This window comes from Dama dama, chromosome 22 (assembly GCF_033118175.1).
Source record: "Dama dama isolate Ldn47 chromosome 22, ASM3311817v1, whole genome shotgun sequence".
Classification (NCBI taxonomy): Eukaryota; Metazoa; Chordata; class Mammalia; order Artiodactyla; family Cervidae; genus Dama; species Dama dama.
In genome coordinates, this window is record NC_083702.1 from 43,987,915 (window position 1) to 44,096,378 (window position 108,464).

Below are 108,464 nucleotides of genomic sequence, written 5' to 3' on the forward strand. Positions count from 1 at the left end.
AGCAGTGAAAGTGCTGAGTCCTCATCACTGAACTGCCCAGAATCCCCAATAGGCACCATTATTAAAACAGGGAAAACCAGGACTTCTCTGGTGGTGCAGTGGATAAGAATCCACCTGTTGAGGCAGGGGACACAGGTTCAATCCCTGGTCCGAGAAGACCCCCCTGCCGCAGAGCAACTAAGCCCATGTGCCACAATTACTGGGCCCACACTCTAGAACCCTCAAGTTGAAACTATGGAACCTACGTGCTGCAATTACTGAAACTCGAATGCCCTGTTCCACAACAAGAGAAGCCACTGCAATGAGAAGCCCGAACACAGCAATGGAAGGTAGCCCCCACTCACTGCTGCAACTAGAGAAATCCCTTGTGCCGCAAAGAAGACCCAGAGCAGCCGAAAAAAAAAAAAAAAAAGGAAGACCCATTCATTCCACCAACATTGACCTAGATCCTAGTAAGTATCAGCTGCTGTGACACTAAGGTGATTTTCAGATCTGCGCTCCCAGGTTTGGAGGAGCAGACAAATAAAGAATTGTGACCAGTGTTACCAAGATGTGTGTTAATGTTCTCTGTGGTTAGAGAGGAAGGGGTACGGCAGGCAGAAGGAAGAGGCCACAGGAAGATCTGGGTGGCACTGGAACAGGTTGGGGATGCCTCTTTCTGCAGAGGGGTCATGGATGGTGGGGTCATGTCCTCCTGAAACTCGGTCTCCTCTGGGCTACCCCTGCCCCCACACCCAGGACCCAGAAGCAGCCCGTCTACACAGAGGCTGGAAGGACGGCAAACCTTTGGCTTATAAATCCAGATCAGATACAGACTTAACACCCTCTTTGAGCACACATCCAACCTCTGTGTATCCAAGGCACGGTAGCCTGGGGCACAGTGGACACCATGAGGAGCAGAGTCATTAATATAAAGAGAAAAGGGACTTGTGACAGAAAATGGGCTGGGCAGGGGGCAGAACAGCACAGAGGAAAGGGCTTCAGATTATGACTGTGCCTTTTCATAGCCTGTGATCTCTGGCAGGTCATACCTGCTCATTCTAGCCTCAGTTTGCCTCAGCGCTTGCATGCTCAGTCGTATCCGACTCTTTGTGACCCCATGGACTATAGCCCACCAGGAGTGGGTTGCCATTTCCTATGTCAGGCGATCTTCCCAATCCAGTGACTGAACTCGAGACTCTTGTGTTTCCTGCATTGGCAGATGGATTCTTTACCACTGAACCACCTGGGGTAAACACAACCTTCCTCAAACAGTAACTGTCAAGATGTAGTGGGGTGGGATGAGAATGCAATCGCAAAAACTAAATGTTATAAACTTGCAGGAAAGCTGATTATCGTCATCTGATGAGTGGATACACAGAATATAGTATATCCATACAAGGGGATGCTGTGCTGTGCTTAGTCAGCTATTGTGTCCAACTCTTTGCAACCCCATGGGCTGTAGCCCACCAGCCTCCTCTGTCCATGGGGATTCTCCAGGCAAGAGTACTGGAGTGGGTTGCCATGCCCTCCTCCAGGGGGTCTTCCCAACCCAGGGATCGAACCCAGGTCTCCTGCCTTGCAGGTGGATTCTTTACCATCTGAGCCACCAGGGAAGCCTATACAAGGGATGATCACTCAGCGATAGAGGGAATGAATTACTAATACAAGTACTGCATAAATGGATCTGGAACACTCACGCTTGGTGAAAGAAACCAGATGCAGAGGACTGCATATTGTATATTCTGTTTACATGAAATGTCCATAAAAGGCACATCTCTAGAGACAGGCAGTAGACTGGTGGTTGCCTCAGGCAGGAGGAGGAAGTTGGGGGGAAATGGGGAGTGACTGCTAGCAGATATGGGGTTTCTTTGGAGTGATGAAAAATGTTCTCCAATTAAATAGTGTTGATGGTTGCATAACTGTGAATAGATTCAAAACCACTGAACTGTACACTTTACATGGGTGAAAGGTATGTGAATTATATCTCAGGAAAGCTCTTAAGAAAAACAGAAAGCATAGTTATTTATTCTGTAGCACCCATCTGTGGAAAAGCACCCTGGGACAAACACAAATGAATAACTGTATTATCTAGCATTGGATTGGTATCATGCTTTCACATCTGTTCTTTTTCTTTTTTTTATTGAAATATAGTTGATTACAATGTTGTGTTAGGTATACAGAAAAGTGATTCAGTTATACATATATATATATATATATATATTCTTGTTCAGATTCTTTTCAATTATAGGTTATTACAAGATATTGAATAAGGTACTCTGTTCTATACAGTAGGTCCTTGTTGGCTATTTACACCTATATAGTAGTGTGTCTATTTTAATTTTTATTAGATTATTTGTTTGTTCATTCACTCTACAAACACTTAACCATGCCAGGTCCTGGGGATGCAGGCACAGAGCACTGATCTGTGCATGGGCAGCTCCTGGCCCCATGAGTGGAGGCAGGCAGGCTGACAGCACAGGGATGCTATGACAGAGACAAGCTCAGGGTGCTATGAGAGCATGAGGGAGGATCTCCATACCAGAGGGGGAGGATCTAAGGCGTCAGCCCACTCACAGGCTCAAGAGGAAGGTGGATGCCAGGGAGACCTGGGTGGCCCTAGACAGAAAATGTACATTGGGCAAGGGAGCCCAGGCCTGGATGACTGGCATGATGTGTGTTGTGGTCAGTTGCTCAGTCGTGTCCGATTCTTTGCAACCCCAGGAACTGTAGCCTGCCAGGCTCCTCTGTCCCTGAGACTTCCCAGGCAAGAATACGGAAGTGGGTTGCCATTTCCTTCTTCAGGGGATGATGTTTGTTGAGTGCATGCTAAAAGAGAGGCCCTGTGTGCCATTCCAGGGAAAGAGAAGGCATGGTCCTGTGCCCAGTAATCATTTGTTGAATGAACAACACATTTATAAAGTAAGGGTACTCAGGACCCGCTGCCTGAGATGCTGAGTTAAGGAAAACCTCCCCCGGAATTCCAGCGTGCAATGGTGTGAAAGCTCCTTAGCAGGACCGCAGGACACCAGATTAAGGCCAGGGTTTGCCCCACTTGACAATGAGGGCTTGTTAACAAGCAGATTTCGATTCTCTGGGTCTGGGCTGGATCCTAAGACCCAGCATTTCCAACCAGCTCGCAGGTGAGGCTGGTGCCGCCATGCTGTTGGTCCGAGGGCCCCAGTTTCTGTGGCAGGTCCTTGCCCCTTCCTACCCCTCCTGCCTCCTTGATACTTCCCACCTGAACAGCGAGCTGCTGAGTCCTGCAGTCTGTCTTCTCCTCACTGGACCTCGTACCCCACTGTCTGGTCTGGAATAAGCTTCTCCTCCCCTTTCCCCTAAATGCTCACCCCCCTTCTGTACCCACAGCATCCCTACAGTATTTATTCTTTGCAGCCCTCACTAGGTTATTCTGTTAGCACCTGTGAAGGCATCATCAGAGCAGAGACTTCAGACTGTCCAACGCCAAATCCCAGCAAACGCTCTTTGGCCCTTACTCTCTGCTGGCTCTTGGTGGTTTTGACATGGATGACGTCATTTCATCCTCACAACAACCTGATGATGATGAAAGGACTATCACCCTCCTCATTTTCCAAACAAGGATACTGAGGCACAGTAGGTGGCAGAGTCTGAATTGTGATCTAGGCAGCAAAAGACAGGCACACGACAGAGAGGGAGAAGTGCCGTCAGAGGAGCCTATAGGTGAGGCAGACGGAGAGGTTGTTTCCTAGAGGGGGGCTGGGGTCTGGATGGATGGGCAGGGGCCAGTGGGCAGAACTGTTGGAGAAAGTACGAAAGCAGTGGTGTGACCGTGGTGGATTTGGAGAATGGGCAGGTTCAGTCAGCTGCTGCTTCTGTTATAAGTCCCTGCAGAAGGCCAGGGGGTGATAGGTCTTATCAAGTAATTAGAGATAATTGCCTGCAGCCCAGGATGCCAGGCTTTCCCGTTGGCTCAGACAGTAAAGAATCTGCCTATAATGCAGGATACCCAAGTTTGATCCTTGGGTTGGGAAGATCCCCTGGAGAAGGGAGTGGCTACCCACTCCAGTATTCTTGTCTGGGAAATTCCATGGACAGAGGAGCCTGGTAGGCTCAGTTTCCATGGGCTGCAAAGAGTTGGACATGACTGACAGACTAACACGTCTACTTTTCAGGAAACCAGGCTAGGAGTTTGGGCTTCACAAGGAAAGTGCTGACGTGATTTTTGGCAGAAGAGCAAGATGTACTCCAGGCTCTTTAAGGTCCAGGGTAGTGTCTACGAATGGCAGAGCATCAAGGTGAGAGGTTTTGGATTTTGTGCAATGAGCATAAGTGATAGAACTGTGTGCATGCTTTGTCCTGTCTGACTCTTTGTGACCCCATGGACTTTAGCCCACCAGGCTCCTCTTGTCCATGGAATTTCCCAGGCAAGAATACTGGAGTGGGTTGCCACTCCATTTCCTTCTTCAGGGGATCTTCCCAATATATAGGTTCAAATCTTAGCCTTTCTACCTACTAGCTGAATAACCTTTATCAAGTTACTTAATGTTCCGTGCTTCAAAAAAAGTAATAACAATTGGGTTGTTGAGAGTAATGAACAAATGATAATCATAATGTTGTTATCATGATCAGAGAAATCTAGTCTTATCTTGGACAAATTATTTAACTCCCCTGAGCCTCAGTTTCCTCATCTGTGAGATGGGGGAGAATAATAGTACCCACATCAAAAGACTGAGATAAGGCAATGTGCCAAGTGCATAACTCCACACCTGGCAAGTGAAAGTAAGTTTGTGCTAAGCTGGGATTCACTGGTGGCTCATTGGTAAAGAATTCGCCTGCTAAGCAGCAGACATGGGTTCAATCTCTGAGTTGGGAAGATCCCCTGGAGAAGGAAATGGCAACACACTCCAGTATTCTTGCCTGGGAAATCACATGGACAGAGAAGCCTGGTAAGCTACAGTCCATGGGGTCTCAAAGAATCGGACACAACTTACCAAATAAACAACAACAACAAGCTGGGCTTCAGGACACTGATCTTGGGATGGGGAAAGTACCAGTGGAAGTGGGAAGAGGTGGTGGGGGAGGGCCCTGCTGGGAAGCTCAGGTCGTGGTCTGGAGAGGAGGAGGGGAGGGAAAGTGCCAGAGTGTAAGGAGATGCTGAGGAGAAGGAAAGGAAGGCTGGGTGAGGAGGTTGTGAGGGTGAGGGAAGTGAGGAGTGGAGTCTCCTTGGAGCCAGGGGAGAAAAAGGACAGAGGAGTAAGGGGGTGCCTCTGGGTTGAGTCTGGCTGGCATTGAGAAGCTGGGAATGTGAGCAGAGTTGGGAGTCAGGCCTGCAGACAGGTTTGGCAAGAACCAAATCATTAGACAACTGAACAATAGGGAAACGCACTGAGAATCTTGGGTAATATAACTGCAGGTGATTTACAAGGTTTTTTTTAATGCTTAATTTTTTTTTCTAGGTTAAAAAAATGAGAATGTATTATTTTATATCTATATTTTAATTTGTAGCATATATTTTTATATTTAAATTTGATTTTTATTTAAATAGGTAATGTATTTATATGAATATAAATTTAAGAGAGAGAAAGGTTTTTTTTTCAGTGAAAATTCTCCCACTCTTATTTCCCCATCACCCAGTTCTTCTAAGAATAGCTAGTGTTAACTTACTTCTTGTATATCCTTCCAAAGATATTCTGTTTAGTCTAAGATGTATTATTTTAGCATAAAATATTATATGGATTAAAAAAAAAGACTGAAGGGCACATGCAACAAAAGAAAAAAAATAGGCAAATTGCACTTCATGAAAAAAAATTTTATGCATCAGAAAACAATATCAACAGGGTAAAATAATAACACAGAGACTAGAGGGAAGTACTTGCAAATCATACATCTGATAAGGGATTAATATCCAGAATATACAGGGAACTCCTGAAGTTCATCAACAAAAATTCCCAAACAATATGATTCCAAAATGGGCAAAGGACTTAAATAGACATTTATCCAAAGAAGACATACAAATGGCTGATACGTACATGAAAAGATCCTCGACATCACTAATCATCACGGAAATGCAAATCAAAACCACAATGAGATATCACTTTATATCCATTAAAATGGCTACTATCCAAAACCAAAAGCTTTTCACCTATTTTCCTGTTGTATGTATCTTCTTTGTTAACAATATTTTTTATTATGATAAATAAACAGAAGAAGGGATGTGGACGAAACTGGAAACCTTGCACACTGTTGGTAAGAAGGTGAAATACAGCTGCTGTGAAACAGTATGATATTCCTGAAAAATCAAAAATAGAATTACCTTTTATCATCCAGTGATTATACTCTGAGCATATACTCCCCAAAATTGAAAACAGAAGAGATGTTTGTGCATCTATGTTCATAGCAGTATTAGACACAATAACTGTGGAAGCAACCCAAATATTCAACAATGGATGAAAGAATAAGCAAAATGTGGTATGTACATACAGCAGAATGTTATTCAGCATTAAGAAGGAAATTCTGATGCGTGCTACAACATGGATGAAAGTTCAGGACATTATGCTAAGTGAATAAGCCAGTCACAAAAAGGCAAATGCTGTTTGAGTCCACTTACATGAGAGAAGGACCTAAAATAGTCAAACTCATAGAGACAGAAAGTGGACCTGTGGTTTTCCAGGAGCTGGGGTAGAGGAGGAAAGGAGGATGGGGAGGTATTGTTTGTTGAGTGGGTATAGAGTTTCAGCTTTGCAAGATGAAAAGGATTTTGGAGCGGGACAGTGGTGACGGTTGCACAACAATACGTGTCCTTAATGCCACTGAAGCATACACTCAAGCATGATTAAGACGGCACGTATTATGTTATGTATGTATTTTAACCACAATAAACAAATTGAAAAAAAAAGAGAGACTGAACATCAGGAAAAGGCTGGGGTTGGAGATATGGATTTGAAAGTCACTCACATGAATATACTCCAATATTTTTGCCTGGAGAATCCCCTGGACAGAGGAGCCTGGCAAGCTACAGTCTATGAGGTTGCAACAGTCAGGGATGATTTAGCAACTAAACCACCACATATGAATATAATATTTGAAAGCGGGGGAGTAGGTTAGAAGCCAGATCTAGGAGGGAGGAGAAGAGAGAAGAGAGCTGAAAATAGTGGGCACCTCTGTGTAGTACTATGTAGCACCTGGGCTCTGAAGCTCCACCAACATGGGCCGAACTCTGGCCCCAGCACTGTGTGAACTTACCAAGTCAACCTAAGTTCTCTGAGCCTCTGTTTCCTCATCTGTAAAATGGGGACAATGTCCATCTCTAACCTCCTAGTGTCCTTGTGAGGATTAAATGAGATGATATTTAACCACAGCACTTGGCACCATGCCTGCCACATGGTAATCACTCAGTAAATGGGAGCCTCTGGCAGAAGTGCTATTAAAAATACTGAAGGATCAATATAAACCAGGTGCCAGCCAGCTGAAAGAAACACCACCTTCCACAAACAGTTATAGCCCAAACCGGTGCATTCCAGCTGCGTGTCCACTCTGGACTAGGAAGCAATCATGGAAGGGAGAACAGGGAAAGCAACCAACCCTTCTCGGGAGTTTCTAGAAAGTCTGTGTTGGGTGGAGGGGATGTTGAACAGTTTCAAATGCCACCTAGGAAGGCAAGACCTCGGTGAGGCTTCGGGCTTGTGGACATCGGAAGAGCAGATTCAGAGAGAGGGTGAGTGAGAGCAATGTGAGGTATCTGAGGGCCTGATGCAGATGCTGTGAGTTAAGGCTCACTTTCTGGATAAACCTGCTGATGAGATGTAGGGGAGAACATGGAATACATCACTCATGAGAGTTTTTTTTTTTGAGAGTATTTTTTTAAATTAAAAATTTTTTAAATTAAAATTTTTTTTGGCTGTGTTGGGTCTTCCTTGTGGCTCATGGACTTTCTCTAGTTGTGGCCTGTGGGCTTCTCTTATTGTGGAGCAAGGACTCTAGAGCATGTGGGCTCAGTAGCTGCAGCAGGAGGGTCTCTCTAATGATGGTGCATGGACTTAGTTGCCTCGGGGCATATGAAATCTTAGTTCCCTCACCAGGTTTGAACCCCTGTTCCCTGCATCGGAAGGTGGATTCTCACTGAACCACCAGAGAGGTCACTAGAATATTTTCACTGCTCTAAAAACTCTCTGTGCTCTGCCTGTTTGGTCTTCCCCCTTCTGCTGCTGCTGCTGCTGCTAAGTCGCTTCAGTCGTGTCCGACTCTGTGCGACCCCATAGACGGCAGCCCACCAGGCTCCCCTGTCCCTGGGATTCTCCAGGCAAGAATACTGGAGTGGGTTGCCATTTCCTTCTCCCCTCCCCCTTCTACAACCCCTCAAAAACTACTCATCTTTTTTCTCCATAGTTTTGCCTTTTTTCAGAATGTCATATAGTTGGAATCATATAACAGGCAGTTTTTTTCATATTGAGGCTTTCATTTAATAATATTTTTAAGCTTCCTCCATGTCTTTTCATATCTCCAGAGTTCATATTTTTTTAGCACTAATATTTCATTGTCAGGATGTGGAGCAGTTTGTTTATCCATTTGCCCACAGAAGGACATCTTGATTGCTTCCAGGTTTGGGCAATTATGAATAAAGCAACTGGAAACATCTATGTGCAGGTTTGGAGGTGTACATGTTTTCAACTCCTCTGTATAAACACCAAGAAGAATTGCTGGATGATATGGTAAGAGTATGTTTAGTTTTGTTAGAAACCACAACACTGGCTTCCAAAGTGACTTTGCATGCCCACCAGCAATCAATAAGAGTTCCAGTTGCTCCAGATCCTTACCTGCATTTGGTGTTCTCAGTGTTCCAGATTCTGGCCATTCTAACAGGTGTGTAGTGGAGGCTCGTTGTTTCCATTTGCTTTTTTCTCATGATATATGATGTTGAACATCTTTTCATATGCTTATTTGCCCTCTGTATATCATTTTCCTGTTAAGGTTTTTTTTTGTCTTTTTTTTTTTTTTTTTTTAAATCATGTGGTTTGTTTTCTTCTTGTTGAGTTTTAAGAAATTCTTTGAATATTTTGGATAGTAATCCTTTTCCTGGCTTGTTTTTAAGACAGAGAAATCCCCAAGTATGGTTACAGGCAGATGAGCTGCCAAGATGTTGAAGAGAAAAAGAATTAGCAGGAACATAAACTATGTATACAGTATGACTTGAATTGTATTTCTTTATGTTATTTGTTATCAGTTGTTATCGTTAATATAAATAACATATATATGTTATTTATGTTATATGTTATCAGGGCTTCCCTAATAGCTCAGTTGGTAAAGAATCCACCTGCAATGCAGGAGACCCTGATTTGATTCCTGCGTCAGGAAGATCCACTGGAGAAAGGATAGGCTACCCACTCCAGTATTCTTGGGCTTCCCTTGTGGCTCAGCTGGTAAAGAATCCACCTGCAATGTGGGAGACCTGGATTCAATCCCTGGGTTAGGAAGATCCCCTGGAGAAGGGAAAGGCTACCCACTCCAGTGTTCTGGCCTGGAGAATTCCATGGACTGTAAGGTCTATGGAGTCACAAAGAGTCGGAGATGAGTGCCTTTCACTTTCACGTTATTTGTAACTTTTAATTTTATATAGTCACAAACTTAAAGAAAATTGTAGGACTAGGACAAAGGACTCCCATATACCTTTTATCCATCTTTGCCCATTGTTTATAGTTTGCTTCAATTTTACTTTATTATCTTCCTTTTTTATTGAAGTACAAATTTAGCATCAGTACAGCACACAAGTCTTTTTTTTTTTTTTTTTTTTTTAGCACACAAGTCTTAAGTGTACAAATCAATGAATTTTACATGTGGAAACCCAGTTGGAACCACCAACCAGATTGAGACACAGAACATTCCAGTATTCCAGAAGTTTCCATTGGTTCCTCTCCCATTCACTAACTCTCTTCAAAGAAAAACCTCTATTCTGGCTTATTTTACTAGAGTTTGATTTTGCCTGTTATAGAACTTCACAAAAATGGAATCATACAATATCTACTTGTGTGAGTGTGTGTCTAAACTCTCACTTAGCAGTATGCCTGTGAAAGTCATTCATTAAAAAAAATAATAACAGCTTAAGATATAAGTTATATACCATAAAGTTCATCCTCTTAAAGTAAACAATTCAGTTGTTTTTTTCCTTTTTTAAAAATTTATTTTTAATTGGAGGATAGTTGCTTTACAATACTGTGTTGGTCTCTGCCATACATCAACATGAATCAATCATAGGTATACATATGTCCCCTCCCTCTTGAACCTCCTCCCACCTCCCACCCCCCACCCCATCCCACATCTCTAGTTTGTCACAGAGCGCCTGACTGAGCTACCTGCATCATACAGCAAATTTCCACTGGCTACCCATTTTACCTATGGTGACATACATGTTTCCATGCTACTTTCGCAATTTGTCTAATTTCTCAATTTAGTGTATCAGAGAATTGTGCAACCACCCCCACTATCTTATTTCAGAATATTTTCATTGTCTCAAAAAAAAAAAAAAAAAAAAAACACCCCACACAAACCTCATCGTACCCATTAGCAGTAAATTTCTATTGTTTCCTTTCCCCAACCTGTGGCAACCACTAATCCCCTATCTCTAAAGATTTGCCTATTCTAGACATTTCATACACATGAAATTGTATACTATGTGATCTTTTGGGACTGGCTTCTTTTGCTTAGCATGATGTTGTTAAGGTTTATCTATGTTGTAGCATGGATTAATGTGTCATTCCTTTTTGTTGCTGAGTAACATGCCATTGTAGGAACATACCACAGTTCTGTTCATCCACTCAGTTCATGGATATCCAAGTCACTGTGTTTTTTCACACATAATACTAATTTCTTCCTTTTTATTTCTGTATAGTAGTCCATTGTATGAACATTCTCAGTTTATCTTTTGTACTGTTGGTAGGCTTTTCTCTTCCTGGTTCTTGGCCATGTTAAGCTGCTATGAACATTTTTGTACATGTCTTTGTCAGGTGTGAGCACTCACTTCTGTTGGGTATGTAGTTAAGAGTGGAATTGTGGATCACAGGTTATATAGGTATAGTGTGTTAGTCCCTCAGTCGGGTCTGACTTTTCGTGATCCCGTAGAGTGTAGCCTGCAAGGTTCCTCTGTCCATGGAATTCTCCAGGAAAGAATATTGGAATGGGTTGCCATTCCCTTCTCCAGGGGGATCTGCCCAACCCAGGGATCGAACCCGGGTCTCCTGCATTGCAGGCAGATTCTTTACCATCTGAGCCACCAGGTAAATGCCTATACAAGTATATTCAATTTTAGAAAATACAGCCAAACACTTTCCCAAAGTGGTTATAGAAACTTACATTCCCATCAGCAATTTATGAGAGATTCAGGAAGTCCCATCTTCGCCAACACATGATATGTTAGTTTCATCCATTCTAGCTGGAGTGGTGCTAACTCACTGTGGTTTTAGCTTGCATTTTGTGATAACTAATGAGGGTTAGCACCTTTTCAATTTGCTTCCTGGCTAGTTATCCTGTCTTATGTAGTACTCATTCAAGTCTGCCCATTAAAACAGAAAAAAAAAGTTGGGTTGTCTGTCTTTTTCTTAACATAGATGTTCTCAATAAATTCTGGATAACACCCTTGCTTTGTATATACGTATTGTAAATATTTTCTCCCAGTCTGTGGTCTGATTTTTCACTCTCTTAAATGTATCTTTTAATGGATGAAAGTTCTTTATTTTAACGAAGTTCAATTTAACAATCTTTTCCTATCATTTATACTTTTTGTGTCTTAAAATTTTTTTAGCCTACTTCAAAGTCATGAAGAACTTTCTTCTAGAAGTTTCACTGTTTAATTTTTACATTTAGGTCTCAGATTTAGGTCTTAGACCTAAGCTTTTCCTCTCAATGGTATAAGAGAAGGAGAAAAAAAATCTATTTCAACATGTAGATAGGCAGTTGATCTAGCACCGTTTATTGAAAAGATCATCTTTGGGACTGCCCTGGTGGTCCACTGGTTGAAACTCTGTGCTCCCAATTCTGAGGGTGTGGGTTCTATTTCTGGTTGGAAAAAACAAAACAAAACAAAACAAAAAAAACAGAATAAATAAAATGAAAAAAAGACCATCTTTTCCCCTTATTTACAGTGGCACCTTTGTAATAAATCAGATGACCATATACATGTTGATCTGTCAATTTTATTTTAAATATGTGTGTGTAGAAAGATTTGAAGGAAATAAGATTTGTTAATAGTTGCTATAGTGAGTTTGTAAGGTTGTAGATACTTCTGATTTATTTTTTAGTATTTTCTCTACCGACCATGGGCTGGCTTCCTGGGTGGTGCCAGTGGTAATGAACCTGCCTGTCATTGCAGGAGATGTAAGAGTTCAATCCCTGGGTTGGGAAGATCCCCTGGAGGAGGAGATGGCAATCCACTCCAGTATTCTTGTCTGGGAAATCCCATGGACAGAGGAGCCTGGCAGGTTACAGCCTGTACATAGGGTCGCAAAGAGTTGGACACAACTGAAGCAACTTAGCACGCATGTACACCAACCACAATACTATTTTAATACTCAGACAAAATAGATAAAATATTTTTCTAAAATACCACCAGGGTGTAGGTTCTAGGGGACAGAGGAAGGGTTAGGTTGGACAGTAAGCAGGAGGGCTTCCTGAAGTAGGAAGGCATCCAGGCTAGTAGATGAGGAGAGAATTCAGAGCTCAGCTGACAGGCCTTCCATCTTCTTAGGGACCTCGGTTTCTGGAGAAGGTGCTGTAGGAGGTTGAAGGTGAGGAAAATGGATACGATCATCATCGATAATGCTCTGTTGTTAAGTACACACTGCTTAGCAGTTTATAATACACTTACAGGCCCACTTCTCCTATGTTCTCCCCAGCAGTCCTGCAGGCAAGGCCCTGTGATTACACCCATTTTATGGATAAGGAAATGGATGCTCTCTGAGTCTTGTTCAAGTATCCACTAAAGACCATTTTATGTCAAGCCTTGTGTCAGTTCTGGGTCCACAGAGACATTTAGGGCATATTTCCTATCTGCTCTCCGGCAGCTCCTAGCTCAGGCAGAGGAAACAGTTAAGTATATCGACAGTTGAAAGCTAATGTAACAGTGCTCAACAGAATATTACTCAGCTACAAAAAGGAATGCATTTGAGTCAGTTCTAATGAGGTGGATGAACCCCTAGTCTATTATACAGAGTGAAGTAAGTCAGAAGGAGAAAGACAAATACTGTATATTAACACATATATATGGAATCTAAAAAGATGGTACTGACGATCCTATTTACAGGGAACAAAGGAGACACAGGTGTAAAGAACAGACTTTTGGACTGGTGGGAGAAGGAGAGGGTGGGATGATTTGAGAGAACAGCATTGAAACATGTACATTACCTCATGTAAAATAGATAACCAGTGTGAATTTGATGCTTGAAGCAGGGCACCCATAGCCGGTGTTCTGGAACAACCTAGAGGGATAGAGTAGAGAGAGAGGTGGGAGGGGGGTTCAGGATGGAGGGGACACGTGTATGCCTATGACGAATTCATATTGATATATGGCAAAAACCATCACAGTATTGTAAAGTAATTATCCAATTAAATAAAGTAAAAAATATTTAAAAAAATCTAGTGTGTTAGTGCTATAAGAGATGAATGCAAGATGATGTTGGGGTGAGTCCCAGTTTTAGAAAAATTATGCAAGTTATATATGCTGCAAAGAAGAACTATTAAACTCATCTTAGTGTGCTTTTCCAATTATTACCTTATGATTAATTATCAGAAAAATTGATCAACTTACTTTCTCACCTGTAATCTCTAAACCTGGCTGATGGTGGACATTTTTATTCTTTTTTAAAAAACTTCATAGGTGAAAAATGGCATTCCATGGAGTTTTGTTTGCATTCAGATGACTCATTTTTTCATAATTACTGGCCATTTTTATTTCTTCTTTTTAAATAGACTGTTCCTTTTTGGACCATTTTTAAAACATTTGGGGTTTACCTTATGGACGCATATTGTTGATATTCACATATTGTTGATAATTCTTTGTCACAGAGTTGCAAAATCTTTTTTCCAGTTTTGTCTTGCCTATAGATCATACTTCTTTTGAAGCTCATTTGGAAGACTGGTTTAGTCACAGTAGGAAGAACATTCCAAAAGTAAAGAGTAATGAGAAATTTTCCCTCTTAGATATAAAATGTATTATAAAGCTACCATCCTTAAAGTATTGTGGAATTGGCACAGGAACACACAGAAAGACGAATGGATACATCTCAGAAACAGATCCAAGAATATATGAGTTGGTAGGTGATGATGGTGTGTGGACAGCTGGCTATTACAAAAATTATATTCAATTTCTTTCCCACTCCAAAATTAAAATGAATTCCAGATGGATTAAAAATGTAACAAAATCTTTCAAAAATTAAAAAAAATTCTGTAATCCTCTTGTTGTGGGCAGTAACACATACACACACAGACACACACACACAGTGGGCTTTGCCAACCTGAAGAACCCCAAGAAAACATTTTGCAACAAATATTTGAAAGGAAGTGTGCGAGTTAACCACGTGGAGGTAAAGAGAGGCTCGGAAGGGCACTCCAGGTTGAAGGAACCCACCGGCGCAGAGGTCTGGAGGCTGAGACTGCAGCGTGCGCACTCCAAAGACAGGGTCAGAAATGGAACTCAGGGCGCTCACAACGGATCCGGGGCTTGAGTCCAGGTCCACCCCCACAGGCCATCTGCATTGTAAAATAGCACTTTTCCCATATATGGTACTTAATATCTGTTCTGGTATCAACAGAATGACATGGGTCAGGGAAAACAGCTCGCGGGGCGGAGTGTCAGCAGCCCGGACTTTCCCAGTCGGCTCCCGCCGGGCCTCGCCCGGAATCAGGCACTGCACCAAAATCCCTGCCGGGAGTCCGCCGAGACTCTGCTCCTCCCGGTTGGATTCTCTTTGTGTCAATCCTTCTCCTGGAACCTAGCGGTTCATTGCGCCCGCCCTAGGGGGCGGGGCTCCCGCCTAGGAAGAGCGGGGGAAGGTGGAGAGGGTGGAGATGGGGGCGGATGGAGAGAACGTATTCCCACCCCTCTGGGCCCATAGGCTCCACCCACTGCCTTTCCACAGGTCAAGCTGTCTGTTCATCATGACCAGCAGCTGGTTGGAGTGGGTGAGACAGCTCGGGGGCGGGCTCGTCCCTTCAGGCTCCGCCCCGCAGCCGGCGCCGGGCTCGGAGTGGGCGCGCTCTGAGAGGGGCGGGGCGGGAGGGCGGCGAGGAGCCGCGCAGGGTGCGGTGAGGCGCGCAGATCCTAGTTGTTCCTGGGCAGGGCACTGAAGGCTGAGCGAGGCTGACCTGCTGCAGCTCCCGCCTCGCGCGCTCGCCCCACCCCGCAGTCGCCCGAGCGCTCGAGGAAGCCCTCTCGGGAGAAGCAGCGCCTGTTCCCCGGGGCAGATCCAGGTTCAGGTGAGCGAGCCCCACCGGCGGGTCCCGCCCCGAGCGGGCGAGCGGGGGTGGCGGGGACCGGACGCGCGGAGTCTGGGCGAGAGGGCCGATGAGTGGTTTTCGGCCTCCGCGCGGCCGGCGACCAGGCGTGGGTGGGGGAGAACGGGCTGGGCACCCTTCACGGAGGGGCCCCGGGACCCTCGCGCGGATGCTCGGTGAAGACGCTGACGGAAGCGAGACCGGGGAGCCGAGGAAGGCATGGGGCCGGGCGCTTCCCGGAAACCCTCCGTACCCCCTACCCGCCCTCCCGCCGGCGCACCCCGCCGCCTGGGCACCCGGGAGCCTCGACCTCCCCCTGCCGCCAGGGCACGCGCCCCGCCCTCGCCTCGCCCAGTGCCCAAGTTGGGCAAACTTTTTAACCCCTTCCGGGCAGCCTCTGTCCCTTGGACCCAGCCGCTCGGGCGAGGTTCAGGTGGGGGGCTCGGGGCGGCGGCTCCTTGGGAAGTTTCCGTGCGTTTTCGAAACGGAGGTAGCGGGCAGGCGGGGACCGTTTGGCAGCTGTCAGGGCGTCCTCCTGAGTCAGAATCGGACAGTCCTGCAGCAGACATTGCGCTCGGCTCGATTTCCGCCCTCGGCTCCCGACTTCCTCATTCGCTCGGGTGCGATCGGCTGGGCGGAGGAGGGGGACCGGGAGAGGTGCGGCCGGGTGCTTGGGAAAGGGACCCGGCGGGGATCCTGGCTCGAGGCAGGGAAGACGTCCCCCTCCCTCACAGATCCGCATCCTTTGACTTTTGGCCTCTGCTTCCGGGGAGAGGGAGGCCGGGGAAGGCCAGCACCAATCTCCGCGACCCTGGCGCGCACCTGATTCCAGCGCACCTGCGGGCCCGCCCCAGCAGGGCGGGGGCGGGGAGAGTTGGGCCCTGCTCCTCGAGGATCCGGTCTGGGCTATTGCATCGTGCCCGTTTGGGCCAGATCCAGGGTTTTCTACTTACCGCCCCCACCTCCCCCCAAGTGTCTCGGTGCAGGGTCCTGATCTCATGCTGTCCATGGGCCACGCCCAGGGCAGGACTGCACCCCCCACCCCCCTGCGCTTTCCCCCCGGCCCCCCTCCCCCCCCGCCGGCCCCCCCAAGAGCCCAAGTGTCTCAGAGACGGAGTATCTTCCTGGACTAGGTTGCCGGTTGTCTTGAGGTGGGGGCAGGTTGAGCGCCCGGGCTGCTATCTGCGGCCCCACCCAACCGGTGTGGGGAAAAGGTTCCCGGGAAGTCCCAGGTCCTAGGCACCGGCGGATCTCTCTCCGCTGGGCAGTTGAGAGACCCAGCCGCTTCTGGGTTCACTGCACCCTTTCCTGGGCTTAACAGGATTGCAAAGTAACTGTTGAGTAACTGTTGAACGGGAGGAACCGTAGCGCCTTCCTGCAACACTATGACCATTTCTGAGTGCTGTCTGAGCCTGTAACCTCACTGGGTGGTTTATTCCCTTTATGGTAAGGAGGGAGGCTGCTTTAAGGCCTATTTAGACAGTCACTTGATTAATATTAGTCAATTTATATACAAGGCTGCTGGGAGTGGGGGGAGGGTACACAGATGTGTAATTGAGCAAATATTTAACTGGCTCCTCTGTGCCAGAGACTCTGCCAGGTGGTGGGGGGTGTGAAGTTGAGTAAGACCTGGCCTGTGCCCTGGGGCATTTAGGGAAGAGCCAAGACAAATCCGTAGATGACTCTAAGGTGAGGCGAAGATGATAGAGACCCTAGAAGGGTGCTGTGAGTCATGGGATGGGGAGAAGGGAGCCAGCCTGTCCTACAGGGGGCCCAGAGGCCTCTGCCCTGGGGGAGTTTACAGTCCTCAGGGGGAAATAGAGGCCCAGTGACTGAGATGCAGAAGCTGCCTGTGATGAGTGTCTCAAACAGGCCTCAGACAAAGGACTCGAGGAATTCTGAGAGGGGCCGCTTCTGTCTGGGATGAGAAGGGAAGCTGCCTCGAGGAAGGAGGACATGGCAGGTTTGCCAAACCGAGGCAAGCATTCAGTGTTGGAAAGTGAGGACTCATTTATGATAATTGAGGTGTAATTAAAAACGTCAAGAGATTGCTCAGTGTAATTTGAGAGCCGCTGTGCCCCCCAGATGGCTGCAGGGTGACATCAAAAAAGCTCTGTTCTTCAGATTCAGCAAGTCCCGGCAGTGCCATGGCAGATCCAGGTGCTCAGATTGGCAGGCAGTGTTTGGGGAAGGGCAACCCCCAGAGGTGTGTTCTGTAGGGCTCCTTGTCTGAAGGGCAGGTGAGAGTAGAGAAAAAGAGAGGGGCAGGGCTTTCTGACTTTTATTTTTTATTTTTAAACTTTTAACCTAAGGGGTTGGAGATGGGACAACTTCCCTCTCACTGGATGAAGGACGCATGTTAATCACAGCCTGCCTCTCTCTTGCTCGTTCTTGCTCCAGAAAAAAACAAAACACAGATCTGTTAGCTTTTTAAAAGGAGAAAAGCACACTCAAAAAATGCTGCATTGTTGTGTCGCCTGGTGGAGGGTATTGCTAGAAGCCAAGCTAACTGTGCTTTCTTCACTTCCTCTTCTAGCTAATCCTTCCATCAAGTACTTAAGACAGCCCTTACCAGCTTGACATCTTTATTTCAAAAGGAGAGGAGGGGTTGGCTGTTGTTTTCCTCTGAGCCTGGCCCTACCCTTCTCTTGGAGGGGGGTGGGGGGCAGCGGAGAGAAACCCCAGGCAAAGGAAAAAAAGAAAAAACAAAAATCCAGGCCTTGACAGCTTGCTCCAAAGCATCATGTTCCAAAAATATTTAGAATAACAAAATCTGTGTGTCGTCTTAATTAAACAAACATCCTAATTTGCTGAGCATAAAACAGCATCTCTGCCCACAGGGGCAGGAAGTGCATTTTCCCTTTGTGCAGCCCCAGAGAGTCACTGCCTCTCGGCTTTAACCCTTGGTGTGCTGAGTCCCTGGGCTTAAGCCCTCTGGTGACAATGGAGTGGAACCCCGGCTGCCCCCTGGGAAGCAGTAGGCTTGCGACTTAACGGGATCCGGTTCTTCATTAGAGCTGGGAAGGGTGGAGTCCTGAGTTTTGGCACTAGATAGCGTTCAGATCCTGATCTTGCCACTTATATGACTGTAGGCAAGTCACTTAACCCCCCAAGCCTCAGTGTCCTTATCTGTAATACAGGAGTCATGATACCCATCCTATGGGGTTAGATGTGAGAACTAAAAGAAATTAAGTATGTACAGGGCCTGAGACATAGTGACTGTATACATTTTTAAGAAAATATATGTGATCAGTCTTCATTCCCTGGGTTGTCAGGTAGGGAGACAGGATAGGAAGGGTAGATGGTTCTCCTGGCTCCTAGCTCAATGCTCTTTCTGCTTCTAAAAATGATGTGTGTTGTGTGTGTGTGTTGCTCATGGACCACAAAGCCTGAGAGGTAAAAACACAGGTGGTTCCCAGGCCCATCTGCTGATGCTCTTGGATGCCCTTGGTGATGAGTTTGTGCTCACTAGCCTTGTTGCAGGGCCCTGGCTCAGGCAGAAGATACACAAACTCACTGCGTTTTAGTTCTCAGACACAGCTTCCGTGGTCTAGGGGAGAGCTCAGGGGTGACATGGAGGAACATTGGACTTAGTGTCTGGAGGCCTGGCTTCCGGCTCTGGCCCTGGTTGGGGGTACATTTGATTTTGCTAGAAGGTGCGTACTGCTTCACAGAGACACCATGCCAGTTTATGTGTCTGCCAGTTACACCCAAGAGTGCTTGGGAAGTTGAGACAGGCAGGAATTTAAATTTCTCCATGATGCCCCAGTTTCTTAGGGGGCCTCACGCCCTACTGATGGGGTCTAAGTTGTAACAGCTCTCTTTATAGAAGGTAGCTGGGCAATATCTGTCAAAACATGGTCCTTCTGACTGATTTCTAGGAACTCAAACATGCAAAAGGAAATGTCCAAGGATATTCTTTGTAGCATTGTCTAGAGAAAGACAGGAAATAAGCTAACTGCCCATTAAGAAGGTCAAATAAATCATGGTACAGCTGCACAGTGGGAATCCTTGAAGCCCTTAAAAGAAACTGAGACTGACCTATAGGCACTGATTGGGCATGCTCTCTAAGATATATTTTAAGTGGATACAACTTGATACAAAGTGGGATACATGTTGCTCCCTCCTGTGCAAATCATGGTATGATGCCTCTGCTCTGTTCATGGAAAGCTACAGAAACCCAAGTAACAGTGGTTGCCTCTAGAAAAGGCCCAGGAAGCCAGAGCCTGGGGTGAGTATTGCTTTTTCCACTAAATACCTTTTTACATGTATTGACTACTTAAATAGTCAGAAATTGAAAATTTTGTTAGTTTTATTAGCAACAAAAATAAGTGGTTGGCTGGCCAGTCTTGGGGGTCTCTGCTTTTAAAATGCATTGCTTGAGATCCCAGATTGCATACTGAGTGCCTGCCACGTGCAGGGGAGGAGGAAGGGTCTTAAAAATGGACTGAATTGCTCTGTGGTTGGAACATTTTGGGGCCTGTTTTCTTCTCCATGATGTCATATTATCACCAGAGTAACCCCTTTAAACAAATGTCTTCTCTGATCCTTTCCCTTGGTTTCTGGAAAATGGTGGATGCCTTGATTGCCTTTTCTCTGCTGTATGGGAAAAGGAAACCCACGGGGCGCGTCTGGAATGTATTCTGGGAAGTCCTTTTGCCAGCTTTCCCACAATCCCCCTGGCTCCACGCTGTCCACTTGTCCTTTTCTGGGGAGCCCATCCTGACCAGGAGGCCAGAACAGACCTTTATTCTCTTGGGTCTTCCTCATTTGTAAACTTGGGGTCATTGCAACCCACCCCATCTCCAGTTGTCCCTCAGAGATCCAGCCTATGGTCTTTATGTATTAATAACATCGGAAAAGCTCAAACTCTCAAGAAAATGTGATCAGAGGAGGGTTTTGAATTGGAGAGCCCCGATCCCCTTCTCAAGGAGGACTGCCGTAACCTTGCACAGTGTGGGCCCCGGAGAAGACTCAGGCTCTGCTCACTCCCGAGCTGGCTCTTTTCTGTAGCACAGCTGGTGGAAGACCCCTTTAGGGTCACAGGCAGGCCTGTGTCCCTGCCAGGCAGCTCTAGGCCTCCTGAAAGGTGATGTGAGTCACACATGAGTATGCACAGTGAGCCTGGATCTAAAATGGGCCTGCCACTCCATAGGCGGGTGGTTTGAAGGCAGGATGCCAGCCTGTATCTGCCCCCTTCTGTCTGCCCCCACCTGCCCCTCAGGCTTTGATGGCACCAGATACTTGGGGAGCTGCCCCCTTTGTCTGATGCAGGTCTCTTTAAAAAGTAGCTGAGGCAGGCCGGCTGCTGTCAGAAAGCCTCAGGCCCCTGTTCTGCTGACTGGTGTCTGTGCCTGAGCACCCGGGGTGAACACAGCACACCCAGGCCTAGGCAGGTGGGCCCAGAAAAGGCTCCGGCCAGCCTTTGGCTGAGGGCCTAGCCATCTAGGGAGTTCTCACGACAGTGCCCTCAGCAATTGTCTTCATCTGCAGCCCTGGGTGGGGAAGCCTTCCTCTGCAGCTGGACAGACCCTTGCAGGGTCTTCTGGAAGTTGCCACTGAAGGGTGTGGCTTCCTGCCTGGGCAGGTGGGGCTGCAGCCTGCAGGGAAGTTGAAGTGCTCTTGAGCTTCCCCTCCCTTCCCTCTCGAAGGTCACTTCCTTGGTGCCTCTTGGGTGCCTCTCACTTCCTTGGTGCCTCTTGGTCCTTATGGTTCTTACCCTGCTGCCCAGAGAAACAGGGGGCCTCTGCGAGGCAGGTCCCTCTCTTACCTCCATGGACATTATTTTGGAAACTTCCATCTCATGTTTCCTTTTTCTTTCATTTAACTGTAATTCTGAATGATGCCCGGCTTAAAAGAAAAATCAACAGGGACTTCCCTGGCAGTCCAGTGGTCCAGACTGCCACTGCAGGGGGCACAGGTTCCATCCCTGGTCCAGGAACTAAGATACCATATGCCAAAAAAAAAAAAAAAGAGAAATCAGCAGCGACAGTACAATCCTCCCTACTGAATTTACTTAGGATTGTAGAGTGTCTGAGATGGAAGGGATCCTGTGTGTATGTGCTCAGTTGCATAGTCGTGTCTGACTCTGCGACCCCGTGGACCATAGCCTGCCAGGCTCCTCTGTCCATGGGATTTTCCAGGCAAAAATACTCGAGGGGTTTGCCATTTCTTTGTCCAGGGGATCTTCCCCAGCCAGGGATCGAACCTGTGTTTCCTGCATTGGCAGGTGAATTCTTTACAACTGAGCTCCCTGGGAAGCTCAGAAGGGATCTTAGGGATATTGTAATTTTCAGTCCTCCCACTGCTGTAGCCCCGCCCATGAAGCTCATTCTGAGTTAGTAGAAAGCTCTGGCCCCTGGTTTCCCTCAACCCCAGTGCCTTTCAGAATCACATGGCCTCATTTGAAAGTGTTTCTGAGCTGTTATCATGCCTTTCCTCGCCTTTACACACTGTTCAGCCCAGCAACACGTACTTAGCTCCTTTCATCTTCTCTTAAGTCTGTTCTTCCACACCCTTAATCGTTTTCTTTTGGGGGCTGAGGGGGGGGGAGGGGCCCAAGAGTTAAGAAATGGGGTGGGAAGTGGTTTGAGTTTCTTTGAACTTCTTCCAGTTGGACAGTACCACTTGGGCTGGAAGTTCCTGTGGCTCAAAAATCAATATTTCACATGGGGCAGCGCCAGGCAGCGGGTGGGCCACTCAGAGCCACATCAGCTTTCCACTGCCCTGCAGCCAGTCCTGGTTTCTAGTAATTGTAAGTCACTTAAGGTCTTGGGTGGTGGATTAGTTGTATTTTCGATATAAAACCCATGTAGAGGGAACCACACCAGGGCTTTGGGCTCTGGCAGAGCTGGGACCAGACCCCTGCCTTTGCTCCTGCTGTTAGGCTGGAGCCTCAGCTTCCTCATTGGCCACATGGAGATGCCACTTTTATGGGCTTGTTGTAACTTGCATAGAGACACGCCAGGTGGCTCAGTTCTTTCCTCCTCTTCCTCCCCTTTTCAGGTTGTCACCAACATCCTCTGTCCTTGGGTGGTAGGAGATGCATGTTTAGGTTTTAAAGATTTTAAATTAAGCCTGTCCCTTAATGATAAGGCATGGTGAGATGACTGAGGAACCTGTGGAAAGATTCCTTGAGCTTATAGAGACTGAGGTTTTCCAAGCCTATGACCTCTGCATTCTTCTTCCCAGATCACACAGTTCAGCTGGTGACGCAGATCTGAACTGGTTTAAGCATTTTAAAAAAAGCTGTTACAAGGCTGCCGAGGCACCTTTATTTCGAGTTGTCTGGTGTTCAAAAGCCACTGAGTTTCCTGTGTTTTGCATAAGGCCCTGGGCTGGAGAAGGCAGCTTCCTGTCTGATAAACATAAAGAGGCGTTTGGAACCATTTGGGTGACTTAATCTAACTGAGCTGAAATGGGGGCAAAGGCTAAACTGGGAGGTCAGAAGTAGGGTCTTGTTTCATCTCTTTATCCCCAAGTCCTCACCAGCGCCCTGCATGGACTTGACCCCTCGTCCTTGTTGCATGAGTGGAGTTCAAGCCTCACTGGTACTTACCTGTAAGCTTGGGATGTGAAGGCCTGGGCAGCCGAAGCTCTAGAATGCCACTTAGTGATCTCTCTCACAAAAGGCAGTGCTCAGTACTCATCTGAAAATTCCTGGGATAGGAAAGTTGGTAGCAGGGAGCTCTTTTTCTTTTTGTCTTGTTGCAGAGAGCTCTTTTAAAGTTTTGTCTATTTTTCAGTATTGAAGAGTCAGCTATTGGGTATGGTGATCCCAAATTTCTGGGCCAAGTCAATCATCAAAGACACCTTGGACTCCTTCCTGCTGCATGACCTGCCCTGTGCTGGACCTGCTGGGCTTTAGTGGGAACAAGGGCAGAGAGCCTGCCTCTGGTTCAGGAGCCTGACTCTCCACTAGGGAGTTGGGACATGGGGACAGAAACTTGGGACATAAGACGGCTTCTGTCATCTTGAGTGAGCGGGGATTTCTGGGCATCTTGAGCTTCCTGGAGGCTAGAATTGCCTGGTGGGGAGGAGGGAAGATGGGGAAGGAAGGAAGGAGCTCTGGTGGGAGGGTGCTGGCTGGGAATCAGGATGTCTGGGCTGAAGTCCAAGTCCAGCTCTACCAATAAAGGTAATAATAATAAGAGTTAAGTTTTATTGACCACTTGTTATGTACCAGGTACTGTGTTAGTGTTTTTACATGATTCTCTCATTTACTTCTTCCCTCATTTCTGGGAGGTAGGAAGTTTGCCCCCATTTTACAGATGAGGAGACTGAGCCTGATTCACACTCATGTGCTCTGACCCCTGTGTGACCTTGCAGATGCCCTTCACTCCTGGGCTTACCTGTTGTCACTTGACAGTGAGGGGTTGGACTGGTTCCCAAGCCTCCTCCCTCCCCCGTGGCCAGGAACTAATGAGAGGAGCAGAACTTTTGGAGCTGCGGCAGAACCGGGCGAGGTTGATAGTGCTGCCTTGGCTGCTGACTTCACCTTTAACCTCAACCGGCCATTTTTCAAGTGTGTGTGGTGAGCCTCGGCTGCTGGGCCTGCCTGCCATTGGAGGGGCCCTGGCTGATCACTGGGAGCCGGCCAGCCAGAGAGCCCGCCACCATCTCCATACTGGGCGCTTCTTGACCTCAGTCCACTGGCAGAGTGATTCCTTCCTGCTTCATGTGTCTGTCTGTCTGTCTGTCTGCTCATTTAGTGACTGCTCCTCAGAGCGTTACAGTGTGTGCGGGGTGCTCCTGGGCTCTGAAAATAAGGAGGGGAAGGAATCAGGGACTCTTGTTTCCAGGAGCTCTTAGTGTCCCACTAGAAGGCTGCGGGCCCAGGGGGATCTGAGAAAGCTTCCTGGAGAAGGCGGCATCTGAGCTGGTTTGGAAGGTGGGGATGTGGCACAGCATGTCCAGGGAACAGGGCTGGGACCTGTGCAGTTGCTCAGACTTCAGCGGAGCTTTGTGCAAGGGTGATTCAGGTCGCCAAGGCCCTCTGAGTCACTCTGGGCTAGTAAGAGATTTCCTCTCCTTGTAAGTGGCTCTGGGCCCCAGCCCCATCTCGAAGCCCCTTAAGCAGCCCCAATGGCCCATTAAGGCTTGCTCCCCTATGCCGTTTCCTGGGAAATGTGGGGGTGCAGGATTCCATTCCCAGGGCCTTAACCTCTTGGATGCCTGCTGGGAATTCTGCCTGTGCCCTCTGGTTATGTGGTCAGCCAGCTGAAGGACTTGGGAGGAGATTTTTTCATGGAGTGTTGAGAGAGACATAATTGTTACTGGAATCAGTTCCTTTTTTAAAGAAAAAGAAAAGGGGGTGGAGGTTTGTTTATAGCACAAATAATGTAGCAGCAAAACTAGCAAGAAACAGATTTGCCCCTCACCCTGTCCACCCTTTGCATCTTTCTGGGTTTCCTGTCCATAGACATGCATACTTTGCAAAATTAAATACTAAAATTAAATATTACATTAGATATTGTTGTGTGTTCTAACTTAGTGCTGTAATATAAAGTTTCCTATGTTGCAACAGGCTCCACAATTAATATTTTAATGGCTATGTTATGGTCTACTGTGGGAAAGAACCATTACTGACTTTGCCAGAAAGTTCCATGGGTTTTATTGAGTCTCTTGGAAATTCATTCATTCAGTAAATGTATCCTGAGCATCTGTTTTAGGAAAGAAACTGCTGGGTGCCTAGGATGAGACATTCCAGGCCCTGCCCTCAGGGGGCTCACAGTCTACACCCAGGGAAGAAGCACCTCACTTGGCTGTTGTGGGTTGTGATGGGGGTGAGCATGGGAGAAAGTGGCTGCTTAGACGCCCAGGTTGAATTGATGAAAAACAGGTAAAACCACTTTGTCATCAGCGACGAGAAAGCACAGGAACTTGGACTTGGTAGAGCTTTCTGGGCTCACTGGAGGGATATCTTCATGTCCCCCCCACTACCTGAGTGGTTCATACAGGTCTGGGCCAGAAGACACATGGGGAGTTGGGGTGGGATTGGGAGGAGTGAGTGACAGCCTCCACGGGACCTTGTCAACGGAGAGGCTGGGGAACTAGCCCCTGGCCTTCCGGAGGGAGGCCTTGGTGACCATGAGTGGCAGGCAGCTGAGAGGAGGGGCAGTGAGGGTGGGGTGGGATGTCTGTGAACTGTCCAAAGCCAGGCAGGCCACCTGGGCTCTGCTGCGGCTCCTGCCTCAGGGGAAGGAACCAGTTGCAGCAACAAGTTGCAACAGTGTAGTTTTGTTGTAAAGAGGAAGTTTCAGAATCCCAGTGGCTGCTTGTGAGCAGGAAGATGTTTACAACCATGAAGGAGCTATTTGCCACTCCATGCAAGTGGAGAAGATGGGTGGTTAAGGGCCTGGAAACTGGAATGCTGTGTCTTTGCTCTGGCATTCTCTTCCATTCCAGATAAATGACTTCCTTGCTGCCATTTCTTCACTCTTTACATCTCATTGCTGTACTGGTCCCCCCAGCCCCAACTCCCAGCTCAAGGGAGCCACTTGGCAAGAATTCTGCTATCTTCTTAGAGAGCAGGAAAGAACCCCCTACCCGGGGAGTGAGAAGGCCAGGGTGGGACATGGTCACTTGGACACTTCTGTGGTCCTGTTGCAGGTTTTGCCAACCTCATCGGGTCCCCACTCTAGGCTGCAGTGGGGTTTTGGATCAGTACTAGGTCTGTAGGGTTGAGGTTTGAGTAGAAGAGCTCTGTCGTGGACCTCAATTCCCTCCCCTCCCCCCTCCCCCCCCACCCCCACCCCCGCCCCCGCCATTAAATACACACTCAGAAAACCAAAAACAAACTCTAAACTTAACCTGTCTTTTACATATTGACTTAAAATTACTAATAAGAACAACACATTGGCTGGGGATTTCAGCACTTAGTATATTATAATGTTCCTTAGTGGTTGAGATGAGGTCCATTGTGTATCTTTTTTACATCTCCTGTCACCTTGTTTACACTACTGTTTGGTAGTGATTATAGGCTAGAGATTACCTTTGAATTTATACTATTTTAAATTATTTACTGGCTTTTATATTGGAGGAGGAGAGGTGGGTACAGGAATAGAGAATTAGATAAAGCAGAAGGCCGCAGTGGAGCATAGGGAAGGGAGTGGGTGACTCTAGAAGTAGCAGCTGGGTTTAAATCCCATTTCACTCAGTTTATTTATTCATTAAATATGTATCAAATGCTGGCTGTGTGCTGGAGACTGTTTCGGTTCTGTGGATACATGATTGGATAGAAGTAACCAAAGCGTGCCTTTGACATTCCAGTGGGGAAGAGCAGATGGCAGCCAGACAGACAGGCTCACTGTGGCAGGTCATTATGCTGTGGAGAATGATGATCAGGTGAAGGCATGTAGGAAGAATCACAGACCTGGTAACTTAAACAACAGAAATTTACCTCTCACAGTTCCAGAGGCTGGAAGTTCAAGATTAAAGTGCCTGTAGGGTTGGTTTCCACTGAGGTCTCTCTCCTTGGCTTACAGTCAGCCCTCCTCCCTGCTGTGTCCCTGTGTCTGAACCTCCTCTTCTTCTTAGGACACCAGTCAGATTGGATTAGGGCCCACTCTTACTGTCTCCTTTTCACCTAATACGTCTTTAAAGACCCTCTGTCCAAATGCAACCACATTCTGAGGTCCTGGGGGTTAAGGCTGCAACAGGTGAATTTGAGGGGGAGCACAGAACAGTCCATAAGAGGGGAGAAGGGAGGGGGAGTGTGTGTGTCAGAGGAGGCCTCTCTAACCTAGGGACCCACTGATGGAGACTCAAGACTTTTCTCTGCTTTACCAGTTGTTTCTTTAACTGCTTTGAACCCCAGTTTGCTCATCTGTAAAATCTGGTTAATATTGATAAACCCATCTCTTGGTGTCCTTTGGGCAGCTAAAGTGTGGAAGGCACTCTGTGCACTGTCTGATTTGTGAGGCACCCCAGTAAACGTGTCCCCACACCCTCTCCTGCCTTCCCTTTTCCTTCTGTCCGCTTTCATCCTCTCTTGAGTTCCACTCGTTGTCATCAAAGTGCTTCAGTAACTGGGCCCACGGAATGGACTGGGGATGGACCAGTTTCTAGGTCTCTCTGCCTTCCTTATAGTGATGGCACACACACACTGCCCACCCCCGCTGCCCCAACACCCTGCCCCTTCTTGTGGACCAAGCATTCTTGGAGATGGCCTCCCCTCTGATGAGCCATACACACTGCTTTTATGTGAGGAAGGGGAAAGGCTTGTGGTAAACCGGTGCAGAACTATAAATCTAGAGTCCCAGTTGCTGGCCGAGGTGTTGGATGGCTGCCGGGAGAGCTTCCCTTGCTCTGGCAGTGCCCCTGCCTCCCCGCGCTGGTCTCCGTCTTAGCCCTTCTTGACCATACTTGCTGGTGTCCCTGCCTCTGTTACAGGAGTTGCCTCTGGGACCCTTAGCAGTGCACGTGGCCCATGATAAGCACTTAGTACATACCCAAGAAACAGCTGGATGTCTTTCATTTTGTCCATTTTTAACAAGTCAGTTTTCATCTATTTTTTAAAAAGGTATTTATTTTATTTATTATTTATTTGTTTGGCTGTGCTGGGTCTTAGTGGCAGCATGTTGGATCTAGTTTCCCAACTAGGGATCAAAGCCAGGCTCCCTGAGTTGGGAATGTGAACCAACTTCTACTGGACCACGAGGGAAGTCCCAAATCTTTTTTTTTTTTTTTTAATCACTATGAAGGTTGAAGTCACACTCAGGTTATTGCATATGAAGTCTCCCAATCCCACCAAAGTGATGGTATTAATGTTCCCATTTTGTTGTTGTTCAGTTGCTCAGTAGTGTCCAACTTTTGTGACCCCATGGACTGTAGCACACCAGGCTTCCCTGTCCTTCACCATCTCCCGGAGCTTGCTCAAACTCCTCTCCATTGAGTGGGTGATGCCATCCAACCATCTCGTCCTGTCAGTCCCTTCTCCTCTTGCCTTCAGTCTTTCCCAGCATCAGGGTCTTGTCTAATGAGTCACCTCTTTGAAAGTATTGGAGCTTCAGCTTCAGCTTTAGCATCAGTCCTCCCAGTTAATATTCAGGATTGATTTCCTTTAGGTAGATCTCCTTGCAATCCAAGGGACTCTGAAGAGTCTTCTCCAGCACCACAGTTCAAAAGCATCAATTTTTTGACATTCAGCCTTCTTTATGGTCTAACTCTCACATCCATGCATGACTACCGGAAAAAACATAGCTTTGACTAGATGGACCTTTGTTGGCAATGTCTTTGCTTTTTAATCTGGTGTCTAGGTTTTGTCATAGCTTCCAAGGAGCAAGTGTCTTAATTTCATGGCTGCAGTCAACCATCTACAGTGATTTTTGGAGCCCAAGAAAATAAAGTCTGTCATTATTTCCGTTATTTCCCCATCTATTTGCCATGAAGTGATGGGACCGGATGCCATGATCTTAGTTTTTGAATGTTGAGTTTCAAGCCAACTTTTTCACTCTCCTCTTAGTTCCTTTTCGCTTTCTGCCATAAGGGTGTTGTCATCTGCTTATCTGAGGTTATTGTTGCCATTTTAGAACTGGGGGAATTGAGGCTCAGAGAAGCTAAGTGCCTTGACCCAGGCAGCAGGTGAGAGATCCCAAGTCTTCTCCCTGCTCTTCTAATTTTCAGGCCAATCATTTTCTATATCTGCTTCCATTGCCTTTCCTGCCCTGTCGTCCTGCTTGACCCTGTAAGTGTTTGTGAAGCTAGGGGCTTGTAGACTTCAGGCTTTTGTATACAGTGGCTGTTGGCCTGGTGACTCCCTGGCTTCTGGTGTCAGGTGTAAAGAACCCATCTAAGAAAGGGCAGTGGGCAGCAGGTGGGGGTGGAAGGCCAGTGTGTGACCTGGGCACAGCCTGGCTTCTGAACGGATCCATAGCTGCTTCCCCCTCAGCCTTCCAGCACTGCTGCCACCTCCTAGCCATCTCCTGGCCGCCTCCGAGCCCATCAGCCTGCTATTCTCAGCCTGCCTTCTGCCCAGAGCTGGGCCTGCCACCCACCAACCGTCTCCTGTGTTTGCCAGGGTGAGGAGGAGGTAGCTGTGCCTTGCCAAGTGCTCATGAAGAATGCCTCATCATGGGATTAATTACTGGCCGCCGAGCATGGTGGAATTCATCAGGCCCCATCCTTGTTGTGGCTTCACACCTCCAGCCTCCTTCCCTACACACCTGAGACAGATCCGTGTGTTAGAGGCTGAAAAATGGTGACTCTCTTCCCCTCTAAAGCAAGTTGCAGGCTTTAATTATCCTTGGGTTGAAATGGCAGAGAGCCCCCCACCCCCCCCACCCCCGCCCCCGCCCACCCGCCTTTCTGGCTTTCAGACAAGAATCTGAAGAATGTGATACTCTCTTTTGGACCTGAGCAAGGATCAGGGATCAGGGGCTGGGGCAGGATTCTAGGCCCTTCCGGGGCTTTAGCAGGCGGCCTTTGTGCTTTTGGACCTGGGACATTCCACAGTGGTTGTGGTCCGCAGGCGCATTAAATTCTTGCCTCCTCAGTGGGATCCTCCGGGGCAGCTGGGAGGGGCTGGGGGAGAAACTCCCCTCCCAACACACTCGTCTTAGAGAAATCGGGTTAAAGGAGTTTGCAAGGGGTTGGGCCCAGGGGGTCGGTGGCAGCCAGGAGGACTGCATCTGCCGCTCTGCTTCTGGAGGTTCTGGAGGGCAAGGAAGCCTGTGGGTCGTCCCAGGCTCCCTCCTGTTCCTGACCCATCACTCACTGCTGCTCACCAGACCTTCTTACCAACTTTGCTGGCTGCTCCGGGGCACCGACAGCTACTACTCCCTCTGCCCTGGAGCAAGTCACTAAAATCTCCTGGGCTTTGGCTTTGCAAAGCAGGACACTCATGGAACCTGCCTCCAGGTCTGGGTTGTTGTGTGTGGTCATGAGGTCTACCGTGAGAAGCACGGTTCTATGCCATGGGCTTTGTGATTCTCGGGGTACAGACGAAGAAAGGGAGCTGCAGAATGGTTAAATTATGTTCCTGGGGTCCCTGGATATGGAGACTCCAATGGCCACATCCAGGTTGGCCTGAGGTGTCCTACCCAGCGCTGATCCTGCACTGTGTGTGTGTGTGCGCCCGCGCGCACGCTCCTGTCTGCTTGGGGGGAGGGAAGGCTCCGCCCTGGGCAGGCTGGGGTGACTGAATCTGGCTTTTCCCTAAGGTAGGGGCCGCGGCTAGTTCTCTCATCAGCGTTGGCTCCCCTAGGGCCAGCTTGTGGCCCAGGCAAAGCAGTGATTCTCGGCAAGCGGTAAAATAAGCAGCGCCTAGGTTTCTGGTGACGGATGTGGTGGGCTCATCCCCGCGGCCAGGCTGCCTGCTCATACCGGCCAGACTCTGAGACACAGATGCTCCCACAACTTGTTCTAGGAACTGTTAGTTCATTTTTGTGTAAAGTGTGAAATATGCAGGTTTTATCTTCATCCTGTGCGTGGCTCCTATTTGAGTCATTTCCCCCAAGGAGGCCACAGGCCCTGGGATCCTGCTTGTCCATCCTGGCTTCTCTGGAGAGTGTGACTTTGCCGGCCCTGCAGCCGGTGTGCCCAGGGCTGGCACGTGGCTGGCCCAGTGGAGAGCAGGCCCAAGGGATGCAAACAGAGGAGAGAGACAGTTTGCTGTTCAGTCTTGGATTTTTTGTTTCTGCTGTCCAGATTGATGAGCGCACCCCAGGGGAGATGGCCTCCTGCCCCCACCATCCCAAGTCCTCCGCTTCTCACGGGGACTCTCACTCTTGGGTTGTCCTGACCACAGCTCTGCTTCCTTGGACCTCTTCTGTAAGATCCTGCTTAACCTCCTGAAGGAAAATGAAGGAAGAAAATCCTTTCAAATCAGTTCACATTGCCTTGGTGGAGAAGGAGGCCACTCCAATGCCCCTTTGCCTTTGAGCTGGTAACCAGAGGGCTCCTAAAAGTCCCAGGACTGTGCTTGAGGGTCTCTGTAGATGTACCTCTAAGATGGTACACAAGGGGTTCATGGCCTTCAACCAATTCTCAAAGGGGTCTTTGATGGCTGAAAGTGTTCAAAACCACTTATCTAGAGAGATGGGGACTTAGGGTTTCCTGTTTATAGAATGTGTGTATGTGTATAAACATATGTCTCTGCATATCTCTTTATATACACACACACACGCTCAGGCAGGAGGGTCTGCTCACTATGGGGTTAGGTGACACTGTCCTGAGATGTAATGTGTGCAGAGCACTTTCCTGGGGCAGTGGCCTTCCTCTCCCATCTGATCTGTATTAAGCCTTTAATATCATAGCACTTCTGGGCGTCTCTTGCTTGTGGGGCCAGGCCTTGAGCTTTGCGTGGTGAGGTTTTGAATGTAGTGGATTTGATCAGTTGTGTACTCTGCATACAGAGGAAACTGGGCTCTTTCTTTCTGTCCTTGTGATCTTTCAGCTGGACTCCAGATCCTCAAAGAACACTTCCTAAACCCCCAGATCCAGTCAGGTCACTTCATCTCCCTGAGTGTCAGCCTCTTTCTTTTTTAAGGGAGGTGGTGGGGAGCAGGGAATGCGGCAGAGGCCTTAGCATACCTGCTGTGGCTTTACTGAGGTTGTCTGGATCAAAGGATGGGAGCAGCTGGAGACCACCTGTCCAACCCATGTTAGGTGACTGGGCTGCTACAGCTGCCGTCTTACCTGCCTGAGGTTTGACAGTCCCAGAACCTTGCTTTGGCTTTGGACTTGAACTCCTCCTTGTGAACTTCACTGTGTGATCTTGGGCAAGCTGCTGGCTGAGTCTGAGACTCATCCACCCAGCGAAGGCTGAGTCAGATGGGTGTTTTTCAGGCTATCAACTGAGACCCACTGGTGGGTCCTGAGCTTATTGGTGGCAACCAGTAGTCTTAGAAATTAAATAGATTCGAATGGAAAATATCAGAGTGTCTAGGGTGTATACATCATTTTGTGAAGCTTTTGTTTGACACGTTTGCATATTTATGATAAAGCTTTTAAATTAATTTTTTTCTGTTGTGGCTTGAGATTAAAAAAAAATGGTGCCCTCGGGATGGGATGCTTCTTTGGTGGAGGGGCGGTCTTTCAGCGCTGACTTGTGTGGTTCCCACCCATAGGTCTGGGCAGAGCTGAGGTCCCCATCCCCCAAGAGTTGAGCCGTAAATGGAGCTCCCTGCAAGATCAAACTCTTTAAAGTTCTTTACAAAATTCTGGGAAATGAGCTGCATTCCTGGGGTGGAATAAATCATGTCGAGTGAGGCGAGGCAGGATGTGACTTCAAACCCCTCCAGAGTGGGCTCTGTGAGGGCAGTGCTGTGACTGACTCATTATGAGCGAGCTCAGCGACACCGACTCCTTGAGAGAAGAGGCAAGACTGTGGGCAGGGAGCCAGCAGGCCTGGGTCGCCACCAAGCACCACTCCTGCCTGAGTTCATTTGGGTCCTCACAATAGCCCTGTGAGTCGAGCCGGGCTCTGACTGCATCACAGAGTCGGGGCTGTGGGCTGTCAGCTTGCTCCGCTGGGGGAGCCTTCCTGTCCTTTGGGACAGCTCGTGGCATCTCCAGTTTACAGACGGAGAAACCGAGGCCCAGGGGCCCCGTCGGCCTGGCCCAGTTTGTCCTGTTAGTAAAGCGATGGGTCTATATTTCCCTGGCCTGTCTGGCTGCCTCCTGAGTCTGATTCTTTCTAAGATGCCTTCCTCTTAAAGGTCATGAATATGTTATTAATCATTTGGAAGGTCTCTCTCGGAGTCTTAAGTGACCGCCTGATCAGTTCAGGAAGATAACTGTTAACCAGTCATGTGTCTCTTAGAAACAACATGGAGATTAGTGTACATCAGATTTAGCTGGAAGGGCAATGGAGAAGAATGAGGACGTTGATATGATCCTGAATGGCCACAGATCAGCTCATTGTGGGCCTTTCCTGCCTCATCTACTAAAGAGAGTCACTGAGGTTTGGAAAAGAAGGTGTGAGATTACGGGGGTTGTCCTTAGGTACTGTAAGAATGGGTGGCAGAGAGTCAGTTGGGCTTGGTCCTTGGAGTTTGGACCTTTTGGGAGACTGGAACCTTGCCATTCATCAGGGATTACTCAACATCTATGCAGATCGGTCATCAGGGACCCAGGGGTGCCTGGGCCCCATTGTGGCCTTAGAGCTCTGAGCCTGGCAGCAATAGGATCAGGATGGCTGTTGGTAGTAGAGGCTGTGATATTCAGGGATTTTGTCTGTTTTTGGTGTCATTTAAACATCAATTAGAATAATAACCTGCCGAAGGCCTAGATTGAGTGGTCTTCAAAATTGTCTTTCGTTTCTGATCGTGGGTTGGGCTTCTCAGCTCTTCCTGATGTGGGCTCCAGAATCCAGCCTGCCGCACTTTCCCATTGAGACTGCGGCTGTATAATTACATCTTCTCAGTATGTTTTTTTTTTTTTCTGTGTTGGGTTTCAGCAAACTGTGCTCGCAGGCTTGGGGAGAGAAAAACCATGCTATGATCAGCAGAACCAAAGGGAAGGAATAACTTCACTGCAGGAATCCGAAGGTCAGAGTTGCCCCCTCGTGTGAGTGGGGAGCTCTCGAGGCTCAGAGGTGCTGTCCGCAGGAGGGCAGGGTGGTGTGTTCCGCGCACAGTTCCTGACGGAAGGAGGCCAGGCAATTCTGTCAACCTTGTCAAATCTAGGGGCATGTCTAGGGGTGTCACTTGCACCTTGCTGTTTGGGAGGGGACCTCACCCCCATGTCTGGAACAACTTGCTTCTCTGCAGTTTCTCCTGGGCAGCCAAACAGAAGCTCATTACCGAGCAGGAGAGGCTCATGTGTGATCTCACTACACAAATATTGAACCAATTAAAAGCAGAGTAAAGGTCCAGCGCTGACGACTTAGCCGGTGGTGTGCACGCCCGGCCTCTTACCTTTGAGTGAGAGCTACATTGCTGATGTGTCTGCTTCCCTCCCTTGACACCAGACAGAAGGGGTTAGGAGGGAATGGTTATTTTCCTGGACAGCCAGGTTCCGGAAGACATAATGTGGACTGTAAACCCAAGCAAGCCTTCTGAACAGTCAAGGTCATGTCCACAAGCGTTGACTGACTGAGGAGGACTCGCTGTCTGAACCTTGGGTTCAGTCAGCACCTGAAGGAGTTCTGAGGACAACGGCGGCAGGCAGAGAGAGGTTCTGGCGGTTCCAGAATAAGGCAGGCTGTGCTGGAGCAGGCCTGGGGAGAGGAGAAAGAGCAGTAGTGTTAGGAAAGGCTACTTGGGTGAGTGGAGGGTTGTGATGGTGCGAAGACTGTCCTCTGGGGAGCCATGGTTAGAATGAGTGTCTGGCAGGGGACAAGACAGATGGGGCTGGAAAAATGGAGGCATTGGTTAAGCTGTAAAGGTCATGGGAATCTTTCTCTTTAGGTGAGAAGGGCTGTCATTCTGAATGGTGGAAATTCTTTTCATTTTAAGTTGCAGCATGAGCGACTGAACTGAACTGAACTGATGTGGGATCTGGTTCCCTGACCAGGGATTAAACCCAGGCCCCTTGCATTGCGAGCTTGGCGTCTTAGCCACTGGACCACCAGGGCAGTCCCTGAAATTCTTAACAGTGGAGTTGTCTTTAAGCACTAACTGCTTCTACCCTGATTAGCCGTTGAATTCATTCATTAAAAATGTACCTCATGGCCTTGAGGACAGGATGGTATCTCGGTGGAGAGACTCACCTGGGTGCATTGGTCTCTGTGACACCTGATACAGATCTATGCCCAAGATACTTCAGTAACACTCACTGCAGAGTTCCTGGGATTCTGGGCCACTTCTCACTTAGGACGAACTGATGGAGCTGGGCAGGGCTGCCAAGGTCCCCCCTGAGCTGGGCTGTTCCAAGTGGTAGCTCACAGGATGAGGTCACCTCCCTTTGTCTCCCTCATGTGGCCTTGGGTCCCTTTCTCCCCAGCCTTGTCATGGAACTATTTCTTCTCTCAGGTTGGAAGCCCCTCTCCTGGCTGGTCCATGGTATTTTTTCAACTGTTGACTTCTCTTGCTGCCCTCTTAATGGAGGTCAGGGAAGGTGATCTCTTTAAAATACAAATCTGATGATGTCACCCTCTCCCGCCTCCCCTTGCCCTAGAATAAAGTCTACATTCCTCAATGGCTGATAAGATACTGCTGAGCAACTGTGCATCCCCCGCCCCCACTGCCAATCTCTACTCCCTCCCCCGCCCCCGCCCCCACCCCCTTTCCTCACTCAGGAGGAGGGCATCTACATACTCCTTTCTGGTGCCACTGTTGAGGGTCTGGGTCCCTTGGGTGCAGGCCCTGCGTCTTGGTGTTCCCTAGGGAACACAGGAGTCCTGGGAAGCCCCTCCAGATGGCCTCTGAGGAGAGAAGGTCAAAGGGGGAGGGTTCTGGGGCTCTGGTGCTAAATTCCTCTCTGGTCTGTCTTTGGTCTGGTTTTCTTATCTGCTGAGCATCAACACAGGCCTGGCTTGGAATACTGCTAATGGAAACAAGTCCCAGCTTCTTCTGTAAGCAAACAACATTCCTGAGGCGGGGAGGGGAGGGGCCCCTCCCCCCTTCATAGCCTGGGGAGAGTGAGCAAGCACCTCAGGGTGGGGGGCTGCTGTGAGGGTGGCCCTGGGCGGCGGAGAGGCTGAATCGCCCTGTTTATATTGGGAGGCTTCTGTGTCCATTATCTTGTTTGAGCCTGATCACAGCTGCCCAGCAAAGTGATGTCCACAGGGTCACACCCAGGTGGTCAGGGCCACACCAGACTCAAAGGCCAGCTCTTCTGCCACCTGCCTCGTGCACACATCCCCCCAGACCAGCATATCCCAGGCCAGCACTGAGACATATTTTTCTTGAAGGATACAGGACTAAACAACAACATCAATAACAACAAAGCCCGAGGGGACAAAATGCAGTGGGCTTCCTTACTGCAGGCATCTCAGAATCTGGGTGTCTAGTGCCTCTCAGCAGGAGGGCCATGGGACAGAGCATTTCCAGCCTGCCTGGTCCCCTCATGCAATCACTGTCTGGGGGTCACCAGATTGTACTATGTTGTTCTCTGTGGACTAGCGTAACCCAGAGAGAGTCGCCAAGCTTCTGGAAGGTTTTCGTAAGCCCCGATATCTTTCCAGGAAGGATTAGGATTAATCAGATCAAGAGGACAAGATAGAGGAGTTAGGAGGGGAGTTCCTAGTAAGTGTCAGAGTGTTTTCTTTGCTCGGGAGTTGAGTTACAGTTGCTCCAATTGTCCATGGTCAGTATTTTTTTTCTCTTTCTAAAGTGAGGAAATTGAGGTGTTCACAGCTTCAAGATAACAGGAGTGACAACTGGAGGATTCAGACCCAGGGCTATCTGGCTCCAAGTTCGCGCCCATGCCACTGCATTCCATCACAGTGCATTATAAACACATCTCAGGATCTGCAGAGTTGGTGCCCTGCGTGGCAGTGGTTTCTCCAAGTCCTGTCTCTGTCTGAATTGGTACCAGAGAACATGCCTACAGGGTTTGCTCAGCAGATGCAGACCGAGGGCCAAGAGAGGCAGGAAGGGTGACTCAGGCCTTTTCCTGGGTCTCCGTGAGGGTAGAGGCCATGCCACCCCAACTGAAGTCCTTTCTGCTACCTCTGGTGGTAGATGGTAGGCACCTCCACTTTGGTTAATCAGAGGATGCTAGGTGGTTCCAGAAAACTGTGATGGTTTATTCAGCTGTATGCAGAGCTTCTTGGGGAACAGTAACTTAGCTTTAGTACTCTTTCTCTTTGTGGACTGAAAGCCCTGAAATGCTTTCTTTCCCTTTTTGTTTGGGAAGAATATAAAAATTAGTCCACAAATGGCTTGGGTTTTGTAACAGATTAGGTAGCTGTGACCCTGATGTGTGCTTGCAGCTCGGCTTTCCCTGTCACTTCAGCTCTCTCATGCTCTGGCTTCTTTACACAGCTCAAGGGGATTCTCCAGCCTCCTTGAAACCTTCCCCATTACTCCTGCCTCCTCTTCACCTTGTTTCATGTTCATTCACTCTGGAAACTTTAATTGAGCACCTGTCCAGAGTCGGGCCTTGCGCTGTTTGAAATTGAGATGAACGAAAGCTGGTCCCCGTCCTCATGATGGTCCAGCTGCTTGTTTACTGCAGTGGAGACAGGGACAGAGCCCAGAAAGGAGGGACACGAGGGAAGTCTATCTCAGCAGAGAATGGAGCGTGGAGCTATTTGAGAGAGGGTTCCTGGTGCAGAGGGCACCTCTTCTTCAAAGGCCTGGCGTAAGCTGAGTGGGATGTGTAGGAATTGTTTCTGAGGAGCTGGGAATGGCTTAGGCTGAGCGAGAAAGGGCATATGGGGGAGAAGGGCTGGGAGCATGGGGGAGACTAATGGGGATCACAAGGGGTCTACTCACTGTGCAAAGATGATTAGATTTTATTCTAGGGAAGTCTTGAACTATTTTGAATGGGCGAGTAATATCAATAAAATAAGAAAGGAGCATGCATAGAAATGGAGCTGCTGAGTCATCATGAAGGTAGTGAGGAGGCTGGATTTGAAGGAGGTAGAAGACTCAGGGGAAGAAGAGACAGTAAGGAGGTGGCTATGACAGCCCAGAAAGGAGGGGAGGCAGGCATGGTCTGGAAGGAAGGGGTGCCGGTCATGAGGTTGGCAGAGGGCCTGCTCATCCACCAGGGAAGAGTTTACAGTGACTGTCTTGGGTGGCCAGAGGGCCAGCGTCTTAGCCAGAGATGGAGACCGAGAAGGGAGTGCAGATTTGGGGAGAGTTCAGGTATGATGATGGTTGTGGTTCCTCCAGGTGGAGATATCCCTGTGGTAGGTGGGAAACATTCACCCTGGGTATCATCCCTGGGACTGATCCTGATTTGCCAAAACCATCCAGTAAATAGCATTTGGTGGATTTCCCAGGATGTGATGGAGTGAGCTGGCCCAGCCCTGGGAGCGCTCCCCAGCGTGGCTGGCTTCCTGTCTTCCTTTAATTACCTGGGCCTCTTGATGCTGGTGAACTTTGCTTATGAGTCACTGGCTGAACTGCCATGTTGGAGACTCCAAGGGAGATTTGTGTCCTGCCAGGGTGGGTACTGATACCTCAGCCTCTGTTGCCTGATATTTTTCTTTTTTTAATTGGGCATTTAGGAGTCTTTAAAGTACAGTCCAGTAGTGGTCATATCCCTTAATTTACAGTGTATTAAAAGGGACCGTCCTTCCTTGGTGATGATGCCATCTATGATGGTCATTGTTTGGATCCTGGGAATCATTTTGCTGAGGACTTCAGTTTTAAGGAAAGTTGGCTTGTGCATTTAAAAGTTGGGAGAAAATTTACCAAGGAGAGGTCTGGGTCCTTGATGCAACATTTATTCATGTTTATCCCTTAACTCAGCAGTTCTCAACTGGGGGTAGTGCCCCTCCGCCACTCCCTACCTTTGGCAATGTCTGGAGATGTCTTTGGTGTCAAAACTGGGGACCAAGTTCCCCTGGCATCTAGTGTGTAGAGGTCATAGATGCTACTAAACATCTTCCAACGCACAGGACAGCCCTTGCAGCAAAGAATTATCGGGCCCAAAATGTTCACAGTCCTGAGGCTGAGAAGCCCTGCCTTATGTGGTCACATAATTTCATAGTTCATGTGAAACTATACCTTTTTCTCCCTTGGCCTGGAATACTTTCTGACCTTCTCTCCCCTCCCCCATCAATATTTTACCCATCTGCCACAATCCAACTTGAATGTTATCTCCTCCATGAAACTCCTTTGGGCTTCCAAGTTTTCCAATGACTTACCTCTTTCTCTTTTCCTGTAAACAAGTTGCTGTTCCTCTGTCTTCCTTCACGGAGTCTTGATTCCTGGTTGGTGGAATCCGCAGATTCAGAGGGCTGGCTCTACGTCCTCTTCATCCATATGACCAGCCTGTCTTTTAGACGCTCACCATATTTGATGCTGGACTTCCCTGGTAGCTCAGACGGTAAAGCGTCTGCCTACAGTGTGGGAGACACGGGTTCAATCCCTGGGTTGGGAAGATCCTCTGGAGAAGGAGATGGCAACCCACTGCAGTACTCTTGCCTGGAAAATCCCATGGACGGAGGAGCATGGTAGGCTACAATCTACGGGGTCGCAAAGAGTTGGACACAACTGAGCGACGTCGTCACAGCAGTGAAAGGGAGAGAAAACCAAGGAGCTCACTGTCTGTCCACTCTGTACTCTGTAAAGTCTCAGATTGGCACTGTTCCGAGTGGTACATGTCTGTTCTGTCATCTCACTACAGTAAAGCTCCTTGGGTCCTTTGCACCTTTGTCACAATATTTTTGCACGTAGAGCCTCAGTATGTATTAGTTGATTGAATAAATCTCGTGGGTTGGAAAATTTCTATATTATTTCAGCAGCTACTTTCACAGACCCTTCCTTAACAGTGGTACTCGGGCACCTTTTCACTCAGCAGTGGCTATAAGGAGAAAGAGAAGGGGCCTGTTTACCGGTGTTCTCTGGGATGTGGGTGGGGATTGAAAGAAATCCAAGGGGCCTGCTTGCAGACATCGGTGACTAAGCTGGAACAGGACTCTGGTCTGGGTTGAGGCTGCCTGGGTCTCTGAACTGGAACCTTGGCTTAGAGAACTTGAATGGCTCCCGCAAGGCCTTCATCTTACTTTTAGCTCCACCAATTTAAGGTGGGAGAGATGGGGCTTGCAGCCTTGAGTTGGTATTGTCTGTTTTACTGGTTTGCTTCCCCAGGGTGGGTTCTCAGGTCATGTTCTCCCCAGAGAGCTCCCGGGAGGGGGCAGTCTGAGTAGCAGCTGAGCAGGGCATTGCTGCTGAGTGGCTCTGAGTTTGAGCTTGGGTTTTGTGCCTTGTCTCAACCTCACTTCCCCCACCATCAAATGACCATGATGATGCACATGCGTGCGTGCTCAGTCGCTTCAGTCCTGTTTGGCTCTTTGTGACCCCATGGACTGTAGCCCACCAGGCTCCTCTGTCCATGGAGTTCTCCAGGCAAGAATATTGGAGTGGGTTGCCATGCCCTCCTCTAGGGGATCTTTCCGACCCAGGGACCAAACCCGACTGTCTCCTGCATTGGAGATGGATTCTTCACCACTAGCACCACCTGGGAAGCCCTATGGTAACATACCCCTTATGAAATGATTATGAGGCTTGAGAAAATGAAGACCTTAGTAGCAGGCCTGCAGTACTTTACAGTGAGTTAAGATGGTAGCTTTCAGATGAATTGCGATGACTTTGAAAGCTCAAGCTTAGAACTTGGTCCATGGAAGGCTTACATAAATCCTACTGTCTAGGAATGGAAAAGTTCACTGTGTTTGGACCACTGATCTGTCCTAGTACAATAAATTCTGTCTTCAAGGGGCAGGCAGTTTCTTTTCCTAGCAAACACACAAACAAGTAAAACAAAAAGAGAACCAGCCGAAGGGAGGGAGGGAGGGAAGGAGGGAGAGAAAGGGTTCCTTGGGAAAACAGGAAGGAGTAATAGATCCAAATGGGTCTTTAGGGGGAAGGGGAGAAGGCAAATAATCGAGGAATGACATTTTGGGTTGAAAGCAGAGGTTTTTGGTCAACCTATTTACTTTCAGTTTCATCATTTCCTGAGAATCCTAATTTAGCCTCTGGTTGTGTCCTCTCGATTATGGCCTAAAAAGGCAACTCCTTGGGTTTCTTGGAGCTGGACTGGCACCCGCAGGAAGCCGGCCTGGGAAGGGCTGGCCTCGGCCTGATCGGATCCGCAGTGCGCCAGAGCCGCCTCCTTTCTCCTTAACCCCTTGCTGGCCTGGTCCTGCTGCTTCCCAGGACTTCTGAGGTTCCCTAATCTGACTCTTTCCTGCAGACAGTTCTCTTAGCGCTGGTGTGCATGCTGCGTGTGAGTACCCTAAGTGGCCGAGCACATCAGTCTACTCTTCTGGAAAACATGTTGATAATACATCTGGCGACCATAAAAACACTTGGATGTTCGTCTGCTCACATAAGTCCATTTGAGAATTTATCTCAAGGTGGTCCAATAGATAAGAGGAAAAGACCTAGTAAGTGGTGGTTTTCTTTTTTTCCTTAAAACAACAACAACAACAACAAAACCCCCCACCACTTTGAAATATTATGTAGCCATTAAAAGTGTTGCCAGTGAGGCTTTGGAGTCAGAGGTCCTAGGTCCAAGTCCTTACTCCCCCAGCTGTGTGAAGGAGTGGTTACTTCCCTCTCAGAGCTTCTGTGTCATCACCTGTAACAATGAAGCATTTGGATAAAAGTGATCAACAAGCAGGCTCTGTGGGGCGCTGTGGGGAAGTGGTCAGAGTCAGAAGGGAAAATACAAAATGTGGAATTCCCTGCTCTGCCTGTGACAATTAAAAACCAAGTGTTTCTGTGAACCAGGACTAGAAGGGACCATTAAAACAGAAAACTAATTTTTGTGGGGACAATGTCAGGAATTTAAGTGGGGGGGATATTTTTCTTTCACTCTGTAAACTGTTCTGTTACATGGAGTTTTAAAAAAATTTCAGAGGCCATTTAGCATGGCCCCAGGACAGGGCAGGGAGAAATAAATGGCAGTGTGCTGGCTGCTGCCATCAGGCAGTCCCCCCCTAGCGTCCTTTCTGTAACAGTCCTTATTTCACTACTCATAGCTCTGGACAGGGGTGGCTTGCTCCAGCTGCATCCTTAGGGTTGAGTGTTAACTTGTCTGCAGCTGGCTCCCCCTCTGGGCACTGGGGCCCAGGAGCCTCCACCTAACACGGGTGAAAACAGGAGCTCAGCTGCAGCCCCGTGCCCCCCTGAATCCTCAAATGTGCAGGTTCCCTTCCGGGTCTAAGTGGGAGGGTTTGAGTAGAAACTCCATTGTTTATCATGACCTCTGCGGCCCTCCCCACCGGTCAGGCCCATGTATTGATCTTGGCTCTGCTGGTAATGCATATCATTCCAGCAGAGTTGCTGAAACCAAACAGCTCTGTCCTTGGCCTGGCCAAGCGGGAGTGTTTAATGAAAACTTCTGAGGTGCTGAGGCCAGTGGGGCCTCCTCAAGCTCACCATTCATGGGGGCTTGGTCCCCCTTGGAGGCTGAGGTCTGAGGGCGCAGGGTGTACCCCTCTCTCTTACAGGAAGTGTATGCTTGGCCTGCAGGTCTCTGATGGCTGTCAGAGGTAGACAGTGCAGACCTATACCTGCCCCCTGCCCTCCCACTGAGGCCTGAAGGTAGGGCAGAACCAGGAGCTTAAGGTGGAGGGGTTGGGTGGAGTCTTCCTCTGCTGCCTGCTGTAAGTTCATGGCCTCCAGGCTCACTGAAGAAAGGGAGTTTACCCACATTCCCAGGGAAGGTCGTGTGCCCACGGCCTGCAGCCTAAGTAGCTGGCTTGTTGCTGCCCCAGGGTTGGAATTGCTGGGGTGAACTGGAGTTTGATGAGAGCCAGGAGTCATTCTGCCATCACTGATGGGCTGCTGGCTGTTGAAAGTCACAGGCTGAGGGAGCGAGAATGCCGTTTCAACCTGCTCTGTTTTTGACAGGCTACACGGTCCACATAGGAAGGCTCATTCTCAGCCTCCCCACCTGCCTGCTAATGCCCAGTAGATATCTGATGAATGTTGTGGAATGTGTCCCCCTGTATTCCTGGTATTCTACTTAATTTACTGCCAGTTTTAGCCCCACTAAAATGTTGGACGGATTTCTTTTGCAAGACCCCAGGCACAAGTGTATTGGGAAGAGCCCAAACCTAGGGATCAGGCGGATCTGGGTTAGCTCATGATGAGGTTGGGCAACTGTGGGTGAGTGACTTGCCCTCTCTGGGCTGTTTCCTCATTTGTAAAATGGGGGTACTAAGAGGTTTTTTTTTCCCCAGGGTGATTGGTGGTTAAGTGAGGTTGTGAATAAACTGAGCTCAGTGTTGGTGGGTAGGTACTTAATGGTCCCCCTTCACTGGGCTGGGTTGGGGGAACTCTTTAACAAGCAGTGGGCTTGGGGTTGGGGGGAAAGGGTTGAAGTGAATCCTTGTTTGCATATTGGTGGGAGACAGTCTCGTCCCTTACCTATTTGAGGGCTGAGAAAAGGCTAAGAACCAGCAGCCAGTGAGGCCTGTGCCCAGTGATTGTTGCAGCTTCTTGAGCCTCATGGTGATGTGACTGGGGAGGTTGGTTTGGGGAGCCTGACTGCTAGGGTTTTGCGGAGGATGACTGGCCTGTGGTCAGATGGACAGCAGAGGAGGCAGAGGACAATTGGTATTTGCTCTGGCAGAGAGAAGCCTCTGATTTGCTTGAATGGACTGGCCAGTGTAGAAGCGAGGACAGCTGGAAGTGGGCTTGTCAGCCCCCCATCCTCCAGCCCCACAGAGAAGATGAGGCTAGCCAGGTGGTTTGCAGTCATCCCATTCCTGCATTGTTCGCTGCTGCCTAACTCTGGGCTCTGCTTGCTTCTTCTGGGGGTGGTCCTTGCAGGTGGATGGTGCCCCTTGGTCCCCTGAGAGGGGCTGCCGGGGTTTGCTGGGAATGTAAACAAAGCCACTGACTGAGCTTGCTGGGGAGGCTGCCAGGCTCTGCTCCTTGGACTTGCCTTCTCTTTGTTGGGGGTGGGGGTGGTGGGGAGCTAGCAGATTTCCTGGAAAACAGCCTCTCCTGGAGCGAGTCCAAGGGAGCCCCTCAGCCTTGATCTGGAAACCATTTAATGAGCCCAGATAAGAAGGCCTGGATGGCCCAGACTTTTCCTTTTGTTCTCTCCATTTCAAGCCTCCCTGGCATTCCAGTTCCTGCTGAGACCTGGAAGCATGAAAGACTGTGTGACTCTAGATGTGCATCTGGGGTCCTCCTGGCTTCCTGGACCTGGGGAGGGGGTCTTGATCTCACAAGGGAAAAACCTATCTGTGTAGTAAGCTAGGCAGTGAGCTTCTGGGCTATTCCTCTGGTGGTTCTGTTCTAGATCAGGGCTTCTAAGTCCTGTTTTTGATTCACTCAAAACAGCTGTCCTCCCAGCTGATCCCAGCTGAGCCTCTGAGCAGGAATAAGTACTGTGGTTAGGCCGTGGGAAGCAGGAGTTAGACCAGGGAGCATGAGTCCTTCCTAGGTAACTTTAGACAAAGCCCCTTACCTCCAGAGCTTGTGTTTCCCGATCTTTAAAATGGGATAATAACACTTACCTTATCCAGCTTACAGAGTTGTTAGGATGAGGATCTTCTGAGATTGAGAAGTGTGTGTGATCGTATTTCATGAACTATAAAACCACTCAGATGTGAGGGATTCTTATTTTATCTTCTTTGTTTTGCAAATGAGCTTCAGAAAAAGCAAACATACATGGGCTTAAGTTCTCCTGGGCTATGAATTTGTGAGGGTTACGTTTTCACATTAGGCCCCAAAAGGGAAGCAGTCGTTACTTACTCTCCACGTTTCCTGGAGCCTGACTTCTTTCCTTTTCACCTTATTTCTTGGGGCAATGGAATTAAAATCTGTTGGCAATATACTGGTGTTGTGTTTTCTTCTCTTGGTTGACTCCATGAAATAAGAAAGTTTTTAAACTGGAGACTTACACTCTGTGCACTTGGAGTCAGTTGTATGTTTTGGGCTAACTAGAAATCTGTTGTTGTTGGAAGTCGTCTTAAACTGTGTGGTCACTTTCCTGGCCTTAGTAGGTGTAGCCTAGTGTGACTATAATTACATCTGTCCAAGATTCTTATTATGCTCATTGTTTGGCACAATTGTTTATAGATTTGATTATGCATTTACCCTAGGATACATCTTACCATTAATTCCTTTCAGACTCCTTGATCACTTTTTTCTTTAGCAACGTACATCTTTCTCCAGCAAGTAGAGAGTGAGAAAAATTTGACAAGTTGTACAACCTGGTTATCTATAATTTACTTATTATAATGCTGTACAGTTTGCAAAGATATGAGATGAGTAATCTTTATGTGGCTGGTGTGGTGCACAGCTAACCTTTTATTCTTTTTTCTCCCTTAGGTCCTGGCTGTAAGTCACCATGGCGCAGCAAGCTGCCGATAAGTATCTCTATGTGGATAAAAACTTCATCAATAACCCCCTGGCCCAAGCCGACTGGGCTGCCAAGAAGCTGGTATGGGTGCCTTCTGACAAGAGTGGCTTTGAGCCCGCCAGCCTCAAGGAAGAGATGGGTGAGGAGGCCATTGTGGAGCTGGTGGAGAACGGGAAGAAGGTGAAGGTGAACAAGGATGATATCCAGAAGATGAATCCACCCAAGTTCTCCAAAGTGGAAGACATGGCAGAGCTCACGTGCCTCAACGAAGCCTCCGTGCTGCACAACCTCAAGGAGCGCTACTACTCAGGGCTTATCTACGTAAGTGGGTGGGGCTCTGCATGGGTGGGCGGTCCCAGGACTCATCTAAATAAGTAGGCGGGGGCTCTGCACCAGCGGGTGGTTCCAGCTACATAAGCCAGGCGGTGTTCACAGTTGGTAGGATAAGGAGATACATTGACCTGTTTAAGTGGCAAAGTCCTTAATGGACCAGCTTCTCCCAGCTTTCTAATATGTAATATGGCAGGTGGGGAGGATTGAGGCCCAGAGAGGGCAAGGGATTTACACACACGGCCAGGTGTTGGCAGACCTGAGATTGGAAGTCAGGAGTTCTTGATGAAAATATTATATGGACCAAATTAAAAGCCCCCTTCTCTTGGGGTATTAATGTTGAAATTCAGAATTAGTGACTTGCAGAGAAACAAATGGCCTTAAGGAAGCATTCCTTGTCTGTGGAGGGAGGATGGGAATAAGTGCTATTGTCTGGGCAGGGGACTCTCCCTTTGGTATCCTTGATGACTTATGTTAGAACCACTCTGCTGGCCTCTAAGAAGTGGTCCTACTCAGTAAAGTAGAGTGATTCAGGTCATGCGAATTGGAGCCTCGAGGACATGGTTTGCATCTTGGCCCTCCCCGAACATTTGACATGGCTATGTGGGCCCTCACTTCCCCACCTGCAAGGAGTTGTGAGAATGTTGTAAAGCACCAGCCAATCCTGGGCTCATTCAGGCTTGGGCTTTGTAGCTGCTACCATTTGTTGTAGGTGAAGGTAACTCCGACCCTCTGCTTGGCTTTTTGTGTGTCGCAGTTAAGCTTGGGTCCTGTTAGAGAACCGCTGAGTATGAAACGAATTGGTGGCCTGCACTTGCCTATCAGCATACTGCAAATGGGAACATTAGTTATGAAAGTGTGTTAGTTGCTTCATCTCCCAGAGCATGTGTTTTGCTCTCTAGGCAGGCATGGACCCATGTCTATAAGCTCAGGGGTAGAATCTGAGCCTTTTTTCTGAAACTCTTCAGCTGGAGGCATCAGGCGTTAACTCCTGTTTGTGCATCTTTGCTGGCCTCTCCCAGGCACAGACCCTCCTGCCTCCATCTGGCTGGCCTCCTCCTCAGCATCCTCACCAGAAGGAAGCTGATTGTCTGTGCATTTGCCCTAATGGAGACCCCAGCAGGTGCAGGCTTTCGGGAGGATCAAAGCTGCTTGGTGGGCTGCCTGGGCAAGGGGGCGCCACCTCATTCACAGGCCCCCCTGCCCCCTGCACACAAGGTTCCAAATTGCGACCCTGGGAGCCTTTGTGTGGTGTGTTTGCCTGGCGTTGTGGGCGGCGTGGGGTAATTCTGCGCCACAGCTGCTCTGTCTGTTTCTTCAGTGGGGGGAGGCCTGGGGACAGGAGGCGGTCGGGCACAAAGAGCCTCTGTGGCTCGTGAATGGAGCAGCTCCCTGGCGTGGCCGGGTGGGAACGGAGCCACTTGCTCAATGTCTGTGCCTCCACGGGCTTCCAGAGCCATGGGCTCGAGGTACAGCCCCCTGCGTCCCACCTGAGCAGCAGTGCTCATTCCACGGGGCTTAGTTTGATAGTCCACTGATTTGATGGGATTAGCCCTGAGAATTTTGAGGTCCTCTTGAACCCCCCTCAGGACCATCTGCCCACCCAGCTGTCAGAACGACTTGTCCTAGTAAACCCCAGGCTCCTTCTGCTGTCACCACCAGCTGTTTCCAAACATCTGGCCCCATGGCGCGCCCTAAATGTGTGGCCACGTGTCCTTCACTTTCATCAGGCTGGATTTCCTAGAGTGTGGGTTTTCTCAAACCCCAGGAACAAAGCGCACTTGTTTCTGAGCTCCTGGGATGACTTGGCTGCTGCCTGGTCTGCCATCTCGTCCCCACCCAACAGTAGTGGAGGGAAAACCAGAGGTTCCCCAAGGCGCTCCTGTCTTCTCATAGTACCCGAACCAGAGCTTGCTGATAACATGTGCAGACGGCTTTGCTTTAGAGCCTTCCTGGTCCCTCCTGAAAAGAGTAGTTGGAGGGAAAACAATTGACTGATTATCCCAGGAAGAAAGGAAATTAAGGGCCTTGCATCCCCTCCTCCAAGCAGAAGAGGCAGCCAAACACACTTGTTCATGTCCCAAGCTCAGCTGCTCTTTTGCATGCGGGCCAGTGCGAGGTTGTTGGGTCCCTCTGGAGTTCTGCTTTCAGCCTAACTGCTGCTTGGAAAGTTCAAGACCTGTAGCCCTTGGCCGGTGCTGGGAACGGGCTTTGTCCTCACGACCCGTTCCCATGTGGATCCTGTGTTTGGATTTAGCTACAAGATCCACTCTCATTTTTGGCCAGACTGGAGAGGGCAGGAGTGGAAGGGAGTGGACTGATACATCCACAGCCCCTCGGATGTGGGCTGCTGTTGGATCCAGAGGCAACACTGTGGACAGTGAGGGTCAAGGGCACTTGTAGCGAGGGAAGCAAAAAGATGTGAGGAGCTTGGAGAGTTGGCCTCCACGGCCAAGGAGGTCTGCACTGGCTGGGGGTGGGGAGAGGGGTTGTGGGACCTGGGTCTGCTCCCAACTCTGCCAGGAACCTGCCCCGCGGTCTTCAGCTGTCACTCAGCAGAGTCGGGGGCTGCAGGTGTGTGTGAGTCATGGCTTGTGGGCCTCGCTTCGCCTGGCTTCTTTGGGGCCTCTGGCCTGTTTTTCTTGGGAGAAGGTGCTTGTGTTGGTCCAGCTGCCTAAAGAGAGCTGTGTCCCTCAGTGAGTACCCATGTCCCCTAGGTGGTCTTGGGAGTCTTATCCAGGTATTAGAATACTTTTTTTTGTGTGTTGCAGGGAGTGGGGCGGGGGGGCGGGGGGGGGGGTCTTGGAAGAAAAAAAAAATAGCAGGGAAATTATTAGAAAAAGAAGACACCAAAGAAAGGCAGGTCTGCCTAGACTGTTGCCACTGGAAACTGCTTCCCTGAACTACTCCGAGCCCCTCACACAATGAGGATCAACGAGCCTGCATGTGCCCATCTTACAGATTGAGAAGTGGAGGGGGCAGTTAAGAAACTTGCCCTTGTTGGGATTTGACTCTGGGGTCTGATTTAACATGGTGAACTCAGACTTGGGGTGTCAGGTGTGTTCCCAGGAGTCTCACTGTGAGCGCTGACGAATTGAGTTCTGCTTCAGAGGAGACCCGAGTCTTGGAGAAAGCTCATGGTGGACAGGACGCTGGTCTTTAAGTTTTGGTGTTTTTTTTTTAAGAGATCTTCATGTGAGTGTCTCTGGAAGATTCCAGGGAGGGGGTATTTGTCAGTGATCTACTCTCCCACAAAGGATGTAGATGGTTGAGGAGCATAATGAGTCTTTCCCAATGCTGGAAAAGTTTCGGCTTGACTATCTTGGAAAGTCCTTCAGGATAGAATAATTTGTATCTTCACACAATTGGCTTGCTGCAGCCGCATCCTTTTCCCTTTCCCTTTCATCCTTTTCCCTTTCATCCTTTTCCCTTTCTCATGAAGGCAAACACGGCTCTTATTGTCCTTACATCTCAGTTTCATGACTGGACTCCTACTGTCCATGGAGCTTGCCCCGTATCTTGCCCAAAGCCCATGCTTGTTGACACACACAGCTGGCAGCAGTCTTGAAGTAAGGGGAGGCTCCCCACTGAAAGAGCAGAAATGCTGGTGGTGCCCCCATGCCTCAGCAGGTCTGCTGGAGCAGGACCTGGAAAACCAGGGGCTCCAGGAGGTGCTTTCACGTCAGGCTGACTTGGGATCCTTGGAGGCAGCAGACATTTTGCCACAGAGTTTCCATGACTTTGTGAGTCAAACTTCCTAACCCATTCCCGTTTGTCACTCTTTTCAGACCTATTCAGGCCTGTTCTGTGTGGTCATCAACCCTTATAAGAACCTGCCCATCTATTCTGAAGAGATCGTGGAAATGTACAAGGGCAAGAAGAGGCATGAGATGCCCCCCCACATTTACGCTATCACAGACACCGCCTATAGGAGTATGATGCAAGGTGAGTCCCTCAGCCTTCCAAGGGTCTGTCCTTACCTGCAGCCTCGTTGGCAACTTTGCAGGTGCTCCTTCGTGTTCACAGCCCTGGTGATCCCGTGGATTGGTATCAGTGGTACTGGTGAGGGGGCTGTGCGTCAAGGTCTGTAAGCCATTTCATGAGAGCCAAGGCTGGGGGCTGTCAGAGGAGATGTTTATATGTTGATAGAATATTGTAGAAGCTTTAAAAAAAAAGTGCATTTCCTAATTATTTTCCCAATTTCTCATTCTGATCAAGAGCTCCTGTGCCGATCCTCTGGCTTCCGGGCTGCCTCTTCTACCTGTTATTCCCTTTCCTCCATGATTTTAACCTCTTACTCTCGTCTCCACAGTCTGGAAACATGTGTGAGTTTTTATATCTTTGAAAAAAACAAACAAAGTCTCTTCTGGATTCTGTGCCCTCTGTGGGTTGTCTCTGCTCTCCTCCGTCACAGTGAAACTCTTCAGACGAAGTATCCACGCTCCCTGCCTCCATTAAGCACTTCTCAGCCATACTCCTGCCCCTGCGCATCATTTGCTGCCCTCCCAGACTACCTGGTAAAGGCCACCCTCCCTTCTGTGGAGCTCTGGGTTCTTATCTTACTTAACCTCTCCTAGGATTGGACAGTCTTGACCACTTCCTTTTGAAAGCCCTTCCTTCCTGTGATTTTATGGTTCCCTAATCTCTTCGGCCCCATTCACGTCTTCTCCCCTGTTAACACCTGTTGCTCCTCAAGGTCTCATCCTCTGTACTGTGGCCCCACCCACTTGAGTGGCTTTGCCATCACTTTCCAGCTGAGGACCAGCTCTCCTAGTTGATTGCCGCCAGCCCACTGCTCCCAGATGGTATTTCTCCATCCACCCAATCACCCAAGCCTGGAACCTGATTCATCTTACACTGTCCTTTTTTTAATTGGCCTGCTGCCTACCTCTCCAACTTCTTGGCTGCATGGAACTCCTTATATTTCTCCAGTAGGCCTTTCTGCTTCAAATCACCATGCCTGTTTCATCTGCCTTGCAATAGCTGACAAGTTTCTACTCTTTTGTTAAAGACGTGACTGAAGTGTTACTGCCAGCTAGGGAGGATGTCTGGGCTAACCCTGGTAATACTTTGTTATTACCTGGTGTGGACCAGGCTCATGTTGCTTTTATATTCTCAGAGCTTAGCCAACTACTTAGCATAGGGTTGTGTTCTCATATCTTATATTGATAGTGGTTTTTCATGTCTTATTACATGGGCATCCTGTTTTTTTTTTTTCTTTAAACTTAATAGTCAATCCAGGCAGTGGTGGTGATGAGTCTTGCATTAACTTTATCCCTGGTTTAGTGGTTTAAAATGGCAACATGTGGGCCTGTCTTGTACCCTCCACACAGTGCTGTGGAACGTGTTTCATCACCAAACTTGGTGAATTATGTAGGATGTACAAGTTTGACCTCCCCTTTGGCTCATGTTCACGTCTATCAAAATTCCTTGAGGAAGCCAGACTTTTAGTTTTAAAGTAGGATGTCGGCTTCAGAGTGCTAACTAGAAGAGTTTGGTGGGAGAACATTCTGTGGGATTCCAGAAGAGCCTGAGTCTGTCTCCAGAGGTTATGAGTCAGTTTTCTCCTGGCTCTCATAATTGGCCTCATGCAGGCTGGAGTCTTCTTGAGCTCTGCACTGCTGAGTTAGAGCTGTTCCCACACTTGGATCCTGAACCCAAAAGGTTTTTTTCTAGCAAGTGGGCATTTTCACTTCTCATCAAGCCATTATGATAAGAATAATGTAGTGATATACCATAGCATGGCTCCAGGAATTGGAATTTCTGAAATTAGACTGCTAGCCTTTTTTCTAACAACCTGTGGGACTTCTTCCCAAAGAGATTTGCCCAAGTTATATGTGTTCAACCATGATAATTTTGAGGGACAAAAGTCAGCTCTATAGGTTGGAGACAGTTGGGGGAAAAAGGAAAAGGGAACTTGCAGAGGACTGGAGCTTTCCTTTGTGTTGAGCAGGAAATCTTGGCTGTAATGTAATGGCCTTGATAGGAACCAAGGAGCTGCCTCAAATTATGAGGGCAAACGGGTGGGTGTTTTCATCTTTTGGAGAACAGGGATAGGAAATACATCTGCAGGCACAAGGAACCTAGGGTCTTAGTGCTTCTGTTTAATGATCTGTGTAGGTGCTGGGTCCGTGTATTTTCTGAACCTCAAACTGAGAAGTGTTCACCCACTCTCTGCCTCATGCTGGACTCGGTGCAGCTCTTCAGCCCCCATGTTAACCAGGGACATTTCCAAGTTCCTTCTTGTTGCACATAGTTGACCAGCAAAGCAATTGGCAACAGATTTCTCGTTCTTGAGACAACAGGGAGGAAGTTAATTAACAGAAGTAGCCCTGTTATGACCAGATGGTTCACCAGTAAAGAAAGTTCCCAGGAGGAGTCTTTGGTTCTTGCCCTAAGTCAGGTAATAACAGTGGAGCATTGGGGTCCTCAGGTTGTTAGAATCAGCTTCTCTCTTTTGGAGAGAGTGTTCTACTTAGTACACGCAGCCCCACTGGCTTTGAGAAACACAAGTCTGTTCTCTGACACACACATCCTAAAAGACACGGCCAGATGGTTCCTTTTTGCTTTTTCTTTAAATGAGAACTAGAAAAAGATTTCGTCCCTGAGCTGGCTGTGGCTTATGACATACTGGCATTTATTCTGCCAAATAGGGGAGTTGGTGGCTTTGTCTGGGGACTTTTATGAGAGGAGCTCTTTGACTTCTCCTAGGGACCTCCCTTGCTTTCATCTCTTAAATGCTCTGGTCTGCCTGTAAGTCCTGATTTATGCCTGCTGTCTTGCAGTTAGTATTGACACTGCTCTCTTACTTTCAGAAGCTCCCCAGTTTGGATGATAAATTATATGGTTTCTCTATCTATTTGTTAGACTAAGCCCGCGTTTCTCAAACTGGCACCACTGACATTTGGGCTGGATACTCTGTTGTTGCAGGCTGGGTGGGGGTGGGACTTACCCTGAGTACTATGGGATGCTTAGCAGCATCCTGGCTTCTGCCCACTTGACGCCAGTAGCACCCTCCCTCTCCAGTTGTGACAATCAAAAATGCCCCCAGACATTGCTATTGAATGTTCCCTGGGGGGCAAAAGTGCCCCCACTTACTTCAGAACGACTGGACTAAGTATTGCAGATGGGTTTTATTCTAAGTGTCAGCTCCGATCAATCAGTACTGCCTTGCCTAGCTCTGTGTTGGCAAGGATGTGAGAGTCAGTGCCAGAGAATGCTGGGATAGATTAGTGCTGTCGGCCATGGGCACAAGATGAGGCTGTGGAGGTAGGAGAAGGAAAGTGCCAGAATACTTGAGTACATTACTCCGGCACTGGGAGCGCTGGCAATCTGGGTGGAGACATGTATGTAGACAGAGATCTGTGGCCAAAGCTGTGTAACAGGATGAGAGGCCACCTATACCTGGTGTCAACACGACTGCAGCAGGTGTCAGGTGTCTTGAGAGTTTAGAAGAAGGTGTTGCCACCGGGGCCTGGGATGGTAGAAAGTCACCGCGGAACAGCCCGCGGAGCTCAGATCCTGTGGAAACGGCAGGTGTGTGTCAATAAATGGTTATGGCACAGCCCAGACTGCCGGGCCCAGTTTTATTTGTTTTAATCCTCAGCCTTGGGTTTAATTAACGTTGTGGTGACTTGGTAGGTTCACCCTCCCAACCGTGGCTTTCCCGTTGGGTTAATTTGTTGTTCTGGGCATTACTGGGTCTTCCTACCTTGTGGTTGACGCGTTCCTAAGGATTCTGTGAAAAGCGGAAGGCTCTGAATGATCTGAGGCCGGGAAGATGACAGAAGACTGAAGGCATGTGTCCGCTCTGGGGGACAGGGTACCAGGGGCTGCCCTGGGGAATTTGGGGGTCTCCCTCTGTGGAAAAGACTGCCTGTGTTTTCACAGGAGACCCAGCCAGTTAAATAGCCAGTTATCTCCCCCAGGAGGAGAAGAAAAGGACTCTCTTCTATGTTAATTAGTTAGAACACCGGGTTTGGTTCACTTTTGGTGACTCTGGTATTTTAATGAGCTCCCAGCGTTGCTGGGGGAAGGGCAGCAGGGTCTGCTCTCTTTCCAGACCTGAACTAATCCGAGAACGATTTAACCCTTTGCTCCACACTAGTCCCACCTCTGCTGCTCAGTGCTGGCTGCCCCAGGGTGGCTGGTCACCAAGGGCTGGGTGAGTGTCCACCTGCCTCTCGGGGCTTGAGTAGCCTTTCTGGGTAAGCAAAGAAGGGGTGAATTTGATCATTCTCTTCACATTTGAGGACGATCCTCCTGCCTCACAAGTAGAACGACAGGCCCAGAAATGTTAACTGTTGTCCAAAGGCCCCCAGAGAGCCAGCCCCAGAAACCAGTTCTCCCACTCCCACCCTGGTGCCCGTCCTCCAGGGCTCACCGCTGGTCCTCCTCCCTGGCTGGAGTTGGAGGGATGCTCCCTGTTGGCTTGGCTGGTTAGGACCCTCTCTCCACCTTTACCTGGCCTTGGTGACTGTTGTTCCCATGGAGCTGTCTACCCTCTAAGGTCTTCCAGAGGGAAAGCGCTGTGTCGGGGAGGCGCTCAGAAGTGCTTCAGTGGCCCCTGCATAAAGCAGACTCCAACAGGACAGGCAGCCGAGGAAGCCGCAGATATGACGATTCTACTTAGGCAGGAATGTGCCGGCCAGGAGCCTCGGGCCCGTCAGGGAGCCCCGCCAGCCAGCTGCACACAAAGGCCCCGCTGTCTGCAGGGAGGCTGGGAGGCAGCGGCTTACCCTAGGGCCGCACTCTGTCGCCCCTGCTGCCACACGGTCACCCCTGCCGCCACACGGTCACCCCTGCCAGCCGGCTGTGTTGGATGCAGCCCTGCTGGGGTTGGGGGCCTGAGAGGCTGGCAGATACACCACAGCAGGAGGGTGTGTGTGTGTGTGGGGGGTCCAGCTTTGACAGATGACACGGTGCTTCTGGAGCAGGTCATCAGAGGGGTCTAGTCTGCTGGGTCTCTCTTGGCCTCAGCTTGAAGAAGATGCTTACCTTCTGAGCAGAAACTGTGTGGAGAAGAGAGCACGGGGTTTGGACTAGTTGGAGTCTGGCCCTGTTGTGTCCTGACCGACTGGGGTCGACTCTGGGCCTTCATTTTCTAGTCTGCCTCTTCTTGACTGGATGAACGAACTTGGCAGGGTTACCCCAAGGATCGAATGAGAGGCCGTGTCCTGTGACGAATGTCTGATAGAAGGAAGCAGTGGGGCCTGGAGATGCCATGTCTTGAATGAGCAGTCCCTGCCTGCTTCGAGAACTGCTCATCAAACACTCTCCCACTTGCTTGAAGAAGGTGATAAGCAAAGGCTTCCTCAGGTGGCTTCTTAAAGTCTCTTTGGTGAGCCTCCTCCGAGGGGCTAGGCTCTGGGGACCAGCACACACAGGAAGTGGCTCATCTAGCTGCCATCCCCGCAGCCACCACGTGACTCACGGGCGTGTGCTGGCAGATGCAGCCTCCGGCTTGTCTGACCTGGTCCTTGGGCCTTGGGGTTGACGAGGCCTTGAGGATGGGTCTTCAGGAGGGTGTCGTGCACACGAGAGACAGTTCCTCCCTGGCTCTGGAGCAATCCTCTGTTTATGGGCTGGTGAGCTACCAGAGGGGCGTCGTGACAGGCAGCCCTGGGCTTGCCACCCCAACACCAGAGCTCCCACATAGAGGCTGCCTGGTCAGGCCCCCCAGAGGGAAAGTCGGCTCCTGGAATGAGGCTGCCTACTTACAATGTGGTCATGCCTGTCAGTCTCATTTCTATAAAATGTTCTTCCTAGAAGAGGAATCTGTGGTTAATGGGTCCTTTTCAAGGATTCAGCTCTTGGCTTGCTTTTTTGTTTTGTTTTTGATTCAACCCAGCAGGCCGGCTTTGCTTTGCTCTGGGCCGACTGAAGTGGGAGAGAAGAAAGAAGTGACCTCTCGGAACCTGAAACTTTGCGGGTGGCCGAGAACTTGGCCCCATATCTCTGTTCCTTCACATCTACCTCCCCGCAACATGCAAACAACAAAAACTCACCTGCAACGTCTCTAATGGCTAACCTGCATTGTGCTTTTAGCCTCTCTGCTGCCTACAAGCTCGTTGTTCCTGTTTTCTCAAGTTCTTGACTTGAGAGAATGTGTCCTGATATGTCAGGGCTGGACCCTGGTGCATTTGGAGGAGAGGATTGCTTTCCTTTGCCTGCCTGATTTCTGGAATTAAGCTATCAGAGGAGAACAAGATAAATTCCTCCAAACTAAAGAGATAAGGGAGTCTGCAGGCATAAAACTCAGGATAACTTCAGTGGCTTCTGTAAAATTCCTCTAGTCTTGACCAAGGCTAATGGCCCAGTGTCGACCTTTGTAATGACTCCGTGCTTCTGGCAAACAGGTGGTGCTGACTGGGGCTTGGGTGTCATTCCAACTGGACTTCCTAACTCTTATTGAAGAGCTGGTCTCTCCAACCCAAGATGGACTGCAAACACAATAGGGCAGACCTCTAAGCTGAAAGCCAAGCGCAGAAGCCATGTTCTGGGGGCAAGTGCTGGCCCCACAGTCCCAGCCCATCTTTTATTTCATTTGATTGTCCTTCTCGAGACATCGGATCCCCTGGCTTCTGCAGGGCGCATCTTCACGTGCCACTGCGGTTTGTCTCCCTGGCACTGGTGTTCCTGGTTCTCTAAGTTGGACTGAACCCATCAATGGGACGTTCGCAAAGCCCGCTGTCTCCTGGGAGGGCTGTTTGTGCTCCAACTTGAAGCCGGGTTTGTCCTGAGCTTGCCTGGTGGTGTCCATCTCATCCCCTGTCTGTGTCCCTTTGTCTTTCCCGCCTGTCCTCTCGGCGGCCGAGCTGTGACCCGTGGCTTAGTGCTCTCTGTCCAGGACTCCTGCCTTCTTTCCTTTTCCATGAGGGGTTATTTCAGAGGGTAAAACTGGCCTCAGGGGTTGTTAGGTCTCTCCAGATGTCTTCATGACCTTTGCTGTGGGCTGTCTGTACCCACATGTGGCTTTTGAGTCTCCCTCCATCCTGGCAGACCCTTGAGAGCTGCCTCAGCAGCAGCCCTACTCTGAGAAGTTCTTGCTCCCAGCCCTGCCTGCCAGAAGCAGTGGTTTTGGCAGGTTTACCTGTGCACTAGGAGCTTACCTGCGTAAACCACCGGATGCATTTTGACCAAGAGGGGGCTTGTCTGGGGCCTCCTAACAGAATGAAAGAGCAGTCCCTTGAGTTTCTTCCTAATTGAGAGGGGTGCTGGTGGGGGAGGCCTATCAGACCTCTGCCCCTGTGCCTGGGGACTAGGGCCTCTGCAGGGTTCACACCCCGACCCTACAGGGGGAGAGCATGGGCAGAGGCACCGAGGCGGGGGTCCCCTGGCTTCTGGTTCGAGTGTCTGCTTGGTCTGGGCCCACCTTTGTTCCTGGAGAGAACACGGCTGGTGGCACCGTGTGTGCTTGGGAGCCACCAGTGGGTTTTTTTCCTGCTCACTGACTGCAGTGGGGTGCCATGATGCAAGGCCGCCGAGGCTTGGCAGCAACCCGCTAACAGGAGGCATTATTTTGCCCCCTCTCTTCCTCACCTCTGTCTGCTTCCCATGCACTTAAATAACCCAAGCTCATGACTTGGGCTGGCTTTCGAAAAAGTAGCAGACAGCTTGCAAGGCTGGCATGACCCTTGGTGAGTGGGAATAGCCTGTCATGTGCAGCTCTGAGGTCCTGGCCTATGGGAGCAGCATGGGGAAGAATCTGGAGGCCTGGCTTCTTGGCCCAGCTTACATGCTTTGACCAAGTCGTTGGGTTTCTCAGGACTCGGTGTCCTGACTTCTAGATGCAGGTAATGGGACCACCTGTTGTCTAGAACCTTCCCAGCCCCCACGTCTGAGCTCAAACCCACAAGTCTCTCCACATTTTACACCTGGCAGAGTGCCTGGTGTTTTCACCCACTGGGACCAAAATGCTGTCCCTGAGAGGGTCTCGGGAGAAGTAACCTGCAGCCCTGGAATTTGTCCCTGCATCTCGAGGCTTCTGTCTCAGGCAACACCGAGCAGGGGTCCGACAGTGGGCAACACGGGGGTCTGCTCTGCAGTTTTAGCAAAAAACCAGCCCCCTTGGTGTGGACAGTTGCAGGCCCACTGGTCGTGCCATCTCTCACCCGTTCAGCTGGGCTGTCTCAAGCTGCAGCTGCCCTGTGCATTCACTTTTGCTTGGGCTGTATCTGCATCTTAGTCGGTTCTGGAGAAAAACCCTGTTGATCTGAAGACGGGCCCTGCAGGCAGAAACCTGTTCCAGGTGTCCCCAGGGGGCAGCCCCGCGGAAGGCCAGCAGGCGTTATCTGAGTGAGCGTCCGATGAGTCAGCCCCGGGCAGCCCGCAGTGGGTGAACCAGACCTGTTCCCTTCCTCCCGTACTTCCTGTTGGGGCTGATGTCACATCATGGCTGAGCGAGCCGCGTGGCCTTTTATGGACAAGAATCGGCAGCTCCTCTTTCAGAGGAAGTGAGCAAGAAGGCCCCTCACAGAAGCCTGTAAAGCATCTACCTGGCCTGAAATACCTGTGGTTGGGGCTCCCCCCACCCCCGCACCTGCGCTGAGACCTCCTGAGCTGGCTGGAAACACCTGTGCATGTGCACATCAGAATCGGCTCCAAAAGGCCTCAGGGCATTTGGGGTTTAAAATAAAATCTGGGGAGGGACTGGCCTCATAACTGGATATGTAACTTAAAACCTTTCTCGTTGTTGTTGTGAGGACACCATGCGTTTGGGAGAGCTGGGAAGTGCAGAGGACGGGGGTCATTGCGATCAGTCTCCAAACCTGAGGGCTGCCAAACCAGTCTCCCTGTTTCGGGCTTTAGGCACCCGCCTCATTTGATCCTTGGAGCGGTGCTGCCAGGGAACCCTGCCCTCCGATTGCCCGGAGGCCGGGGGCAGGCATCCCGTGGGGACGTGCAGAACGAGGGTGCTGCCCCGGCCTCTAGGGCACCCAGCCAGTGGCTTTCTTCTCTCTCCTGTGGCTCCAGACACATGGACCGGTAGTTGTAAAGTGTGTTCCCAGGAACCCTGTCTCCACCTCCCAAGCAGCTCTGGTTTTTATCTCCTACTTTTCATATGGGGGACTCAGGAAGATTTTTTTTTCCTGAGGAAAGGCTGCTGCTGCTTTTAAAGTCTGTACTGAATTTGTTACAATATTGTTTCAACATTTTGGCTTTTTGGTATGTGAGATCCTAACTCTTCGACCAGGGATTGAACCAGAAACCCCTGCATTGGAAGGCAGAGTCTCACCACTTGACCGCCAGGAAAGTCCCTGCTGCGGCTTTTAAGAGAGTTGAAAATCACTGCAGAGATTCGTGTTCCTGCCTCTACCCCATCCCTGCCGAGGCAGGACCAGGGCAGGAGGGGTTCAGGGGCCCTAAGTCAGGCTACTGTCTTCATCCTGTGGGAGCCTGTTTCCCAGAACAGGATTTTCTCTGGTGGATTCACTTCCCTGGTTCTGGGCTGTCGGATTCCTATCTGTCTGTCTGTCTCCTCTGTAGTGGAGGAAGGAAGGGTGTTTTCAAATAAGCCTTCATTCCACATAGACTCAAATAAAGACTTGAGCAAACAATGAGTGGGCTGGACTCTCAAGGGTCTGTGTCCCTAGAGAGGACCGTATGGGGAGAGCTTATGGAGTGTGTGTTAAGGAGGGTTCTGTCCGGAATGCACTGGGTCTCTGGCACAGTAAACTGAGCCGGGGGAGAGCCGCTGAGAATTCCTTCCACTTCCCCCATCTCCTGCCCGACCCCTGGTGGCTCAGCAGTAAAGAATCTGTCTGCCAATGCAGGAGCCCTGGGTTTGATCCCTGGGTCGGGAAGATCCCCTGGAGGAGGAAATGGCAACACACTCCAGTATTCTTGCCTGGAAAATCCCACGGACAGAGGAGCCTGGCGGGCTATGGTCCATGGAGTCGCAAAGAGTTGGGCACGACTAAACAGAAGTGACTAAACAGAAACAATAGCCCTACCCAGAAGAGATGCTTCTGAGCGCAGCAACAGAGCCAAATGTGGTGAGACAGGCTTGTGCAGACCAGAGGCGGTGCCTACCTCACCTACCTCTTCTGCAGACCTTTCTCTTCTGTAAAAAGAGAGAAATCGACAGGTTCTGGGGGATGGTGGGCAGGTGGATTTAGTGGCAAGAGTTGAGGAAGTCAGAAACGCCTCCTGTCAGGTTACCTCTGCAAAAGTATTTGCCTCAGCGAATGTTCTGGTGAAGGAAATTAAGGTTTCTTTAAAGTGTAAAATTCAAGGATTGGAGGGTTTCCTTTTAGGCTGTGTTGACAGTGGTACCTTGGCTTCAGGAGTTGGAGGTGAAAGGTCAGCGAGCAGGGAGAGCTGGAGACGGGGGAGCGGATGAAGCCATGAAGCGTTTGGTTCTGGGACTGGGATGTGAAGTGTGTGCAGGCCTCTGTGTAAGGCCTCTATCTGTGTGTGTGCACCCACAGCTGTGCACGTCTGTGTACGTGTGCCTGTGTGCACACTCATGGCTCTGCCCATGCGCCCAGGCACGTCTGGTCTCTGCATTCATGTGTATGCGTGTCCACATGCAGCTTGTCCAGAGCCCTGTGTGTGTGCGTGTGGGTCTGTGCGCACAGTGTGACTGTGTGTGTGTGCCCACACGTGTGTGTTTGGGGCCCCTGCTTCCTGTTGTTCAGCCGTTCAGCATCTGACTCCCCCTCACACAATCAGAGGAATTCCAGCCGTCCCAGGGACCAGGCCTGGACAGCTCTGGGAAAACGGTTCTGCTGGAAGGGATGGGAATATTTCCTTTTATGGTAGCCTCAGCCGCCACTGCCTGCCGACTTGCCGCGCCGTGCAGGTACATTCTTGCCTGCTCCCAGGGAGCGGGACTGAACACGCTAGCTGCTGGGCAGCCTCTGAAATGCAGCGGGGGTTGGGGGAGGGAGGCCTGACCCCATCACAGCTGTGTTTTTTCTGTTCTGTGCCGCCCCCCCAGCCCCCTTATTCTCTTATTCTGCCCTGGCTTCCCCCACCTTTAGCATATCCCTCCCGCCCCTCCCCCTGCCTTCCCTTCCCTGATGCCTTATCGGGGACCCTGCCGGGTCTGTCTCAGACCCTGCTGTGCAGCCTTGAAGGACCCTGTTCTTTGGGAAAGTCGAGAGCTGGAAGCAAGGTCACCTTCCGGGTCTGCTCTGAACCCTTGCCCAGTGGGGGGCGGGGTGCGGGCTGTGTCCATGTGAGTGGCCAGGTTCCTTCCACACCCCCGTACTGCTGATATTTCTCAGGGCTGGAGGGGCAGCTGCAGCTTGTGTTGGATGCTAGCTTTCTTGTTGCTCCTCCCTGGCTGGACTCCTTTTCTCCCTCCCGAGACAGGAGAAGAGGTGGTCGTCAGAAATGTGTAGCCGAGTGGGCTGTTGGGATCAGCATGCAGGAGGGTCCCCTCGCGGAGAGGCAGGTGACCTCGCTGCGCAGTATCTGCTGGTCCCCAACAGCTAAATCCATCTCTCCAGGCCAAACACACAGGCCGCCCTGAGTCTGCCTCGAGATGCCCTGTCCTGCAGGGTCCTGGCTGGGCAGTCGAGCCTGTGGGGGTGTTCTTCCAGATGGCTGATGTCAGTTTCTCTCCAGCACTGAGGCTACTGACAACTGCTGGAACCCTGGTTACTTCTCAACTAGTTCTTCCACCTCCCTGTTCAGCACCACCCATCATGGTGGCTTCTTGATGGGGACATAGATGGACAGCAACTGCCTGTGGAGTCCATTCCTTGCGCAGGCTTCCAGGCTGGGTCCTTTGCACATTCTTTCTGTTTTTCAAACTAATCCTGTCAGGGAGTTAGTAGCATGTTTACGGATGGATGAGGAAACCAGGACTTGGGAACCGCAGACCTCACTGCAGCCAAGTGTCTGTTAGTAGCCTGGTCCTGGATTCAGGCTGACTTGACCTCAAGGAGGTGGGTGGGGTGTTCCTTGCGATGGGATAAAATGGGGGAAAAAAAAAGTTTTTATTTTTAGCTGTTGCTTAAAATTGCACGCTCAGGACTGAGCCAGGCCAACCCTGATAACTTAAATAAAGCATTTCTGTCAAACTTTGCTTTCAGAGCTGAACATTACTGTTCCGCCTGCCCCCAAGGGGAGAGCATTGTTTACATCCTGGCTGGCTGAGTGGCTCACAGAGCTAGGAGAGTGGCTGAGAGTTCCTGACCCCCAGGCGGGGAGACCCCAGTTGTCACAGAAACTGGTCAGGAGCTGATTCTGAAGAGCTTCTGTTCTTTCCGATCTGCCTCTGAACTCACATTACTGAGCACTTTCCCCATGCCAGACACCACACTGATGCTTTCATGCATGTAATTTCCACATACACTCTTATCCCCCATCATGGGTGGAGGCTGGGCTCTGGGAATGCCATGGCAAGGCAGCATCTGAGCCCAGGGCTGTCTCACTGCAAAGCCAGCCTTGACCCCACCTCTTACCCAGCATCTTTCTTGTGCCTCTTTCCTGGATGGGGACAGTGTTTTAAACATCTGCCGCAGACCTTGTTTCCAACGACACCAAGTTAGAAATGCACAGGGCAGGCCCCACCTTAGCACTCAGGAGAGTATTCCAGGGAGCCTTCCAGAGGTTGGCTTCCTCAGAGGTGGACAGACGGAACTGGGGCTGGGTGGGCAGTCAGGGCGGGCAGTCTGAGCCCCTGGAGGAGGGAGCAGCTGCCACCGGGGAATGTCCCTCCTCGCATTGAGGCAGGGGGTCAGCGTGTGTTGATGGTGTGGAACCCCCAACCCCCCTGCAAGGCCAGTGTCTGAGGCTTTCTGCTTCTGGAAGGTGGGAGTGGGGGCCGCGGGCAGCTCTTCAGAAACTGGAGGGGGATGCTTTATGTGTCCTGGAGGTTAACCTCTTATCTCTTTTGTTTCAGACCGAGAGGACCAGTCCATTTTGTGCACGTAAGTGTTTCTGTCTGGGTGACGGGGCCTTGGTCACTCTGTTCTGTTCTTACTCTTGGGGAACTCCTAACCAAAACCTAGGTCCATGAGATCCATTCCCAAGTCAATCCCCTACCCCTTCCCCAAAAAGTGAAAAGTGAAAGTTAGTTCCTCAGTCATGTCTGACTCTTTGTGACCCCATGGACTGTAGCCCGCCAGGCTCCTCTGTCCATGGAATTCTTCAAGCAAGCATACTGGAGTGGGTTGCCATTGTCTTCTCCAGGGGATCTCCCTGACCCAGGGATTGAACCTGGGTCTCCTGCATTGCAGGCAGATTCTTTACTGTCTGAGTCACCAGGAAGCCCCCACTTTCCCAAGGAACAGGCTTAATGTTTGCTGCTCAGTGGTCCCACAGTATGAATGAGCTTTATTTCATGGCCAATCTCCTTTTTCAATCTCCTTCTTCTTTAATCTCCTTCCTCAAAGGAGGGGGCGGGGCTGGGGTTTATAGCCAAGAAGAAAAGCAAGCATTTTCTCAACAAGACAGGGTTGGGAGCTGATGGCCCCCAGAATGCATTCTCCTGCTTTGAACCTTAGCTTTCTTTACCTGGGCTTCTCACCTCTGTCCTCTGAACCTAACGAGGAGCTGATAAATCAACCCACTGCCGAGGAAGTTAACGGTACAGAACATTCCTTCGAGTGAAGTTTCAAGGGAAGATGTATAAGTGCCATTGACCCCTGAGTCAACAGCTGCTGCAGACTGATTCCTGAGACTTTTGGAAGCAAAGGCTGCCCAGTGACCAGGGCAGGCAGTGGACTGAAGTTTACTCTTGTCACGCCTCTGGAGGGCCGTGGGAAAGGGCCCCAGTGAGGAGTCCAGAGTTTAGCCTGTCCCTTTCTTGCCACGGGCTGTTGTCGGGGTGCGGGGGGGGGGTGTCCCGCATGGGCACCCACAGAATGGGAGACAGTAGAGCCTGCAGTGGGAAAGGGGAGACACCAAAGATTTGGCCACTTCTCCCCTGAGAACATCTCTGGCTCTCCTGGCAGGGGTGAGTCTGGAGCTGGCAAGACGGAGAACACCAAGAAAGTCATTCAGTACCTGGCTCACGTGGCCTCATCACACAAGAGCAAGAAGGACCAGGTGAGTGTGACCTTCCTCCCCACGGACGTGCCTGGTCTCCCCAAGGAAGAGCACTTAGTGATCCATGGCTTGGCGTTTGGGGGACTGAAGTAGAGGCCAGGCCCACTTTCCTTGAGACTGCGTCCTGGCCATCCTGGGAGTGGGTCTGGCGCTAGCCAGCCCATTTCCTCCTTGACCGGCCCTAACTGCGTTGCTGTGGAAGCTGGAGACTGTTGGAAGTTTGCAGCCTGTGCTGTATGGCCTCCACCTCTGAGGTTGGAAGGCAGATTCCAAAGCTTGGCTCTCAAGTCGACGGAGACTTGAAGGATCTCGGGCAGGCCGGCACTGGAACCCCTGCTTCTGTTCCCTGGTGTTTTCATGCCTCTGGGTGGACAGCTCCCAGCGAAGAGAAAACAGGCAGCTGCAAAGTCATCTCACTTCCCTTTTTCTCCCCCTCTCCCCCTTGGTGGCCTGTGGTCGAACCCAGCAGTGTCCTCGCTAGGTGAGCTGCACGTTTACTGCACGTTGCACACCAGGAATGCGTGTTCTGCCCATCGTGTGCCCTTGAATTACGATTTTTCTCTAAGCAGCTTTTCACTCCACACCATTGGTCACTCTCTGCAGCTAGACCTCTTCTTATAGGCTCGGTTCACTGACTGTCTTGGGAGGAGGGGCTGGGTTGTGACACATGGTGACCTCGCGGGCACTCTGCAGTGACAGCCCCGGCAGGAAGGGGACCATTCTCACCACCTAGCTGATGTCAGAAGCTCAGAGTTCCCATGCGCATGAGGGCCAGAAGTCCCTGTGCGGAGCCCTGACCGAGGCACAGCGGAGTGAGCGTCTGCCTGACCAGACCCCCACACGCTCAGCGTGCTGGGCCAGATGGGGTGGGCGGCCTTTACCGCACTGGCCGGAAGCCATGCCAGGAATCTGCTCACTGGGCTTCCCCAGAGCGGGGTGTGGTCAGTCTGAAGCATGCCCGTGTGGTGCTCTCTCTCTGTCTCTCAAGTACACACTCTTGAACTTCCCTATGAAATCTAAGTGCCACTGGTGTCCCCTGCAGCCATCTGGGCGCCCCCCCCAGGGCGCTGTGTGCAGCGTATGTAAGTAAGTAGCGGTGTGTGTCTTCTTGCATGCAGACCTGGGGTGTGTCCTGCAGAATGTTCTAAAGAGCATAGTCTTCTGGAATCAAACCAGAAGTAACGTTTCACGCACCAGACTTCACCAGACACTCTGAATCTTTTTCCAAGGGGTGTCAGGAGTTATATTTAGAAACGAGTAAAGTTTTCTTTTGCTCTCTCTCTCTCCCCACCCCTTCCCCCATTTTCCATTCTTTTTAAGGGACCTATTTTAAAAACAGGGCTGGGGAGGTTAGGAGTTCTCTCACTGCGGTTTTCCATCTCTGGATTTGCAGGAAAATCCATTTCCCAACTACTGGTTGAATGCCTAGTATGTGTCTGGATCTCCAGAGGGTGGCCTTGGTGTCCCTGCCCTGTAGGACAGGAGGGGGAACCACAGTTAGAGAGCAGTGATGTTGACCCACGTGCGTTATGTCTGGGGCTGATCCATCTGCAGGTGTGGGGAGAGGCAGGCCCCCAGCACTCAGAACGGCATGTGAGAGCTGTGACGAGTGGAGGCCAACTTGTCACGTCCTCTTTCTCAGGCTACTGTGTGATGGGCACCCGGTACCCAGCTCCAAGTTCAACTTAAATGATTGAATAGGCTGCCCTTGGCTTCCCACGACCGTCCAGGCCTTCAGTTGTACAGGCTATTGACCGGTTTGTTTGATTTCCTTGCCTGAAGCTCTGCAGTGATTTTCCACACACAGCTAGGCCACGAGACACTCTTGAACTTGGTTTGTACCTTGTGTTCTAGACCTGTCGTGGTATTCGCTGGGGAGCTCGCTCCCCGCAGGGACCCAAGTGCTCATCCCAAGACCCCCCAGTGGGATACCCCAAACCTCACCTTAAGGGGCCAGGCTTTGGCCAGACGGCAAGTTGGCAGAGTGGCGCTGAGTGAAGGGTCCTTCCAGATGGACTTCCAGAGTCTGAACAGTGAGCTCTGATGCTCTTCCTCACTGTGGTCTTTGTGTACTGGTTGGAAGCCCCTGGCAAAAATTCCACCCAGGAAAGCCCTTCAGAGACCACACAGATAATCCCAAACCTCACGAGCACACGCTGCCTATAGCAGTGCCTCGTAATTTCACGGTATGCAGGTTTCATTGACAAATAAAGGTCTCTCCTGTGCCTGGTTAGGCGTCAATGAAGAGAAACCTGTAGGTTAGCCGCCACCACTCGGTTCAGCTGAGTTCAGCTCGGGAATCCGAGCTGTTCGCTCCTGGGTTGGCCTGGTGGCCCTACGTTTCCACGGCAGCAGCCTGTGTTCCCAACAGAGGCCTTAGCTTTGCCTCTAAGCAGGCTGCCTGCTCCGATGGGGACCAAGCTCCCATCTGACTGTGGAGACAGGAGTGGCTTGGCCAGCCTGGCAGCCTGGCCTGTGCCTGGAGAAGGTGTTTTAGTGGGGGAGCAGCGCTCAACCAACTCTGGGTCCGTGGGCTGCCTCGCTGTCTTCCCAGCCCGTCTGAGCCTGGGGGATGGACGCCAGTGTCCTGTGACTGCTGGTGCCCTGCACTCCTGTAGGGCCTGCTCTGTGGCCTTGACCTCTGCCCCTTGACCTGGCTGCACTGACCCTCCTCCACTTAATCTCTACAGTCCAAAATCAAGACTCTCCAACCCTGGAAGGATCCCTGACCAGGGATGGCTGTCGTGGGGCGCCCTCCAGTCTCTGGGGGCCTTTCCAGACCCAGGAGCATCCTTGGTGTTCTGTAGACTTACCTACAGAATGGTGTGCCTGAGCGGCCTTGTGTGCCGCAGGCGTCCCTGGGAGGCTGCAGTTCTTGGCTCTTCGGGGAGCGCCTGCCGCCTGTTCTCCCTTTCATCACAGATTACAGGCAACCTTTATTCTCAGCAAGTCCTGGCTTGACTCCAGCCCTGCCGATAAATAGAAACCCCACCTGGCCCTTGTGTGATGTGCTGTCTCCCTAGAGTGCCCAGGTAGTAAGGTGAACAAGCGCCGTCTTTTCCTCAGGCAGCGTCAGTTATTACCTGGCCTGCCAGGATGATGATAACTGCTTCCGAAGGCCTGCCCACCTGATGGCAGGGAGCCCCAGGTAGGGCTGGGTCGTGGCGAGAGAGAGTGTGACTGACAGGTGTGAGGTAGAAGCCTTGAATTCCATGACCTCGGGCAATTCATTCCCCTTCCCTCAACTTCAGTTTTCTCTTCTGTGAAATGGGGCTTTCCTACTCTAAGTATCACGAGGACACAGGGATAAGAAGGCGTAAATAAGAGGACATTTTTGCCAACCACCCAGTATCATGAGACCGTAGTAGGGCTTATTGATGTTATCAGTAAATAATTAGAACTCAAAGTGGGCCTTGCTGATCCCATGCTCAGACACCTGACTTGCTGGGAGCAGGTTTAGGGGGGTGGGGGTGGCTTGGGGAGCGGCAGGACGGGGGACCCGCAGGACAAATGCAGAGTTTATTAGGACACAGAGGTGACAAGGTGGTGTCTTGCGGATCTAGTTCCCTGTCTCCTTGTCCTATGAAAAGGGAGAATTTTTTGTGAGCTGTTGGGTGGGGAGTAGAGGCCCGGGGGGCAGAGCAAGGGCGGCATCCTGGATGGACACAATCCAGGGGAAGGATTGATGCCTCTGTGTCTCTTCTTGTTTTGAGTGCTGCTTCCAGTGCATCCTCCAGGGCTGATCCAGGCCGTCCCGCCAGGTCCCCGAGCTGGATGGGCAGCCTGCTTTCTCTCTCTAGGGCCGCTGGTTGGTTAGCTTAGGAAGCAAGTTCAAGTCAGGCAGCATTTCCAGACGTCTGGCAGGAAGGTTGCTCTGGAGTGACGATGGGGACCAGGCCAAAGCCGGCGTGGTCAGAGTCCGGAAGCCCCCATCCCTGGCACGTGGGGCGTGTGGACACGGCTCTGCTGCCTCCCCTCCGCCTGGCAGAGCAGGTCTGGCAGCCGTGCCACTGCCTGGCCCTCACCACGCCTCTGGGTTCCTTTCCAGGGTGAGCTGGAGCGGCAGCTGCTGCAGGCCAACCCCATCCTGGAGGCCTTCGGGAACGCCAAGACTGTCAAGAACGACAACTCCTCTCGATTTGTGAGTGGTGGTGCTCACGGGCACCTTCCCACCGGGTGTTTGTGCCCCAGACGCAGAGAAGGGTCAGACTTGGTGCTTTTGGGCCTGTTGCAGGCAGCAGACGGGATCACGCACCTGCGTAAGGAGCTTCCTTAGCTCAGGTGACGAAGACAGTGAGGCAGCGGGGAGTCCCCACCGGTCCCCTGCTTGTCGGGCTGTAACCGCAGCCAGTTAGAACCCAGTCAGACCAAACAGGAGGAGCGACTCCAGATAACTGCTTCTCTCCTCCCCCCTGGAGGAATTTGGGCATCCCTGGGGCTGGTCCTGGCTCAGGCTTAGCCGTGTGGCCCTTCTGAGTCCTGAGTTCCTGTGCGGTTGGGGTGCCGGGTCCCTGGCTGCCAGACGCAGGCTCAGTCTCTTGGTTTCCTGCCTCCAGGCTGTGCCACTGGGGGAGGGGCTGGACGATGGGGATCTGATCTCTTCATCCGTCTTTCCTCAGGGCAAGTTCATCCGCATCAACTTTGATGTCAATGGCTACATCGTGGGAGCCAACATTGAGACTTGTATCCTTGTGGTTAACTGTAAAAAGTGTTCTGGGTCTGGGGGTGGGCGAAGTGACCTTGATGGAGAAGAGGCTGCTCCCTGATTCCTGTGGTTTCCCTTTTACCAGCCTCTTACGACACCTCATCTATGGCATCAGGGAGAGGACCAGGATAAGTTGATTTTTCTTCATAGGAGGGATAAAGTTGAGCTTAGGGTTTTCCCAGGTGGCTCAGTGGTAAAGTATCCATCTGCCAATGCAGGAGACATAGGAGACATGAGTTTGATCCCTGAGTTGGAAAGATCCCCTGGAGAAGGAAATGGCAACCCACTCCAGTGTTCTTGCCTGGAGAATTCCATGGACAGAGGAGCCTGGCGGGCTACAGTCCAGGGGGTTGAACACGACTGAGCATGCGTGCAAAGTTGATCTTCGAATAGGATGGAGCTATCAAAGGTCATCCAGTGTGGTTCCCTGAGGGTAGAGTGGAGTGGATGCTCCTTTATGTTAATAGCCTGGGGAGGTGTTGGCTCCCATGTGTGGGGGCTGCTGTTTGGACAGGCTGCATGCCATGAGGGATAGAGCCGGGGTAGTTTGCCTTTGTTTTGTTTTGCTGTTTTCTGCTGGTGAAGTTCCATGGCTTTTGAATGGGGGAATGTGGGGGGCTGCCTTCCCAACAGTATGCGCAGTTCCTTAATGTTCTTGAAGATCTCCTGGAGAAATCTCGTGCCATCCGCCAAGCCAAGGAAGAGCGGACCTTCCACATCTTCTACTACCTGCTGTCTGGGGCTGGGGAGCACCTCAAGTGTGAGTCGTGGGCCCACCTAGGGGATCCCCCCCGCAGTCAGGCCACACACTACAGTCGGGAAATGAAATCTCGGCCTGGGGGCAGGCAAGGGAAGCCTGACTTCTGTTCCTGGGCCGGCTGCGGGCTTGGCCCCTATTTCCAACTAGGCCAGAGGGAGCCTGGGCAGGTCACTGCAGCCGCAGACTTCTGGGCCTTGATGCTCTTGGGTGGGGGCCTCTGTGTGTGCCTGTCTCACATGCTGGGGAGAGTCAGCATTCCTGGGGTGTTTCGGGATGCTTCCCCATCTCCCACACCTTTGAGGTCACAGGGTTGACTGGAGCCTCCTGACCCTCACTGAACTTTGCCCTCTGCCCCCTACAGCTGATCTCCTGCTGGAGTCATACAACAAATACCGCTTCCTGTCCAATGGACATGTCACCATTCCCGGGCAACAGGACAAGGACATGTTCCAGGAGACCATGGAGGCTTTTCGGATTATGGGCATCCCAGAGGAAGAGCAGATGGGTATGGGCCAGCCCTTCCCGGGGAGGCTGGGGAGCGCTTCCTGTTGGCACTGGCCATTAGGAAGTCCATAGACACCGGAGGAAGGCTGAGTGGTGGGAGATGGGCCCACAGCTTTGAGGTTCAGGGTTATTTCTTCCTGGTCATATCGCCTGGGGACATATGAGGACAGAGGACAGGTTCCTAACTGCCCAGGGCCTGGGTCTACTGCTCCTGTCCTTGCCATTTGCTGGAAGTGGAATATTCCTGCTTTGTCTGAGCTGAGTGTGGAAGGGGCTGGGGTTTCTGCACTGGTGACGCCCAGGGTGACAGGGGTGTGGAGCTTGCCTGTGTCTTCTCGTTTCTCTAGAGGGAGGTGAGGGGGGCCTTGATGCTGCATTTCAGGAAGATTAGGGGCTGGGGCGTGTGTACCCTGTTCTCCAGCATTAGAGTCAGGGTCACTTTTGCTCTCCCACTGACAGCATGTACATGGACAGGCCTGGCTGTGTTCCAATAAAACTTGATTTGTAAAAACAGACAGAGGGCGCTAGATAGAGGCACATCTGAACTTAGAAGCATTAACAGAGCTTGTATCTAAGCACAAGACTGCCCCAGCGGAGGTCGACCAGAGGCCCTGGAGATGGTTTAGGCCAAGGCCTGGTGCCCCACATGGCTTGTCTTACCTGAGGGCCTCTGATGGGTGACACCCCAGCTGGTTCTGAGCTGCCTTTCATTGCACCCCAAGGCTTGCTGCGAGTCATCTCGGGGGTCCTCCAGCTCGGCAACATTGTCTTCAAGAAGGAGCGTAACAGCGACCAGGCCTCCATGCCCGACAACACAGGTAACCCCGTGGGCCCCTCACCTGACTATGCGGGTAGGGGCCTGGGTGGGATGGCTCAGGAGAAGGAGTCTTGGAGAGATCTTAGACACTCTTCTTTTTTACTGCACATGTGTTTGTGGCTGCCTGTCACTCCGTATTTTTGTAAAACTCTTGTGAACGTGACCCTGCTGCTCCTTCATGGAGTAAGTGTCAGAATGAGCTAGAAAACCCATGATCTGTGGCCCTGAGTTTCTCTCATTTATGCTGAGACCAGACTGATTGTCTCCGTTTGTAAAACAGTCATTTCTGCTGTCGTTCAACTTGCCTGTGAACTTGGGAGGACATGAAACACTGTCCTCACCCTAGCTCTTCGGCCATTGCTAATTCTCAGGTCATTGCAAGTGGCCCTCCTTAAGTTAGCCTTAACAAGTGCTTCTGAGGGGCTTTCAAAAGAATTTAATGCATGGGCCTGTGAGTTATCCTGTTCTGTCCCTATGTCTAGGGCGGTGCTGTTTGTGTTCAGGACCCTCTTTCACACTCAGGATGTGGCCAAGGGTGTGCAGAGGTCCCGATGTGGGGCCCTGAGTTGGGAGCCATGCCTGCTGGCCTGTCTAAGGGGAGAGCCAACTGTTCTGTGCCCTGTGGAGGAAGGGCTGGGCCTGGGTTGATTGTCCTGGTAACGATCACTCAGTTACCACACCTTTCGCAGGTTGAGCAGAGGGACTTGTTCTCTTGGGTTTAATTAAAACCTTTTACCCCTTCCTTCCTTACTCTTTGAAAAATATTAGCTGCCCAGAAAGTATCCCACCTGTTGGGTATCAATGTGACCGATTTCACCCGAGGAATCCTCACCCCGCGCATCAAGGTGGGACGGGATTACGTCCAGAAGGCGCAGACGAAGGAGCAGGTGAGCCCTCTGGCTGGGGGGTTGGGCCACCTCCTTGGCGAGGACTGTTGCAGGGGCCACGTTGAGGCCTGCCCTGGGGCGTCCCCTGTGTTAGCACTGTCACCTCTCTGAGTCCTCACGGTACCGTGGAGAGCAGGTGGTGTCACCCGCACTGAGAGCAGGAGGAAGCTGGGCCCAGGGTCCAGGCTTCAGGAGTCACTGACTCATGGCTGGTCTTGGCTCCTGGTTAGTCTGGTCTCCACACCCCTAAATGTGTTACTTGAAGTACATCTCAGATGTCATTTCTTCTGTAGATACCTCAGTTCATATCCATTTATTTTAAAAAAGTCTTTGCAAAGCTCTAAGTTCATTCTGGGTCTTCCCAGGTAGCACTAGTGATAAAGAACCTGCCTGCCAATGCAGGAGACCCAGGTTTGATCCCTGAGTGGGGAAGATCCCCTAGAAGAGGACATGGCAACCCGCTCCGGTATTCCTGCCATGCACAGAGGAGCCTGGCAGGGCATAGTCCGTTGAGTTGCAGAGAGTCACGACTGAAGCGACTTAGCATGCACGCACACAAGTTCATTTGGCATGTAATGTTGAAAGTTTAGGCTCTTGGAACTTCTTTCATTATAAATAACATTGCAGTGAACCTATCTGTGCTTGAAGGTTTTTCCTCATCTTTGGGGCTATTTTTCTGGGGGTGGGCCCTGCAGGTGACGTTGTTGGGGTAAAGGGAATGAGAGCTTAAAGGCTTCCTGTGTCTGACCTTCCCCCCGCCCCACCCTGTGTCCCCTCAGGCTGACTTTGCCATCGAGGCCTTGGCCAAGGCCACCTATGAGCGCATGTTCCGCTGGCTGGTCCTGCGCATCAACAAGGCTCTGGACAAGACCAAGAGGCAAGGCGCCTCGTTCATCGGGATCCTGGACATCGCTGGCTTCGAGATCTTTGATGTGAGCTTCTCCCTCGAGCCCCCTCCCACCTCCCGAGCCTCTGGGGCTGCCTTCTCCTTGGGCCGGGGTCCTTTCTTGGTCCCACAGCAATTTGAGCTGGCCACCTCCTTGCTTGTGTGGAGACAGGAGTTGAGTACATTTAAAGCTTAAACAAAGTGCCCTTTCCCAACGAGAAATGCTGGCAAGACTGGTACCATCTAGACGGTGTTCTAGGAGGCCTCACAGGCAGGGGCTTCCTGTTCGTTTATTGTTTATGTTTTCTCAAATGTTTATTTTGAGTGTTGTGACATGACTTTGTCCCTGCCCATAAAGACTTTGAGGTCAGGCAGCAAAAACTGGTAATTACAGGAGCTCGGATATTCTTCCAACGTAGGGTCCATGGCTGTTTTCAGAGGAGCCGTGAACTTGGGTGGGGGAAGAATTACCTCTTTATTTTCACTAATCTCTCATTATATGATGCAGTTTTTTCAGTCGTGTGTTCAGCAGAGTACACCAACTACAGCTGTTCTGTCTCTAGTAGAAATCAGATATTTTCACATCATAGCAGTCATTGTGTGTTGTTGTATTCTTTGGGTTCCCAGGTGGCACTAGTGGTAAAGAACCTGCCTGCCAATGCAGGAGACTTAAGAGATGTGGGTTCGATCCCTGGATAGGAAAGTTACCCTGGAGAAGGGAATGGCAACCCACTCCAGTATTCTTGCCTGGAGAATCCTATGGACAGAGGAACCTGGTGGGCTACAGCCCATGGGGTTGCAAAGAGTCGGACACGACTGAGCAACTTGGCATACATGCATACCGTTTGCATTCACCTCTACTTCAGATTCTAGTAGCTGATGGCTTGGACTTGTGCTTGTTAATTAAGAAGCACTATGGATTTCTATGTTACCATGTTTGATAATTACATTTCAAGATAACTTCTTTCTCTTTTGATCTATTTTGTGCATTTGAAAACATCATCTTGATACAGAGGCTCCACCAGACTGCTGGCGGGTCCGCAGGCCCCAGCAGTGCAGCCCCTGCTGTGGGTGTGATGAGGGAAGGCCCACAGGGGGCGGCGTGGTGGGGCCCCAGGAGATTCTGCCCAAACACCCCTCGGGTCCTTCCTGGGGGCTCGCTGGCAGCAACAGGGATCTGCCTGACCCCATCTCCCTCTTGCAGCTGAACTCCTTCGAGCAGCTCTGCATCAACTATACCAACGAGAAGCTGCAGCAGCTCTTCAACCACACGATGTTCATCCTGGAGCAGGAGGAGTACCAGCGCGAGGGCATCGAGTGGAACTTCATCGACTTCGGCCTCGACCTGCAGCCCTGCATCGACCTCATCGAGAAACCGGTAAGAGCCGCTGGCTGCGCCTCGCCCCGCCTCTCGCTCCGCCCCTCGCTCCGCCCCTCTGGGCACGGAACCATCTGTGATCCTAATACTGAATGTTTTACTTTGACGATGAGTTTTTTGTTTAAATCAGTTTTGATTCCCAACAAACAAGATGGTGTTTGGTTCCCAGGCATGTCAACCAGTCCTACAGTGGCCGAGTCTGCTCTCTAATAAACTCAGTCTTTGGAAGGCTTTGGGGCTCTGGGGTGCTTTCTCTTCCTCAGGAGCCTTATCCTAAATGTCCCCGCTCACCACATAGTTGTGTGGACACACTGTGTGTTGAGTGGGGTCCGAGAGGGGCTCCAGGGGCCAGGACCCCTGTTGAGGGGCATCCTCTGGACGTGGGTCAGGGGTCTGCATGGCCCATCAAGCCACCAGGTGATTTCCATTGTTCTCATGGGAGAAACTTGCAATGGATTGTTGGGTTAAGGTGTGTTCGACATAGCCTAGACCTCAGAAATTCTTTTTCAGCTAGAACTTGTAATTGGAGTGCTTTCAGTCGTGCTCCTTATTTTTTTCTTGTATGAGGAAAGCACTGTCCATCTTCTGGTGAGATTCTTGAGTTTCTGAAAACCAGGCTGTGACTTTACGAGGGTGAGAGTTGGTGGATTTCTGGTCAAGCTGACCTGCGCGATGCTGTGCTCCCTCCAGGCAGGCCCTCCTGGCATCCTGGCCCTGCTGGACGAGGAGTGCTGGTTCCCCAAAGCCACGGACAAGAGTTTCGTGGAGAAAGTGATGCAGGAGCAGGGCACCCACCCCAAGTTCCAGAAGCCCAAGCAGCTGAAGGACAAGGCAGATTTCTGCATCATCCACTACGCTGGCAAGGTGAGGAGCGCACACCCTGGTGTCATGCAGTGTGTTATTATTAAGTGCGTTTTCCAGGTGTAGACATGCTGTTTGTGCTAAAGTCATGGACTCTGCAGCCTGAATTAGAGCTCTGCTCCTGTGTGACTTTGGGCCAGTTACTTCACCTCTCTGAGCTTTGGTTGCCTCATCTGGAAACTGGACGTGACCACCACTGTACTGGGGAATGTGTGTTAAAGGAGCTCACAAAGCCCAGTGCTGGGCAGTCAGTGCTCTGGGGCAGGGCCTCTCAGCTTCCACACTGCCCACCTCAGTGGCCAGATCAGTCTTTACTGTCAGGGACACTTCTGCTTGTTGTAGGATATTTAGCAGCAGACCTGTCTTCTCCCCACCAGAGGTCAGTAGCGCCCTTCCTACATGTGACAACCAGAAGTGTCTCCAGACATCCTGGAACATCTGCTGGGTGGGATTGGAGGGTAACATTGTCCCCTGGGTGAGAGCCTTGCCTGTAGGTGTTGTTGGCTTTGTTATTGCCAAGATCACCAGCCAGGAAGTAGCAGAGCTGTCTTCATTCCAGCTGTCAGACATCCTCCAGTTGGCTTGATCCCAGGGCTCGGACGAACAGGGGTGTCCTGAGCCTGCAGAGGTCCAAGCTTAGACTAAAGCTAGTTCTTCTCAGGAAGTTGTGTTGCTTGCACAGAATGTCTAACTTGGATGTGTGATGAGCTGGTCCTCAGCCTCCCCATCAGTGAGGATCGGTGATGAGAAACTTGTGCTGTCACATTGGTGCTCCCAAGCCACCCGTGGTCCTCTCCCACCCTTCTGCACGTGGCCCTGTACTGTTTGGCCTCCCCTGCTTATCTCCTTTGTCTCCTAAGGCTGTTGAAGCCACTCTTGATTTTAAACTAATTGTTAGGGAGATCTCTTTTTTTCTGGTTACCTAAGGTCATGCCCCCCGAATGCCGATGTCTCCCGCCACCTTTGTTAGAAACGCAGGCAGGCTTTTGTTGCACTGTTGTAGGTGATACAAAACCTGGGCACACTTGGAAGCCCATGAAGGGCTGAATGGTGAAACTGCCTGTGTGCGTCCTCATCCAGCCTGCACCGCAGCAGCTCAGAGGACAAGGATGCTGGCCGTGCCCAGGGGGACAGATGCCAAGACACCCAACTCTAGGGTTTGTCCTCTCCCAGGAGGTCATTCTGCCTCTAGGGAGAAAGACGCCACCATCTTGCACCTCATCATTGACAGCCTTGCATGTGGGGAAACCTGCAGAAGGGGGCCAGGAGGGAACCATGGGCTGAGTTACACTGTGTTGGTTAAGAAGCAGGCTGTGGTGGCCAGTTGCTCTGTTTGTATTGTTACAATATATGATGTTTTATTACTCTTGTTATTGAGAACATATTTCAAAAAAGGTGAGAAGAATATATGCTGTGAGAAAACCTGAATATCCTGGGAAAAAAAAAAAAAGCAAAAATTATTTGTCCTGTTGCTAAAAGGAATTATTAGGATTTCCCCCCCAATATTCCTATTACCTTAAACATTTTTAAAAACAGAATATTCTACTATGTAGCTGCAACTTAATTCTTAGCCTGTTCCCTGCAGCCAGACGTTGGTGCCGTTTAAATATTTTGCCTTCACGTAACTCTGCAGAGAACATCTCGTGGAGGCTTCCACCCTGGTCAATCATTATTTCCTTCATGGGGATGAAAATACCAGGTTGAGGGTCTTCGCTGTTTTTGATGTTTCCACCCATGGGGTCAGCCTGCTGCCATAGAGGCTGCGTGCACCAGTGTGCCCTGAGCAGCCTATGACTCAAGGTCCGATCTTACAGGTGGATTACAAAGCCGATGAGTGGCTGATGAAGAACATGGACCCGCTGAACGACAACATCGCCACACTGCTGCACCAGTCCTCTGACAAGTTTGTCTCGGAGCTGTGGAAGGATGGTACGCCCTTGACCCTCAGCCTGCCTCCCCGTGCCCACAGCTAGGCCCTTTCCCTTCCTGGCCACTGGCTGAGGGCAGGGCTCAGGTCAGAGGGTTTGTGCCCACTTGGCTCCCAGGAGCATGGGCTCCTTCAGCCCCGAGGGTCACCCTGTCCCTGAATCCTGGTGTGCATGAGCCCCAAGCATCCTTGAACATGGCACATAGCCACTTCCTCTGGGGCAGAGGCTTCTCCAGGCTCTGAAGCCACAGACCTTTCCCTTGTAGGGGGTGGTGTGGTGGCCCAGCACCAGGCCACCCAGGTTCCATCCAACTCCTCACTGCCTTCTTGCATCTCCTTGATAGCCAGTACCTCTGGAAGCTGTTCTTTTCCTTGTTTCTGCCAGTTTCTCCTTCTCTCTGCCTGGGTTTTGCTTTAACCTCTCTGTTGCAGAGATGCAGAGCACCCAGAGAGCCTATTTCTATCAGCGCTTTCCTATCCTCCACCTAGAACCAGGTGACTGGCCGCCTGGCGCGGCGCCAACGTGTGCTGCACCCCGGGCTGCGTGACTGGTGCTTCTGCTGAGCTTGCCTGCTCTGCCTGGCTGCTCCTGCCTGCCTGTGCTCCTTCCCTGGTCTCTGCCCTGGGCTTATGCGCAGGCTCCGGTCCCCTCCCCATCACAGGCCTCCAGTAGAAAGCCAGGCACAACTGGGCTGTGGTTTGATATTGACAGCTTCATGTTATAGATCTTAAAAGGAGAAAAAGAAATTGTTTCACAGTCCACGTCCCCTTCAGAACTCCCCTCGTGAAGGCGGCATCTCACCGCTTGGATGCCTGCTGTGTCTCAGCACAGGGTGCTGTGTGCACTGTTGTGTGTGTGTGTGTGTGCGCGCATGTGTGTATGCGTGTGTGCGTGCATGTGTGTGATGGCTGCTGTGTCTCAGCACAAGGTGCTGTGTGCACTGCTGTGTGTGTGGGCATGTGTGTGTGTGCGTGTGTGTGATGGCTGCTGTGTCTCCGCACAGGGTGCTGTGTGCACTGCCGTGTGTGTGCGTGTGTGTGCATGCGTGTGCGTGCATGTGTGATGGCTGCTGTGTCTCAGCACAAGGTGCTGTGTGCACTGCTGTGTGTGTGGGCATGTGTGTGTGTGCGTGTGTGTGATGGCTGCTGTGTCTCAGCACAGGGTGCTGTGTGCACTGCCGTGTGTGTGCGTGTGTGTGCATGCGTGTGTGTGCGTGTGTGATGGCTGCTGTGTCTCAGCACAAGGTGCTGTGTGCACTGCCGTGTGTGTGGGCATGTGTGTGTGTGCGTGTGTGTGATGGCTGCTGTGTCTCAGCACAGGGTGCTGTGTGCACTGCCGTGTGTGTGCATGCGTGTGTGTGCGTGTGTGATGGCTGCTGTGTCTCTGCACAGGGTGCTGTGTGCACTGCCGTGTGTGTGCGTGTGTGTACATGCGTGTGTGTGCATGTGTGATGGCTGCTGTGTCTCAGCACAAGGTGCTGTGTGCACTGCTGTGTGTATGTGCGTGTGTGCGTGTGCGTGCATGTGTATGTGCGTGCATGTGTGTGATGGCTGCTGTGTCTCAGCACAAGGTGCTGTGTGCACTGCTGTGTGTATGTGCGTGTGTGCATGCGTGTGCATGTGTGTGTATGAGTGATGGCTGCGTGTATGTGCGTGTGTGCATGCGTGTGCGTGTGTGTGTGTGTATGTGTGATGGCTGCTGTGTCTCAGCACAGGGTGCTGTGTGCACTGCCATGTGTGCGCGTGTGCGTGTGTGGGCCCAGACACTTCAGTGCTGACAAGGGCACCTGTGTGTCTATGCAGCAGTTACCTCTCCTCCTGGGCAGGGTTTTTTGGGGCCAGGATACCCTCACATGAAATGACCAGTTGTTTTGGGGCATGTTCAACCTTCCCTTGGGCAACCTGAGTGACTTTCACAAGCCACCCAGTCCCAAGACACCTTTGGTGGCCAGAGGGGCCCTGTGGGGGCTGCAAGAGCTACAGTTGCCTCCCGTTTTAACTGAGGGGTTCATTGGGTCTATCCTTACTCTTGGCTTCCCTCTTGAGCAGCTGTCTTTTCTGTTGCTTTCAAATAAATAACAGAGATCTGGCCACAAAGGAACAAGAACCTGACTTTGTTGTAGAATTCTTAACTTTTGCATCCAGCGATGGAAGTCTTTAAGTTTAATACTGGCTCTGGTGTAAGCCTGACCTCAGATCACTGGCCACTTAGGTTGGGCTTGTTCATCATTTGCTTTTTGCCTGGGAGGAGGAGGTTCATTTCATTGTTCTGGGCAGGAGCCACGGTGATGAGGGCTGCTTCCGTGGAGGGTTGGTTTAGATGAGAAAGACCTGTGATCTTGGAGACCAAGTGAGACCTGAGAGGGAGAAGGATCCTCGGCCTTTGGGGTAGCCATGGGCAGTGGTGGTTCTCTGGAACTCTGCCCTGGCACCGTGCATGTTGCTCTAGGCCCCTGATGTAGAGAGCTCTGCGTGGGGGGATTGCTGACAGAGAGAGCGTGGGCCAGACTCCTGCAGGTGATGGCCGAGTAGCTTTAGAGCTCCTGCCTTCTGACCTAGCCCAGTGCTTTCAGGTAGTGGTCAGTGTGAGTTCAGGATACTGGTCTGCTTTTTTCAAATGACTGAATGGACTGTCGGGTTCCTGCCAGTCAAGTCTGAACACCTCCTCAGAGCCAGGCTAGTGGACCAGCTCAGCTCACTCCTCCAGGATGCATCGTCAGCTCTTGTGTCTCTGGGTTGGGAGCATCCCAGGGTGGCTGAGATAAGTGACAACGTGGAGTCAGCCTTCACGAATGTGCTTCCCCACTTCCGGCTCTGCGATCTTTCCAAACCTCTTCCTCCTCCCTCCTCCCTGCTCACAAGGTCACCTTTGCTGTCACCCTTTGGAGATGACCTTAGCCTGCTTTGTATGTTCCAAGTAGAAACTGCATTCTGTAGTCTCCTCTTTTTCTGACCAGATTGGCCTGTCTGTCTGTCCCGCCCCTCGGCCCTGGCCCGGACTGCCGGGTACTCACATGCTCTTGCCTGCTCTCTCCAGTGGACCGCATCATTGGCCTGGACCAGGTGGCTGGCATGTCGGAGACGGCAATGCCTGGGGCCTTCAAGACGCGCAAGGGCATGTTCCGCACGGTGGGGCAGCTGTACAAGGAGCAGCTGGCCAAACTCATGGCCACGCTGAGGAACACCAACCCCAACTTCGTCCGCTGCATCATCCCCAACCACGAGAAGAAGGTGCGGCTGCTTGGTTGTGTGGCGCGGGCTGCCCAGCCCTTGTCTGTCTCCCTGAGCAGAAACCCCTCACCCGTGGCACACAGAGCCCGTGGTTCAGTCACCCTGCAGGGTGGTTCGGGCACTCTTAGGGTTCAGCCTGCTCATGTAGCCTGCGTTTCTGCCTCTCAGACCTTGATCATGTAACTGAGCTGTCAATACTATGGGTGGGCGGGCAGTGACTGCTCCTTCCTGGGGGGCGTTTGCCCTGTTGCATCCAGAGGGGCCTGCCCTCTCTCCATCAGTCCCTGGGCATACAGGAAGAGCACGTGCGTGGATTTCTTCCCTAGGCCGGCAAGCTGGACCCCCATCTGGTGCTGGATCAGCTGCGTTGCAACGGGGTTCTCGAAGGCATCCGGATCTGCCGCCAGGGCTTCCCCAACCGCGTGGTCTTCCAGGAGTTCCGGCAGAGGTGAGTGCAGAGCCTTTAGTGGGGGAGCCATTTCCTCATCCACACTGAGCTGGGGTCCTCTGTGCCACCCTCCACATGAGGAAGGACTTCCTGTTCTGTTGCTAAAATGAAAGTTATCTTGTTGGCTTCCACTCCCAGTCACTGTCGGGGCCTGGTGCTGTTTGCTATAATTAGAGGAGCTCTGAAAAGACATTAAAGGAGGATCAGCTGGAGCCTTGAGTATTAAAAAAGTCAATGGAATTGGATGTCTGCTGTGTATGCGGAGGGGGGACAGTCGTGACACCAGCCTATTTACCTAATGACGTGTTTAGCCCTGGTTGCTGTCTATTGCAGCACTCTGGTTAATTTCTTGTACCACCCCATTGATTAGCGGTTCTCTGCAGCATCTCAGCAGAGACAGGTCTGGCTGTGTTCACCAATTGTGGTCTGTTACATAGAGATTGTTAGGAAAACGTTCTGTAGCAAATGGTTTTCTCTTTGTACTCAATATATGCCATTTATTTCTTTTTTTTTTTTTTTTGGTAACAAATATGGAGGACATGTTTGGAAGTGGGAAACAGTGGCTTTAGACATATCTTGACTTGATTTTTTTTCTAATAATGCCTGAACTCCACATATCTTTCTAATCATGAGGTCATGAGGCATTTTCTGATTTGTATCAGATGATATTTGTAAAACTAGACATTTAATTTCAAAAACTTCTGGGGCTAAAGATGCAGGTGCTGGTTAGCAGTTAGTAAGCCCACTTCAGAGCTCACCCATAAGTGAATGAAACAGTCTGACACAAGTTTCCATTCACTTTCTGGAAAACACCAGGCCTTCCTCATGCCATTCAGCCTCAGGAAAGAGCAGGATATGATTCACTGAGTGTCCCCTTTCCCTCGGACACTCTGTGGAAAGAATCCTACACCTGCTCCACTGTAGGGACGGCCCTCGTCTCACGGATATTCCAGGCCACATAGAATCCGAGCAAGGGGGTGTACTGACCTGCCGCCCTTTTCCTCCTCAGATACGAGATCCTGACTCCAAATTCCATTCCTAAGGGCTTCATGGACGGGAAGCAGGCATGTGTGCTCATGGTGAGTGGGCTCTTCTGGTGGGTGACGTGTGGCTGGTATGCACACCTGAGGGGCCAGCGCCCACGTGCCTGGTCAGGCCCCTTTGGATCTGTCAATGCCTGTGCTCTCCTGTTCCTCCAGTGAGCCTGTTCTGGTTCTGCCAGGGGCACTGAGCATCAGGTGGTCAGGATGGTGTGTGCAGAGGAGGAGGCCAGGGCTCAGATAGCAAGGCTGTGGTGTGAGGCAGAGACCCTTCCTTCTGGCCACATTTGGTTCTTTGTTGCTCCCATCTCCTCTCACCTTCACATGGGGCAGCTCACCGCCAGGGCCCCACGACTGGCCCAAAGCTAGCAGAGGCCGAGTTTCTGGCCCTTTTCTCTCTTTCCCACCACTGGCCAGTGTTTGACGGGCAATGGGCACTGGATTGTGCTTAGTGAATGAAGGCCCCGAGGTGGCCACACTGGGGCTCTGCCCACTCGGTCATTTTTCTGCTTTGCAGGCAGGCATCCAGGTGGGTCTCATGTGTCCAGGGGTCAGCAGCCAGTGCCCCTTTCTTTCTATACTTTGCATCTTTGCCAGAGAGTCAGCAGAGGATGGGCTGGGGTGGGCATCAGGGAGGAAAGAGAAAAGGGAAGAATAATTCAATACCACCTTTGGTCAGAGCTGCCCTGTAAGGGACAGGGAGGTGGAGCCTAGAGAAGGAGGGAGGAGACACGGGTCCCTGCTCTGTGATGCTTGTCACCAGGTGGAAGGGAGGTGTGAAGGACAGAGGTGCGCCCCTAGCTCATGTCTGGGCCACTGTTTGTCCGGAGACTCAGCTGCTGGCCAGTGAGGGCTGTCCCTCCTTTAGACATAAGCAGGTCCCCTCCGTCCAGCCCTGTAGGGAAGAGAGTTGGCCAGGCTCATCATGACGGGAGGTGGGGCACTGGCGATGGCTCTGCCCTCCCTGGCCTGCCCTTCTCCCAGGGCCTCTTCCAGACCTGCAGGGCCTTTCGTTGGGCATCAAGGGCCCTAGATTCCTTCCTCTTACCCTATTCAAGGCTCTGCCTCTTGGAGCTTGTTCTAAATCCCCTCTCTCCCAGGCAGACAGATGGACAGACAGACCCTTGCCAGTGGGCTTAATAAGAGAGCCTTGGTACTGTACCGAAACAGCCCTGGGACAGTAACGACATGTTGCCTAAAGCTCATTCAGCAGTGGTCCCACGTGTGACCCATGCTCAGTGCCTTCTGTGCCTTCTCTGGTTTCATTCCCACAGCTCTGCTAGGAAGGAAGTGCTATTTATTTGCTTTGTTAACTTACCTTTTAATTAAAGAAGCCATTATTTCCATTTTACAGCCCGGGAAACATGGGCCCACAGAGGTTAAGGCCTGGGGTCACCTAGTTAGTATTTGATCCTGGTCTGAGCTGGAGTTGGTGCTGGGCTTGGACAAAGCAGTGATGCTTGACCACCTCTGCTAAGAGGGTGACCTGATTGGGTGCTTGTAGAACAGGCACCTGTAGTGAGGGGGTTGGGCAGAGAAGAAAGAGGAGACCTACAGGGTCCCTTCAGGGCTGAGATCCTGTGTTTCTCTGCAAGTCTGATTCCTTACCTGCCCCTTGCTGGTCCCCACCTGCCCCTTCCCGGCATTTCCCCAGCCCCACTTTCCCTGCACCAGGAGAAGGCTGCCCGCAGAGCAGCAGGGCAGATCCTGGCTCCAGGCCCCTGCCCCGGCCTTGGCCTTGCTTCAGGGCTCTGTGTGGCCAGGGTGCCCCGTGGTCAGCAGCCGGCTCTCCTCCTCTAGATCAAAGCCCTGGAGCTTGACAGCAACCTGTACCGCATCGGCCAGAGCAAGGTCTTCTTCCGGGCCGGCGTGCTGGCCCACCTGGAGGAGGAGCGGGACCTGAAGATCACGGACGTCATCATCGGCTTCCAGGCCTGCTGCAGGGGCTACCTGGCTAGGAAGTGAGTCCTGGAATGCCCACACCTTGATCGGGACCCCCCAGCTCTCCTATAGCAGAGGGCACTGAGGAAGCGGGGCCTGGGTGCCCTCATGCCGGCAGGTGTCCCCCGGGGAGGCCACGTGGCTTTCCTTCACCCTGCTTCTTGGATTTCTGCCTGAGGTTTAAAGTGAGCAGGTGGGAGGGGTGACTGTGTTCAGATTTTCCCTCCAAGGAAACCCCTGCCTCCCACTGTTCCTCCCTGTGTCCGTCCTGTAGGGGTGACACCCAGAGGACCCTGAGCTCCAGGGAGGAGGTGCCCTTGAGTCCCAGCAGCTCCTATGGGTCAGGGGCAGGCTTGTGCAGGACAGTGGGCAGGGTAGCTACGCATTTGCCCCTTGACTCCTCTATGTCTGGGCTCTGGGGCTTCTGTTCCAGCCTGAGCTCTGAGCGTTGTGGGGACAGCATGAGTGTGGGTGTTTGGATAGATGGACGTTTGCAGGACATGAGCTGCTGACGTTCTCCCCCCAAACAAAAACCCCAAGATTGTGGGTGGCACGAGGGTGGGGAGCTGCAGTAGACAGGTGGCCTTAATGACCAGGGGTTACACTTGCCTCTGTAGCGACCTCACTCACCCTTTAGTGAAGGAAGGCGGTTGTGACCTTATCCTGGTCACCTCTGCGAGCTCACCTGTAGGACTCAACCCCAAGCCGGCCTCCTTCCCCCCACATCTGTTTTGAAGTGCTCCCGGCAGGGGTTGGTCCCTCCAGTAAATCCCCCGGGAGCGAGGTCAGGACTGTGGGCAGGGAGGTTGGCCGGCCCGCCCCCGCCTGGAGGCGCTGACCGTGACCCTCGCCCCACAGGGCCTTCGCCAAGCGGCAGCAGCAGCTGACGGCCATGAAGGTCCTGCAGAGGAACTGCGCCGCCTACCTCAAGCTGCGCAACTGGCAGTGGTGGCGGCTCTTCACCAAGGTGGGTCTGGGGGGGCTCCGTGCGGCAGAGGGACCAGCGGGCCGCACGCCGGCCTCCTGTGGGGCTCGGGCCCCGGGCTGGCACTTTGCCCCTGTGTCCCCGGGCCCAGAACTTGAGCCGGGATGGTCCTGCCCTGAGGGATCTCGAGGGGTGTGAGCTGGGGCGTGTGTCCAGCGTGGACAGCCGAGGTGCCGTGGGGCTGGGCTGGGGCGGCTCCGAGGGCAGCTCTGGGATGTCAGGGCCCCGCCTGCCCACCACGGTCCCATGTGATAGCACTGCTGCCCACCCAGGAGACTGTGGTCTGTACCCAGTGGCCCCGTCCTCCCTAGCCTTTACAAAAAAATTCTCTTGTATTTTAAAGTCGGTCAAGCTACTTTTGTTTATGGTACGTAATTTCTGGTAACTGCAAAACACTATACCAACAAAAAGGATAAATAAGAAAGTAAAAATTCACCTATAATCCCTTCAACCTTGAGCCAACATCAATATTGAATAGATGTTTCAATATTTATTCCGTTTTTTTTTAAACACGCCCATTAAATCTCTGCTGTGTAAACCATACACCTTCTTACATAGCTGAGCTTTTTGACTTGTGTAAGCACTTTTTTTTTTTGCGTTTTCCATTTAAAATTTTTTCATAAGCATAATTTTTTAAAAGTCAGCATACTGTTCCCTAGAGATGTTTCATAATTTATCTAGCTACTTTTTTCGGGCAGTGGATCTTTATCTCTTTGCTAAATTTTCACTGTTGTAAACAATGCTGTCCCGAATGTCTTCATGCACATACAGGGCTAGTTTTCCCGAAATGTAATTAGTGGGTCAGTGGCCTATGGCACACAGCACCAGATTGACTTCCTGAAAAGCTGTACCCGGGGGCACCTGCTCCGCCCGGTGGCCTGCCTGCCCCTCGCTCTCATGCCCTGGCGCTTCCCCAAGTGAGGGGAAAACCCCCAACTCTCAGCCTGGACGGGCTTCTTTCCCTGAGCTGTCTCCTCCACCTCCTCTCCTAGGTCAAGCCGCTGCTGCAGGTGAGCCGGCAGGAGGAGGAGATGATGGCCAAGGAGGAGGAGCTGGTGAAGGTGCGGGAGAAGCAGCTGGCTGCTGAGAACAGGCTCTCAGAGATGGAGACCCTCCAGTCCCAGGTGAGTGTCTGCAGACTCTGCCCTCGCGGTGCTGCCTCCTGCTGGCCACCGGGGCTGCTGCTTAGTCGCTTCATTTGTGTCTGACTCTGCAACCCACGGATTACAGCGTGCCAGGCTCCTCTGTCCATGGGATTCTCTGAGCAAGAAGACTAGAGTGTGTTGCCATGCCCTCCTCCAGGGGATCTTCCCAACCGAGGGCTCGAACCCAGGTTTCCTGCATTGCAGGCAGATTCTTTATCACTGAGCCACCAGGGAAGCCCCATAGACAAAGCATAAACTTGGCATTGAAGGAAAATCGGGGGGTAGTTTCCTCGATGCAGGATGTGATGTTTAGACATGCCTGGCAGCTTAAGCATGCTGAGAAGGAGCCTTCGCTGGGGACCAGCTCTCCCACGGGGACAGGCAGCCCGCAAGCAGCTGTCAGAGCTCACATTTCCCCCATGTTCCCGCAGCTCATGGCTGAGAAGCTGCAGCTCCAGGAGCAGCTCCAGGCGGAAACGGAACTGTGTGCCGAGGCTGAGGAGCTCCGCGCCCGTCTGACGGCCAAGAAGCAGGAGCTGGAAGAGATCTGCCATGACCTGGAGGCTCGGGTGGAGGAGGAGGAGGAGCGCTGCCAGCACCTGCAGGCCGAGAAGAAAAAGATGCAGCAGAACATCCAGGTGCCCAGAGGAGGGGCCGGGCCAGACTGGACCCAGGAGGGGAGGGGGGACGGGGCGGGCGGGGAGCAGGGACATCCCAAGTGCTGTGGGAGGACAGTTCTTGTCCTGGGGGCAGCCTTGGGGAGGTGTTATTTTTGAGGCATTTTGTTTGTTTGTTTGCTATGCTCCGTGGCTTGTGGGATCTTAGTTCCCCAACCAGGGATTGAACCCTGGTGCTTGGCAGTGAGCTTAGACTTCTAACCACTGGACCGCCAGGGAATTCCCTGGCTCATTATTTCTGACACACGTGTTAGGTGTCCATGAGACCTGCCCCCGCTGAGCATTGAATCCAATTTAATTCCCATCCTCTGTGATCACTCCGGCTGGTCTGAGGAGCGGAGGGTGGACTCTCACTAGAGGAGGCCCCTCAGAATACATGACCCTGTGTTGGAACTGGGATCTGGGGTTCTCATCCCCGCACCCCAGTTTTAAATACGTGACCCTACATGTGGGCACTGGGCCCTGACCCATCTGTTCACGGTCGCCCCGGCTTCACGGCAGGAGCTGGAGGAGCAGCTGGAGGAGGAGGAGAGCGCCCGGCAGAAGCTTCAACTGGAGAAGGTGACCACTGAGGCCAAGCTGAAGAAGCTGGAGGAGGACCAGATCATCATGGAGGACCAGAACTGCAAGCTGGCCAAGGTGAGGCCGGTGGCCGGGCCCCTATCAGCGTCTGCCAGGCCACAGATGAGAGCTGGGAATCACGTTAGAGAAGTGAGAGAGACACCGTCGGGATGCTGACCTTCATCTCTGGAGGATGGGGTGGCCAGCTTTGCAGGGCAGGATGGCTGTCTGGAAGCCTGTGACGTGGGGAGTAAGCAGGCTGTGTGGTCGCTGTTGTGGAATCAGGACTCCAGTGGTGGCCACACAAAGCAGAAAGTGAGAAGAGCAGGGGCACTTTAGGGGATGAGGAAGGGCGAGGTCACAGGCATAGAGAATGTAGCGCCTTCCTGCCCCAAATTCTCTCTGACACTCACCATCACCTGGAAGTTCTTTTTACCTGAGTAGAAAGGGATAATGCAGACCTAGGAAAGGGCTTGGACACCCTGTTTATGGGTTCCAAGGAAGCTTACCCAGCTGTTTCAGAGGAGCTAGTGACTTTCACAATGACCCCTTTGATCTGGGAAATCCTAATGCACTTGACGAGGTGTTTAAGGTCCTACCCCTCCATTCAGACCTCAGTGTCTGGGTGAGTCATGCTTGAGGAGACCCAGTGCCTTCTGCATTCAACTAACTTCTAGCTCTGACCCAACCTCGCCCCCCAGGAGAAGAAGCTGCTGGAAGACAGAATAGCCGAGTTCACCACCAACCTCATGGAAGAGGAGGAGAAATCAAAGAGCCTCGCCAAACTCAAGAACAAGCATGAGGCGATGATCACTGACCTGGAGGGTAAATGGGGAGCACAGGGACTGTTGGACTTGGGGTTGCTGGGGCACCCACCACTCGAGGACCAGATGGGCTTCGCTGCCAGGAGCTGGGGTGGCAAGCAGGTCTCTCGGGGCCTGTGGCATCCAGCCACTGCCCTCCAGACCTGAGACACGGCAGCCACTCCCTGTGAAGCCTGGTATTTTATGTAAGATTTGAAGACAAAGAGAAGCCACTGAGGACTCTGTTGGCATCTCTCCACTCTTCCTTCTCAGAACGCCTGAGAAGAGAGGAGAAGCAGCGCCAGGAGCTGGAGAAGACCCGCCGGAAGCTGGAGGGAGACTCCACCGACCTCAATGACCAGATCGCCGAGCTGCAGGCTCAAATTGCCGAGCTCAAGATGCAGCTGGCCAAGAAGGAGGAGGAGCTCCAGGCCGCCCTGGCCAGGTGAGGGTCAGAGCGTCAGGCCGGATGGCCAGTGCCTGCATTCTCGGCAGGCTTCCTGCTGTGGTTCTTGGTGCATCAGTGAACTGCGGGTATGCGCTCCACTGTTGTCTGGGAAGCTAGCTTACAGCAAAGCGTTTCCTGTTCACTGAAAGTGCAGTCTGGGCTTCTTGGTCATCTGTAATCCCTCCCAAAAGTCATCTACAAGCCTAGTCATCCAATCACAGCAGTTTTTTCTTTTATAAAATTTCATGGCTACAAGTATGCTTTTTAAAAATAGATTTTATTTGGGGGTGCATTTTTAAGTTCATAAGAAAATTGAGCAAAAGTTGTAGTGATTTCCCAAGAACCCGCCATTAGCAACTGCCCCCACAAGAGTGATACCTTTGTTACAACTCATGAATCTGCTGTGAAGTTCGTTTATCACCCTAAGTCCAGAGCACCTTTGTGTCTCTACTTTGTTGTTGTAATCATGGACTGTAGCATTTTATTTCCTTTTTTTTTTTTTTAATTTTAAAAAATGTTTAAAGCACTGAAGCTTAATTTGGAAAATGAAATTTTCCCTCTATGAGGTTTTTGAATTCTCCAAGTGGAATAGCCCTTAAGTCTTCCGGATGCCTTAGTGTCTGTGCCAAGAAGAGCTCCTAAGGGGCTATGATTGGCACCACCAGGAGTGGCTTTGGCCGCACCTCTCTAAGCCTTTTCTGCAGACTCTGCTCTCTGAAGGTGACAGCGACCTCATCCTGACGTTGGTGCTGTCTTTGGCAGAGTGGAAGAAGAAACCACCCAGAAGAACATGGCCCTGAAGAAGATCCGGGAGCTGGAATCTCAGATTTCGGAGCTCCAAGAAGACCTGGAGTCTGAGCGTGCTGCTAGGAATAAAGCCGAGAAGCAGAAACGAGACCTCGGGGAAGAGCTGGAGGCTCTGAAAACGGAGCTGGAGGACACTCTGGATTCCACGGCCGCGCAGCAGGAGCTCAGGTGTGCCTGGCGGCTGCCTGCCTAGTCACTGAGGAGGGAGGGGTGCTGCAGGGAGACGGAGGCTCTGGCCTCGGAGGGGGACCCCAGGCCTCTGCACACACACAGTGTGGCCTGTTGTCATGGAGCTTGGAAGCTCTGGGAGATAGTGAGGGACAGGGAGGCCTGGTGTGACATAGTCCATGGAGTTGCAAAGAGTCAGACACGACTTAGTGACTGAACAAGAACAGATGGAAGCTGATGGTGCCTCAGCAGCTTCTCCCTAGAATTGAAGAACCTGGCTTGGAGCTGGGCTGAGGCAAGGGTGGGCTTTAAGGCTGAAAGGCTACAGAAGTCCCTACAAGGCATGTCTGTGGGGACTTCCTGGCTCTCTAGTGGTTAGGGCTCGGTGCTTCCACTGCAGGGGGGCATGGGTTCAATCCCTGGTAGGGGAACTAAGATCCAGAATGCTTTGTGGTGCAGCCAAAAAAATAAAGATCTTAACAAATTACTCCTGGCTCCCCATATTTAGAATAAAACCCAATTCCTTGGCTAAAAGGCCTATGTTACTTTTTTTAAAGGAGAGGAAAAAAAGTGTGTCTGTGAGCCTGTGCTACAGGATGGACAGCTGAGGAGGGAAGCCAGCAGGCAGAAGCCTGCCTGGGGTGGCCAGTGCTCCCCACCAGACTCTGTGCCACCAGGGCAGCGTTGCTCCTGGGCCCTGGCCTCCCTTCTGAAGGCGTTTCTCTGTTCAGGTCCAAACGTGAACAAGAAGTGAACATCCTGAAGAAGACCCTTGAGGAGGAGGCCAGGACCCATGAGGCCCAGATCCAGGACATGAGGCAGAAGCACTCGCAGGCCGTGGAGGAGCTGGCTGAGCAACTGGAGCAGACAAAACGGGTGTGTGGCCCCCCCACCCCCCCACCCCGGGACTGGCTCCGAGGGCCGCTGTGGGCCGGGGGGAGGGCTGGGGGACCCTCATGTGTTCCAGGCTCCAGCCCTTCCTGACTGTGACTTCGGGGGAGCATACAGGTCCATCTGTGCTTCAGTGTCCTCTTCTGTGAGGGAGGCTAGTGAGAGTCTATTTCATACAATTACGTGAGGGTTGGAGTTGGTAACTTGTGACAGTGCACAGTCAGTAAGGGCTCAGTGAGTTGTTCTAGTCTTATTATTACTATTATTATCCTGTTCAACAACCTGCCAGACCAGAATGTTTCATGGAATTGGAGTGACTCTGAAACTGAAGTTTCAGAGGGCCATTGGGTCCCTTTTCTGAAGCCCAGCCCTTCTCTAGAACACTTCCAACACATGGTCAGCTGGAATCTTCGGGGAGAACCCTGGGGATGTTAACCCGGCTGGTTTCTCAGCCTGGGGACTGTGACCAGGCAGTTCCTGAGCAAGACCAGTCCTGCCTCCTGTGGTTTCCAGCTCACGGCCACCCTTGTTGGCAGCCCGAGAGGACAGAGGCTCTTCTGCATGGCAGCCTGTACAATATTTTCAGAAACATGACTGTCCCTCTGTTTCCCTTTGACTTCCTTCTGGTTCTGGGCAGATTGAAGCATTGCCTGTTCCTCTAGCATTTTTCACCCAAAGAGCTTTTGCATGTACTCAGGGTCCGGTTTACCCTTGAACTTGTCTTCGATATTGTGACTGACTTGATATAGAATAGATTGGGATTGTGTTTGTTCTGTAAACTTGGCTTTTACAAAACTTGGCTTTTATTTTTTGGAAGAACATTTCAGTGTTATGGTGAACATTAAATTTCTAAGAGGCTTTCCTGGAAGTCTAACTATGGACAGTTATAATTTCCCTCAGCCTGTAATAATAATGCTAAAATCTTAACATCAGCAATGACGATGTCTTGCCCTTGGACATTCCGTGCACCCTGTGCAGGAGGCCAGGCAGGGATGGTTTGAGAGCCAGGGGAGCCGTGGTCCTCAGAGGTGAGGCCATGCACCAGGCATCCTGTTCCAGCTGGGTGATGAGTCCACATCAGGCCTGAGCCCTCCAAGTCCATGGCCCTCGCCAGCTCGCTGCCTCCTGGACTTGCCCAGTGTCACTTTTGCTGCAGGGCAGCTGATTCTGAGACTGGCTCCACCGGCTCTTTGATGATGTTGAGAAAACCAGCCTCACGTCCCAGGCTCCCCCTTTCACGTCTTTGCTTTCTGCTCCTGCAGGTGAAAGCCAACCTTGAGAAGGCCAAGCAGACCCTGGAGAATGAGCGAGGGGAGCTGGCCAACGAGGTGAAGGTGCTGCAACAGGGCAAAGCGGACACGGAGCACAAGCGCAAGAAGGTGGAGGCCCAGCTGCAGGAGCTGCAGGTCAAGTTCACCGAGGGGGAGCGCGTGCGCACGGAGCTCGCCGACAAGGTCTCCAAGCTGCAGGTGAGGCCCCCACCGGATTGCCTGGGTCCTGGCCCCTGCTGCCAGGGCCCCTGCTCTTCTCTCTCTCTCTCTCTCTCCACAACCCGCCTCATTTGTGAGCCCCCCCGGGTTCAGCCTGTGGCTCAGGTCCAGCATGGCTGAGAGAGCCAAGGTGGGCCCCGAGCAATCCTGCTCAAGCTCACGGGGCTTTGTCTCCCGTCCACGCGTAGGTCGAGCTGGACAATGTGACGGGTCTTCTCACCCAGTCGGACAGCAAGTCTAGCAAGCTCACCAAGGACTTCTCTGCTCTGGAGTCACAGCTGCAGGACACGCAGGTAAGGGCAGCGATGGGCCCCCCGCAGCTGTTCCTACCCTGGGAGGACCCTGTGCCCACACGGTGTTAGCTGCCAGGCCTCTGGGTCTTCCTCATAGTGTCCTCCCCAGGCTCTCTGGGACCTCTTGACTCCCCTCCAGATCGTTGCCAGCTGCCCCCTGAATCTGGGGCTTGCTCCTCTCTCCCGCTGAGAGGCATGGGGACCACAAGGCCCTGACAGTGTGGGTCCTGAGCCCTGGCCCCCCTTGTCCGCTGAGCAGGAGCTGCTGCAGGAGGAGAACCGGCAGAAGCTGAGTCTGAGCACCAAGCTAAAGCAGGTGGAGGATGAGAAGAACTCTCTCAAGGAGCAGCTGGAGGAGGAGGAGGAGGCCAAGCGGAACCTGGAGAAGCAGATCTCCACCCTCCATGCCCAGGTTCGGAGCTGGCTCCCCTCAGATCACCCCGGGAATGGTGGTCGGAGCCTGCGGGCTGGGGAGCTTCTGGCTGGGTAGCCGCCTGGACCTGGAAGCACAGCCAGGCCTCCCCTGAGCTGGCCACCCTCCCTCGGAGAGCTCCTGCCCTCTCCAGAACAGGGCTTACTCCTGGGGTCCCCGAGAGAATTCAGGGATCCATGAACTTGGCTGGAGTTCATCTTCATTTCACCAGTCTCCAGCTAACCCTCAGCATTCTGTTCCCTTATGAATGTAGGCAACAAGCTGTGACGGTAGCAGTGCCTGTGGCCTGTTCAGTGGAAACCACTGGTCCTTGTGTCTGAGCTGAGGCCAGGCTTTGGGAAGGTCACTGTGCTCCTCGCTACTCAAGAGCCTGCTCTCTGCTGTGCTAAAGAAGCACACTGGTCTTAAAAAAATACCTGACAACTGTTCTCTACTACAGTGGTTTCTTGGTAGTCCTACGTATTTCGCTTTATGCCTGTTAAATCATCCTCATGGAAAGGAGGCCATGGTCTTTTCTAGACCCTTAAAGGATCTGGGGCCAAAGATAGAGAGCCCTCTTGTGGATTCTGTCTTAGGACTTAAATGTGCCTGAAGATCTGCACCAGCTCAGGGGAGGGTGCGGAGTCAGGTCCACACCTGGGTGGGGACAGGGAGCAGGTTTCTGGATGGGGACAGGGAGCAGCTGTGTGTCCAGGTGGGAGGAGGGGGCTGCAGGATGGACCCCTGTGGGCGGGGGATGCCAGGCTGCTGCCTGGGAGAGGGGAGGGGTGGAGGCTCCCTACTCTGGGCCTCAGTCTTGGTACAAGTGGCTGGTCAGGTCAGGGTTGGGTGGCCTTTCCAAGCTGACCTGCGACGTCTACCTGCCTTGGACTCTGTGTGCTAGACACCTACACTCTGTGGAACGTCCCATTTCCCTGGTCCCAGAGGAATAGAAAAGCGGCTGGGAAGCTATTTCCATAACTGAGTTGGCACCCCATAACTCTGCTCGCAGTGGCAGCCCAGCTCCCGGAGCAGGTGCCAGCTGGGTTCTCCTTACTCCTTGCTCCCACCCAGGTCACCGACATGAGGAAGAAGATGGATGACAGCGTGGGGTGCCTGGAGACGGCCGAGGAGGCCAAGAGGAAGCTGCAGAAGGACCTGGAGGGGCTGAGCCAGCGCTTTGAGGAGAAGGTGGCTGCCTACGACAAGCTGGAGAAGACCAAGACGCGGCTGCAGCAGGAGTTGGACGACCTGCTCGTGGATCTCGACCACCAGCGGCAGAGCGTCTCCAATCTGGAGAAGAAGCAGAAGAAGTTCGACCAGGTGGGTGCCGTCAGCGCATCCGTCCATCCTCCCGTCCATCTGCAGACGCCCTGCCTCGGGCAGAGGCTGTTGTCTGTCAGGCTCTGACCCTTTCCGAGAGCCCGTTGCTCATACTCATGGTGCCCGCCTGTCCCCCCAGCTCCTGGCCGAGGAGAAGACCATCTCTGCCAAGTATGCGGAGGAGCGTGATCGGGCGGAGGCGGAGGCCCGGGAGAAGGAGACCAAGGCACTGTCTCTGGCCCGGGCGCTGGAAGAGGCCATGGAGCAGAAGGCAGAACTGGAGCGGCTCAACAAGCAGTTCCGCGCCGAGATGGAAGACCTCATGAGCTCCAAGGATGACGTGGGCAAGAGCGTGAGTCCCGGGGCCTGCGGCCGGCTCTCGGGGTTGGGGGGCGGCCTCTGAACACTGAGTTAGGGCCTCACAGACACTGGAGCCGGGGACCTGGGGGCCTCGCACCCCTCTGGTCCTGACTGGGGCCCCTGGTGACAGGTCCATGAGCTGGAGAAGTCCAAGCGGGCCCTGGAGCAGCAGGTGGAGGAGATGAAGACGCAGCTCGAGGAGCTGGAGGACGAGCTGCAGGCCACAGAGGACGCCAAGCTGCGGCTGGAGGTCAACCTGCAGGCCATGAAGGCCCAGTTCGAGCGGGACCTGCAGGGCCGTGACGAGCAGAGTGAGGAGAAGAAAAAGCAGCTGGTCAAACAGGTGCGGAGGGCCTGCCCACTCCCTGGGCAGAAGCGGGCAGGAGTGCCCCAGAGTTTGGGGGCTCTTTTCTCCTTCCACTGGTCTGTGGGAGTGTCCTCTACGTCCTCGCGTCCTAGTTCTCTGCCCAGAGGTTGGTGACCTCCCTCTACCAGGGTTTTATGGTCAGTAATCCTCACTTTCCCTGGAGGCCCTGTGGACTCCCTGGGACTGGACCAAGCCCCACCTGGGCCCTGAGCTGAGGCGGTATCTTTGGGTCCATCCTGCCCCCTGAGCTGTCAGCACCTCCCCAGGTGCGGGAGATGGAGGCCGAGCTGGAGGATGAGAGGAAGCAGCGCTCGATAGCTGTGGCCGCTCGGAAGAAGCTGGAGATGGACTTGAAGGACCTGGAGGCCCACATCGACTCGGCCAACAAGAACCGGGACGAAGCCATCAAGCAGCTGCGGAAGCTGCAGGTGAGCTCAGGCTGGTCTGATCCAGCCGCACGCGGCAGCATTGGGCCCAGCACGGGCTGGACGCTGCTGGGCTGGCCTGTGAGTGCTGGGAAGTGCCACCTTGAAGGTCTTGGGTGTGGTGCAGTGAATCTGCCTGCAAGGCGGGAGACCTGTGTTCGATCCCTGGGTGGGAAAGATCCCCTGGAGAAGGGAATGGCTACCCACTGCAGTATTCTTGCCTGGAGAATTCCATGGACAGAGGAGCCTGGCGGGCTACAGTCCATGGGGTCACAAAGAGTCGGACACGACTGAGAGGCTAACACTACTACTACTATGCAGATGGAGACCCAGAGGCTGAGTGGAGACAAAATATTATAGTCAGAAGCAAACTTGCAGTAGTGAAAAATTGTTGACTTCACCTTAAACAAAGAAACAAATGTGAAGCTAAAAGTGCAATGGCGTTATAGTCACTTAGTCACTTAGTGGCAGTTTTCTAGAATAAGCCAGACATGACTCAGTCCAGCCTTAATGGACAGTGACAGAAGGTTCCAAGCTGATGAATCAGTGCAGCAGTCCAGAAACAGAACACCTGCTTGGCCTTGTCAGTAATTAAAAATAACAAGTTTAAAAAAAAAAAAAACAACCAGCTCTGAGATGCCTCATTATACCCCACAAACCAGCAACAATAACACATGTCAACATCTGGTGCTGGCAAGGCCGTGGGCCATAGATGCATTGATGGTGGTGGTTTAGCTGGTACCACCTGGCCACACACAACAAGGCTTGTATTGTACCCTTGGGCCTGGGGAATCCCAGTTTGGGATTTACCTACAAAAGAAAAGGGGGGATAAAAGTATTTCCCAAGATCTTTAGAGTTAAAATGAATCACAGGAGAACAAAGGACATAGGCTTATGTCTTGTGGTTGGGGCTAACCTGGCAGGCAGCCCTTGACCTGGAGCTTGGGATCCAAGTCAACCAGAAGTGGAGAAAGTAAACAGAAATGCAGGTGGACTAGCACACACCCAGGGCCTGACGCTGCCACAGGTGTCCTTTGTAAATCCTAACGATCGGAAGACTGTCAGTGGTGTAGGACAGAGACGCTTTGTCTTCATCCTGCCCTGTGATAACTGAGCTGAATGTGGGCGCAGGCCGAGAACCAGCCCCTGTTCCCTGCTGGTGCGGTGTCCTCTGGTGTGTGGGGGGTGGTGCCAAGCCTCTCCTCCCTGCCCCCAGGCCCAGGTGAAGGACTACATGCGGGAGCTGGACGACACGCGCGCCTCCCGCGAGGAGATCATGGCGCAGGCCAAGGAGAACGAGAAGAAGCTGAAGGGCATGGAGGCCGAGATGATCCAGCTGCAGGAGGTGGGCCGGGTGCAGTGCGCCCTCTGACCAGCAGGGGGCAGCCCAGAGCCTCCACGCACCCGCCCGAGTCACCCGGGAAGGCCTGGGCCAAGCTCCAGGCGTGGACAGGGCTGGTTCTTGTTTTCTCAAAGGTAGCCCTGCAAGGTTTCATTAAGTTGGAAGGCTCCCTGGTGGGATTAAATTGTGTGTGAATTAAACTGTCACCATTTGGGGCCGACTCCTTTGCACAAGACGGGGCTCTGTGGTAACCACCTCTGCCCACTGTGACCTGGTGCCTGGCGAGCAGGGGGCCCTCCCAGAGGCTTCCTGCTCTGAACGTCCCCTGGCGGCCTCTTGCCTCATGTGAGGCTGGTTGTGAAAGCATTCCCCAGGCTCTAGGCCATCTTCTGCAGAGAGGGTGCTGGGCCAGGTAGCCAGGCTTCCTGTCACGACTGGCTGTGCCCTCTTGCGCATGTGGGTTTCTGGCGAGGCCGCCTCAGCCTCAGGGTGAAGCCCTCTCCCCTTCTGGCTTTCAGAGCCCTGGCACCCTGGCCTTAACTCACATCTCTGTCCTGTTGCCCCTGCTTCCTGTCTCATTGGAAAGCAGAGGGACCACTGTTCCATCAGACCAGGGTGATTTCTTATTTACTACAATACCTCTGGCTTAGTTTTTAGCCTTAGATATGGGGGCTGTGTAAACATATGGTACCTAAGCTGTGACCTCAGAGGGGCTCATGAGAATGGGTGTCATGGAGGAGGCAGGGCTGGGAAAGGGGTTTGAGAAGAGGAGGCCAGGGTCTCAGAGTACTGGGAATGGAGAGGGGGTGCTGTCGGCTGTGGGGGCCCCCGTGGGTCATGTTCCGGGTTCCCACGGCAGGAGCTGGCAGCCGCCGAGCGCGCCAAGCGCCAAGCCCAGCAGGAACGGGACGAACTGGCCGACGAGATAGCCAACAGCAGCGGCAAGGGGTGAGCCGGGGCAAGCGTGGCGTGTTCCACTGGGGGAGGTGGCGGGTGTGGGGGCTCCCTGCTCCGGCTTAGCCGCTCTTACCTTTCTCCACCCTCCCCAGTGCCCTGGCGTTGGAGGAGAAGCGGCGGCTGGAGGCCCGCATTGCACAGCTGGAGGAGGAGCTGGAGGAGGAGCAGGGCAACACGGAGCTGGTGAACGACAGGCTGAAGAAGGCGAACCTGCAGGTGGGCAGCCGGGCCTCACTCCACACGGGCCCCCCAGCAGAAGCCATCCGATGCTTCTGAACCCTTCCCATTGGGCAGCTCCCTCTTCCAGGAGGGTCTGGTGATGAGGGTCCCCGCCTTCCTTGAGCTCACCAGCCCTTCTTCCCACAGATCGACCAGCTCAACACCGACCTGAACCTGGAGCGCAGCCACACCCAGAAGAACGAGAACGCGAGGCAGCAGCTGGAGCGCCAGAACAAGGAGCTCAAGGTCAAGCTGCAGGAGATGGAGGGCACCGTCAAGTCCAAGTACAAGGCCTCCATCACTGCCCTGGAGGCCAAGATCGCACAGCTGGAGGAGCAGCTGGACAACGAGACCAAGTGGGTGCCCCTCGCCCCTCACCCAGCACCATCTGCGGGCCCTCTGTGTGTCCGTCCCTGACACTGTTTCCCCCCATCCTAATGGGGCTCTCATCTTTTTCCCTGGGGCCTTTTGCTAGGGCTTTGGAGTTTGAAGAGGAGCCCATGACCCATTTCTAAAGTTGGGCCTGGTGACTCTCTCAGGGCTGAATCAGAGAGAGGTGGTGGTTCCCACTCCCTGGGCAGCCCACCTATGGGCTCAGCAAGACAGACTTCTTTAGAGGGGAAGTGAAAGTCGCTCAGTCGTGTCCGACTCTTTGCGACCCCATGGATTGTAGCCCACCAGGCTCTTCTGTCCCTGGGATTCTCCAGGCAAGAGTATTGGAGTGGGTTGCCATTCCCTTCTCCAAGGGACCTTCCCAACCTAGGGATTGAACCTGGGTCATAAGGGGCGTCATTCTTTTTTTCTAGCTTTATATATGCTCTCTGAGATGTGTCACTTCCTTGAACCTCAGTTTCCTCCTCATCTGTGAAATGGGGCTAATTCTAATGCCTTTATAAGAGCAATGATTGGGGCCTCCCTACAGGGGACAGGCCAGTGAGACCCAGACATGGGTGGCCCAGTTTGTGGATTTGTCCACCAGGCCCTCCAAAAGAGCGGATCCCCCTGAGTCACTGTATTCGTGCCTCACAGGGAGCGCCAGGCAGCCTGCAAGCAGGTGCGTCGGGCCGAGAAGAAGCTGAAGGATGTGCTGCTGCAGGTGGATGATGAGCGGAGGAACGCCGAGCAGTACAAGGACCAGGTGAGCTGGGGTGGAGCAGGGCCCTGCCCTGAGGCAGCTAAGAACGGGATATGCCACCGGTATGTGGAGGTCTGACTTGGGCCCCTGGCCTTGCATCTCCCCAGGCGGACAAGGCATCCACCCGCCTGAAGCAGCTCAAGCGGCAGCTGGAGGAGGCGGAGGAGGAGGCCCAGCGGGCCAATGCTTCCCGCCGGAAACTGCAGCGTGAGCTGGAGGATGCCACTGAGACGGCGGATGCCATGAACCGCGAGGTCAGCTCCCTCAAGAACAAGCTCAGGTGAGCCCCGCCAACCGCCCTCCTCCCCACCCCACCCCCTCACCCACACCCGCCCTGCTGCTTGACCCTTTCTCCTCCAAAAAGTTCCTTTGTCCTGAAAAGCAGAATTCTGACCATGAGGCTCTTGTAAACTCAGTCCCCTTTCTCAGCCCTGTCAGTGGGCAGGGCACTTTCTGATGCCAGAAAGGTGCTTTTCAGAGAGCCCTTCCTGGTTCTTCGGCCTCCAAGGCTGCAGCCCAGCCTTTTTAATAATCTCTCTGGGTGATTGATTCCCATCCTGTCTGAAAAGTCTGCTCCTGTCACAGTCTTTAAACCCGATGAGAATGTTCTCAGGTTTTGTGAACTAGAAGTTGCTCAAGGCCACCCACCCAGCTAGTCCCTGGCACAGCTCAGGTCAATCTTCCAACCCTGATCAGGTGGAGAGGGCTGCTTGGCGTTTCTCCAAGGAGTGTTCTGATCAGGCAGCATGAAATGGTTGAGGGAGAGGGCCTTTTTGGTCGAGATTCTCATTGCTGACCTCCTTTTCCCAGTGATCCTTTTTTTTTTTTTTAAAGCATAAAAGCAACAGTCTAGTCAGTGTGTATGTTGCTGGTTCTCCTATCCCGGGCTGGAGGAGATGCCTGCTTGTGTACACTGCACTGTCGGCCAGTGGCTCCTGGTCTCCCCTGTTTGGTACCAAGTGTGACCAGAGGTGGTGTTTTGCAGAGCTGGCTCCGTCTGCTCTTGCGCCTCCTTCTGTTGTTCAGTCGCTCAGTCGTGCCTGACTCTTTGTGACCCCATGGACTGTAGCCCACCAGGCTCCTCTGTCCGTGGGATTCTGCAGGCAACAATACTGGAGTGGGTTGCCATTTCCTTGTCCAGGGGATCTTCCCCATCCAGGGATCGAACCCGTGTCTCCCATATTTCCTGCATTGGCAGGTGGATTCTTTACCACTGTGCCTCCTTTTAATCAGCCTTTACTACCTGACAGTTTTTTGCTGGTGTTTGGGCTGAAAGCAGGAAGCTTCAGTCACCCCCTTTTCGTGAGCCCTCCTGCCCTGCCCCCAAAGCCCCCCATTGCTTCTCCCCGTGGGATGTCAGGAGCTAGTCTTCCTCTGAGGTTGCTTTGCAACACATGAGTTGTGCTGTGGCCGCCAGGCCAGCCCTGCTAACCTCTGCTTCTGCCCCCAGGCGTGGGGACCTGCCGTTTGTTGTGCCCCGCCGAATGGCCCGGAAAGGTGCCAGCGACTGCTCGGACGATGAGGTGGATGGCAAAGCCGACGGGGCTGAGGCCAAAGCTGCCGAGGCCAAAGCTGCCGAGTAACCGGCTCTTCTTCTCCTGCTGCCCGGAGACGGACATCGGTGACTCCTCCTCCCCTCCCCAGCCCCCACAGCACCCCCTCCTCCCTCTTGGGACTGCTGTGACTGTGACCCCACCTTGTCCCCCCAGGCCGGGGACCTCAGGCCCACCTCACCACCCCGCCCGTCCCCCAGGCCTCCCTGAGGGCGTTCGGCTTCCTCTGCTGCGGCCCCCCTGCTCCCCTCCCACCCCCACCCCGAATCTGATACCAAAGAGTCAGGGTCCTGGGCCCGGGCCCAGGGACAGAGCGACCAGCCGGATTTCCCGCCCTCTCGCCACAGAGCACAAGATGGTGAGGTGAGGAGGGCAGGAGCAGGCCTCCGGGGATGGGCAAGAGAGTTTTCTATGAATCTATTTTTCTTCAGACTAAGGAGTTTCGCTAGCCCAGCGCCCCAGAAGAGTTGTCACCTCCCGCCGCCTCCGCCACCAGCTCTTCCCTCTCTCCTTTGCTGTTGGCAATCACACTCGGTGACCTCACACCCTCTGCCCCACCGGCCCCCTGCTCCCGTGGACTCTGGGTGGTCCAACATGAGCGGACCCAGGGGGTCCACCTCTGTGCAGGGCACAGGATGCCAGGGGCGGGGAGCGAAGGGCCTTCCTCCCCACCCCGCTGGGCAGCGCCACTGTCCCCTTCCTGCTTCTCTAATGTCTCAAGTGCAATGACGACCCCTTCCCCTCCCTGGCCCAGGGCAAGCCATCCCTGCCGCAGCGGGGCTGTTTGGCCGAGCAGGCAGGGCCTAGGGGCCAGGCTGGAAAGGCCAGCAGTGGCCTCTCTCAACACTCTTGGGGACCAAATATATTTAATGGTTAAGGGACTTGTCCCGAGTCTGACAGCCAGAGCAGTGGAAAGGGCCAGGACTGGGCCCGAGGGTAGTTGATCAGCACCGTTGACTCAGTATAACTCAAGACGCTGCCGTCTGCACAGACATTTTTAAAAGAGAAAGAAAACATTGTTGTCTTTTCTCCCTCTCACTGTAATAAGTGATAAAATTCCCAGTCTTTATCACTGCCTTTCCTTCAGAAGCACGTCTAGAAGAGAATAGCTTGTCCTACACTGGTCTACACTGGTGGCTGAATTTCCTTGTATTCCTAACTATTTTGTATATGCTGCATTTAGACTTACTTATGGCAAAGAAGGCATTTTTTTTTTCTTTTAAGGAAACAAACTCTCAAGAAATCATGAAGATATATTAAAGCTACATATGCCTAAAAAGCTCTGAATTCAGGTCCCAGTCGCTGTCACAAAGGAGTGGACAGAACTCCCACCCCCGCCCTTTTTTATATAATGAAAGTGCCTTAGCATGGTTGCGGCTGTCACCACTACAGTGAGCTGGTTTACAGATGTTTTCCACTGAGCGTCACAATAAAGAGATCCTTGTGCTACGAGCCACGTGTCTGGGGGCTGTCTGTGCGCTGGAGCAGGTGGCCTAGAAGGCACTGTGTCTGGGCCCCTGGAAGGGACTGTGCTTTAGTTCTGCAGCAGGTAACGTCCTTTGTGTGATTTCCGGAAGCTTCCAGGAGTGCAGCACGGTTGGGGCCCAGGCTTTAATAGGGGGTGGTGGTCATGCAGAAAGGCAGGCTGGCCAGATTCAAGGATGCTACAAATGTCTTATAAATCTTGGCTCCTTTCAGTTACTGAGCACCTACTACGTGCTGGACACTGAGCTGGCTCAGGGGATAGAGATGCCAGCTTCTAGGAGGTTCCTTAGTCATCAGACAAGGCAAAGCCTGCCCTTTGGAGGTTCGTCCTGGGGCTGTAGAAGCAGGAATGAGGGAGTTGGTGCCTCAGCCTGTGGGTGCTGGGGCAGAGGCTATCCATAGGACTGTAGCTTTTGTTCCTTCATTCTTTCAACAAAGGCTGGGTGTAAACCAGGCCCGTCACCAGGCACTGGGAGTGTGAGGGCAGTAAAGACAGATGTCCCTGCAGTTGCAGGCAAGAGGGGAGGGAGAAAAAGGCTCTCCTTAGAGAAGGGATTGGGCTTGCACTTGATTCAAGGTGTGGACTCTAGCAGCCTATCTGCACGCAGGCCCCCTCTCCCCCTCAACCCAGGTCACTGTTTGGCCGGCCTGGTTGCTCAGGAGAGCTGCAGGCTCCTAGACCGGATGCTTGCTAGGCCTCCAGCAGCTGACCTGTCCAGCTTCTGAGCAGGTGTACTTTCAGGCCCTGGGAAGGGAGTGGCAGGAGGTGATGGGAGAGGTGGGTGGGGGCCAGCACTGGAGTCTGGGGCCCTTCTTCCTGTCAGCGGGGCCCACTCCCATAGAAGTTCTGGGGTCCCTCCCTGCCTCTCCCAGCTGGTGGAGGCTGCAGCGTTCCTTGGCTGTGGCTGTACGCCTCCATCCTGCCCCTGTCTCTTCGTGGCCTTCTCCACCGACTCTCTGTGTCTCTTATAAGGATGCTAGTTACTGGATTTAGGTAATCAATGTTGATCTCAAGATATTTCACTTAAAGGATTTTCAGAGACCTTTTTCCACCTAAGGTCAATACACAGTTGCAGAGATTAGGTCATGGACATACTTTTTGGGGAGCCGCCATTTAACTCACTACAGGACCCACAAATGTTAGTTCTCCCCCTTAAGGGCCTGTGGATTGGCTGTTCTCCTTGGGCATGGGAAGTACTGGACGGTGCCCACGTCTGCACATCAAGGGGAGGGAGCAGGCCCCAGGGCTACCTGACCACCCACCATGCCCGAGCATGAGAGCCCAGATTCCAAAGTCCCCTGTGGAAGGGAGGGGTCCTTGCTCCCTCTCCAGGCATCCACGTGTGTCTGTGGAGCCTAAAGCATGCTAATGCCGCCCCTCATCCAGCCTCTCTTGTTCCCCCTGCGCATCCCTCCTCGCTGCTGGCCCTTGAAGTGGACCGTCCACCCTGGTTCCCACAAGTGCTCACCTCTTCATTTGCCTCCACTGAGCCATCAACTTTCCCACTGGTCTCTGATTGCTGGTGTTAGAGACTTCATCCCTAACTCTGCTCAGTTGCTTATTTTTTCCAGAAAATTCCAAATCTTGCATCCAGACTATGGTTATGAGCACAAAGGCTGGCTTCTGCACATGGTTGCCAAGTGTCTGGCTCAGTGGTTCTGTGCTGAGAATGTGAATCCAATGTGTTAAGTGAAATACACTGCACCAGGCCCTCTGTACACAAGTGAAACCACGAATCACAAAAGAAGAGGGTAGACCTTATCACCTAGATTCCATCTTATTTTTCCTGGGGACCCTAGTGGGCTTTGCCAGTGATACTGGTGATTTTTGGTATTGGAAGAGTCTGTTTTCAGAAGTTAGTTTATCGGTTAAATCTTGACTACTAATGGAAATGAAAGGATGGGCATGTGGATAATTAAAATCGATGAACCGCTGGAAGGGAGTCAAGTTGGTAAGGTAGAATGACCTTGAACTCATCTCCTCTCAGGAGCACACCAAAAATCACAACTAACTGCTAAACAACTATTGATAAAAAAAAGACTGGAATCTACACACACACACACACAAAAATTATACACCCAAAGACCTAAATTAGGAGAAATCACGAGACAGTAGAAGGCGTGCGCTCACAATATAGTCAAATCCCATCTCACCCAGGTGAGCACATCACAAACTGGAGACTAATTATATTGGAGAAGTCCTCCTTCAGGAGCGAGAGCTCTGAGCCCTACACCAGTCTCCCCAGCATGGGGGTCTGGCACCAGGAGGAAGAACCTCCAGATCATTTGGCTTTAGGTCAGTGGGGCTTGATTGTAGGAGCTCCACAGGACTGAGGGAAAGACTCCACTTTCGGAGGATGCACACAAGATGTCACACACCAGGACCCAGGGCAAAAGCAGTGACTCCATAGGAGCCTGGGCCAGACCTGCTGGTCTTGGAGGATCTCCTGGGGAGGTGGGGGGAGTTGTGGCTCTCTCTGGGGTCATAAAATCTGGTGGTGCACATAGCGGGGAGTGTTCACCTATGTGAACTCACTGCAGGCAGGTATCTCGGGTCCTTGGCACTGAGACCTGATCTCACCCTGCTACTAGAAATCCTCAGGCCAGACAACCAAAAGGTTGGGAACACAGGCCCACCCATCAGCACACAGGTTTCCCAGACTTCCTGAGCCCACAGCCACCTCTTGACACAGCACTGCCCACCAGAGGGCCGAGACCCGGCTCCACTCAGCAGGGGGCAGACACCGGCCCCTCCCTGCAGGAACCCTGCACAAACCTCTCCACCAGCCTCACCCACCAGGGGGCAGACGCTGGCACCTCCCTGCAGGAAGCCTGCACAAGCCTCTCCACCAGCCTCACCCACCAGGGGGCAGACACCAGAAGCAAGAAAACAGATCTTGTAAGTGAGTGTGCAAACGCAGGTCAGAACTACCTGCACCAGCTAGCTCCTGGCCCTTGGGTGACGAGAGGGGAGTGTACTGCTGGGACTCTGGACATCTACAAAGGGCCAATTCTCCAAAGCTGAGAAGCGTAACTCACCCACTATATACAAGTAGAAATTGAAACAAAATGAGATGGCAAAGAAATATGTTCCAGATGAAGGAACAAGATAAAATCCCAGAAGAACGAAGTGATGTGAAGATAGGCAATCTACCCAAGAAAGAGTTCAGGGTGATGATTGTAAAGATGATCCAAGAACTTGGGGGAAAAAAAGGATGAAGAGAATGAGAAGTTACAAGAAATTTTTTAGCAAAGAATTAGAAAAGATAAAAAACAATCAGAGTTGAAAAATATGATAACTGAAATGAAAAATACACTAGAAAGAATCAATAGCAGAATAAGGCAAAAACAAACAAACAAACAAAAAAACCGAATCAGTGAGCTGGAAGAGAGAGAGAAACCACTGCTGTGAAGCAGAATAAAGAATGAAAAGAAATGAGAGTTTAATGGACTTTTGGGACCATATTAGATGGATCAACATTTGCATTGTAGGGTTCCCAGAAGGAGAGGAGAAAGGGCCTCAGAATATATTTGAAGAGATAACAGCTGAAAACTTCCCTAACATGGGAAAGGTAACAGTTACTCAAGTTCAGAGTGAAACATAACTCACCCACTATATACATAAAAATACAAATTTCAGAAATTTAGAAATAGTCCCATACAGGATTAACCAAGGAGGAACATGCTGAGACACATAATAGTTACACTGAAAAAAATGAAAAACAGAGAAAATATTAAAAGCTACAAATAATACACAAGGAGGACGTCCCCGATGGTCCGATAGATTAGAATCTGCTTTCCCATGCAGGGGACGTGGTTTCAACCCCTGCTCTGGGAAGATTCCACTTGCTGTGGGGCACTGAGCCCGTGCCCCACAAGCACTCAGCCCACGCTCTGTAACAAGAGAAGCCACTGCAATGGGAAGCCCACACACCACAATGGAGAGTAGCCCTTCTCTCTGCAACTGGAGAAAGCCTGCATGCAACAACAAAGACCCAGTGCAGCCAAAACAACAGCAATAACAAAGTTTAAAAAAGAAAGCACAGCCCTGCTGTCAAGGAGCCACAGTCTGAGGGGAGACAAGGGAGAGACAGACCTGTTTCAGGATGCATCACTATGAGAAAGAATATGTGTATACTAGGGAATATTCATAAGGCTATCAGCTAATTTTTTAGCAGACAGCCTGCAGGCCAGATGGGAGTGGCACTGTATATTTTAAAGTTATGATAGGGAAAACCTACAACCAAGGGTACTCCTCCCAGCAAGGCTCTGATTCAGATTTGTTGGAGAAGTAAAAATCTTCACAAACAAGCAAAAGCTAAAAGGATTCATACCAACAATCCAGCTTTACAACAAATACTAAAGAATTTCTCAAGGGAAAAAAAAAGACCACAATTAGGAATCAAGAAAAAATATGAAATGGAAAAGCTCACTGGTAACTGCCAACATACAGTAAAGGCAGGAAACTATTCACATATCATATTTGATATCAAAACAAATAATCATGATAGGAGAAGGGTACAAATGCAAGGTATTTAAATGAATTTGAAATTAAGAGACCACCTTAAAATGATTATATATATACAGACTGTTATACCAAAACCTTAGGGTAATAAATCAAAAATCTATAATGAGTTTGCACACAAAAAAGAAAAAAGAATCAAAACACAACACTGAAGACAGTCATCAAATCATAAGAGAACAAAAGAGGAAAAGGGGAAAGAAAGACCTATTAAATTCAAAACAACAAAATAAGAACACTCATCTCAATAATTACCTTGAATGTAAACTGATTAAATGCTCCACCAATAGACACAGATTGGCTGAATGGATTAAAAAGTAAGACCCATATTTATGCTGTCTACAAGAGACCCACTTCAGATCTAGAGACACATATGGACTGAAAGTGAGAGGATGGAAAAAGGTATTCTATGCAAATGGAAAGCAAAAGAAAGCTGGAGTGTGGGGGCTTTCTTGGTGGCTCAGTGGTAAAGAATCTGCCTGCCAATGCAGGAGACACAGGTTCAGTACCTGATCCGGGAAGATCCCACATACTGTGAAGCAACTAAGCTGGTGTATCACAACTATTGAGCCCTAGAGAGTCCGAGAGCCCACTGAAGCCCGTGTGCCCTAGAGCCTGTGGCCCCCAACAAGAGAAGTTGCCACAGTGAGAAGCCTACACACCACTAGTGAGTTGTCCCCACTCGCTGCAACTAGAGAAAAGCCCACACGGCAACAAAGACTCAGCACAACCAAAAGTAAAAGAAACGAATAAATAGAATTATATACATATAAAAAAGAAAGCTGGAGTAGTAATACTCATATCAGACAAAATAGCCCTTGAAATAAAGACTGTTACAAGAGACAAAGAAGGACACTACATATGATTTTAAAAAATTTTTATTTTGTATTGAGGTATAGCCAATCAGCAATGTTGTGATAGTTTCAGGTAAATAGCAAAGGGATTCAGCCATACATATACAGGTATCCATTCTCTCCCAAACTCCCCTCCCATCCAGACTGCCACATAACATCCAACAGAGTTCTGTGTGCTATGCAGTAGGTCCTTGTTGGTTATCCATTTTAAATATAGCAGTGAGAAGGACACTACATATGATTGAGGATTCAATCCAAGAAGAAGATATAAGAATTGTAAATTTATACGTACGCAATGCAGGAGCACCTCCATATATAAGGCAAAAGTTATCAGACATAAAAGGAGACACTGACAGTAACAAAATAATGTGTGTGTGTGTTAGTAGCTCAGTCGTGTCTGACTCTTTGTGACCCCATGGACTGTAGCCCACCAGGCTCCTCTGTCCATGGAATTCTCCAGGCAAGAATACTGGAGTGGCTAGCCACTCCCTTCTTCAGGGGATCTTGCCAACCCAGGGATCAAACGTGGGTCTCCTGTATTGCAGGCAGATTCTTTACCATCTGAGCTAGTAGGGGTACTTTAACACTCCACTTACACCAATGGACAGATCATCTAGATGGAAGATTAATAAGGAAACACAGGACTTAAATGGCACATTAGACCAGATGGACTTTATAAAGCCTCCTGTCTGAAAGCAGCAGAAAATGCACTCTTTTCAAATGTACATGCAGCTGTCTCCAGGGTAGATGGAGACAAATGCTGGCTTACAAAACAAGCCTTGGTAAATTTAAGAAAGCTGAAATCATATCAAGCATCTTTCCAACCATGACACTATGATACTAGAAATCAGCTACAATAAATAAACTGCAAAAAACACAAACATGTGGATTTTAGCCCTGGTATGTTTCACTCAGACTTTCCACTGGGATCACTAAAACATCAATATATTTGTACCATTTTTCAGATGAGAAAACTGAATACTGTGACAAGCCCCTCCCTGAGACTACTTTAGTTGAATAAGGACCTGCAGCAGAAACAAACTCCTGGTCCCTGTGGCCTGCTAGATGAAGGTCAAATCCTATGGGTCCCTCCCTTGACCCTCTATGCTCATCATAACCCTGCCCCAGCCCATTTGTCCCACCTCATCTCCTGCTGTTCTGGCCATCACCCCAGTAGGCCACCCCCTCTTCTTGTCTCCACACTTTCATGCTGCAATACTTTGGGTCAAGTGGAAAAAGGTCAGGTAGAAGAACCAGGTCCAAATATCCACTCTATTACCGGCTGTGTGACCTTGGGCAAGTCGCTTAACCTCTCTGAGTCTCCTTTTTCTCAGCTGTAAAGTGAAGAAAGGTCTAAAAGGCCCAAGTCTCAGCCTAGCACCTGCCTGCCACACTGTAGACTAATTAACGTGAATAATTGAAGGAAGGAAGAGGGGTATTTACTGTGCCCCCAATGAGTGCCAGACCTGTGGAGACCCTGGGGATAGTGTGGTGAACTGGCAGACAGAGTTGTTGCCTTTCTGGAGATTTTTCTCAAATGGGCTGCAGATGTGGTTAATGGCAGCAGGAAGTGAAGTAGCTGGGGCTTTGTAACTCTAGGCAGGATTTCTCCTGAGCTGATGGCCTTGGGCCAGGGCTGAGGGTGGGAAGCACCCTAATGTCACAGCAGCGGAGAGGAGGCTTTGAACTGCACAGCCCTCCCACCCCCTCCCCACCCCATTCACTCAGCTTCAATGGTGGGAGCCTGAATCTGCTTTTCAGGCTTCCCTGGTTCTCCCTGGCAGCATGAGCACTTAGCAATTGGAGGAAGCAAGGCTGGGGGCCTTGCAGAGAGGGCCGGTGAGAGGAGAGGCCTTTAGGCGTCACCCGTGCAGTGAGGCCCAGCCCAGTGGCCCTTGGCAACACCCCAGCCTCAAGTGGGCCCCTTGGCAGGAGGACCTGGCTGGGCCTCTCTCCGGCCACTCTCTGTGGGACGCAGGGCTGAGCAAACGAGCCCCAGTCTCTGGTCCTGTCTGAACTCTCCGCCTGTCTCTGCTTCTCAAACCCACGCACACTTGATCATAAAATGAGCAGGTGGGACAGGGAGGAGGTCAAGGGTTAACCAGAGGCCCCTCAGCAATCACTTCAGGTGTCCACTGTTTTCTTCTGAAACCTTGGGAATTTTGCTTTCCACTCTCTGGTACATCAGAGTCTGATT

The 108,464-nt window shown here is 51.4% G+C and overlaps 1 protein-coding gene and 1 long non-coding RNA gene across 5 annotated transcripts; one reads left to right on the top strand and one right to left on the bottom strand.

Moving 5' to 3' along the window:
* Window positions 1-12,396: 12,396 nt before the first annotated feature.
* On the bottom strand, window positions 12,397-15,073 carry LOC133043909 (uncharacterized). 4 transcript variants are annotated; one of them, XR_009689784.1, is made up of 4 exons: window positions 14,573-15,073; window positions 13,762-14,080; window positions 13,351-13,424; window positions 12,397-12,718 (listed from the first exon to the last, which is right to left on the bottom strand). It is a non-coding gene; the product is annotated as an uncharacterized LOC133043909 (long non-coding RNA). The 4 variants fall into 4 exon arrangements; XR_009689783.1 differs by lacking the exon at window positions 13,762-14,080; XR_009689785.1 differs by having other exon boundaries at window positions 13,957-15,073.
* Window positions 15,074-15,245: 172 nt separating this feature from the next.
* On the top strand, window positions 15,246-100,858 carry MYH9 (myosin heavy chain 9). Its single transcript, XM_061125312.1, has 41 exons — window positions 15,246-15,420; window positions 45,294-45,645; window positions 49,443-49,599; window positions 62,513-62,540; window positions 63,567-63,660; window positions 67,709-67,801; window positions 68,280-68,343; window positions 69,027-69,125; window positions 69,487-69,630; window positions 70,352-70,447; window positions 71,215-71,333; window positions 72,113-72,265; window positions 73,424-73,597; window positions 74,288-74,461; window positions 76,273-76,387; window positions 79,423-79,616; window positions 79,943-80,064; window positions 81,074-81,143; window positions 82,905-83,065; window positions 83,904-84,012; window positions 85,023-85,154; window positions 85,607-85,813; window positions 86,354-86,491; window positions 87,115-87,238; window positions 87,490-87,661; window positions 88,427-88,639; window positions 89,371-89,515; window positions 90,793-90,999; window positions 91,209-91,313; window positions 91,573-91,725; window positions 92,800-93,048; window positions 93,188-93,400; window positions 93,539-93,751; window positions 94,042-94,203; window positions 95,417-95,545; window positions 96,402-96,490; window positions 96,592-96,715; window positions 96,866-97,074; window positions 97,748-97,856; window positions 97,961-98,133; window positions 99,304-100,858. Exons 2-41 carry the CDS (start codon window positions 45,313-45,315, stop codon window positions 99,434-99,436), a joined length of 5,898 nt encoding a protein of 1,965 aa, XP_060981295.1. The 5' UTR covers window positions 15,246-15,420; window positions 45,294-45,312; the 3' UTR covers window positions 99,437-100,858.
* Window positions 100,859-108,464: the final 7,606 nt, after the last annotated feature.

Coding starts and splice junctions, on each gene's coding strand:
- MYH9 (XM_061125312.1), top strand. CDS start 45,313: ATGGCGCAGCAAGCTGCCGATAAGTATCTCTATGTGGATAAAAACTTC. Junction 63,661..67,708: donor ACAAGAGCAAGAAGGACCAG/GTGAGTGTGACC, acceptor GTTCCTTTCCAG/GGTGAGCTGGAGCGGCAGCT. Junction 67,802..68,279: donor ACGACAACTCCTCTCGATTT/GTGAGTGGTGGT, acceptor GTCTTTCCTCAG/GGCAAGTTCATCCGCATCAA.